Source organism: Aquarana catesbeiana, linkage group LG12 (genome assembly GCF_042186555.1).
Source record: "Aquarana catesbeiana isolate 2022-GZ linkage group LG12, ASM4218655v1, whole genome shotgun sequence".
Lineage (NCBI taxonomy): Eukaryota > Metazoa > Chordata > Amphibia > Anura > Ranidae > Aquarana > Aquarana catesbeiana.
In genome coordinates, this window is record NC_133335.1 from 67,604,539 (window position 1) to 67,748,717 (window position 144,179).

Below are 144,179 nucleotides of genomic sequence, written 5' to 3' on the forward strand. Positions count from 1 at the left end.
CTTACAAACGCAATTTGTTTTGGGAAAAAAATTACACTTTTTTAAAAATAAAAATAAGAAAACAGTAAAGTTAGCCCAATTTTTTTGTATAATGTGTAAGATGTTCTGCCAACTAAATTGATACCCAACATATCATGCTTTATAATTGCGAATGCTCGTGGAATGGTGACAAACTACAGTACCTGCATCTGATTCTGTGATTTTACTTTGCCAAACCAATCTCCATAGGCGACAAATTTTTTTAACCACTTCACGACCGGCCACTGTATATATACGTCATTTTTTTAAAGATGGATATCTCGGTAACGGCAGCAGCTGCTGCCACAACCGAGGTATCCATTTTAGGGCCGGCGTTTCTGTACACGATAATGGTGGTCTCTGCGGTGGGTTCGCCGCGAGATCACCGTTATCGGCGGCGGGAGAGGTGCCACCCCCCCTCCCGCCGCTCTCCCGTGCCCTCCGCCGCTTATCGGAGCCGTCGGTAGCGGCGGAGGAGATCGGGACCTGTCACCACTGAGGTACTGAGACGAGTGAGGCCAAGATGGCCCCCACCCGTCTCTATACCATGTGACGGCCAGAGCGACGTCATTACGTCGGCTCCGCCTACTTCTCTTAAAGGCACAATTTTTTTTGTGTCATTTTTTTAAACGACTTTTTTTTTTTTTTTTTTTGCATTTTAGTCTAAATATGAGATCTGAGGACTTTTTGACCCCAGATCTCATATTTAAGAGGACCTGTCATGCTTTTTTCTATTACAAGGGATGTTTACATTCCTTGTAATAGGAATAAAAGTGATCCAAATATTTTTTTTTTTAAAACAGTGAAAAAATAAATAAAGTAAAATAAATAATAAAAAAAAATAAAAATTTTAAAGCGCCCTGTCCCGACGAGCTCGCGCGCAGAAGCGAACGCATACGCGAGTAGTGCCCGCATATGAAAACGGTGGTCAAACCACACATGTGAGGTATCGCCACGACCGGTAGAGCGAGAGCAATAATTCTAGCCCTAGACCTCCTCTGTAACACAAAACATGCAACCTGTAGAATTTTTTTAAACGTCGCCTATGGAGATTTTTAAGGGTAAAAGTTTGACGCTATTCCACGAGCGGGCGCAATTTTGAAGCGTGACATGTTGGGTATCAATTTACTTGGTGTAACATTATCTTTCACAATATAAAAAAAATTGGGCTAACTTTACTGTTGTCTTATTTTTTTATTCAAAAAAGTGAATTTTTTCCAAAAAAAGTGCGCTTATAAGACCGCTGCGCAAATACGGTGCAAAAAAAAGTATTGCAATGACCGCCATTTTATTCTCTAGGGTGTTAGAAAAAAAACAATATATAATGTTTGGGGGTTCTAAGTAATTTTCTAGCAAAAAAACCTGTTTTAAACATGTAAACACCTAAAATCCAAAATGAGGCTGGTCTTTAAGTGGTTTAACAGGTTACCTGTTTAGAGTATCAGAAGAGGTCTAGTGCTAGAATTTTTGCTCTCACTCTAACAATCGTGGCAATACCTCACACATGTGGTTTGAACGCCGTTTACATATGTGGGCGCGACTTGCATATGCGTTCGCTTCCGCTCAGAGTGACGAGCGCTTTAAATGTTTATTTTTTTTTCTTATTTATTTTTATTGTAAACATCCCTTGTAATAGAAATAAGCAGGACAGGGCCTCTTTAAAGTGAGATCTGGGGTCAAAAAAACCTCAGATCTCACATTTACACTTAAAGGAAAAAAAAAAGAAAAAGTCACTTTATGTTTTCACATAAAAAAAAAAAATAATGGGCCCTTTAAGGCCGGAGGGCAGAAGTGACGCTTGACGTCGCTCTGGTCCTCCAAGGCATAGTCAAATGGGGGCCATCTTGCCCTCACTCAACTTCCTGCCCATCACTCCATCGCATCGGATCGTTTCCGCCACTGCTGATAATCTGATCTCCGGTAAGCAGCGGAAACGCTCGGGAAGAGGCGGACACACCTCTCCTGCTGCCCATAAAAGTGATTCCGTGGTGAGGATCGCCCACTGTGTAAAGATATACTGGGGTTATGGCAGCAAGCTGCTGCCATAATCCCGGTATGTAACATCAAAGTAGTAATGTACATACACAATGGGTGGCCTGGAAATGGTTAAACTGACCTCATTTACAGACCGAAGTTCATCCCTTTGCTCTAAAAGAACCAAATGATACAATGTTTCCTTTCAATCTCAGTACTTTGCTGGCTTTTTTTTTTTTTTTCACTCTGTGCAGAGAACGGCTCTGCACTTGTTAAATGAATCGTGGAAATGCCACATTAAGATTGTGGGGGTGATTGAATTGAGATTGCGATGGTGTAGTGGGTAGCACTCTCACCTAGCAGTAAAAAGGGTCGCTGGTTCAAATCCCAACCACTACACTACCTGCCTGGAGTTTGCATGTTCTCCCTGTGCCTGCGTGGGTTTCCTCCGGGTACTCCGGTTTCCTCCCACACTCCAAAGACATGCTGGTAGCTTAATTGGCTTCTGTCCAAAATTGGCCCTAGTATATGAATGGGATTTGGGGACCTTGGATTGTGGGCTCCTTGAGGGTAGGGTGCAATGTATGTGTGGAGCGCTGTGTAAATTGACAGCGCTATATGGGTACCTTAAATAAATAAAAATATAATAAATGAGCATCTTAATGAGACACAATGTAGACACACATACACAGTTATCCCACAAAAGCGAGTACACCCCTCACATTTTTGTAAATATTTTATTCTATCTTTTCATGTGACAACACTGAAGAAATTACACTTTGCTACAATGTAAAGTAGTGATTGTACAGCTTGCATAACAGTGTAAATTTGCTGTCCCCTCAAAATAACTCAACACACAACCATTAATGGCTAAACCACTGGCAACAAAAGTGAGTACACCTCAAGTGAAAATTTTCAATTTGGGGTCCAAAGTATCAATATTTGGTGTGGCCACTATTATTTTCAAGCACTGCCTTAACCTTCTTGGGCATGGAGTTCACCAGAGCCTCTCTGGTTGCCACTGGACTCCTCTTCCACTCCTCCATGACGACATCATGGAGCTGGTGGATGTTGGAGACCCTGCGCTCCCCCACCTTCCATTTGAGGATGCCCCACAGATGCTGAATAGGGTTTAGGTCTGGAGACATGCTTGGCCAGTCCATGACCTTTACCCTCAGCTTCTTTAGCAAGGCAGTGGTCGTCTTGGAGGTGTGTTTGGGGCCGTTATGTTGGAATACTGCCCTGCGGCCCAGTCTCCGAAGGGAGGGGATCATGCTCTGCTTCAGTATGTCACAGTACATGTTGGTATTCATGGTTCCCTCAATGAACTGTAGCTCCCCAGTGCCGGCAGGACTCATGCAGCCCCAGACCATGACACTCCCACCACCATGCTTGACTGTAGGCAAAACACACTTGTCTTTGTACTCCTCACCTAGTTGCTGCCACACACGCTTGACACCATCTGAAACAAATAAGTTTATCTTGGTCTCATCAGACCACAGGACATGGTTCCAGTAATCCACGTCCTTAGTCTGCTTGTCTTCAGTAAACGGTTTGCGGGCTTTCTTGTGCATCATCTTTAGAAGAAGCTTCCTTCTGGGACGACAGCCATGCAGACCAATTTGATGTAGTGTGTGCTGTATAGACTGAGCACTGACAGGCTGACCCCTCACCCCTTCAACCTCTGCAGCAATGCTGGCAGCACTCATATGTGTATTTCCCAAAAACAAACTCTGGATATGACGCTGAGCACGTGCACTCAACTTCTTTGGTCGACCATGGCGAGTCCTGTTCTGAGTGGAACCTGTCCTGTTAAACCGCTGTATGGTCTTGGCCACCGTGTTGCAGTTTCATGGTCTTGGCAATCTTCTTATAGCCTAGGCCATCTTTATGCACAGCAACAATTCTTTTTTTCAGATCCTCAGAGTTCTTTGCCATGAGGTGCCATGTTGAAATTCCAGTGACCAGTATGAGAGAGTGAGAGCGAGAACACCAAATTTATTCACACCTGAGACCTTGTAATACTAACGACTCGCATGACACCGGGGAGGGAAAATGGCTAATTGGGCCCAATTTGGACATTTTCACTTAGGGGTGTACTCACTTTTGTTGCCAGCGGTTTAGACATTAATGGCTGTGTGTTGAGTTATTTTGAGGGGACAGCAAATTTATACAAGCTGTACACTCACTACTTCACATTGTAGCAAAGTGTAATTTGTACAGTGTTGTCACATGAAAAGATATATTAAAATATTTACAAAAATGTGAGGGGTGTACTCACATTTGTGAGACAGTGTATATACACACACACACATACTGTATATACAGATGAGCCAAAACGCAAGTTGTAAACTTGTAAACACTTTAATGGCTGAGAGCTTCCTCTTTATTTCCAGTGTCTCTACCCCATTATCTCTGCCCACGTAAGTGCTAAATTACCTTACTTTGCCATAACCTTAAAATAAACAGATATAAAAACATTTATACAGTTTTCGTACAAAAAAAAAAAAAAAAACCCTTTACATAAACTCAAAATGTATTAACAGAACCCGTCCAGACGGGCTCAAACCGGAGCACACCATACAATCCAGTGATATGGCCTATGGCTGTACACAGGTGCAGGTGTGTACACACACAAACATTGCAATAAGTATTTTTGAACATAAGTATCGATCTATACAGAAGTATCAGTCTGTCTGCAGATATGGGTGTATATATAACCACACAAGTTTATGTAAAAAAAACAAAAAAAAAAACTAGTAACCCACAAGTGAGTAGATTTAGGCTCTTGGTTCCTTCGCTGCCCTGTAGAAATGCCATCTAGTTGGGCAGTATGAGTAATGATATACGTTTTCACCAGTCTACTCAAAAAACATTCTATTTTTTAACAGGTATATTTCTTAGGCAATTGATAATGTAAGAACTGAAGATCATATGAAGAATAAGTCGCTTATTTAAAGCTATTCTATCATTTAAACTGAAACACTTAACTATTATATCAGTGGATATGTTCTTGTTGGGCACTTGATTACCTGGAGTATGTCTTTATTCTGAGCATCCTTTGTGTGTTATATAAGAGGGGGCAGTAGGACATCCAGGCATGATTCGAGCCCCCTTATAGCAGCAGTAAAGTCCATTATTACAGCTCTTCGCTGACTGCATCTGCCAGCCATCATAGATGTTGGATCAGGTGATTGTTATTACATGTCTATAGGCGGCTGAAAGGGACTTTGTCATTAAGCCAAAATTCCCCAGAAAAGCTGTACATGTAAAAAAAAAAAAACTAAAAATATGTAAATACTTATATCCGATGCAATGCCGAATGCCGCTCAAAAGAAACCGGCCCCCTGAAGTCTGCAAGGAAACGTACTGTAGTAGAGTGGCAGTCGCTGAGTGCTGCAAGGGTCACAGACAATTGACACACATGGAAGTGTCAGGTTTTCCAGTAGACTCCTCATAGGAATGGTGTTTAGTGGTGCAGAGAGCAGAAATATTTACACTACTTTTTCAGGTACAGCTTTTCTGGAGAAGTTTGGTTTACTGAAGGGGTCACTTTAAGGCAGACATTCTCAGCTTATATCTGAGGAACCTATTGGGGAACCCCTGTCAAAACCATATAATTGGCGGTCAGAGGGAAAAAAAAAACTTCAATTATATTGGCCAGCAGTGGGAAGAATGCCACCCATACAGTTAGCTAAAAAAATCATGGATGTCATGCCGTTGACTCTGCCAAGTGGCGTTGGCCTTGGAACACCCTCAATGGGTGGCCAACCAGCCCCAGCTCAAGGAACCCCTAGTAATCTCTGGAGGAAACCTAGAGTTCCATAGAACCCTGGTTGATAAGTGTCTGCCTTAAGGCCTAACGGGTATATGCTAAGGAAGGGATAATAAATGAAAAGGGATTTATAACGGAAACCCAAAAGTAAGCCAGTAAGTTACCGACTCTCACCTAAATCAGCCCTAATGAGTGTCTGTATATGTAATGAGTGTCTGTATATCTACAACCTGATTCGCATGAAAAGGGTAATTAGAATACTCAGAGTAAGTGCAAATTCTGAGTAATAATTATGAGCTGTAAAGTAGTTTTTGAAGTGTCTCTTGCTTTTCGTTCCACATTTTGATGATTGTATTTTATATACAGATTGTATCTGTAAATGCTAGTGGTCATCAGGATATATAGGTATCACCCCTGTGTAACAAAGCTCCAGTTTTGCTAAAAAAAAAACCATACAACTGCTACACAAGCCATTTTGTAATTGAATGCTATTAAAAATTACCTTTCCATTTCACTTTGTAGCCAATGTGATTTTCTAACCAGCCCCCGCCCCGAAAAAATGAAAATGACATTCACTGCAATATGGCAACCTGGATGGGGTTCTGTACAAGGCTAGTGTACCAAATCTCAGATATCTAAATTCCCTGCTGTGCAACTGGCTCAATCCAGTCAAAGCATCTCTTGCAATAAGGCAATTCAGTCTGCATGAGACATTTTCAAAAACTGACCATACAAATGGCAATTTTAAGTCAATTTGAACCACTTTCCATTTACCAGGAATTACACACAATTGCACGTAATTGCCAGAAACTAGGCAATCTACCGCCTCCATGAGTCCTAAACTAAGCAATCTACCACGAGAATTTAAAAAGGTGCATCAAAAACAAAGAAACGATAGCAATAACCTCAAAAGCAATCAGATGTTTCTGATTCAGTTGGGGCAATTTTGATTCCATCTCCTTGTGGTTTGTCAAGTGCACTAGTCACTTGATTTGAAATTTTACAAAAAATGGAATGAAAAGTTTGATATCACACAATGCTCTGTGAATGGCCCATAGGAAGTTGAAGCTTAGGCAAAAAAAAAAAAAAAATTCCCTAAAGCTTTAGTAATATAACCTACCTCTGTAGACAGCCAGATCGTACAGAAATCTAAGCAAGGATGCCTGTCCTCTTCTATGGTTATTAGCTCTGAATCTTCTGTGAAGCTGCAGTGAACAAGCCCCTTCCTCCTCCATTGAGAAAAGTTTTTTCATTGATTATACCTGCATGTAATAGGATCTGTGAATGGGGAGAGAATCTCATGACTCATCAGACTCTTCTCCATTGACAGATCCTGTTACATGCAGTGTACACTATGAAACAACTTTTCTCAATGGAAGAGAAGGGGGCTGGTCCCTGTTGTTCACTGCGGCTTCACAAAAGACGGAGCTATTAACACCTCTCAGTTCCAGAGGTTCAGCAACAGGTAGAGGATGGGGTATCACAACTACAGGATCCTACTACCTGAACAACGTTGGACATCCTTCATTACAGGTAATGGCTGCATTGGAGAAATAAGCAGTAAGGAAGCGCAGGCAAGGTGCGTATAAGGAGGTCAGGGAGGCACCTTTGCAGAGACAAACTGGGGGGAGATGTACTAAATCACATGTACACAGTCTGGTGCAACTGTGCACAGTAACCAATCAGCTGCCAGGTTTTATTAGCAATGCTTAATAGAACAAGCTGAAGTTAGAAGCTGATTGGTTACTATGCAGAGCTGCACCAAATTCTGTGTGCCCAGTTTAAGTAAATCTCCCCCCGTGGGTGTGTGTATAAAAAATTTGCAGAGTTACTCATTCTGTGAACTGCATGTACATTTGTTCTGTACGAATGGGGGAAAAAAATGTAAGGTTATTAGGCTCTGTTCTCTCCAGGTCAATTGTTTTTCATTAACACAGAGTGGAGTAATTCAGAAAAATACTGCATTATGGCCACAAGATGGAGTTGATGATCACAGGAAATAAATACTTATTTACTATGGTCGTCAACTCCATCTAGTTGCCATAATGCAGCATTTTTCCAAACCACTCTAAAGACTAATATTCTTTTAGTGGCATCTACAGTCCTTTTACAATTGTTCAGCAATACACATGAATGTACTCAGCTTAATTTATTTTTATTAAGCTGCTATAATGTTTTTTTTTTTATTGATATGATTTACAATCAATTTGTTCATAGCATGCAGCAGGCTGTGCCATTTGCTTAGTGGTTCTGAAGAGTGACTGGGGTTGATTTACTAAAACTGGGAGTGCAAAATCTGGTGCAGCTGTGCATGGTAGCCAATCAGCTTCTAACTTCAGCTTGTTCAATTAAGCTTTGATAAAAAAAAAAACCTGGAAGCTGATTGGTTTCTATGCAGAGTTGCTCCAGATTTTGCACACTCCAATTTTAGTAAAATAAACCCCAGTGTATTTTACTCTCCCCTGCTGCAAATTTATTAATCTTTATAATCTAACTTATCACAGCAATGATATTTTCTGATATACAGATAACTACTAAAAAGGAGAATTTCCCCAACTACTCACAAAATACAATCATGAGATTATGATACATAAGTATGTGAAAATGTAAGTCACCGTGAAAACAAATCATTTATTAGGGTGCACAGTGCAGCCACCCCAAGTAGCCAATCAGAAATAATTTCTTTAACTGGGTAACTGAAATCGGATTGGCTGCTATAGGCTACTGCATTCTGCACATTATTCTGGCTCTTTGTGTTGCCTTATTAAATATGCCAGAATTATTATGATGGATTTTCTGTTATGAGCTGTGAATATCTGAATATGATACACACATGTAACGCTCACCGACCCCCACCTAAAACTACAGAGGTGGCGGGTTCCTTGTAGTCATTTGAAACTTTAAATGAATACACTGTGATGAGGACAGCTTTGCTTTACCTTACCCTCTGAGTCCTCTCATATGCACATTTACATACTGTATATCACCCAAATTCCCACAACATACAGCTTCATTAAGCATTTTTTTTGCTGCACAAAAAGAGCAAAATCTCTGTTATATAAATAAACCCCTGTACATCTACCTCCGAACGACACATAACATATATAGCAATAATTTTAAACTCCCAGTAATAAGTATGTACACAATTCTGTAGCCTGCATACCTTCATATGCAGCAATGCAACTATATATATATATAATTTCTATATATACTGTTATTTCCATTCTGATCCCCCCATAAGAAAATAGCACAAATGAGACTATACATGTCATCTTCTTACAAAAATATCTGTCCATGACCCTTTCAAAGCCACCAATCCAGTCCTTAAGTCCCAGCTGAAAAAAATGTCAGCAGTGCAGTAGGTGGCTATACATACAGTATAGGGTAAACATGATACAGCATTTTATATGGCACAGGTTGCGGAATGTCCTCGGCACCACCGTACCGTAGGCAGTACACCATGAGGTGAGGTCTATGGCCAATCAGCAGCTTGTCTTGCACAGTCCGATCACTGTGCGCTGGGTTCTAGCTTGTAGGACAGCTCAAACAAGAGGTTCTGGTTGTCGATGACCTGGAACTGGCGCACATAAGCCTTATTCTGTAGGTGAGTTGGGGAGACATCTGTGTCCAGCCCTAAGCAATAAAGAAAGACAAAGAAAGATGGTCATTGTAAATAAGAACCACAAATTAAGGAAGAGATGAAGACACATACATGTTCCTTGTGAATGTGTGTAAAGGAGGCTTGGTCTACTCTGCAAGCCTTTTGGACTTTTAGCATGTAGCTATATAATGGGAGGGTGCAGCAGACAGTCGGGTTGTGTGTTTACGATAAAAGTCATGTAATTCTATGAGCCTATGCGTTTTCTCTTTCCCCTTGGTGGGCTACCTGTAATGGGCAACCAAACAATAACCTGACTGGAAATGGTAGATGAGACGCCTCAGCTCATAAAGGGTGAGCTTCAAGCATTTGAGAACATCACATAGCATATAGTAATGCAGCAAGCCTCTTTATAGCTCATGTAGCACAGGGATTGTAGCAATTAACCAATATTTGGCCCTTGTTGCGGTCGAGGCTTGAACTGTGTGTTGATGTAGCTTCCAGCGATATGGATTTCCATGTTACCAATATTTTGGATCTTTTCAAAATAAGAACGTAAAAAGACAAACACCTCATTATTATATTAAGTACCCCAGATGATGGCTTTTTAGCTGAAACGCGTCGGGTTGACCCACTTTCACATACCGCTTCAGTTCTAGTATTTACATGAATGCTTTTGATTATCTTCCATCATGGGAGTTTACAATTTAATATATTTTATTCATTTTTTTTGCCAAACGGTATCATGCTATGCAAGTTTTTTTCAATCTATTGCCGCATGGTATGTGAACACCGCACTTCTGATCCCCATTGAAGTACTACCTTTATGTTGCCATCTGAGATCGTTTTTGCCAAGTTGTAGACCTGATCCAGGATTCGTTGTGCCTGCCCAGGGAGATGTACCGTTCCAGCCAGCTAGTTCCAAAGTTTTTTGTGACTTGAGTGGTATAAGCCTGTTCAAGTCATCAACATCTGGTAAGCCCCCTTCTGTTCCACTGGTGGTGGCTTACTCACTATTTTCAGTCTCTCTGAAGTGTTGACGTTTGATGAGCATCTGTCTATATGCTTCCAGAATATCCTTCTTCTTGGACTTTCATTTACACACCGGTTCACTATATTCTGGACTTTTGTTTTTCATTAGGTAATTTTTGTGTTTGCATATTGGCACTTTATTCACATTTATAATAACTATTGTGGTATTATTATTTTATTTATTAATTTTTACTACTATTTATTTATTTCCATCAAGGATATTTATGTATATATGCATTGCATTACACATGTAACACGTCAGTTTTATATGTTTTGTACACTGAGATTATTCTAATATTAGTATTAGAGAGCTTACCCTAATACTATCTTAATGGTCACACATGGTTGCACATTTTTTGTTATGGTTTAATAGCGCTACACTTTTACATTCAAACACCTCATTATTGCATTGTACAAGCAGGGTGAGGGAGAAGACCGAGAGCACAGCCTATACCTGGGAGTGTTGAAGCGTGTAATTGTGAATGTACTATATCTGGACTTATCAAATATGGTGCCTATTTTTCTCCCCTAGATATATGCCATTATCATTGCCTTTATATTGTTAAAGTAAAGCGCTTGGCCCCTTTGAATAGATAATGCTCTTATGGCGGTCTTTAAAATATAGAGCTTTGCTTTTCCCTTTTTGGGATGTGAATACTGTATTCTAGATCAAGGTAATTTGGCTGCCTGATACCATATGACTCAGTGGCTATCTTTGGATCTTTATATTATGGCATCCTGTTTCCCTTGTACATATTCTGAGTAATGATGGACTAATGGGAATATGGCCGCCGGAGCCTTTACTATTAAGTTGGTCTTGAGTAAAATGGCCCCCAATTCATTCCGGCTAATTGTTTGTTAATTGGTGGCAATTAGCAGCCTATTCGTGGAGCAGGGACCATCATGTCAGCATGCTAGTGTCCCCTAAAGATGTGCCTTAGCAAGAAAAGTGTAGAGACAGAGCTATGTGCTGATGTCACTCTGCCACTTCTGGGACAGGCAGACATCTTTATAAGTGCGCTCCCAATTTCTTTGCCATGCTATGCTGGATATTGAAGTTTTTTGCTTTTAATGCTTGATTTTGGTACCAATGTGCTTTTAACTCTCTTGTAATAAAAAGATATAATTTTTTATAAAATACTACACTACATGAAGTCCTTTTTTGGCGCCATATGGTGAGTGGTCTTCCCCCACACAGCCATACTGATGTGATGACTGCCCCCTGGTGATAAGGAACGTGATGGTTCTGAGACATTTAAAGACTAGCGGAGTCTGATGGTTTACTGATGTTTGCTGCTTTAGCTTTGCAGCTTATTAACTGGTGATTGTATAGTGGTGGGGGCTGGATACACAGCGGTGCAATTTACTCCTAGTTGGTGGAAGAATCACACAAACACAATTTTTGTTGTAATACATAAGTGGACTTTATTACTTGTTTTTTCTATCTACTGGCTCATTACCCTTAAAGGGATTTTACTTAAATATCTGCTTTTCTGCACAACAGTAGGACTATTGTGTTACTGTCACTTGTTTTATGTTTACTTTTGTTATTCGTCTGTTATTTAATAGTTGTTTTTTTAGCGCTGCATATTTAGACTATCCTATACCTGGCAGTGTTGCAGCAGCCAGCTCGGGTGGTGAACAGGTGATTGTGACCTTATCCCTGAAGTTCCACTGGCACACTCAAAGTATATCTGTGATATAGTCTTCAAATATGAGATGCGGCTTGCCTATGGACCAGAAGGTTCTAGAGGCCTCTCAAAGTGTACAATTGAAATGTACTCCTGATCAGGCCTATTAGTTGCAGAAGTGACTGGAACATGTATACGATTTAGAGCCAGTGAGAAGGATTCGGACCACGCCACGCCATTCCTACAAAGCTGTCATTTCAGGTTCTTGGGTAGAACTGACTGAACAACCCAGTCCCTGGTTGGTCTATCCTTCATGTGCATGGTGCATTTGGTATTATATGTGGAGGGAAAAATCCCAAAAGCACCTTGGGCTGCCAAGTTTAAAAAAAGTAAATCCATGATTCCCCCCCAATTTTTTCATTTGGAAATGTAGAAGTAGACTTTCAACTTCATATGGCGTTTCCCAAGTATGTGATATACTGTACAAGCATAGAAATAATATGCATGCCTAATGCAATATCAAATTCTACCACTAGATGGAGACATAGCACTAGAGGTGGCTAATACTGGATCATTTGATGAGAACATTTTCTATGTAATTGGGAGTTGGGCGCATCATTACCATGAAGTGGTGGCCATTTTACTTCTACAAACACATAGAAAAGACTGACACGAGTGTCAATTACATCTGTTGCAGCAAATGAGTTTTTTTTTACCCCCATAATAGAAGATTAAGCCTTACTTGCTGCTATAACAATACCGCTTTAGCTAAGTCATTAGCAGTCTGGCAATGCACATTCTAGGCAGTCACACATATTTGTAAATTAGAGCAAGATGCTATACAGGAGAGAAGAATATTTTTGCACATTCCTCCCCCTCCTCCTCATGGACTTACTCATCTGGCTGCTCCGAAATCTCCGTACGGTCCTCACTTTTTCTGCTATGGCGTGCTGTGAAGAGGAAGAGAGCCAGTTACCATGACAACCTCACACTCCCCTTTTCTTCCATCTGATATTCATACAGTTTGTGGAAACCACGATTAAAGCACGAATCCTACAAAACATGCCATGTCCAGATAGACATGGGTTTACGCTGATTTGGTTAGGCTTTTTTAACCAATAAAAACATAAACTTGCACCTATTAGTGCCAACTTTTGTCCATACTAAAGGTTTCATTTATTACCCTAGGTTCTATGTTTTTGTTTTTATTGGCCTGAGGTACATGCCTTTAATGAGACGCTATTTCTGATTGTATTATATCCAACTTTGGATACATCATTTGTACTATACCATTTGTACTGATGGCTATGAGGAGGATATACCTCAATTGTTCTATTATATTTCTGTACAATGAAAATATATTTGTCTCTAAATGTTTCATTTAAATATATAATGCAGTAAGTCATCCCTAGCTTCACAACCATTAGAACCATTAAAATGGAAAAAACATGCAGCCAGTGAAGGTCTAAACTCCCATCCAGCACACTTTCCTCAGGTCAGTGAATTGCTAGGCTGAGACTGCAGAGCCTGCACCTTTAAAAACAAGACTGCAATCACATCTTATAGATTTCTCTCAGGCCAGGATCTACGGAGGTGCTGGGGTGGGTTGTGCCTCCCCAGATTTCTAAAAGTGCATTCACTGATCCATGAGGAAGTCTGATGGGGACAACTGATGTAGGTGGGACTGTGATGGGGACAACTGATGTAGGTGGGACTGTGATGGGGACAACTGATGTAGGTGGGACTGTGATGGGGACAACTGATGTAGGTGGGACTGTGATGGGGACAACTGATGTAGGTGGGACTGTGATGGGGACAACTGATGTAGGTGGGACTGTGATGGGGACAACTGATGTAGGTGGGACTGTGATGGGGACAACTGATGTAGGTGGGACTGTGATGGGGACAACTGATGTAGGTGGGACTGTGATGGGGACAACTGATGTAGGTGGGACTGTGATGGGGACAACTGATGTAGGTGGGACTGTGATGGGGACAACTGATGTAGGTGGGACTGTGATGGGGACAACTGATGTAGGTGGGACTGTGATGGGGACAACTGATGTAGGTGGGACTGTGATGGGGACAACTGATGTAGGTGGGACTGTGATGGAGACAATTGACGTACAGGGGCACTCTAATGGGAACAACTCATGCAAGGGGGCTCTGTGATCGTTAATGTAAGGAGGCACTCTGATGGGGACATCTGATGTAAAGGGGGCACTCTGATGGGGACATCTGATGTAAGGGGGGGGGGGGATTCTGACAGGGACACTTGATATAAGGAGGCACAAGTACTGTTTAATCGTCCTAATCTAATAACAACTCAATACATATTAGTGTTCCCTGTTCACTTCTGCACCACCTCTGTCTGTAAGACGTTATTTCCGGATTGTGACTCATGATATAGAAGCGCACTGAGTGAACAGGAAATGCCGGTTCCCTGAATCTGTGTCACACTGATGACATCAGGCCCACTGGCTTTTTATACTGCACCCCAGATCAGATCCGGCCCTGATTTTTTCCCTGACTACTGTGGAGGAACATAGGGGTTGATTTACTAAAGGCAAGCAGAGGCAAAGCTTCACTTTGCAAAGAATACCCAATCACATGCAAAGAAAAAAAAAAAAAACTGCATTTTTGCTTGCACATGGTTGGATGATGGAAGTCAGCAGAGATTCTGCTCATTTACTAAGCTCTGGAGCAACTGCACTTTGCAAAGTGCACAGTCTATTTGCCTTGAGTAAATCAACCCCATTGTGTCTGTAAAACTACTTTAATACCAGCACAGGTGGCTGCCGTAAGCCTAAAATGACAATAAATGATATCTTCCAAAAACAATCTATACACATCCACTACCTAATGGCCCTGTAATCTATTTTTCATTAAATTGTTTCTTAATGTGCTTTCCTGCCTCTATGGAACGTCTGCTGTGGGCTCCAGAACTTCTCCTTACCTTCTAATTTCCATTTGTTTGGAATGGTCAGTACACGTTAGTTGCAGTCATGCACACTGCACTATGCACACTACACATCCCATAGTCCATCTCAAGAGTGAGCAAGAGAGTGGGGCTATGTTCTTACATACAATGGAACTATAGAGAACATAGCCACCCTCTTAGGAGGAAGCTGGATCAAAACAGCAGATAAATGGAATTTGGAGGTTTGGGGGAGGATGAGCGCAAGAGAAGGTCATTTTTGAGTTAAAAATACTTGATTATTTTTTTCTCAACCTTTTTACCCCGGAGGAACCCTTGAAATATTTTTCAGGTCTCAGAACCTTTGCAAAAAATTATACCTGCAGTTTGTGGTACATTACCATGATCACTAGATTTCAGGAATTTTAAATAGAAGACTAAAAAAATCTGCCATGCCTAGCATATTTGATGCCCAGGACAGATCTATTTTTACACCCTCCTGTTCTGTTTTTGGTGCATTTTAGGGCACCCGGGAGGCACAGGTGCAATGTCCAGCCCTATTGTCAGCAGCCTGTCAAAACCTACGGCAGACTGAAATACGTGGCAGCTTGACACGGCTGAATGCTTTATCGAGTGGTACTCACGTTTAAGGCTGTATCTGTTGTTTGACCGGAATGCAGAATGCTTGCAGCCTCGGTATGTGTCAGTGAAAGCAAACGGCCATACATGTGTACCTCTCAGTACAGCATCCAGCTCTGCTGCTTATTTTAGCCTGTCAGAGGTTTTGATGGCAGGCAGTGAGGCTGGATAACCGCCCAGTGTGAATGAGGCTTTAATAGTCTCTAGTGATGTGATAGGCAGCATCCAATGGAGTATCATTACAGGAAAGCAGGAAACCATTGCATTCCTTCTAAAGTCTTCAACTGTAAAGACTTGTTCACACCAGGGGCCGCATTATATTGCGACTGCTGGTGTGCGCCGTGACAACAGCAGTACCGCATTGTAAGAATGCATTACATTTTTTTCAACTTCATTTAAAATGTCCCAAAATATTTAATTCTACTTTATCCACTGCGGCGGGTTGCAAAGCAGTGTAGGGCCTTGCAGCACGCCGTGCTGAAAAAACAGAGCATGTCCTACTTTTTTTTGGCTCTGCATTAGTCCAATTAACTCAAAGGACTCGAGACAAATCGCCTTGTTTGTGCGTTGAGACTGCGTTGAGCAAGGCATATGGTGTGAATGGGCCCTAACACAGCAAGTAGTGTCATCTGCCTGGCTGTGCTGTCTGGCAGAGATGTGCAAATCTCAGAATTGGATGATCAGATGCATGCATAGTTTGGCAGGTAAAAGCACCCTAAAGTATAGCTAAAGGTAAAACTAAAAAATAAATGTTGGATAGAGTAGAGATGGATTAGAACCCCTGCTAATTTTTATTACTCTCTGTGCCCCCATTAAGGAGATTCACCCTGTCTATTTGTCCTGTTTACTATTATCATTAAAAGTAAAAAAAAATCCCAAATTCTTGGGTTGTCCTTAGAAACGAGGGGAAATCTTTCAATGGGAACACTAGTTCTGGTGATTTGGGGGTCCCCAAGGAATTCTCTTAATTTGCAGGGATTTCCTCTCACTTCCTGTTTGGCTATGGGACAGGAATTGAAGGAAAATCTCCACAATGGAACACAGATGGCGAAATCAAATCTAACAGGGGTTATAACTCTCCCGTGCTCAATCCAAAATGAAAAAAAAAAAGTTTTGCCTATAGTTCTAATTTAAATGCATTTCATATGAGTAGCGGTTTGCCTTAAATTCAGCTTTTAGGATACCAGCGTCAGGACTCACCATTTTCTCCACATTCACAAGCCCATCAATGAAAGTTTTGCTACCCTCATGTAGAAATGTGAGGTCTGAGGAAAGAAACAGAAAGAATGATGATCACTGTCTGAGGTGAGATGACAGAAAGGAGGATTAAATGGAAAGTGGGACTCAATGTTGAGTACAGTAAGCAAAAACAGGCAGAAGTTGAAGTGAAGGAACCCGTAGAGTTTTAAAATCTGCAGCTTTCATTATAATAAAATCTTGCTATGAATGGTCTGTTTAGGTACGTGTTACCTCACTCTGTCCCTGTCTACCAATCAATGCCCTTGCACTGTCACCCTGGCTTCAGGGTGGTCATTTCAGCACACATTATACAGGCATTGTCCACTGCTGACGCCATCAGCAAACCTGCCCTGGGAAATGTAGACATTGCTGGAGAGCATTCTTGTAGACAAGAAGTGACTGCAAGGAAGCAGCAGGAAATCAGCAGCACCAATATGCAACAAAGGAGGTGAAAAATAGTATTTTATTTAAAAAAGGGGGAAATCATTTATGACATGTGGTGCTTTAGCAAACTAAATATCATTTAACTAGGGGTTTCTTCTACTTTGATCCTGTATTGGCAGATTAAGGCAGTGATGGGGTTTTAATATCTTTTTGAATTTTGGTCTCTATGTGGATACTGTAAAGATGAAAAGGATGGGGTAGAGGTGTGAGGAATTATGAACAGCTCAAGTTTTGTCCAAGCTTACCTTTCAGGATAAGAGGAATAAATGGGATTACTGGGTGTCTCATGCGAGACACCATTTCACGATAGGACTTGTGATTCCTGCATGGATCCTAAAGAAAGGAGGGGGAAAAACTATGTTAGCGGTTTTACCCACCTAGCAAAAAATCCTATAAAAATCTTAAAAACAGTTGCTCAGAGGACATCTGCAAAACATGAGCATAATCTGCAAATTTATGTGAAAAAAAAAAAAAAGAAGTAGTTATGGTAAATTATGCAAATTAAAAGTAAATAACATGCACAAATGGACCTGCCAGTAATCAAGCTGTTCCCTAGGCATGGGGACTATAGAACACCTCTCTATTTTGATACAGAGGGAGGGAGGTGTTCCCAAGTCCTAATACACTTTCTTGTCCTAGGGTGACAAAGCTGCTCGTCCAGAGTAAAGTACAGCGAGTGAGCGTTGTCACCCCAGGACAGGAAGTGTGTCACTGGCAGGATCAGCAGGGGAAAATTAAAAAACAAAAAAACAAAAAGCGTACCAAACAAATTAAAATAATAATCCAGCCACTATGCATGACGGGTAAGTTGCAATATATAACATTTTTGTTTTTGGGTTCAGATACACTTTAACTTTCAAATAACAGACTACACAGTTGTTTGCAAAATTTGGTGAACAAAATATAACTGTGGCTACTTTCAGCCAGTTTTCAGTAAATACACATACAAAGAATCCCCATCTTATAAATCCCTCCTATAAAAATGATCCTTCTGCCCATTACCGTTAAATTCTCAAACTTCCTGAACAGATTCTTAAACTTCCCAGGTAGTTTCTGATGAAAGAAGAAAAGGAGAATAATGTTAACATTTGACTGTGTACATCTATAAATCAATGCACTATATAGCCAGCTTAAAGTGTACCTAAAGGAAAAAAAAAAAAAAAAATTTGGATAGAGTGGAGAGGGATTAGAACACCTGTCAGTTTTTATAACTGTCAGTGCCCCAGTGCCCCTAGGGAAATTAACCTTCTCTATTTGTTATGTTTTCCATTTTTACCAAAAAATGAAAGCAAAAGAAAAACCCAAATTTTGGGTTGTCCCAAGAAAGAATAGAGGGGACATTAGTTCTGCTGACCCTGGTGACAACCAAGGATTCTCACTTTGGAAAAATTTCCTCTCGCTTCCTGTTTTGGGACAGGAAGTAAATGGGACAGTAAGTAAAGGCAAATCTCCCCAATGAGGACATGTATGACCCTATAACCCTACCTTACGCTATCCAAAATTAAAAAAAAATTGCATTTAGTTTTACTTGAAGTCTTTCCACAATCTGTGCGATATTATCACTTTGTTCTTTAGATCTGTAGAATAAGTTGAAAAAAGCTGCAGGCATATATATTAAATATATATATATATATATATATATATATATATATATATATATATATATATATATATATATATATATATATATATATATATATCCTATTCAATAGACAGAAAATACAAATTACTTATTTTATATTAATGAACATAATAAATAAAATATAGTAACATTTTTTACACATCGTCTTTAAACATCCCTTTAGGGGAATAAATAATGAAAATCTAAATTTTATTTTTACCTCCCAGGAAACACGTAGACGGCTTACTGCACCATTGTCCAATCCCATCACTATGGCAAAAAACGATAAGAGATCCTGGTTCTGTTTACATCTGCAGAGAGGGGCGGTGAGGAAACAACAGAGAAGAACACAGAGGGAGAAGGGTTTGGTGATAATGATTGTTCTATGGCAAGTAATGGTTTTATAATGGATAAACAATAAAGACAAAGACTCAATGGAAACTACTGTCAGACTTCTTTCACATTGGGGCGCTTTTCAGGCGTTTTAGCGCTAAAAATAGGGCCTGTAAAGTGCCTGAAAAGCGCCTCGCATGCCTCCCCAGTGTTAAAGCCCGAGTGCTTTAACACTGGGGCGGTGCGCTCCAAGTCCTGCAAGCAGCATCTTTGGAGTGGTGCAGGAGCGGTGTATACACCGCTCCCAAAACGCCCTGCCCATTGAAATGAATGGGTAGCGCAGCTGAAGCGCCTGAAAAGCGCTTCGGCAGCGCTGCAACACTGGCGCTTTTAACCCTTTCCTCTGCCCACTAGCGGCCAAAAAGTGCCGCCATAACAACGGTAAAGCACTGCTAAAACTAGCGCCACTTTACTGCTAACGCCGGCACCGCCCCAGTGTGAAAGGGGTCCAAGGCTGGCCATACACAAATCATTTTCTTCTGGTTGAACGAAAAAAAAATGAACCAATTCCCCCATCCACATCAAACTACTCCCACTGAGTTATTGTATTCTGACAGCGGGGGAGTCTTCCCCACTGTCAGAGTAAATGATCAGCATTGCCAGCTATAGCCTGTGGCACTGATCATTTGGGAAAAACCCAAAAAAGCTGGTTGTACACAAGTTGATTGATAAATCGACTTGTGTACAACCAGCTAGCCCATACATGGATCAAAATTCAGCTGAAATTCCTCCCTGCTGAATCGGACAAATTTCAATCCATGTATGGCCAGCTTTACTAGCTAGCGCAACCTGGCTCTTGATTTGCAGTGATTTGGGTAGACCAGACAGATCCAGTATGTGACAAACAAATTGTGACCCTCCTTTTCCCCTAAGTATGTGCATGCCAAATGACCTGATCAATGGAGGATTAACCAAGAAGAAACGAGAATTGGACAGTTGTAATTCTCCCAATCTGCAGAGAAGTTTTTACATCTCTGACCATCTTCTCTCTTCTGTATAGTCCAATGCACATTCTATACCTCACTGTGTCTTTCATGCCCTGCCATATCCTTTAACGAGGACTGAATCAAACAGTTATTCTAAAGCTGAACATACATTATGCAAATTTCGTCCAATTCCTGATGAACCAGACAAAATTTGCGACATCCTTTGATTGAGCAATCAAAGGAACCTGCAGGCTGAATAGATTAAAGCAATAAGTGTATGGCCAGCTTTATTCTATATCTCACGGTTGCTCAACCAAGGTTTAAATGGAACACTAGGGTTCCTCTCTAGAGGTTGCTAGGGGTTCCTTGAGCAACAAGCAATTTTTGCCTCTCTGATAAGTTTCCAGTGACAACGTTGATCTTTTTAGCTATCTGTAAGGAGGTAATTCTTCCCAATGACCATACGTGTTAGGAGCATTTTTCCCACTGACCATCACACTATTCTATCATAAGTTGTAGATATTTAGTAGGGGTAATATTTAGCAGGGGTTCCCTGAGACCAGAAAGTTATTGCAAGGGTAACTCCATGTTGAAAAGGTTGAGAAAGGCTGCTCTATCCTCATACTTGGTCATGAGTAATGCGTAAGTTCAATGATAGTTCAAAAGTCCATGTCCAAAGGAGGTCTAAACCCCACTAAGCAAAGCACACTAGAAAAGATGATATAGATACTGTGCATTGGCATAAGAAAACCATCATGGAAGCCATTGGAAAATGTCAGTTAAACTTTTGATCTTTGTCTTTCTAGCTGTTTTGCGGAACTAACATTTCCATTTGAACACACAATGGACTGATTTATACATATGGGAGCTGTCAGCCCTAGCAGCCAAATTCCCTTCTTCATTTGAAAGATAAAAGCTTATTGGTTGGTTGAACAACTGCTCTGGCTTTGCTTCTCTTACTTTATCACACGCACACACATACACATACACACACACACTTATCTTCTTGAGGTCATAACTCACATGGCTGCAGTCTTGATGAACTTCTTGAGAAGTTGAGTCCTTCTCGCTGGGGCCTCGCAGAGAAGGGTTTGCGTACTGACCCAGTGCTGTACCTCACTGCAGCGCTGCAGCAGGAGCTCCAGATTGGCTGTTTCTCGGCGCCCTCGCTCTACATGGAACACGTAATCTACAAACTCCAGCTGTGGAAATATAGGATTAATTAAGTCACCATGCCCTACTACATTTACAGATCTATTCTTTTAGGATTTATAATTTATATGAGAATATATATTAAAAGACAATATCCACTTAACCAAAACTGGGAGGCTGTAAAATGTTTATCTGCTAAAGAGGTCTCATTTTAATTACACATTTACATATCTGCTAAACTTCTCAGATTGTAATGGGGGCATAATAGGCAGGTATGGGATTGTCTACCAGTGCTTGTCTCTGAAATGTAAAAACAGATTACGTCGGGAGTAACAAAGCAAGACAATTGCAGCCTGTCCTGCTGTGAAACAACATGGGGTCTGACTAAATAATTTTCTAAACTGCTGAGCATCTTGAGTAACCTATAAAAACATTCCCAAGCAATTCATTGTAATGTGCATGTGTAAAACACAATGGAACGGGGAGTGCAATGGCAAGATTGTTTTATTTAGATGAACACCTTAAAAGGTGCAGAGAATGCCTAAACCCAAGTGGAAAGGATGCATACAGGATGACAATCCGTGTGCATAGCCTAGCAGCTGGGTGTCTCAACTCCCAGTCAATCCTCATATTGGCTGCATCAATATGTTTAACTTACTGCACAGTTGCCATTTAGTTAAGGCATACACTATTACCAAAAGTATTACGACGCCTTCCTTTACACGCACATGAAATTTAATGACATCCCAGTCTTAGTCCGTAGGGTTCAATATTGAGTTGGCCCACCCTTTGCATCTATAACAGCTTTAACTCTTCTGGGAAGGCTGTCCACAAGGTTTAGGAGTGTGTTTATGGAAATGTTTGACCATTCTTCCAGAAGCACATTTGTGAGGTCAGGCACTGATGTGGACAAGGAGGCCTGGCTTGCAGTCTCCCCTCTAATACATTTCAAATGTATTTTAATCCTGTTGAGGTCAGGACTCTGTTCAGGCCAGTCAAGTTCCTCCACCCCAAACCCGCTCATCCATGTCTTTATGGACCATGCTTTGTGCACTGGTCCAAATCATTTGGTGGAGGGGGGGGATTAGGTGTGGGGTTGTCTTTCAGGGGTTGGGCTTGGCTCCAGTGAAGAGAACTCTTAAGGCGTCACCATACCAAGAAATTTTGGATAATTTCAAGCTCCTAACTTTGTGGGAACAGTTTGGGGATGGCCCCTTCTTGTTCCAACATGACTGCACACCAGTGCACCAAGCAAAGGCCCATAAAGACGTGGATGAGTGAGTTTGCGGTGGAGGAACTTGACTGCCCTGCACAGAGTCTTGACCTCAGCCCCATAAAACACCTTTGGGATGAATTAGAGCGGAGACAGCGAGCCAGGCCTTTTCCTCCACATCAGTGTTTGACCTCACAAATGCGCTTCTGGAAAAATGGTCAAACATTCCCTTAGACACACTCCTAAACCTTGTGGACAGCCTTCCCACCAGAAGAGTTGAAGCGGTTGTAGCTGCGAAGGGTGGGCCAACTCAATATTGAACCCTACAGACTAAGACTGGGATGCCATTAAAGTTCATATAAAGGAAGGTGTCACAATACTTTTGGTAATGTCGTGTATCTATACCCGAGAAGAAAAAAAAAAAAGTAAAATATAGCAGTTTACGGGTCCTTAGATGTGGTGGCTGCAAGAGTTTTATTTTTTCAGGCTTTTTTCATTACTTTCAACTGGTGACCCTGCTAGTAACGCAGTTCCTTTCCTAGGACAACAACACTCAATGTAAAGTACCTATGGAGGAACAGAGTTGTTACCCTAGGATGAGAAGTGTGTTAGGATTACAGAACCACTCTCCCTCTCCATAACATAACAATTTCTGTAGTCTGCAGGGAAAGCTGGGAACACTGTGAACGGATAAGAGTCAACATAGGCAGAGCACAAGCAGAAACATCTCCTACTATCCATCAGTGCAGACCTGATGGAGAACCGCAACACCCAACTATGTATACAAGGTACGGGTTGGTCCTCCACAGGGGTCTGAAAGTTAGTGATGATGTAAGCTGCAACCATTTTGTTGATTTTAGCAACAAAGTGAAGTTAGGCAGACCATGCAAAATCATAGTTAATGTGGAAAAAAAGATTGCCTTTATTTGGCTGATTTAATAAGTGCGTTAGTCTCATTAAAATATAGATTTTTAAAACAAAGGTGTAGTTGTCCTTTAAATTATGAATGGACAATGGTCAACTGAAAAATTAAGAGTGGGTGTCATTTGGGTGTTTTCCTAGAATCCTTGGACTGGGAGCCGCAGGATCTTGCAGCACCCAAACTCACTTAATTAAAGTAACCTGCAATACCCTCACAGCAGCTTGTGTCTCTATGAATATTACATGTGCAGAACAGATGCATGCACAAAGCAGCTGACACTTCAATCCATACCCTTCTTCCTTCAGGCCATGGAGATCCACATAGAAATATAACACGTCTGCTCCTGTTGTAATATTGTCTTCATTCCTGCTACTTAAAGCGGAACTAAATGGAAAAAGTAAAAAGAAAACTGCAAGCAAGCAGGCTCTTTATTGCAGAAGAGACATGCTATATCGCCTCTGCAATAAAACAAATGTAGCTGCCTGTATGCAATCTTCCTGTTCAGGATACCTCGGTGCCAGGATGAATGTACTCCTATGTGTATTCATAGGAGTTATGTTACTCGGCCTGGCTAATCAAGATGGCCAAAGATCCGGAACCAAGAAAAAGACCCAACAAAGATGTTGACACCGGCATTGAAGTGAGGGGAGGTGAGTATAATGGACAACGCATTAAATAATAATATTTGCGTTTTTGGAAGAAAATACAATTTTTGAAAATTTTCTTCAAGTCCATTGAGGAACACAGGGAATTAGAAACAGCTGGGTTATACTGCTGCCCATAGCAGGTTGGGGTACCGGCAAACAGAAAAGGGCTTTTCGGAGAAAGCAATACACATAGCCAGCAAAAAAAATAATAAATTGAGGAATAGGACATGCGTTCCTAAAATGACTCGGTGGAAAAGATTTTGGTGCTAGATACAAAAATCATGTTTTCTCCATCGTCCATTGTGAGAGATGGAGTTTCTGAAACATTTGGACTTCCAATGACAGTCCATCTCAAAAGGTGGCCAACAGCCACTGACAAGTATTGGGAGTAGCCTGGGACACACAGAAGTACCAATGGCCAAACCTGAATACCTGTCAACCTTCCTGGGTCTGACAGAGGAAACTCGAGAAATCTGTCTAACCTTGATCCAGAATAAAAATAAATAAAAAAAACAACATGGTTCTAAGGGTTCTAAAAAGTATCAGGTCTTCCCTGCTCCAGTAACACATCCTCGGCCAAGGATTGAGGGGCAGAAATCCTAGCTTTTTTTTAAGAATTCTTTATTTAAACAATAGTCACACTTATTTTATGAATGAAACCACAGGTATGAGAACACCAGCAAGTGAAGTTCTTCCAGGGCAGGGGGAAGAACCAACCTTTTAACACCAAAACATTGAAAGGTAGCATCAGGAACTTTTTGGTCCAGAGAAACCATCCGGGTGGCTCACCCTAAATCCAAGCTCCCAGACACAGAAGGGAAAATTGAAAAGAACTGAAGGTCAATGGGCAAGGGTTGAGGGGGTTACATTGAGAGTGTATTCCTAGCCCCAAAAGACAGGAAGGGACATTTTTTTCTGATAGATGAGGAAGGAATCAAACAGGGAGTGGACTTCCTCGCCCAATGCTGAACCACCTGAGAGGCCTGATCCAGGCAATGTGTGCAGGGACTAGGTCCTTCCAAAGTGTTGAGTCCAGAAAGCACACCAGAAATGGTTTGCTGTATGAATATATTTTTCTCTTACTGAAATGTTATACAACTCCATATCAACAGAGCATGTGTGGAAAACATTTTTAGGCTTGAGCTGTTGAGCTCTGTAGACAAAAGCCTTTTTTTAAGCAAATAATCTTAGCTTAGCCTTAAAAATATGTAAACATTTAAATATTAGGTGGAACTTCAGGCAAAAAACTAAATACAGGGAGGAAATACATATATGTTGATGGTTTTACCTGCTGAAGAATTTAATTCTGGTCATTCCCTCTTGTGATACACACTGCTCAACTAGGCAACAAGGTCACTGTGCTACTTCCAGTTTAACATTTTCTGGGCCAGATCCCTTCTAATTGAAAGAGGGTGAAGATGCTAATCGATTGACCAGTGAGAAGACTAATGCTGGCCATACACTATACAGAAAATCGGCCGAACCCATTTTCGAAAAACGAACGTTCGACCGTGACCGCAAACTATCGTGCCATCATATAATGTCCGATAATCTGTTCAGTGGACATGAATAAATAATTTTGTGTTCGTTTTTTTACATATACCTAGTGCAGGCAGTTCAGACGGGAAACACATTAACCTTGCAATTTATCGTACGTTCGGCAGAAATTTTCCAAACATGCCGTTCGTTTTTTTTCCACAAAAACGTCACAAACGATTATCGATTTGTACCCACTAACTTGCCGAAAAACGAACGAAGTGTCCATACGAACGATTTTTCGGCCGATTTTTCGTATAGTGTATGGCCAGCATTAGAAACCAAGTGTGTCTACTGTCTGGCTGTTCAGTTTAGAAAATGTGTTGAAATCATAGGATCAACTGTACAGAATTACAAAGCTTATGGCGAGTAAAAACAGAAAATGTATTCTCAAGTGTGTATTTAGCTGCTTGCCTGGAGTTTAGCGTTAAATATTTACCTGCAAATTTTAAATATCGGACTTGATAGATCCAAATTAATATTTTTTAAAGAGTAATTATTTTAGTACCGAACATTTTAAATATAATATATACAAACACTTTACATTTAAACAAGGCACAGTGGTGGGAAATTTGCTGCACTAAGCTGAATTACTCTATATTAGTAATGTGTTGAAGATCTTTGGTAACATGATAATATCAATCAGCGGCTCCGTTTGTCATTTCTTAATAGCTTATGTGAGATTTATACAAGACTTTACATGTAATGAGATACCTTGGATGAACGCTGCTTTGGGCAGATTTATTCTTGCGAATACCAAGAGATTGAAGCTGTAGACATTGGCTGAAACAAGTTATTTCTTAAAATAGCCAACATACATTATTATTATAGTTCCAGCCCAACTCTATAGAGCACCTGTCACCTACACATGGCCAAATCATCAGCAGATGTATAAAAAAGTACGCCTTGACTTACCACCTAATCTGTATAGGGACAAGTACTCTTTACTACAGAACGTGCTACAGCAACAGAATGGTGTGAAAAAGTCCTAAAGAAAACTGTGCTTAAAGAAATATGTAGGTTGCCATTGCTGACTTCCAGGAAATTTGCATTTTCAGATGGGTGCAATGCTGCTCCCCTGGTTTACTTGGTCTGGTCCCCTTCTGAGACACTGCCAAACATGCAAATGAGAAGTTGTGTGTTCTCTTGCTGCATTTTTGCTCAGGCCAGTCACTCAGAAAGTACTGAAGAAAGAAAGCTAGGCTAATAGAATTTTCAGATGTAGGTTGGCAAAGGCAGTCTTATAATATAATATTTCTCTTATAACAGGGGCATAACTAGAACCTTCAGGGCCCCGGCTCAGGAAATCATGATGGGTCTAAAAGTGTTTTTACAGACGCTTTTTCCTGGCGTTGGTACTGGCTTTGCAGCTCGTTTTTTTAAATGCCCTGTGTGCATGAGGCCTTATGGCCCGTACACACAGTCGGATTTTCCGACGGAAAATGTTCGATGGGAGCTTGTTGTCGGAAATTCCGACCTTGTGTAGGCTCCATAGGACATTTTCCATCAGAATTTCCGACACACAAAATTTGAGAACTGGATCTCAAATTTTCCGACAACAAAATCCGTTGTCGGAATTTCCGATGCGCACAATATTCCACGCATGCTCGGAATTAAGCAGAAGAGCCGCACTGGCTATTTAACTTCATTTTTCTCAGCTCGTCGTATGTGTTGTACGTCACCGCGTTCTTGACAATCGGAATTTCCGACAAGATTTGTGTGACCGTGTGTATGCAAGACAAGTTTGAGCCAACATCCGTCAGAAAAAAAATATGGATTTTGTTGTCAGAAAATCCTATCGTGTGTACAGGGCATAAGACAGAATACAACTTTGGAAGTGATGTAATGTATTGTAATGTATTCTTTCGTTTCCAAGCATGCTTGGTCGTGGTCACAAGATTTTTTCAGTAAAAATACTATACCAATTACACAAAAATTGTTTGTTCTGGTATCTTACGAGACAACATTTTCATGCTTGTCCCTTTGGATATTTTCACATGAACTGTGATCGACTCTCGAAAGCTTTATACCAATGAATAGTTTATCAGACGATTGATCCAAATGTGTTTTTTTTCCCCTGCATAGATATCCAGCGGCATGTATTAGTGTGTATCCCTTCCAATAGGACGCATTACTCCCACCCAAACCACCAAAATCTGTTACTGATCTGGCCCCTGATTGCTCCAACTTCTGACAAGCCTCACCCTTTTAGGACCCAAACCCAATAAAGTTGGGATTGCTATGTGCTATGAAATCACAGACGGCCACTTATCTTGAAATACAGGGGTGTGACTCACCTTGCCTTTCAATTTACTGATTACCCCTTACCTGCTACACAATGACGCTTGTGACAAAATCCCTGGTTAGTCACTCTAGTTCAGTGTTCATTAGTAATTGTGCTAGAAAATCTGTAGATCCCACATACTGTGTTCTGTCTGACACATCCCCACACTATAAATAGGCCAATAACATGTTACTTGCTGAACATGGTGTTTGTCAGGGTAAAAGGCTGTTCCCGAGGCAATCAGAGGCTTGTCTTTTCACGAGACTATATTTACCACAAGCTGTTTCTTTCCTCTTCTCAAACCAGGTTATTTGCTGTGCCTCTCCTTATTTCTCATGCATGTTATTACCAGATTTCTCACCTTTCCAGGTGCCTGTCCTTTGTGCAACCCTAGCTAGGCTCAATCCTAAATTCACCTCTCTGCTACTACACTGTTCAAAAAATTTAAAGGAACACTTTTTAACCAGAGTAATTAAGTCAAATAAACTCCTGGGATATTGATTCAATCACTTAAGTAGCGGGGGGGGGGGGTTGTTAATCTGTTTCAGCTGCTTTGGTGTTTTGGTGTTAATTACATTAACAGGTGGACTAGATGGGCAACAATGAGACGACCTCCAAAAACAGGACTGGTTTTACAGGTGGAGGCCACTGACATTTTTTTTTTCCCATACTCATCTTTTCTGACTGTTTTTCACTAGTTTTGACTTTGGCTATGGTTAGTGTTACTACTGGCAGCATGAGGCGATAACTGGACCCTATAGAGGTTGCACAGTCAGTCCAACGCCTCCAGGATGGCACATCAATACATGTCATTGCCAGAAGGTTTGCTGCGTCTCCCAGCAGTCGCAAGAGCATGGAGGAGATTCCAGGAGACAGGCAGTTACTCCAGGAGAGCTGGAAAGGGCCGTAGAAGATTGTTAACCCAGCAGCAGGACCAGTATCTACTCCTTTGTGCAAGGAGGAACAGGATGAGCACTACCAGAGCCCTATAAAATTACCACCAGCAGGCCACTGGTGTGAATGTCTCTGACCAAACAATCAGAAACAGACTTCATGGAGGGTGGCCTGAGGGCCTGACGTCCTTTAGTGGGACCTGTGCTCACTGCTCGTGGAGCTCAATTGGCATTTGCCATTGAACACCAGAATTGTCAGGTCCGCCACTGGCGCCCTGTGCTTTACAGAGCAGGTTCACCCTGAGCACATGTGACAGACGTGAAAGGGTCTGGAGAAGCTGTGGAGAATGTTATGCTGCCTGTAAAATCGTTCAGCATGACCGGTTTGGATGCACCCAAACTCCAGGTGGGCTGTCATGTGCCTTTTACTGAGGAGTGGCTTCCGTCTGGCCACTCTACCATATAGGCCTGATTAGTGGAGTGCTGCAGAGATGGTTCTTCTGGAAGGTTCTCCTCTCTCCACAGAGAAACTCTGGAGCTCCTTCAGAGTGACCATCAGGTTCTTGCTCACCTCCCTGACTAAGGCCCTTCTCCCCCAATCGCTCAGTTTGGCAGAGTGGCCAACTCTAGGAAGTGTCCTGGTGGTTCCAAACTTCTCCCATATACGGATGATGGAGGCTACTGTGCTCATTGGGACTGCTGCAGAAATGTTTCTGTACCCTTCCCCAGATCTTAGGATACAATCCTGTCTTCGAGGTCAACAGACAATTCCTTGGACTTCATGGCTTGGTTTGTGCTCTGACATGCACTGTTAACTGTGGGACCTTATATAGACAGGTGTGTGCCTTTCCAAATCATGTCCAATCAACTAATTTACCACAGGTGGAGTCCAATCAAGTTGTAGAAACATCTCAAGGATGATCAGTGGAAACAGGATGCACCTATGCTCAATTTTGAGTGTCATGGCAAAAGCTGTGAATACTTATGGACATGTGATTTTTTTTTTTTTTTAATAAACTTGCAAAGACTTCAAACAAACTTCTTTCACGTGGTCTTTATGGGGTATTGTTTGTAGAATTTTGAGTAGTAATAAGTTTAATCCATATTGGAATAAGGCTGTAACATAAACTGTGGAAAAAGTGAAGCACTGTGAATACTTTCTGGATGCAATTTAACTGTGGGGGATGAGCTGATGGAGAAAATCAAAGTACAGGTGTTAGGTGTGGGCAGAATCGGCTTCTCTAAGGTGGAGGGTTTTCAAAGATAGTCTAAAAGCAAACAGAGTAGGAGATAATCAGACAGATTATTGGTGTAGGGAGTTCCATAGGATGGGAGAGGCTCTGGAAGAGTCCTGGAGGGGAGCATGGGAGGAGGTGACGAGGGAGCTAAAGCAGGAGGTCGTGGGAAAAATTAAGAGAACGATTAGGTTGGTATTTTGGGACTAGCCTAGTGATGTAGGTGGGGGCTGAGTTGTGGAAGGCTTTGTAAGTGGTTGTTAGTATTTTGTAATTTTTTGTAATGTATATTGTAGTATTTATAATTTAATTAGTTAGGTGAGCGGAAGCCAATGGAGGGATTGGCAGAGAGCAGTAGCAGACACAGAGCCGTTGGTAAGGTGGATGAGCCTGGCAGTAGCATTCATAATGGACTGAAGGGGGGAGAGCATATGTAAAGCTAAGCCAATGAGAAGGGAGTTGCAGTAGTCGAGGAAAGAGATGACCTGGGAGTGAACTAGGAGCTTTGTGGTGTCATTGGTTAGAAAGGCGTATTTTGGAGATGTTGAGGAGGTTGAGGCGGCAAGATTTGGACAGTGATCGGATGTGGGGCCTAAAGGGTAGATCAGAGTCCAGGGTTACACCTAGAACTATGGCAGAGCAAAGGAGACACCCTTGGACAGCAGCAGTCAGTCTGGGTAGAGGGTAGTGTTAGATAATTTGCAGATTTAGATGGACGTGACAAACAAAATAAAGTGGCAGTAAATCCAGAAAATGTATGCGGTCAGGACAACCTACCCAACCCATCTGACAGTGTTGAGGCCTGGCAACCAGTGCTGCATCATAGGAGAAAGAGGAGAGTACCATGTTTCATCGTACCTGCAAGTGCCAGGTTTAGGTCCAATGGAGGAAAGAAAACCGGGGAGCGAAGAAAAGATGATGCGGAAGATGGATGGCTAATTATTCCTTTAAGCCCTGCCCTAATCAATGACAGAACAGGAGCTGTAGTATGAAGGCATTCCCATTCTCAATTTAGATATGGCCAACCCAACCCCACCTCACCTCACATATGACCCCAGATAGCCAATTTTACAAAGCAGAATTCACATCAAGAGGGATTCTTGATTCCTCCTTTATAGCTCTCAATCCTGTTTTGCGGTCTGCAGATGGCTAAATGTAAAAAAAAATCAAGTTTCAGCCTGGGCTAATGACGAGAGCTTTCAGAGCACAGGGAATGGAAATACAGGGCTACGAGTTTATATTTTCAAAGCAGTTTGGTGTCAGGATGTTTTAGAAGGGTCTGTTCCAACCATCAGGTGTTTACTGGCTTACAAAGAATGAAGCAAATGCAACCGCTTGCCAGCATCGTTCAATCAGTTCTAAATGGTGCCTAATTCTGTCTGATTGGCTCACCTCATGCACGCAGCTGAAAAGTTCCCAATGAAAAGCACTCAGGTGATTGGCTAGATCTTCTGCCTCTATTCGATGAATATGGGAATCCTCAGGAGGCAGCTGGACCTCTTCTGGCAAGGGAACCTAAGAGAAAATGATGTGTTTGTATTTATATGCTGCCAACATAAGGAGGTTCTACAAAGACATTTACTAAAATATACAACAAGTTTGCTGCCATCTGTTCAGCGGCATCAAAGACATAATCCCTTTGAGTAACAATTTTTGGAGAAGTCATCAAAGACATAATCCCTTTGAGTCACAATTTTAGGAGAAGTCAAGAAGTGAATGCTGTTCTTGGATACATATGCCTAGCCACTGACAGCAGACTTACCATCAGTGGCAGGCTGCAGCGATGCAGCTGTACACTGATCAATGATTTTTACATAGGGCCTTGAATGCTCTCCAAATTTGGCTTAATCTGGCCAGCACCAAGTCCTCATTTCCATTAGTGGTTAGGGCTAAGCCACATTTTGACAGTCCCCTCCACCACTCTCCCTTAAGCTGCAAGGGCAGCGGATGGGGGTATACATATACTGTGCCTGCGATGCTTTCCAAAATTTTCTCGCTTGCTGCCCAGTATTCGTTCAACTGAATGGAACCATACTACAATGCATGCAGTTGTGGCACAGTTTGTATAAGTTTTTAGGGTTAAAACAGGTGGTGAGGAGGCAACATAATATTTTTTCATTGTCTGTCAATCAATCTCTGAAGATCCAACGCAAACCCCTCTTTAGAGGGCAACACAAGTGTAAATGAGCCCTTAGTTTTCACTGCCCATGGAGGCTCTTGCATTTGAGAGATGAATCACAGGAGGTGGGGCTTAGCTTTAAAATAAGGTGAGGTTTTATCCTGACTTGGAGAGAAGCTTCTCTGTATACCTCTGTTACCTGCTTTGGTAGGTTATCTTCAATTTACGAATTTAAGCCAGCCATAGACGGTTCAAATCTCAGCCGGTTCAGCAGGAACCGGCTGAGATTGGGACCATGTATGGGCAGGCTGAATGTACCCAAGTTAATCGATCAACTTGGGTACAGCCATCCTGTTGGATTTTACATGCGATCAATGCTAGCGGCTGTTATAGCAACACAATAACACAATGGCTCTGCAGCAGGGATTCCCCCATCAAGACTGATGTGTTTATGGTGGAATTGAGTGGCTCAGTCTATGGCTGGCCTCACAATATTCTGCTGTGATCCGCTGTTCCCTGCTTCACCACCAACTTCTTTTCTGACCTCATTGGGAGCCTGCTGTCTCTTCCAAGTTTAGGCAGCTGGCCCCTTGATGATGCACTACAGGTCTGCCCTCCTCCAGAGATTTGTCCATCTACCTTCAGCGCTGTGTAGAAGCTCTAAAGCCTCCTGAGATATGTGATGTTCATATCCTACGAGGCACCAGAAGCAGAGGCACATTATTCTAGCCTAGGCATGTATGGAGACAGAGGGGCGGATAGAGTGGAAAAAAATAACTAAACGCAAAGAAAAAAAGATTTGCTCTTCACCATTGTGAAGGAAGGATGAATCCAGTGAAGGAAATTCTATCATGTGAACGAAGGTCCTCTTTGAAGCCTAACTCCAGGCTCTCTGATGACAACAGAGCCACTCTCTGCCTCAATACACTTTGAGATCATGACCACCTGCACTCAAATGCCTTCCTCTTCTGGGATTGAGTGATGTCATTCAACCCAAAAACTAGAGGACATCTTGAGCAAAGAGGTACTGCAGAGGACATCTCTAGATTAAAATGTGAGTACAGCAGTTTGAGTTATTTTTTTTTTTTTTTTTAAGTACATTTAAAAAAAATAATTTAGCCTGCAGTTGGACTATAAAGGTTTCTGAACTAAAACATTACTGCTACCGGGTTTTAGGCCAGCTTCACTTTAAGCAATTTTCAGAGAATTGCTGGATTCAAAGTAAAAACATAAATAAAATTAGTATATCAGAAGAAAAAACAGTTTCTTACCAAAGAGCACAGCTCATCCCGATTACATGCAAACAAGTGACTGTTAATGCCCAAAGTGGTAAAGATGCAACCGTCATCCGGCTTCAGGAGAACCTTGTCTGTAGACAGAGAGAAAGAAACTGAGCATAGAAAATATTACAAACCTCAGAATGTAATTCAAAGCTACTACAGAATAACTACAAAGAGTTTGTTTTTAAAGGGTTAAGCCCACCCAAAACGGATATTCAGATATAGATAGGCACACACTTTATGTATTTCTCAGGAATTTATTGAGGTAAGATCTCTACCACAGCAAGATCCCTGTGAGTTCCTCCATCCCCATAAGATTCTTGTGCCCCCCATGCCAGGAGAACACAACAGGAGGGAATCAGTGATTTTCTTTTCTGCAACCCGTAGTTGCAGCCCACCATCTATGGCCTGCTTAACTCTCACTCTGCAAAGTGGAATGTATAAGGCAGAGTGCAGTGACTCATTAAAGCCCGATACACACGCGCCGAATGTCAGGAGATATTAGGCGGTTTAATAAAAATCGCCTGACATTCAACACATGCGTATGTCAGTTTATTCGTCAGAAGCTGGCTGTTCGGCCAGATTCTGTCGGACAAGGATGCTGTAAAACCACCAGCCGACCGGCTCCCAATCAGCGCTCACAGCCAATGGATCGTTAGTATAGCGGCTCCGACCGGAGCTGTCAGTTTTTTTTTTTTGTTCAATGTAGCAAAAAAAAAAAAACAAAACTGTTAGTGCGTACCAGGTTTAAGAAGCTTTCAAAAATGCCTTAAATGCCTTAACATGGTTGGATAAAAGGAATAGCCACAGTGGGTTTATCTGTTATCTACTAAATAAAAACAAAAGCCCACATGTTTCGGGAGCTCCAGGGGTCCCCCTTCATCAGAGCTCTGTACACAGGAGAAATTGATGTGATGAAAATTAACTCAAGGATAATGCCATAATGCCAGATAGTTGATATAAGGGTTGGAGCAAGCTTCTGGTGTACATAGGGATTAAAGGGATTGTAAAGTCTCATTTTTTATTCTAATATAACATGTTATACTCACCTGCTCTGTGTAAGGGTTTTGCACAGGGCAGCCCTGATCCTCCTCTTCTCGGGTCCCCCACTGGTGCTCCTGGCCCCTCCCTCCTGTTGAGTGCCCCCACAGCAAGCAGCTTGCTGTGGGGGCACCCGAGCCGAGCTACAGCTCTGTGTGTTCATTCAGACACGGAGTTGTGGTTCGGCCCTGCCTCCCCTCTCTCCTCATTGGCTGAGTTTGATTGACAACAGCGGGAGCCAATGGCACTGCTGCTGTGTCTCAGACAATCAGGAGGGAGAGTCTAGGACGGCCGAGGCAATCGTGGACATCGCAGGATTCAGAGGCGGCTCAGGTAAGTATTAGGGGGCTACTGAACACAGAAGGCTTTTTATCTTAATGCATAGAACACATTAAGACAGAAAACCTTCTGCCTTTACAATCACTTTCATTTGCTCGATCTTTCCCAAAAAGGTAGTCTTCTCTTCCTTCCAGGGATCCAGTACTGTCATAGGGTGGGAGCAAAGTGAGTAAACCAAATGAATACACAGGGTGTCCTCTTCTCACTCCTAGTGACTGAACAGAGCAAGGGGAAGGTGAATACTTTGCTGCTATGAAGGGGAGTAATTATTAAATTGTATATTTATTGACAATTTTGGTTGTAAATGCAGACGGTTCTAAACCCACATGACAGGTGCACTTCTTGAAACACAAAATGTCCCCACACTAGGCAGCTCTGTCAATCCAGCACTTGTACCCCTGCTCCGTGCCTTCACTGTCAGAGCTCCTCATTGTTCTAGAATGAAGGAAGTGCTGACACACCGCTTGGAGACCAACATAGAGGATGCTAAGCCATCAGCATGCTAACAAGATTGATTAGCTTCTCCGGCTTCTAACAAGATTCTCTGGGGACCCTTTCTGGCTTACCAGTTATGTGAATTTAGCTCCCTGCTAATAGGGTCTCTTTAATCATGACCGTAAATTCTGACATAGGCTACTGCAAAATATCATCCTATTTCCCTACATTTAAAGTGCCACTAAACATACAATTACTGGATAGTTTATGCAAAAGTAAGTGATCAAATTGTTAGCCAAAGAATTTGTAAAAATATCATTAGATCATCAGAGTTGATATTTTCTAAAGATCAAATTGGTGTACAACTGATATTTCAAATTTGGGTGGCCACCAATGGGTTGAATCAACTTTGCTTGTTTGCATTTCCCAGGGACTCCGGTGAAACCGAGTTCCTGTGCTAGTTTCCTACTTCTCTACCCTTTACAAGCCATATAGAAGGTGCCCTCTCTCACAATTTAATTGGTTTTTGGAAGACCCATCACAAGAGAGTGCCCAAATTGGCTGCTACAGTTGGTGAAGCTGGGAATTCAGGTGGGAAAGTCAACGTTGAAGTCTAGGAGATGTGTATTAGAGAATGTTAAACATGTTAAGAGATAATATGGTTGCTATGGCTAACTGTGCTGTGCTCATCCCAATTGATCTTTCCATCACTTTGCTAAAGAAATCTGATAATGTAACGTTTTCATTTCATGATTCATAAACATAGTTGCAAATTAAGAATCTCCTCTTTTAATTAGCCCATAGCAAGGAAATTCTCAGATACATTAGGCCAGATACAGCATCAAGCTATAATAGCAGGTAAAGGCATGTTAAAGTAGCCTTTCTAGAAATATGATCATACATATGAAACAAATACTGCTTGAGAGGTCACTTTGGAATGCCATGCAGTGCAAACGGTAGGCACCTCCAGGGGATGGGACCAGCACTAGTGACTTGGAAGCCTTGGGAGTAACTGTATTTCATAGCAAGACAGTTTTGGGGTCCTAGCACTCTGTATGGTGTAGAGGTACCGGATATACATATTATAAAGCTATAGTTATACAGGATTTCTATAGAGCCAACAGTTAGCGCATCATTTTACAACATAAAACGGAGAGCGTACAATTAAAGTGGAACTTTTGTTTTAAGCCCTACTCCCCCCTCCTCTTCTACTTATTTTTTAGTGGGGGGAGTGGGTACCTAGTTTTGATAGGTACTGGCTCCCACTTCCATTCGGAAGTTTGCCCACAAACAACCTTCTGGGACACATCAAAGGGCCCAGAAGGCTGCTGGACCATTCACAAAGTGCAGCGCAAGGAATCACAGTCGGCTTCCCACAGTAAACATCCTGGTGCAGGGGATCGCAAGACCGGTGAAAAACTGGCCCAGGTGAGAGCGGTGCTGGATGCATGGATAGGTACAGTATCTCATAAAAGTGAGTACACCCCTCACATTTTTGTAAATATTTTATTATATATTTTCATGTGACAACACTGAAGAAATTACACTTTACATTGTAGCAAAGTAGTGAGTGTGCAGCTTGTATAACAGTGTAAATTTGCTGTCCCCAAAATAACTCAACACACAGCCATTAATGTCTAAACTGCCGGCAACAAAAGTGAGTACACCCTGAGTAAAAATGTGTTAAATTTGGTGTTATCGCTCTCACTCTCTCGTACTGGTCACTGGAAGTTCAACATGGCACCGCATGGCAAAGAACTGAAAACAAGAATTGTTACTGCACCTAAAGATGGCCTAGGCTATAAGAAGGTTGCCAAAACCCTGAAACTGAGCTGCAGTACAGTGGCCAAGACCATACAGCGGTTAAACAGGACAGGTTCCACTCAGAAGAGGCCTCGCCATGGTCAACCAAAGAAGTTTAGTGCACGTGCTCAGCGTCATATTCAGAGGTTGTCTTTGGGAAATAGACGTATGAGTGCTGCCAGCATTGCTGCAGAGGTTGAAGGAGTGGGGGGGTCAGCCTGTCAGTGCTCAGACCATACGTTGCATACTGCAACAAATTGGTCTGCATGGCTGTCATCTCAGAAGGAAACCTCTTCTAAAGATGATGCACAAGAAAGCCTGCAGTTTGCTGAAGACAAGCAGACTAAGGACGTGGATTACTGGAACCATGTCCTGTGGTCTGATGAGACCAAGATAAAAGTATTTGGTTCAGATGGTGTCAAGCGTGGCGGCAACCAGATGAGGAGTACAAAGACAAGTGTGTCTTGCCTACATTCAAGCATGGTGGTGGGAGTGTCATGGTCTGGGGCTGCATGAGTGCTGCTGGCACTGGGGAGCTACAGTTCATTGAGGGAACCATGAATGCCAACATGTACTGTGACATACTGAAGCAGAGCATTTTCCCCTCCCTTCGGAGACTGGGCCGCAGGGCAGTATTACAACGTGATAATGACCCCAAACACACCTCCAAGACGATTACTGCCTTGCTAAAGAAGCTGAGGGTAAAGGTGATGGACTGACCAAGCATGTCTCCAGACCTAAACCCTATTGAGCATCTGTGGGGCATCTTCAAATGGAAGGTGGAGGAGCTCAAGTTCTCTAACATCCATCAGCTCTGTGATGTCGTCATGGAGGAGTGGAAGAGGACTCCAGTGGCAACCTGTGAAGCTCTGCTGAGCTCCATGCCAAAGAAGGTTAAGGCAGTGCTGGAAAATAATGGTGACCACACAAAATATTGACACTTTGGGCCCAATTTGGACATTTTCACTTAGGGGTGTACTCACTTTTGTTGCCAGCGGTTTAGACATTAATGGCTCTGTGGAGTTAGTTTGGGGACAGCAAATTTACCCTGTTTTACAAGCTGTACACTCACTACTTTACATTGTAGCAAAGTGTCATTTCTTCAGTGTTGTCACATGAAAAGATAGAATAAAATATTTACATAAATGTGAGGGGTGTACCGATTTTTTGAGATACTGCAAGAGTCCTTTTATTAAAAGTCAGCAGCTACAGTATTTTACATGGTGAAGAGCCTCTTTAAGGTAGTCACAGATGGATCGAAATCCGGTTTAGCAGGGATAAGATGAGTTTCGATCAGTGTGTGACCGCACTGTTCAACAGAAGTTGATGGTGGATACCGCTTTCCAATAATTTCTTAAACAATTAAAGAGACCCTAGAGACCATTAATGTGAACAATAAGCTTCCTATAAAACTTTATTAGCATTAGTCATACCTCCCAGCTTTATGAGATGGGAAAGAGGGAAAAAAAGTAGCCACACCCCTGCAGCAGACCATTAAGAATGAACATGCAAAACATGATAGGACTTTACTACTATTTTTCCTTTATACTGGCTTTTCATATTGACAAACGTAATAATTTAGGGTTTGGGTCAAAAGTTTATCAGAGTATAATACTTTTATAAATAGCACATTGTTAATAGTTTTTAAATACTGGTCCAAAAAAAAGAGGGACAACCGAGGAGGATAGAGGGACAACCGAGGAGGATAGAGGGACAACCGAGGAGGATAGAGGGACAGTGCCTCCAAATGAGGGAACATTGGAAGCTATGATATTAGTGGTGTTTGGTGGTTAGCACGTATGTCTTGCATCAATTAGATTTTTGGTTTAAATTTCAGCCAGGAGTTTGCATGTTTGCCTAGGTTTCCTCTGGGTACTCCAGACATGCTGATAAGTTAAGTGGCTCCCGTCTAAATTGGCCACTTACACCAACTTTGGTACTTTTTTTACTCCCATCATTTCTTCAGTTTATGCCCAGGCCCTTATTTTGGAATTTCTGGACTGACACCAATGATGGGGCTTATTTCACTGCCGCTGACACAAAACAGTGGGTCTTGTTATGCTACGGACACCAAAATGGAGCTTAGCCTATCCCACTGATACCAATAATAGGACAGATTTTACTCCCACTGACACCAATGATAGAGCTTATTTTACTCTCAGAGACACCAACTATGGGAATTTTTTTTTACTCCCATCTTCTCTCCAGTATACGCCTAGGCTCCTGTTTGGGAGGTCTCCTTTCAGGAATTTCCAGCAAAATAGGCAAATACTGTTCACTTTGCAAGGGAATTTTCCTTTAGCTTGGTGCAAATTAGCTTTGCAAAGAATATATAATCACATGCAAGATGACTAGATGATGGAAGCCAGCAGAGCCTCACCTCATTCACTAAGCTAGGAAAAAAAACCCTTAAAAGTTAAAATTCCCTTGCAAAGTGGACAGCCTTTAACCCTAGAGTCTCACTCTTTTTGCCTCCAGCCCCTAAGTCTCATTCTTTCCACTTCATTCTTCATAAAGTAATATTATTGAAGAGTCAAACCCTTGCAAATACCATGGTAGGTGGACCTAGGAGACCTTGTCACCTGAGTCTTTGACAAATAGGATTAGCAAGCATCTACCCAAAGCTGAAATGTTAGTTTTGGTGAACTGAACCTTTAAGAAGGTACAAATGCTGTCATTCTTCAAAAAGACAGAGACACGCTCCGCCAGCCTCTTTACATTTCTCTGACATTCACAGGCACTGACAGAATGCCTCTTAGATACAAAAGGCACTATGAGCACTGCCTCCCTTTCCACAGCCAAACACACACAGATCCAGGCTGTACGGGCTTTCCACACATGTACGCTCCCTCTATGGCTGCCTAGACCCCCTCCCATCACTCCACACACATACATTCACTCACGTGCTCAAGCTGTGACACATTCTTACTAGTACTGACAGACCTGCTCCAGAAATAGTCACCCACCCCCAATCCTATTCCTGAGATCTTTTCAAAGTATCTTTAGGAAGACATTTAACATTTAATGGGCCAGAATTGTATGCACCAAAAAGAAACAAAGATCAGTTTTCTGCAAATAGCAAGCAATTCATTTTCTTCTTTCATCTGCACAGAGCAACAAAGGATCTGGACTATGAGTAGCGGCTTCACAAATCAATTTTCAATCAATCATTTTTATTTCGGGTCAGTTGTCAAATTTTTGAAAATGTATTTCATTGCATTTACAATATTTAGGCAAGGGGGAAAAAAAAAAAATAGTGCTTACAGACAAAAGTCTCCCAACCAGGTTTCCCAATTTTGTAGGATGAGTCATCTCCAGGCTCTACTGAAATGTGCACGTCAGCATTTGTTTTCAAGTTTATCATCTAACTCAAGCTTTCCATAGTGGTGTCCTCAGCGTTACACATACTAATAATGCCATACCACACATACCAGACATGGTATGAACTGCAGGCTCTCCATCATTTATTGCATAAGACAGCTTATCAAAGATGATCACTATGCCAATACCCGATATAAAATTGCAATCATTAAAGGCCTTAATGACCATGTTTGTAAGAGCCTTAATGACCAGGAATGCAAAAACGACTTATTCTTCCTGTTCAAATTTATATGTCATAGTTGCCATTATTATGTCCTGGAATTTAGGGCACTGTACCTCTATGGTCACATCCAACAGGCTGTCTTGTAGAATCCAGGACAATGTACAGAGTTGGTAGCAGGTGGCAAGTGCTGGTACTGTTGGATGGAGTGATCTCCAAGCCCAAGAGTAACAGCACAGTTCCACTCGAAGGAGAATGGCAGAGCAGCAGTGCAAAAGCCAATAAAATCGATCAAGTAACCACTAAAAGCCAGTATAAACAAACCTTATTTTTGAGCTCATTGACACCAGTCATGGGTCTTGTTTTATTACACTGTTACCAATGACAGGAGGTGTTTTATTCCCACTAACATCATTGATGGAGCTAATTTCACTGCCACTGACACCAACGGGACTTCTTTAATGCTAAGGACACCAATGATGGGGCTTATTTTATCCCAATGATAGGACATTTCTTACTCCCACTGACACAAAATGATGGGGCTCATTTTATCCCACTGATACCAATGTTAGGACATATTTTATTCCCACGGATACCAATGAGGAGACTTATGTTATCCTACTGATACCAATGATAGTTTTTTTTTACTCCCAGTGACACCAACAAGGGTACTTTTTTTTCCCACTGATACCAAAGACAGGGCATTTTTACTCTCAGTGACAATGATGGGACTTATTTTATCCCACTGACACCAACTTTGGGACTTTTTTTTACTCCAATCTTTTCTTCAGTGTATGCCCAGGCCCTTATTCGGTAATTTCTGTACTGACACCAATGATGGGGTTTATTTCACAGCCGCTGACACCAACAATGGGACTTGTTTTATGCTACAGACACCAAGGATGGAGTCTTACATATCCCACTGATACCAATAATAGGCAGGGCCACTGATAAGGCAGTACAGCCAGCCCTCCTGTACTGGGCCCGGGCCCCATGAGTTCAAAAGGGGGACCTGGGCACCTGCTGAGCCGGAGGGCTGGCTGAACAGTCTTATTGCATACACCAGGGGTCTTCAAATTATGGCCCTCCAGTTTTTCAAGAACTACAATTCCCATCATGCCTAGTCATGTCTGTGAATGTCAGAGCTTTACAATGCCTAATGGGACGTGTAGTTCTGCAACAGCTGGAGGGCCGTAGTTTGAAGATCCCTGGCATACACCAATCCTCTTCTGCCTCCCTCTGCAGCAGTGCCAGCTTCTCCTCTTCTTTCCCACTCTGGATGCAATACAGGGGGGTTGGTTCTAGCAAATGCACCACTTCCATCTGCTGTCTGGACCCCGTGTGTCCCTTTCACCCCCAGCGATGCCATATTCCCTTCTCTCGAAACCAGCAGCTGCTATGGGCAAACAGGCAATGTTCTTGGATGTCATTTATTGGCCCCTCGCAGTCCTGAATGAACACAGTGAGCAATCGGTACCAATGATTCCTGTGTCTATTCATCAGTAAAGCTTAGTAAACTGTTTACTATGCTTCAGTTTGTGATTGAGCAGGCAGCCCCAGAGTGCTTCTTATTCATTCATTTGTGCAGATTAGGCTACAGAGAAAGGGACTGATAAATCTCTGTCCCAAGTCGCTTTCGGCTGGTGGAAGGGGGCCCTGTCAGATAGAAATCACGGGGGTCCCATACAGCCTAACAGCAGCCCTGATAATAGGACATATTTTACTCCCACTGACACCAATGAAAGAGCTCATTTTACTCCCAGAGGCACAAACTATGAGCCTTTTTTTTTTTTTACTCCCATCATCTCTTCAGTATACACCCAGGCTCGTGTTGGGGAATGTTTAGCCATATGATCCTCAGCTTGTTAAATCTTCCCCCTTCACTTTTGTCCTTCCCACCTCAAATGTACAAAATACTGTTAATAAATGCACATTGGGTCCCTAGGTGCTTTATCTCAGAGTACTTATTCTTTGTGTTTCTAGTTTATTACAATGTGTTTTGATGGAAACAAAAAAGCATTACGCCAGGTCACTTTAGAAACTTTGCAGCAGAAATTTGTAGTAGCTATAAATCCATCTGCTTTTTTCTCTAGTGATTTCTAGCTACAAATCACTGGTGTGCCACGGCCAACTGCAACTACAATGGATCCTATAACAGGCCACAGAAGCTGGCAAAACTATACATACAGTGGAGAAAATTATTATTTGATCCCCTGCATATTTTGTAAGTTTATTCACTTACAAAGAAATGAAGGGTCCATAACTTTTATCATAGGTGTATTTTAAATGATAGAGACAGAATATCAACCAAAAATCCAGAAAAAAATACAATACAAATGTTGTAAATTGAGTTGCAGCTCAGTGAGTAAAATAAGCATTAGCCCCTACCAACCAACAATAATTCTGGCTCCCACAGACTGGCTACAGCATGTTCTTATGTGGCACACAGATTAGTCCTGTCAAATTTAAAAGGATCTCATAACGACAACTTGTTATGTGTTTAAAAGACACCTGTCCACAGAAACTCTTCTATTCAAATCTCACCATCATGGGCAAGACCAAAGAGCTGTCAAAGGATGTCAGGGCTACAAGACCATCAGCAAAAAGCTGGTAATAAGGAGACAACTGTTGGATGGATTATTCGCAAATGGAAGAAATACAAAATAACTATCAGTCTCCCTCGGTCTGGAGATCCATGCAAGATTTCACCTGATGGGGTAAAAATGATCATGAGAAAAGTAAAGGATCAGCCCAGAACTACACAGGAGGAGCTTGTGAATGATCTCAAGGCAGTTGGGACCACAGTCACCAAACAAACCATTGGCAACACAATACACTGCCATGGATTGAAATCCTGCTGCGCCCGCAAGGTCCCCCTCCTCAAGAAGGCACATGTACAGGCCCGTCTGAAGTTTGCCAATGAACATCTAAATGATTCAGAGGATTGGGAAAAAGTGCTGTGGTTAGATGAGACCAAAATTTAGCTTTTTTGGCATTAACTTGACTCGCCGTGTTTTTAGGAAGAAAAATGCTGACTATGACCCCAAGAACACCATTCCTACAGTCAAGCACAGAGACGGAAACATTATGCTTTGGGGCTGTTTCTCCGCTTAAAAGGTACAGGCCAACTTTGCTGCATTGAGGGGCCAATGAACGGGGCCATGTATTGTAAGATCTTGGATGAGAGCCTTCTTTCCTCAGCCAGAACACTGAAGGTGGGTCTGGGATGGGTCTTCCAACAAGACAATAACCCAAAACATACTTCCAAGGCAATAAAGGAGTGGATCAAGAAGAAGAACATTAAGATCATCGAGTGGCCTAGCCAGTCTCCAGACCCTAATCCTACAGAAAACTTATAGAGGAAACTGAAACTTCGAGTTGCCAAACGACAGCCAAAAAACCTTAACCCGACCTGCTCACGTAGATATACTGCTGCAGAATGGCACAGCTGGGTGAAACCCCGTACAGGTGCGTCTTACCATTTAAGAGCCGCCAGAGGGTGCGCGTGCTACACGGCGGGGGACCTGATGCACGTGGCCGGCGGGCGCGATCGACATCGGCCACGCACAACTGCGTGCACGAGAGCCAGCATGGGTATTTGTGTGTGTAATTACACAAATCCCTGTTCTGTCAGGGGAGAGGAGACATATCGTTTGTTCCTGTTAAGTAGGAACAACGATATGTCTCCTCCCCCAGTCAGAACACATCTAGAGAACACACATTTAACCCCTTGATCGCCCCCTAGTGTTAACCCCTTCCCTACCAGTGACATTTACACAGTAATAAGTGTATATTTATAGCACTGATCGCTGTATAAATGTCAATGGTCCCAAAAATGTGTCAAAAGTGTCCGATCTGTCTGTCACAATACCGCTAAAAAAACGCAGATCACCGTCATTACTAGTAAAAAAATTAAACATGGCATAAATCTTTCCCATAGTTTGTAGACTCTATAACTTTTGCACAAACCAATCAATATGCGCTTATTGTGATTTTTTTTTTTTTTTTAATCAAAAATATGTAAAATATATATTGGCCTAAACTGATGAAGAAATTAGCTTTTTTTAAAAAAAAAATTGGGGATATTATAGCAAAAAGTAAAAAATATTTTTTCAAAATTGTCACTCTTTTTTTGTTTATGTAATAAAAACCTCAGGAGGTGATCAAATACCACCAAAAGAAAGCTCTATTTGTGGGGAAAAAAAGGACGCAAATTTTGTCTGGGTACAGCATTGCATGACCGCGCAATTGTCAGTTAAAGCAACACAGTGCCAAATTGTAAAAAGTGCTCTAGTTAGTAGGAAGGGGGTAAAATCTTCCGGGGCTGAAGTGGTTAATGATTTAGAGAAAATCTGTAAAGAGTGGACCAAAATCCCTTCTGAGATGTGTGCAACCTGGTAACCAACCTACAAGAAACGTCTTACCTCTGTGCTTACCAGGGTTTCTCTACCAATTAATAACTCATGTTTTGCTTGGGGGATCAAATACTTATATTACTCACTGAACTGCAACTCAATTTATGACATATGTATTATGTGTTTTTTTCTGGATTTTTGGTTGATATTCTGTCTCTTTCATTTAAAATACACATATGATAACAAATATAGACTCTTCATTTCTTTGTAAGTGGGCAAACTTACAAAATCTACAGGGGATCAAATTGTTATTTTTCCTCACTGTACATGGGAGTTGCAGTCCTGATGCTTTTTAGCATTTAATAGCTACAAAATAAATATCAGTGTAAATGTACCCTATCCATCCACTGGCATGCCACTGGTTGCTACAGGCAATTCAACTTTTTTTTTTTTATAACACAATTTTTATTGATTTTTCAGAAAAAAAGAAAAATAAAAACAAAAACTGACAACATAAAATACAGGAGTACAATATGTAGTAGAACAGGTACGTCTGTTATACCATCAGCAGACAGATGGATAAAGGTACAGATCAATGCATAACTAGCTTGCCTTATTACAGGCAATGCAACTTTTATGAATAAAATATAACATGAAGTATGGTGACTACTAACATACAAACATCTAAAGCAATTCAAACTCTGCATGTAGCAGGCTGTACCAGCAGTTGCATAATGTAATCCAATCACCTTGCTCCACACAGTAGCCTGTGTACCTTTGTGCTCCAGCAATCAGAATGCACTGAGTTGATTGTGAAGTGACTATCAGCATATGGAACAACGCAAGCCGCTACTAGGACACATAGAAAACAATTGTTTTCTAAGTGGGTCCCGTTTACACTACAATGTGCCCTGTTTACAATGTAATGTGCCTTGCAGGAAAAAATATAGATGCTGCATTTTTCTGTAGTGGATAGCATCATAGGTCACCACGCTATAGTGCAGCTCACTGCGCTGATGTGCCAAGACCTGAATGAAGTGTACATTTGTACAGTCTCAATAAAGTTGAAAAAAAACTGGAAACAGCACATCACAGTGCCCCCTCCCTGTCCAGTAAAACAGACACTATCCTGCATGCTAAAATGGAGCCATTCAGCATGCATGTAGTGAGCGGGCCCCAAGTATGCAGTTCTTTCCACTCAACACATCTTTGCTGGGGAAAGAACTTGGGCCCCCACACAAAAGATTACAGAATTGAGTCCCTTACAGTTGACTAGCTGTGTGTTAAATCTTTTGTGATAAAAATAAAAAATCTTCAATAAAAAATTCAACATTTTCCTCTTTTACATGAAGATGTTCAATGACATACGGCCTTCAGCTCATTAACTTTTACATAAGAGAAAGAAGTGTATTCAGTCTCAGCCCTTACCGGTTACGTCAGCTCTGCTTGTTAGACAAGGTGCTGCCATAGAAACCCATGCAGTTATTCCAGTATATATTCTAGCACTTCTCCTAAAAAGCAATGCTTTCCTGTGGAAGTTAATGAGCTGTAAAACACCAACCAGCCTCCCTATGTAATGGGAAGGAGTTTTCCTATTCACGATTTCCCTGAGCACCTCTTGAAATGACGGTTAGTGATATATCAGTCTCAGCAATATACTACAGATGAAGTTCCTAAAAGGAAGCACTTAGATCATTTTTATTTATTGTACACAGATTTTAATTTAACAGAGGGCCCACAGGTATCCTTCTGCCTTATACCATTTCTGCCATATGGCTCAATGAACACTTTAGAGTCTATTTATCAATGCTTTACACAAGATTTGCACAACTTTCTCCCATGTTTCCTTTATGATTCTTTTAGACATATGGGACGAATCTTGATGATAAACAGACCCCTTTATGTAGATCTGTTTGAATGAATGGACCTCAGGCCCCATTCACCCCTGAGCGTTTTGTAGCATGAAGCCTGAAGCTACAAAACGCTTGAGGAGAAAAAAATTCATTATTCTCTATGGAGATGGTTCATATCTCCACTCCAAGTTGCCTGAAGCCCAACGCCTGAAGCTTAAACAAGTTCTGGACCCTTTTTTGTTGCTCGAATCGGGCAGATTTGGGCGTTTTTGGAGCATATTCACCCAGGAAGCAGATGAAAAAAAATCTAAAAACATAGCAACAAATGATGCAACAGAGGATCATTTTTCCTATTGGCTAATAAAAAAAAGCCAAAGCTCTGCATGGAAACGCACAAATACGCGCTCAAAACGCATGAATAATGCTCAAAACCACTACGCTCAGGTGTGAATGGGGCCTTAGAGTAACTGAACCTCCTCCATCAGTCCCTAGCCTCCAGACCTTACAATGTAGGTATTATCTACAAATACTGTACTAGCAGGCTTATTTAGGAAGGTGAACCAGAGAGTAATAATTGTGACAGACCTACCCGGCTAGGTCTGTCACAATGATCACATGTTAAGAACATTGACATTTAGCAACAAACCAGAAATTACCATTCTAGAATGTGGCTTTAAAAAAAGATTACTGTTATAAATTACCGGAATGCTGCACTAGAAGCCTGGAGCTGGTAAATTTCAAGCCTAAACACATCGTCAACGCTGTGCATATGGCGTTGCAACCAGTTGCAGGGCTGTGAGTGTGCGGTGACTGCATGAGTTCAAGTTTCAGGCCTTTTGGTACGAAAACCAAGTGTAAAATAGAGCGCTAGTATACACATGACCTAGACATCTAAACTTAACCTAATGATTATCCTGAATGTTAAAAACAACTTTAAATAACCCTTAATCTCCCCGACTTCTTAAAGATATCCTTTAACCTTAACCAAACCATTAACCTTATTTACCTTACGCTAACACTTAAGATTAACCCAAAACACAACCTTAAAACTGCACCTATCACCTAACTCCCTAAACCTAACCTTAAAACTGAATACCAGTCAAATCGTTTGCATTTCATTTTTTTGGTAGACTGTAGAAGGGTTCCAGCCTCTGTCACCTTTTGAGAGCTGTCTGTGGTCCTCTTTGGGGTGATTTCGCCATTCTGTCAGGACAGGAAGTGATCGGAAATCTCTCTAAAAACATATTTTTAATAGAGTAGGGAAGGGCTAGAACTGCATGATTTTATGTTCTTATGTGCATGTACGTGGGACTGTGAAAATGTTGGGCTTTTTCGTTACTTTATTTGTTTTTAATTTTTTTTTTCCAATTCATTTTATTGCTATTACATATGAGGTTGATAGTTCTCCATGTGAGTTTATACTGTAATGACAGGTTCTCTTTGAGACTTCAGAGGTCTATTAGACCCCTAATGTCTCCCCTGCCTTCCACTGAAGTTAATGGAGCACATGTTAATGACAGCTGACCTGGGAAGTGACGTTGCTATATCCGTATTCATTCACTGGAGTGGAGATTAGTGAACAGACGTTCACTGGTTTCCCTCCACTCCACCCACCATGCCAGTCCTAGACCTTCAGGTGGGACACATGGCGTGGGTGGTCAGACTGGCGGGGGGGGGGGGGGGGGGGGGGGGCGGTGGGTCGAGGGGGTACCATCTGTGGGCTGAGGAAGTGATCAGGCAGATTTATAGCTACCCAAATAACTTCCACCTGAAAGCCCATTGTTTGCTTTACAAATTTAAACACAGTCCCAGCTGCTATAGCAGCCAGGTGCTAGAGTTATGGGTGCCAAAATCTACCTCTTCTGTGCCAAGATCTACCAGCATCAAGATCTTGTTACAAACACTGATCAATGCTTTATATTTTACTGGCACTGGTGGCACAGCCTTAATCAATCAGCCTAAATATGTCTACTCTATTAGATGAACTCTAAAAATGGTACAAGTCGCACTCACCTCCAGCGCTGGTAACCGCCACTAAAATTAGAGGCTCTTCCCTCTGTCCTTGCTCCTCTGAATACTGCAGCTTCTCAGAGACAGAGCTGAGAATGTCCGAGACTGATGCAGACAGACGACTTCGGATGGTAACATATGAGTGGTCCGGCATATAGACCCTGCAGAAGACTGAAGATGAAAATAATAATACTGTCAGGCTAGACCACTAAAACATTGTCAGTAAAAATCAAATCATCATGTTCAAACACAGAAGAACCTAGGGTCTCGATTCATTTTTTAACAGTTCTCCAGTCTAAAATATAATGTATCATAGTTATATTCTCTATATAAATGTTCTACCTTGCTTTTGCAAGCATCCTCTTAGACCTTGGTGCCCAACCTGCGGCCCTTTGGTATGTGATAAGCGGCCCTCGGACCTCAGCAGTCTATAGTGGGTATATTGATTGGAATAATGGCATTGATCTCTACTAGCCGCATGTAACATGTTCCCTGTGTCCCATTGTCTTTTGCATCATATCCCTAACCAAAAATGGAGCATTTTCACACTCTCTGACCCTCATCTTCTTTATTAGATCTGAACAGTTTCTGACGGTTCTCTCAAGCAATAGATATAGTATATTGAACATTATATGCAGCCTTTTGGTGATGTCAGGGGCCACATTTGAGACCCCTTTAGCTCATAAGTTGACAACCACTGCTCTAGGCGCACAGTTTAGTATCCTTCCTCCATGAAATCATTGGAAGAGTATTGACCCAATGGATTGGAGACTACAGAAAAATAAAAAATGACTGCTGAAGTTCTGCATTCTTTTTTGTCGGATTAAACATTGAAGAAGCAGAAACACAGCTTTCCCTGCCTGGAAGCATGTTCAGTGTTAGACTGACAGCACGACAAAGCAATAGACATAAAAACTTACTTTCATCTGAACCCCTGAATGCTACCCGTGGCTGCAGGCAGGAGTCAATCCGTCGAAAATGGCGGAATAGGGGCTTGACTTGTTTGGAGCAGGGAGCCGCGCTGCCATCTGTAAGCCTGTATGAAATGTGACATGTTAGGGGAAGGCTCAAATGTATCCTTCAAGCTACAAAATAAAGAGGACCAAACATTACGCTCGGTACAGTTCAGGGTTTCCTAAAGGGTTAGGCACATACAAATGGAAATATATGCTTGCTGAGCTTAGCAAAGTCTGCTACATAAAAGGAGAATGGAATGGAGCCCACAGAAAATTACAGTTCTGGTCCATAGTCGAAATACTTGTGCTCCCTTCCCTGCTGGGTAGGTGCCATATGGCTCTTGTGTCCATTTTATTGATCAGATACTGAATGTATTAGATGGAGCATGAGTGACAACCCATTCAGTTCAAAACAGAAATGAAAGACAAAACATTTGCATAATATTGGCATTAAAAAAAAAAACAAAAAAAAAAACACCTTTTCTTTCTTTTTTTTAAAAAAACAATAAGTTCACCTTTCATAACCTGTTACATTCATAATCAAGGTGTAACATGTTACGAACGGACCGCCCCCCTGCACCTCCTCGATCAGACAGCTAGCTGGGATCCACCTCCCCGCTACGTGACAAAATAAAAAACGAAAAGTGCATTTATTATTTTTTGTGAAAGGGTGAACTTATCCTTTAATATGTGATCAGATAATCTCTGTTCTTAGCTGCACAAGGGGCTTGGAGAACTGGGGGTGGTAAAACAACAATACACTGATCTTCCCAGTGCATAGCTGTGCGGGGGGGGGATTGGGGGGTGACGGCGTGTCAGCACAGATCTGATCACTGGAGAATGGGCAAGCCGAGCTGCAAACACAGCCACAAAACTGACCACGTTGGGATGAATTTGCTCACTTGCCTAGTGTGGTCAGTTTGAAATAGGGGAGCAGGGACAGGGAGACTGGCAGAAACACCAGGTATTTGAAATAAAACAAAAGAAGAAATACAAAGAGAATACCTTTTAACACAAGTACATGGTACAATAGACACGTCAGGAATATGAAATATTGGGGTAACATATTCTTTAATCTCTATTGGATCTGGCCACAGTCGCCTGAAAAATTCCAGAAATCTGAATGCTACTAACCTCCTCACCACCCAATACGAATGCATAACTAGTGACACTGCTAATCTAAGATTTCACCTAGTCTGTACAGATTACTAGAAATGGAATATATAGTAGGGTTATAGGTAGTTACACATAGCCCAGTTCAAAAATCTATTTAACATTTTTCCCCAATAGTCAAAATTAGTTTTTGTTTTCCAATTTACGTGGAGTTCTTTGCTTCTCCTGTACAACATTAGCACTGTGGAATGTGATACTGTTGAGATAGAACATGTCAATCTTTGTTATGTATTTTTCTACCTGAGTTCAGCTGTCTCCACCAGTCGATGCAGTCTGATGACATTCCCCTCGAGCTGTGGAAGGTTTGGAGCGTCCCGCATCACCAAGACATAGAAATCCTGCAGGGAAAACAGTAATTAATGAAGGCCTTGGCAGATTTTATGCAAACCCTTCACGTTCCCAAGAAGAACAGGACAGCGTTTTTTCAGGCTAAGCTACTAGTCACGATAAGCAGTAGTATCCCTCGGGTACGAGGTCCTTCAATAACATTTTTTTTGTTTTTTGTTTTTTAAATAACTGGTCATTTCACTTGAGTAAATGGCTCTTGCAGCAATATACAGATCACAAGTGTACAATTTTATAAAGAAAAAACAAAAAAAAACAAAAAAACAAAAACAAGACAAAAAAGCCAAAACCACCCCCCCCCCCAAAAAAAAAACAGACATTTATGTTGCACCAATTATTAATTCATCTTTGTAACAGATTAACCCCTTGCCAACCACAATATGTATATATACGTTGCGGTTTGCAAGTGGTTTACCAGGATTATGGCTAACGATATCAGCCAGTATTGTTTTTTTTTTTTAGCCGGCGGTTGGCCCTCTTGAAAGCGTTCCAAGCGGCTCATGAGCCGCTGGAATGCTTTCAGAAGCAATGGGAGGGGGCACCCCCCTCCCCTCCCGCCATTGACCGGTGTTTATAGGGCTTACAGTTTCCACCACCTCGCCTGAGAAACGATCCGACTTTGCCACCGGCTGGTCACACAGGCGATCATAGAGTAGATCCGCCATGGCCTTGGAGGACCAGAGCGACATCATGAGGTCTCTTCTGGTCCAGGGAGGAAGTAAATAATTTTTTTTTTTTTTTTTTTTTTTAAAGCATCTTTTGTTTTTAAAAAGGTAAAAAGGAGAGATTTGTGGTCTTTGACCCCAGATTTCTTTATAAGGTGGACCTGTCATCCTTATTTCTATTACAAGGGATGTTTACATTCCTTGAAATAGGAATAAAAGCGTTCAAAAAAATAAAAAGGGACAGTGTAAAAATAAAAAGAAAAAATAAATAAGATTTATTTTTTTTTTAAAGTGCCCCCATCCCTCTGTGCTCACGCACAAAAGTGAGCGCATACATAAGTCACACACACATATGTAAATGGTGTTCGCAGCACACATGTGAGATATCGTCATGAGCATTAGAGCAAGAGCAATAATTCTAGAGCTTGACCTCCTCTGCAACTCTAAACAGGTAACCTGTAAAAAGGCATTTAAACCTCTCGCTTCGGGAGATTTTGCAAGTACCGTAGTTTGTCGCTATTCCACGAACGTGCGCAATTTTAAAGTGTGACATGTTAGTTATCTATTTACTCAGCGTAACAACATCTTTCATATTATACAAAGAAATTGGGGTATATATTGTGTTTTGTTTTTTTATTCATTCATTTTTTTTTTTTTTTTAAACGTGCTTGAAAAACCGTGGCGCAAATACCGTGAGCTGAAAATAATTGCAACGATCGGCATTTCATTTCCTAGGTTCTCTGCTTAAAAAAAAAAAAAAAAAAAATGAATAATGTTTGGGAGTTATAAGTAATTTTCAAGAAAAAAATACTGACTTAAAAGAAAAATAGTTTCATAGTACAATGTGCAACTATCAGATTGGATCTTGACTAGCAAAAGATCCAATAACATATGGTAACAGTGTGTGACCTTTAGCACAGCAGTTAGTGATCTATTGTTTCCATACATTGCAGAGCACTGGACGAGCGTATGCCATTGTATATTGAAGATGTGACCTTGAGCCATTAACCTCAGTAATAGGTAGTCTTCTAACCTCAAATCAAGTTTTGAGCGACCCTTTGGCCTTACATAGAGTTCCACACCATGACCTTTGACATGCAATGATATACAGTAGTGGAACTGCCCGTCTCCTGAACATTGATGGGTTACCCTCGTAAAGGCTCCTATTTCTTGGCTCCTACCTTGATTAGCTGGAAAGTGCGCTCCTCTTCCTGCAGAGAATCCTTATATGTGTCCAGGAGATGCAGAAGAGCACAGAGGACAGCTTGCTTCTTCTGCACAGCATCACCTCCTTCCCACGTCGGAGATGTATGTCGGCTGCACCCACAGAAAGTGTTTAAGTTAAGGAAAAATACAACATGTAACCAAAGCATGGTGTATGGTTAGACAAAAGTACGGGCAGGTGGAACGATGGTGTAAACGATAAATAGAGGAACGTACACTCACTGGCCACTTTATTAGGTACACCTTGCTAGTACCGTGTTGGATCCCCTTTTGCCTTCAGAACTGCCTTAATTGGTGGCATAGATTCAACAAGGTGTTGGAAACACTCCTCAGAGATGTTGGTCCACAGTGACATGATAGCATCAATTTGTTGGCTGCACATCCATCATGCAAATTTCCCATTCCACCACATCCCAAAGGTGCTCTATTGGATTGAGATCTGGTGAGTGTGGAGGCCATTGGAGTACAGTGATCTCATTATCATGTTTAAGAAACCAGTGGTGAGATGATTTGAGCTCTGTGACATGGTGCATTATCCTGCTGGAAGGAGCCATCAGAAGATGGGTACACTGTAGTCATAAAGGGATGGACATCAACAATACTCAGGTAGGTCATGGTGTTTAAACAATGCTCAATTGGTACTAAGGGGCCCATAGGAGGTCTGGTGCTATAATTACATGCCCTCGATCTGACAGTCGCGGTGAGGTGATAAATGTTTGCATGTGTGTGGGATTGACACGTGCCTTCGCCTTTGCACTCTAAATTTTTTTAGAAAAAAGTGTGCCAAGAAAATATCCCCCACACCATTACACCACCACCAGCCTGAACCGTTGATACAAGACAGGATGGATCCATGCTTTCATGTTGTTTACACCAAATTCTGACCCTACCATCTGAATGTTGCAGCTGAAATCGAGACTCAGATGTTTTTCCAATCTTCTATTGTCCAATTTAGGTGAGCCTGTGTGAATTGTAGACTCAGTTTCCTGTTTTTAGCTAACAGGAGGGGCACCCAGTGTGGTCTTCTGCTGCTGTAGTCCATCTGTTTCAAGGTTCAATGTTGTGCGTTCAGGGTAGAGCTGGGCGATTTTCTCCAATAAAAAAAAAAAAAAAAGGCCGATTCACGATTTGAATCGAGTTTTTTTTTTTTTTTGATGGACACTGCGCCTGTCCTGGGGAGCTGCAGGCAGGAGTTTTTAGGCGAGGCCGTGGCTTTGGCCTAGTCCGCGCCGTCCGGCCTTGCCTAAAAAATCCTGCCTGCAGCTCCTCAGGACTGGCGCGGTGTCAGCACCGGTCCTGGTGAGAAAAAAAAAAAATCGATTTGCTGAAAATTTGAATCGATTTGACCTCTCAACTCGATTCAAGATTCAAATCAATTTTTTCCCCAGCCCTAGTTCAGAGATGGTATTCTGCATACCTTGGTTGTAACAAATGGTTATTTGAGTTGCTGTTGCCTTTCTATTATCTCAAACCAGTCTGCCCATTCTCCTCCGATATTAACATGGCATTTTTGTCCATACAACTGCCACTAACTGGATATTTTCTCATTGTCAGACCATTCTCTGTAAACCCCAGAGATAGTTGTGAGTGAAAATTCCAGTAGATCAGCAGTTTTTGAAATACTCAGATCAGCCCGTCTGGCACCAACAACCATGCCACGTTTAAAGTCACTTAAAGAGGGAGTCCCGCAAAAAAAAAAAAAAATGTAAAAGTCAGCAGCTACAAATACTGCAGCTGCTGACTTTTAAAATAAGGACACTCACCTGTCCCAGAGTCCAGCGATGACGGCACCCGAGACCAAATCGTCCCTCGGGTGCTGCCGCCGCCATTCTCTGTAAGGGAATCAGGAAGTGAAGTGCTGCGGCTTCACTTCCCGGTTCCCTACTACGCATGCGCGAGTCGCGCTGCGCTTCCTAACTGGTCCCCCGCTGTCTCTGGGACCCGTGTGTGTCCCAGCAGACAGCGCGGTGGGGACGGGAAGAGGCATAGATTCCCGTTGGACTTTATGCCGGAAGTGGGTGCAAATACCTGTCTTAGACAGGTATCTGCACGCCCCTTCCCCCTGAAAGGTGCCAAATGTGACACGGGGGGGGGGGGTGTGGGTTCTGAAAAGCGGAGGTTCAATTTTTGTGTGAACCTCCATTTTAAATTCCCTTTCTTCCCCATTCTGATGCTCAGTATGAACTTCAGCAAGTGGTCTTCACACGTCTAGATGCCTAAATGCATTGAGTTGCTGCCATGTGATTGTCTGATTAGCAATTTGTGTTACCAAGTAATTGAACAGATGTACCTAATAAAGTAGCCAGTGAGTGTATTTTTACAGGTAAAAGGGATATCCACTGACAGCCCTTCCATCTGTCCCTAATTTGGACGCACAGTCCCAGCTTAGAAGTGCTAGCAATAGAAAACGGTGTTTTGCATAAATATTGTCCAATATGTCCCGAATATTGGTGCGAGGGCAGAGAAATGCGTCTTCTCTAATCATCTCAGGGAATTTAGTAGCGGGGACATATCACTAATTATGATGGTATCTCTCACAGAACAGCAATAAATCGTAACTGAGGACACACAAGTGACTTTTCTAGTTTTAGAACAGATCCTGATGAGGTATTGAATAGCCTTAGTGCTGCAAAAACAAGCAAATGATTGCCTGGAGTGCCATTCATCTTGTACATCTTCATTTGCTTAAAGTTAACTAGTTATGATTGCAAACTGAAGGCCACAATTGCGGACCTCCTTCTGAAAATACTAGTTTCAAGGATATTACACCAAACCTCTTACACACGATCGGACATTCCGACAACAAAATCCTCGATTTATTTCAGATGGATGTTGGCTCAAACTTGTCTTGCATACACACGGTCGCACAAATGTTGTCGGAAATTCCGAACGCTAAGAACGCGGTGACGTACAACACATACTACGAGCCGAGAAAAATGAAGTTCAATAGCCAGTGCGGCTCTTCTGCTTGATTCCGAGCATGCGTGGAACTTTGTGCGTTGGAATTGTGTACACACGATCGGAATTTCCGACAACAGATTTTGTTGTTGGAAAATTTGAGATCAAGCTCTCAAATTTTTGTTGTCGGTAATTCCGACAACTAATGTCCGATGGAGCCTACACACGGTCGGAATTTCCAACAACAAGCTCACATCGAACATATGTTATCGAAAATTCCGACCGTGTGTACGCAGCATTAGAGTCTCTGACCTGGAAAATGCGTGTAGCCAAGGAAAGTCAGAGACAATTAGAATTCCTTATCTATTATCATATCCTTATCATATTTAAAAGTATAGAACCTAGGTAGCCCCTAGCATTTTAAAAGGGAACCCTGCAATAGCCAGCCCCAATGTTTCTCTCAAGATAGGTATCCTTTAACCATATACAGTATACAGTGGATATAAAAAGTCTACACACCCCGGTTAAAATGTCAGGTTTCTGTGATGTAAAAAAATGAGGCAAAGATAAATCATTTCACAACTTTTTCCACCTTTAATGTGACCTATAAACTGTACAACTCAGTTGAACAAATTGAAATCTTTTAGGTGGAGGGAAGTAAAAATAAAAAAATAAAATATGGTTGCATAAGTGTGCACACCCTTAACCACTTCAACCCCGGAAGGATTCGCCCTCTCAATGACCAAGAGTATTTTTTAGCGATTCGGCACTACATTACTTTAACTGACAATTGCGCGGTCGTGCGACGTTGTACCCAAACAAAGCTGACGTCCTTTTTTTTCCCCCACAAATAGAGCTTTCTTTTGGTGGCATTTGATCACCTCCACGTTTTTTATTTTTTGCGCTATAAACAAAAAAAGACCAACAATTTGGGAAAAGAAAGCAATATTTTTTACTATTTGCTATAATATATATCCACAAAAAATATATAAAAAAAACTAAATGTCTTCCTTAGTTTAGGTCAATATGTACTCTTCTACATACTTTTGGTAAAAAAAAAAAAAAAAAAAAAAAAAACACAACAATAAGCATATATTGGTTAGTTTGCGCAAAAGTTATAGCGTCTACAAAATAGGGGATAGGTTTATAGCATTTTTATTATACTTTTATTTATTTTATTTTTTTTTACTAGTAATGGCGGCGATCTGCGATTTTTAATCGGGACTGCGACATTGCGGCGGACAGATCGGACTATTTTGGGACCACTGACTACTGTATAAATGTCACTGACAGAACGGAGATGTGTCCGTTTACATTGACAGATCTCCGTTCTGTCCTTCTCAGGAGCAATCGCGGGTAGCCGGCGGCCATTGCGGGTAGCCCGTCACGTGGCGAGCACCCCCTGTACAGCTACGGCGATTCACGCAGGAGTGCTATTCTGCCACCGTCAATTGACGAAGGGCAGTCGGCAAGGGGTTAAAGCTGTTCTAGTAGGTCTTTCCTGACATTTCCTTTTACACATCCTACAGCAAAAGCCATGGCCTGCAGAGAGCTTCCAAAGCATCAGAGGGATCTCATTGTTAAAAGGTATCAGTCAGGAGAAGGGTACAAAAGGATTTCCAAGGCATTAGATATACCAATATGATGCTGCCCTATCCAAATGTAATCATACAGTAACTGTACTAAACCATAATATTACCGGCTGCAGTTAAATAGTGGTGGTGGGATATACTATTCCTATATAAAAAATCTAGTGAATATAATAATGCAATCTTATGTGATTATAAGTTGCGATCATGAACAATAAAAATTGCAATCCTATGCGATCCTCCCAATGACAACCTGTGTAGCATACACACACACACGTAGCATTCATATGCAATAGAGAAATTTGCAACCCTGTGCAATAATTGCAATACTGCGATAATTGCAGTGATAATCTGTAATTTACATAAATCTATAAAAAAGTGCATCAATATACAATAATCAATATACAAAATAAAGTGAACTGTGTTCAAAGTGATCTTGTGCTAAACAAATTCATGCATTAATGTGTCCATAAAATCGCAGCATAAAGTCCATTCATAACTACTCCATTCTTCTGGTGCTCATTGCAGATGATAAAACAGTCAATTGCTCGTGTCCACTCTTGTGCTTCCCTTTGGTGTATGTGCTCACCTTAGATCGTGTGACCTTGCACCTAAGCTCGGTCAAAACACGCTTTTAAACCACCTCTGGGTTTATGGTCAGCATTAAGATCCTTGGCTGGTTGCTTGCAGCAATATTCATACGGAAAACAGAGGAAACTGGATAGTGTATTACCGTATTAAAAGTATTATTTAAAATGACAATATTCCCTATATTAGGGTACTCACATTTAATAGGTGCTATGAGCGCGCCACTTTGTATCAAGCCAATCAAATATAAAAAGGTGCTGTGCTGATGTGTCCTCTCCCGCTCTGAGAACAATCCAGTGTCTCATAAACTGTCCTGTCACCTCCCCAACATGTGTCGATACCGTGAAATGTCGTATCTTCCTCAGGGGGAGGACAGGACGGTTTGGAAGACAGTCACATAAGATTGCATTATTATATTCACTATATTTTTTATATAGGAATAGTATATCCCACCACCACTATTTAACTGCAGCCAGTAATATTATGGTTTAGTAGGGTTACCGTATGATTACATTTGGATAGCACAGCATTATATTGGTATAAAAACTTTTTGGCACGAGCATATGGGACGTGATCAATGCTAGCAGCTGTCCTTTAATCATCTCTAATTATCATTTGGATTTTCACATGGTAGCTTGCAGGATTCTGTTTGCTTTTTAGATTAGATATACCATGAAACACAGTGAAGACTGTCATCATCAAGTGGAGAAAATATGGCACAACAGTGACATTACCAAGAACTGGACTTCCCTCCAAAAATGATGAACAGACGAAAAGAAAACTGGTCAGGGAGGCTGCCAAGAGGCCTACAGCAACATTAAAGGAGCTGCAGGAATATCTGGCAAGTACTGGCTGTGAGGTACATGTGACAACAGACTCCCATATTCTTGATATGTCTGGGCTATGGGGTAGAGTGGCAAGATGGAAGCCTTTTCTGAAGAAAAACATCCAAGCTAAATTTTGCAAAAACACATTGGAAGTCTCCCAAAAGCATGCAGGAAATTGTGTTATGGTCTGATGAAATCAAGGTTGAAGTTTTTGTCCATAATTCCAAGAGATATGTTTGGCGCAAAAACAACACCATACCCACAGTGAAGCATGGTGGTGGCAGCATCATGCTTTGGGGCTGTTTTTCTTCAGCTCGAACAGGGGCCTCAGTCAAGGTAGAGGAAACAAAGAACAGTTCCAAATGCCAGTTACTATTGGCACAAAACCTTCAGGCTTCTGCTAGAAAACTGAACATGAAGAGGAACTTCATTTTTCAGCATGACAACAACCCAAATCAACAAAGGAATGGTTTCACCAGAAGAAGATTAAAGTTTCGGAATGGCCCAGCCAGAGCCGAGACCTGAATCCAATTGAAAATCTGTGGGGTGATATGAAGAGGGCTGTGCACAGGAGATGTCCTCGCAATCTGACAGATTTGGAGTGTTTTTGGAAAGAAGAGTGGGCAAATATTACCAAGTCAAGATGTGCCATGCTAATAGACTCATACCCAAAAAGTCTGAGCGCTGTAATAAAATCAAAAGGTGCTTCAACAAAGTATTAGTTTAAGGGTGTGCACACTTATGCAACCAGATAATTTTTTAAAAATAATTTTTACTTCCCTCCACCTAAAAGATTTCAGTTTGTTGTTCAACTGAGTTGTACAGTTTATAGGTCACATTACCAGCTTGCCGACCGCCGCACGAACATTTATGTCAGCAGAATGGCACGGACAGGCGAATGGGTGTACAGGTACATCCCTTTAAACTGGCCGCTGTGTGGTGGTAAGCACACGACCCTGCCGCAAGTGTGATCGCGGGTCCCGCGGACTCGATGTCCGCAGGCATACCCACGATCGCCTCACGGAGAGGAAGAACGGGGAAATGCTGATGTAAACAAGCATTTCCCCGTTCTGTCTAGTGACACTGTCACTGATCACAGCTCCCTGTGATGGGGAGCGGTGATCAGTGTCGTGTCACACGTAGCCCATCCCCCCTACAGTTAGAATCACTCCCTAGGACACACGTAAACCCTTCCCCCCGCCCCTACTGGTTAACCCCTTCACTGCCATTCACATTTACACAGTAATCAATGCATTTTTAATTGCACTGATCGCTGTATAAATGTAAATGGTCCCAAAATAACGCCAAAAGTGTCCGATCTGTCCGCCATAATGTCGCAGTCATGATAAAAAAAAAACAAAAATCGCTGATCGCCGCCATTACTAATAAAAAAAAAAAATATTAATAAAAATGCCATAAAACTATCCCCCATTTTGTAGCTATAACTTTTGCGCAGACCAATCAATAAACGCTTAGTGCTATTTTTTTTACCAAAAATATGTAGAAGAATACATAATGGCCTAAACTGAGGAAAAAAATGTTTTTTTATATATTTTTTGGGGGATATTTATTATAGCAAAAAGTAAAAAATAATGTGTTTTTTTTTCAAAATTGTTGCTCTTTTTTTGTTTATAGCGCAAAAAATAAAAAACGCAGAGGTGATCAAAATACCACCAAAAGAAAGCTCTATTTGTGGGGAAAAAAGACATCAATTTTGTTTTGGAGCCACGCCGCACAATTGTCAGTTAAAGCAACGCAGTGCCGAATCGCAGTGCTCTGGCCTTTGGCCAGCCAAATAGTCCGTGGCTTAAGTGGTTAAAGGTGGAAAAAAATTCTGAAATTATTTATCTTGGTCTTTTTTTTTTTTACAACACAGAAACCTGACATTTTAACCAGGGCGTGAGGACTTTCTATATCCACTGTATGTTCCAAAATAGGTTAGGCACATTGTACTGCCTGAAGAGTATGGTATAACCTGACATTCTTATTACTTTAAGATTTTGTGTGGTGTAGAATATTTACTATCCAAGTTTACTAGCTCCAACATAATCCAAAGCTTTTTACAAATTGCACGAAACCATTTTACTTCCGTTCCGGCTGTTTTGTTGGAGTTTACAACCTGACGTCACTTGAGCAATTATAAAAAACAGACGCTCCCGCCTTAATGACATTATTTTTTTTTAGGTAGAATCCAATTAGTGTATTAGCTTACCCATTAAGCTGTACACTATATCAACAGTTCTTAAAGTGAACCTGTGCTGGTCTTTGCAAGACAAAGCAAACCATTAAATTTTCAATGCCACTCTCCCCAGCAGCACATATTCCCTTACCGCTCCATTCAGCCATGAGGGATGGGTAATACCTAGTAGTTTCAAGCATGGGGGTTCATGTGTCTCACTCCTCTTTCTCCTAAAGGATTTTCTGGTTTACTGCCACCTATAGGAAGACTGGACACTGGCAAACAAAAACCACTTTGGGCTAGCCAAGGATAACCCACCTACTCCCAACATGCCTTAAGCCTAGGACACACAGGTCGAACGGTGGGCGGCATCAGCCGGTACAATAGAAACTGGCCGACATTCGGCCCCTGTGTGGTGGAGTCAGTCCAACAGAAGCCGTTCAGCCAGCTTCTGTCAAATGGGTCATGACCGAAAAAGGTCTGTCGACTGGCTTCCGATCAGCACTCTCAGCCACTGGCTGAGAGCGCTGACTGGAGTGTTCTGGCGGGGGGAGGGGGGGGGGGAAGAGTCCCCCTTTCAGAACACAATAGCACAGCAGGGGAGATCGCTGTACTAACATTGGATTGTTATTACAGCTGCTCAGATCTGAGCTGTCAGTTTGTAAAGACAGTCCCTAAACGAACTCAAAGAAATTTATTCTACAAAAATGCCATATTATTCTGGCTCATTGAGGGACTCAAAAAGAAGAAGTAGGAAGATCCTATGGTGTCAATAAGAGCCAAGATGGTCTCTAGTTTGGGAGTAATGGCAGAGGTCTGTGACTCCTCAGATTAGGGGTTGTTTATTAATGACTTAAGGAACTCAATGTTAGACAGAGTCTCCGTGGCTGAAGGCTCAGAAGGCGATAACTCCTCAGGAAGATAAAATAAGGCATCAGACATACTCGGCAGGGAAGTTGCAGAAGAACGAGCTTTATGGTCAAAGCCAGCAGTCAAATGTGCTATTTGGCTCATAAAACCCTGTATGACCGTGGTGAAATCCTCCTGGGATAGAGTCGAGGAGAGGCCATGTCTGAAAAAGCAAGTAAAGATTCAAAAGATGGCAGAGACTCTAGCAGACTGCAGAATTCCAGGTCCTCAGTCTCAGGCACCTCAATGGGTACATTGCAGGCAGTACCATGATCGTTAGTGGATCATAAGCTGGAAGCACCCAGAAAAGAGGGACTGTTCCCTATGTGTCCAGGATCCAACACAGGTGGGGGCAACGTAACACATGGTAAGGGCTTGAATACTCATGAATCAGGCTGTTGGTAGCAGGAGAGGCCCGGGCAGCCAAAAGGTGACCAAGTCACCGTAGACAGGTCACATAAACTTGCAGTCAGGAGAAGTAGCGAGTGGTTGCTTCCTCAGCACTGAAGGAACTAGAAAGAGCGCAAGGATTATGCACACATGTGCAACACTCCACCCAGTGTATGAAATCAGAGCTCAATGCCTCAGCAATAATTCCTTCCGTCGTAAAACTGATGGAAAGCAGGAATTTTAAATGGTGCCCAGTGGTCCTAGTAAGAAGGAGGCTCCATGTAATCAGCCCCCGTGGCCTACACACACAAGTTTTCATAGACAGGATCAGAGCTGGGGCTGTGCCACAGCTCTGAACCTGGAGAACGCTCCGCAGATAACACAGTACACTTACATCTCTAAAGCACTATAATGCAGAGCCCAGTGCCCGAAGGTCACATTCCAAGCTAACCCACATGTCCAGTCCAGGGTATTCAGGATACGGTACTCCAAAGTAAGCCTTAGGAAGCACCCATATGTATAGTTCTGTGGAGAAACCAGCTCAGCAGCTATGTAGCAGGAACAGGATTGAAGAAAATATATAAAAAAATAGTTAGCGAAAAAAAAAAAAGGTACAGAGCAGAGAAAAGATGTCTATCCTCCTTGGACAGTAGCATAAAAAGAAGGCATACTGGGAGAAGAAAGGGCTATGAGACAAACAAGTTGGCCACACTTCAATGACATCATCCTTCACAAAGCTTTATGATTGAAGGACTAGATCACAAAAGTGCCCAGACCAAGCCTTACTCTAAAGCGGCGTACACACAAGCGGAATGTCCGACAGAAAAAGTCAGACGGGAGCTTTTCATCGTCTATTCCGATCGTGTGTATGCCTCATCAGACTTTTTTTCTTTTTCGAAAATTCTGACAGACCTAGAAATGGAACATGTTCTAAATATTTCCGACGGAACCAATTCCTATCAGGAAAACCTCTCGTCGGTATGCTGTTCCAACGGAGCAAGTACGAGATGGAAGCTATTGGCTACTGGATATTGAACTTCCTTTTTCTAATCCCATTGTACGTGTTGTACTTCACCTCGTTCTGGACGGTCAGACTTTAGTGTGACCGTGTGTATGCAAGACCGTTTGAGCGGAATTCCGTCAGAGTTCCGTCGGAGAAACCTTCGGAGTTTATTTCAACGGCAAAACCGGTCGTGTGTACGCGGCATGACAGGTTTTACCCAAAAAGAGTTTAATCATACATCTCCATTAACCGCTTGATATCCGCGCTATAGCCGAACGACGGCTACAGCGCAGACCTGCATTCCCGGGGAGGCTGTCATATGACGGCCTCCCCTGTGCACGTGCCCTGCGCGCGCCCTGCAGGGCGTGCGTGGAGCGCGCTGTGATCACTGAGTCACTGAGACTCGGGTGATCACCGATCCAAGGGGCCGGTCCCGGCCCCTTACCATGTGATCAGCTGTCAGCCAATGACAGCTGATCACATGATCAAAACAAAAGCTCGGTAATCGTTTTTTTTTTCTCCTCGCGCTGTCAGCGCGAGGAGAAAAAAAAGCCGATCACCGGCTCACCAGCAAGGGACATCGGTCCCGAAGAGGAGGAGGCAATAATGCCTCATACGTGCCTCAATTGTGCCACCAGTACCCCCTGCCAGTGCCACCTGACATTGCCACATCACAGTGCCTACAGTGCCCACCAGTGCCACGTATCAATGCCCATAAGTGCCACCTATCAATGCCTACAAGTGCCACCTATCAATGCCCACCATTGCCACCTAACAATGCCCACCAGTGGTGCCAATCAGTGCCACCTAGCAGTGTACAAGATCAGTGCCCATTATTGCCACCAATCAGTGCCCATCACTGCCACCCATCAGTGCCCATCACTGCCACCAATCAGTGCCCATTGGTGCCGCCTCATCAGCGTACATCAATGAAGGAGAAAAATTACCCTTTCAAAAAATTTTATAACAAAATATAAAAAAAAAAATTTTTTTTTTAAATTTTTTTAACAAAAAATAAAAACCGCAGAGGTGATCAAATACCACCAAAAGAAAGCTCTATTTGTGGGGAAAAAAATGATAAAAATTTCATTTGGGTACAGTGTTGTATGACTGCGCAATTGTCATTCAAGGTGCGTCAGTGCTGAAAGCTGAAAATTGGTCTGGATAGGAGGGGGGTTTAAGTGCCCGGTAAGCAAGTGGGTAGCCTCCCTGGCGGTTTTCCCGAGTGTGGCTCGGGGTTAAAATTCAGTACCATTAGCGGTAACCCCGAGCCACACTCGGGATCGCATTGCAGGATCCTGGGGCGGCGTTACTTACCTTGTCCCCGGGATCCTGCGATGTCCCCCGCAGTGTCCGAGGGCTCCGTCCTCCTCCGAAGCCTCTCCGTGCCAGGCTCCGTTCCCTGCGAGCGGCGCGACGCACGGGGGCGGAGCCTGGCGGCAAATTCAAAAAAATGTCAAAATCATAACACATACAGTACTGTAATCTTACAGATTACAGTACTGTATGAAATTATTTCACATCCCTTTTGTCCCCAGTGCTCTGGCCCATGCCCTGCATGCAGTTTTATATTATATATCCTGTTCTTTCTGCCTGGAAACTGGAGATTGTCCATAGCAACCAAAAAGTGTCCCTTTACGTCAAAAGTGGCTTTAGACCAGCTAGAAAACAGCGATAGTAAATTAGAACACTTGCAGAATTGAGCGATAGTGAATTGTGGGGAAATTTATTTTATTACTATTTTTTTTAATTATTAATTTTTATTTATTATATTATAATTTATGTTTTTGTGTTTCAAACTTTATCATACCCGGGATATCTACTAGACTCTGGTTTGGACAGATTTAAGTGTGTTATTGTTAAGATTTACAGACCTACAATATAAAACGCCAAATTTCCATGCAAAATAATTGTACCGCTTTCAGCACCTAAAATCCGAAATAATCATACCGTCAGGGAGGTTAAAGTGTCACTAAACACACATCATAAAAAACTATCAATAAATGCTGTATTACATGCTGTTCATACTCACTCAATCACTATGAGATTCTTTCTGTATTCCGAAGAAAAAAAAGTGGTTGATCTGGCTGTTCTCTCTCGCTCCCTTCTGTCCATGTTCCCCAAATCAGCTTGGGATTTTGCAGAGAAGTGTTGGCAGCTCTGCACATGCTCAGTTTTCAGTGTATTTCTACGCTGAGCATTTCCTCCCTATCACATCCGAGCAGTCCATGTGACTAAAGAGTCACACGTGGGCATATACACAGTGGTTTTCCAATAATAAGCCGCGCTATGAAAAGTGATAACATCATATGCAAAGTACATGCCATAAGGTAAGATAAAAAACTGAAGCCAGCCGGCTCTCTGTAACTGCCCGTGGTTCCGGGACTTCCATGTATAGCGGTGACGTCAGCACGTCACCCCTCCCTACGCATTTCGTCACACCTGACGTCGCCCTGGGGCACCTGACTGAGAGCAACTAAAGGCCGGGCTGGGTATTAGGCCATTGGTGCAAACTATCTCCCATAAGAGATCCATACCAGCTGGCAAGCGGCAGTGTGACGTTGGAAGACAGATCCTTTCCTGTATCACTACTCTTGGGTGTTGTGTGTGATAATAGCACCCAAGGATATTGATTATTAATCTGAAAGGACTCTTAATCCTTTAGTATTTGATCAATCACACTTTTTGTATCAATTTGCACCCAGTCACAATACTATATTTATTACTTGTCTAGTTTATAGCGCAGCTTATTGTTGGAAAATAGTTTGTGTATGCGTGTATCTTGCAGCAAAGTCACAGCTGTTTACGTTTATTACTGTTCTTGTATTCAATCACATATCTGATATCACTTTAGCTATAGGACAGCACAGTAATTATAAATTGTACCTATATACACAGTGGTAAATGACAGCCCACTCCTTCCCTCCTCCTCCATGCCCACTAACCAGCTAAACACAACAGGGGGTGGGATATTACATCTTGATTAATGGAGGCTTCATCCGATTCTAAGACACAAGCTGGAGCGGCGAGACATAGCCTGTGACTGGCAGAAATCTGCCCACACCATGCTATTGCGTCCCCCCTGCCCCAAAGTACCCCCCTCCCCCATGTTTAGGAGGGGGCTCTCACTCATCCCCCTCCTTTTCTGGCTTGCCAGGCTGCATGCTCAGATAAGGGTCTAGTATGGATTTTGGGGGGACCCTTTGCCTTTTTATTTTTTTTAACATGTGACCAGCAGCAGAGGACTAGACGCTCCTCCTGCTTATTTTTATTATTTTATTTTCAGGTACTTATGTTTCCCTGCAGATAGGCTGGGAAAGAGCTGGGTCATGTGACAGCTGTATATCGATTAGGAAAAAGGTACTTAAATGTTTTTTTATTATTAAAATACTTACAGTGCCAGGAACAATGTAAATGAAACAGTTTAAGCCCCTTTTGGGTGAACAATGTAAAAATGAGGTTTGGTCTAGGTGAACTCTATTGTGATCTAGCCCTGGAATATTAAAGCTTTGTAAAGGCTGATGTCATCAAAGTGGGAGTAAACTCCAATGGACAATTTTTACCTATAGGAAAGCCTATAGTAAGGCTTACCTATAGGTACAGTAAATATCTCCTAAACATGCACCGTTTAGAACATATTTACTTGTGGAGACACTGGTGACATCACCAGCACATGCACTCTGAAGGAATGGCATACCGTGCTGTTCCTTCAGAGCCCTGTGCCTTAAACAGTGGCTCCTGGGTGCATGCGCGGGAGTGACGCCATTGCGGGTCATCCAATCAAAGGACCGGAGCCCGCCAACCCGGAAGGAGGAAGACCGGGTGAAAAAAAAAAAAACTGGTTTACTAACGCTTTAAAGCACCGCCAACTTGTTTTTCTTTCCATGTGGGAAGCATTGGTGAGCTATATCTGTAGGCACCTGAAACCACAGAGATGGTTGGATTACTGGCTTTGAGCAACAGTTCCCTTTGGTACTGTGAGTAAGTAGGTTTAAACTGAGCTGCCCTACCATTTCTTTGTTTGTCAGTGTCCAGACCTCCTGTAGGCGGTAGTATAACCCGACAGTCTCTGAATCCCTGTGTCCCCAAGTGATTGCAGATCTCCTCAGAGGGGCCCCTTCCAGCCTCTGCCCAAAACAAAAAGTTTGGGCTGGAGTTGGACTTTAGTTTCAAACCTAAAAGAGCAGGTAATCACTAATACAGGCCTAATAAAGTATTTCAAATGTACAGAATAAAACAAGAAGGATATTATTGTTGTAACTGGTGCAGAAGTTCATCCGTAGGCAGAAACAGAGTATGGGTGAGGATGAAATCGTCCAATGCTAGTTCTGGGGAAAAAAGAAAAAAAAAATAACGAATTTGTATTGTTATTAAAAACAAGTCCTGTGAAAAAAACAGAAGTAAATGTATTCTCACAGCAAGCAATCAGATTTGTGGTGTAATTTTTTTACAGTATTTTATAAAGTGAGAGGCAACACAAACACGTTCTTCTCCCACCCTCCCCTATTATCCTGCTTTTACATTAAAAAAGGTTTATATTGCTTTAAAATGTTAGAAGCCACCAATTTATTGGTCAATGCATTCATTGCTATAAAATATGTTGCTATATGTGTCTAATTGGGGAGATTTCCCTTCACTTCCTGTCCCATTGGTGTAGCACGGGGGTCAGCAACCTGTAGACCGCGGCCAGGTAACTGGTAGATCATGGTCTGGGCTTGCTGACCCACCATTCCAGAGCATCAGAGTGCAATGCAGAGGGACTTCTTGTAAAGTTGGAGCTGTAGCAGGGAGCAAGAGCTACAAAATCTGATGCCTCCTCTGTAGTTCTGGCTCCTGACCCACGTGGAGTAATAACAACTGCACCCCACCTCTTACACCATGATAAAATGTAGTAAAAACTGTGCTGCGCTCAAAGTAAATAAAAATACCAACATATCCAATGAATATATCCAGTGAAAAAAAAGTGAATAAATGGTTGCTAGTGACATAGAATAATAATGTGTGAATGATATGTAAGCAAATTCAAACCCAAAATGAATAAATAATAATAATTGTCCCCTGACATAGAAATATATAAAATGAAAATGATCTACGCTCAGTGTAAAAGGAAATTACTTTACTAGTAACTGATAAAAATTAACACTACTGACAGCTGCACTCAAAAAATATTGCACATAATATTGATTTGCAGGTAAAAAGAAAGCAATGTTGCGCGGTCATCAAATACGTGCATAAATTCATAAATGTATATCAGTAAATTAATAATAAAGCGCATAAAGTGCCTCAAGCCAAAAAATAAAGTAAACTCATCAAATTTATATAATCCATTAAAAAAAAAAAATCTGTGCTATCGTGCAAAGAAAATAATATGCAGAAGAGTCCAAGTTGAAAGAGTTAGCCTCTTACCAGAAAAAGACAACCTGGTTAGGGTCTGACCTCGCTTTAGTGATTACAACCCTCACTATAAGTATGGAAGGTAACTCCCAGCAGGAAGGCCGATATAAATAATCAATCCCTCAGACACACTCACCAGATCACCACGACCACGGCAAAAGAACACTCCACTGTATATTAATCCTGCAAAATCACGTGGGGCATAATATAAAGAAAAAGGGAAGAGCACCTCATTGTGCAATATCCGCTCACATTTATTAAAAAAAAAAAATCTACTTACAAAGCTGACTGAAAACAACAGGCATTCGGTATACAATATCTTCCGGTGTTCTGTCAATTTCTCCAACCCATCAGAAACTCCAACCACGTCATTTCCAGTTTACTTAAACCTTAGTAATTGGAGATTTCGACGAATTAAAGAGTAAGAATCTCCACTCATAATATCCTGCAATGGACTCTATTCGGTTGCCGGTGTTGTGTCCAATCACTAATTCACCAAAAACTCCAATTGCTGCTGGCTTAAAGAACCGCAAGTTAAGCGGTTGGATTTTTTAGCGGGTTGGAGAATTTGACAGAACACCAGCCCCCAGGCGGGTGTGCTGAAATCACAGCTACGTCCTCCGCCCGACGTATGTTTTATCGAAAGAGGCGTTGTCACTGGGGCAACGGGAATAGCGGTGCTCACAGAAGGCAGGATTAAAGAACATCACAGAGCATACACTAGCGAGCGCTGCCACTTACTAGTGTTTAATAATAACACGGCCGCCATATTACTGGAGTCCAAGAAGGATCTCCAGCCCCTGTATATGATTTAGATCAAAAAAGGTATTAAGCAGTGAGGGAAAAAAGTATTTGATCCCCTGCTGATTTTGCATGTTTGCCCACTGACAAAGAAATGATAGGTTTACTTTAATAGTGAGAGACAGAACAACAAAATTATCAGAAAAAAGCATTTCAAAAAAGTTATAAATTGATTTTCATTTTAAATGAGTGAAATAAGTATTTGATCCCCTATCAATCAGCAAGATGTCTGGCTCCCAGATGTCTTCTATACAGGTAACTAGCTAAGATTAGGAGCACTCTCAAAAGGGAGTGCTCCTAATCTCAACTTGTTGCTTGTATAAAAGACACCTGTCCACAGAAGCAATCAGATTCCAATCTCTCAACCATGGCCAAGACCAAAGATCTGTCCAAGGATGTCAGGAACAAGATTGTAGTCCTACACAAGGCTGAAATGGGCTACAAGACCAATCGCCAAGCAACTTGGTGAGAGGGTGACAACAGTTGGTGCGATTATTCGCAAATAGAAGAAACCCAAAATAACTGTCAATCTCCCTCGGTCTGGGGCTCCATGCAAGTTCTCACCTCGTGGAGTCTCAATGATTATGAGAACAGTGAGAAATCAGCCCAGAACTACACAGGATAATCTTGTCAATGACCTCAAGGCAGCTGGGACCATAGTCACAAAGAAAACAATTGGTAACACACTATACTGTGAAGGATAGAAATCCTGCACCACCCACAAGGTCCCCCTGCTCAAAAAAGCACATTTATAGGCCCATCTGAATGATTCAGAGGAGAACTGGATGAAAGTGTTGTGGTCAGATGAGACCAAAATCAAGTCAAACATGGAGGTGGAAACATTATGCTTTGGGGTGTTTTTTATGCTAAGGGGACAGGACAACTTCACTGCATCAAAAGGGACGTTGGACGAGGCCACATAATGTCAATTCTTGGGTAAGAACCTCCTTCCCTCAGCCAGGGCATTGAAAATGGGTCGTGGATGGGTATTCCAGCATGACAATGACCCAAAACACACGGCCAAGGCAACAAAAGGAGGGTCTCAAGAAGAAACACATTAAGATCCTGGAGTGGCCTAGCCAGTCTCCAGACCTTAATCCCATCCCATATGTGGAGGGAGCTGAAGGTTTGAGTTACCAGACGTCAGCCTCGAAACCTTAATGACTTGGAGAGGATCCGCAAATAGGAGTGGGACAAAATCCCTTCTGAGATGTGTGCAAACCTGGTGGCCAACTACAAGAAACGTCTGATCTCTGGGATTGCCAACAAGGTTGTCGTGTTTTGCGAAGGGTCAAATACTTATTTCACTCATTAAAATGCAAATCAATTTATAACTTTTTTGAAATGCTTTTTCTGGATTTTGTTGTTATTCTGTCTCTCACTGTTAAAATAAACCTACCATTAAAATATAGACTGATCATTTCTTTGTCAGTAGGCAAACGTACAAAATCAGCAGGGGATCAAATACTTTTTTCCCCTCACTGTAAGTATATATATCCTAACACAGCTACATGGAGAAACATCTTATAAATGAGCTACTATAGAATGGAAAATTAATTCCATGTATACATATATTATTAAAAGTGGCAGCGTGTTCCAGGAATGCTGTATACTATGAATAAAAGTTCCAAAGAGCGAAAGAAAGAAAGGTGCGAATTTCTGGAGAGAAAGAAAGAAAGAGCGAAAGAAAGAAAGGTGCGAATTTCTGGAGAGAAAGAAAGAAAGAGCAAAAGAGAGAAAGGTGCGAATTTCTGGAGAGAAAGAAAGAAAGAGCAAAAGAGAGAAAGGTGCGAATTTCTGGAGAGAAAGAAAGAAAGAGCAAAAGAGAGAAAGGTGCGAATTTCTGGAGAGAAAGAAAGAAAGAGCAAAAGAGAGAAAGGTGCGAATTTCTGGAGAGAAAGAAAGAAAGAAAGAAAGAAAGAAAGAAAGAAAGAAAGAAAGAAAGAAAGAAAGAAAGAAAGAAAGAAAGAAAGAAAGAAAGAAAGAAAGAAAGAAAGAAAGAAAGAAAGAAAGAAAGAAAGAAAGAAAGAAAGAAAGAAAGAAAGAAAGAAAGAAAGAAGAGAGAGAGAGAGAGAGAGAGAGAGAGAGAGAGAGAAAGAAAGAAAGAAAGAAAGAAAAAAAGAGAAAGAAAGAAAAAAAGAAAAAAGAAAGAAAAAAGAGAAAGAAAGAAAAAAAGAAAGAAAAAAGAGAAAGAAAGAAAAAAAAAGAAAAAGAAGAAAAAAAAAAAAGAGAGAAAGAGAAAGAAAGAAAGAAAGAAAGAAAAAAAAAATTCTCCACGAGTTCAAATAAAATATGTGGCTGTGTCTCCTTTAAAAAAAAAAAAAAAATGTATGTATCGGGATGGTTCTGTTCCAATATTACACTTCTCCACAGTGACAACCACCACCAGGTGATCACACATCGGTGAGCCTGTCACTTTCATGGGGACATGAAAGTTATCATGGAGACACCATGATAACCTGACAGGGCTGCTAAGTGCTAACTAGTGATGCACCGAAATGAAGATTCAGGATGCACTTGGCCTAAAACCGAAACCAAAATGGACAGTTAAAAAAATAACTACACATACACACACACACACACACACACACACACACACATATATATATTTGTATTATATTAGAATTTTTATATCAGCAATTTAAATGAATATGAATTTATTCTTGGCCATGATCGGCACCTTTTTTTCTATTTTCGGACTATAATTTTCTGTGGCCGTTATCGGAGCCCCTTTTTTCCTATCGGCAAAACAGCTATAACCTTATTTTCGGCAGCCAATTTATCGGCGTACCCCTACTGCTGACTCTTTGCTTCCCTGACCAAAAGTTAAAAAAAAGTGCTGGTTTTAGATATGCTTTCAAGTATAACCTAATTACTAAAATCTCAAATGTATTTCACATGGTAACAGAATTAAGTAAATTTTGATATTTAAATTTAATTTAAATACATTTTGAAATTTTTAACACACAGGGTGACAACACTATATCCCTGTCTCCTTGCTTTGTCCCCCCCATTCCCACGGGCTCACAGCAGGGGGGTTCGGTGTGTCCCTGTTTTCCATTTCAGGTGCGAATCAGGTCCAAATTTCTGCCTGAATTCACATCTGATTTGGAGCCAAAGACGCACAGGACCCTCCTTCAAATCTGATCGCGGCCGCCACTGAGGTGTGTGAACTGGCTCCATTGAGAGCTGGTCAAACTCTCCTGTCATGCGAATTGGATGCCGAGAAAACCTGTACCCAATTCGAACCCAGCCTCAAACTAATTAATTTAATTTAATCTCCCTGGGATACTGAAGGCACTATATCCCATCAGAACCTTTTGCCCAAAGGATGGTGCCACCAGTGGGTTTCCATAATGTAAAATAAACAAGCATCCGCTCTAAAATTATGTACGGTGATCTTGTAGCAGGGGATAAGGACACAAACTACAGGGGACATGCTACAATATTGTTCATACAATTTCCATACAATCAACATTAGATCTATCAAAACTATGTCAAATGAGGTCCTATCTATATTATCCAATCCAATTGCATGCCCTTGCACTATATACTTGCTAGTAGATCTAAAGGAGATTGTACATTTTAATAACGAGGACATTTTTTTGGTGTTAAAATTCATCTGTCTTCAATCTCAGAGGTATGCTTCCCATAGTATTTACTCCATGGTTTATCATTCATCTTAGGACATGTTTCACATGTTCAATTTGACCCAATTTACTTGCACACTCCCAAAGCTTTAGTTATGCAACACAAGAATATACCTGTGTGTGTACCCTGGCAGGTTTACAGGTGCTACGTACGGCACGCCCAATTAGTACCTGTATAACACAATGTGCTCAATGAATTAACATATCTATATATCTACTGAGAGCAAGGAAAGACTTGAGCATTTCCAGACCAGTAAAGGTAGAAAATCCATACAAAAGAGCTAATCTGATCCTGTTCTGCTAAAAGAAGGTTTAAAGTGTACTATATAGACACCCAACACTGTATGATCCTGTCCTATAATCTACAATCAGGAGATCCCTGTACATTATATAGACACCCAACACGGTGTGATCCTGTCCTATAATAAGGAGATCCCTGTACATTATATAGACACCCAGCACTGTGTGATCCTGTCCTATAATAAGGAGATCCCTGTACATTATATAGACACCCAGTACTGTGTGATCCTGTCCTATAATCTACAATCAGGAGATCCCTGTACATTATATAGACACCCAGCACCGTGTGATCCTGTCCTTTAATCTACAATCATTAGATACCTGTACATTTTATAGACCCCCAACGCCATGTGATCACGGTCCATAATACAGCACTCAGGCCACATCAATTTCTAAAGAAGGGTCAGTATTCAGTAAAATCATCAGTAATGCATTGAATCAGACTAATCATGCATTTATAGACAAGAAAAGGTTAAAATCTTTCTATTCCATCAGTTTCTGGTAGAGCAAAACACAGTGACAGTCCCTTCTGCCCACGCACCTTGTTAGTAAAAGAATAGGACAGGCCCACTACTCATAGAGCCTCACAGCTCTGCACTAACCACCATAATAATAGCTCAGTATAACAAGTGGCAACATGAAAATGGGGCTCTAGCATATAATTTAACCTGTACAATAAATACTGGTTTCTATTCTAGTAAACAGACTAAATCTGCCTTCTGTATGACATTCATGCAAGCACTAGGGCAGGGGTGACAGCCCCCCCCCACGTTCCGGCACCTCTCTACATTATGCAGCCTCTTTTCAATATTCTGGGGTACATGTGTTGAGTGAACAGGCGTCGTGTTTGAGTGATGTGGTGGGGGTGGGTATTGGGGGGAGGGGATGTTCAGTAGAACTTCACATCTTGCTTCAACCTGCTGCTGTACAATCTGTTCTGTATTAATGTAGAGGATTCAGTGTTCTGTACAGTCCTAGGGCTCTAGAATCTCTAGTCTTGTTAATAATAAAGCTTTCATGTGAATCGATCAATACGAGTTTGCCTGCTTCGAATCTAGCAAAGCAGATTCAATAAGCGTAATGAAAATTTGCAAAGCGCAGAAACACCCCCCCACAGCCAATCAGCAACCGTCTACATCTCACGGTAAGATGACATTTGATGGACTGCTACCAATTACTGTCCTTCACACTTTTCATTGTACTGACAGTTATAGTTACAGACTGGGTTTGGCACAATCAGAAAAGGGGATAATGTACAGTAAAGACTGGGATCAAATGATTTGCCAGCATGCTGGTCAATCTCTCCAACCTGGCTCTGATGGTATCACTAGCGGTGCTCAGATATGAACTTAAACATCAAGGTGGGAATTGTCCACCTTTAAGTCTCTTTGACTAGTACATGACTACTATATAATTAGAATAAAATCATAGATACTATACTGCAGAATTCATGACCATATCAGTCAGCTCTAGGAGCCAGAGGGCTCCTAGAAAATAGCTTATACTCAGCATGGGGAAGCAAACAAAATAGCCCATCAACTCATGGTACACCTAAAGTCAATTACGACTCACCACCAGTAACACTCGTCCCTTAACAGGGTTTTTATAGTCCAAGGCTCACCGCCAGGAACACTTGTCCCTTAACAGGGTTTTTATAGTCCAAGGCTCACCGCCAGGAAACCTTGTCCCTTAACAGGGTTTTTATAGTCCAAGGCTCACCGCCAGGAACCCTTATCCCTTAAGCCCCATACACACAGGCTGAATGTTGGGAGACATCGGACGTTTGGCTGGCTTCTGTCGGACAAGCATGCTGGAAAACCAGCATCCGACCGACTCACGATCAGCACTTTCAGCCAATGGCAGAGAGAGCTGATTGGGGTGTTCTTGGGGGGGGGGGGGGGGTTGGTTGGGTTGCCCCCCTGTCAGAACACAACTCAGCGGAGGAGATCGCTGTACTAACTTTGGCTTGTTGGTACAGCAGCTCTGACCAGAACGGACAGTTTTTTCTTAGTTCAACCCGCCCGTTGAATTTTTGAAGGGGCCAAAATAAACTGAAAAATTCTGAAAAAAAAAAAAACAACATCAATTGCAGCCACTGTGCCCATCAATTGCAGCCACTGTAGTGCCATCAGTTGCCGCCACCGTGCCCATCAACTGCAGCCACCGTGCCCACCAACTGCAGGCATGTCACCCTGACGGCTCCAGTCCAGCCCCTCATTGTGATCATCCATCCTGGCCAGTGTCAGAGTGGAGATTGAATTCAGTCAGACTATCAGCGCTGTCCAGGGAAGTGTCAGTGTGTGCGGAATGGAGGGGCGGGTGGCAAGGTCTCAGGGAGGAGTGCAGTCTTGTCGGAGGATAGCGGCGTCTACACTTACCTTTACCCATAGTGATGGCCGGGAAGCCGGAAGTGATGCAGCGTTGCCGGAAAAAGCACCGCCCACCGGTCCCCGCCAATACAAAACAAGTTACTGGAGTATTAAACAAATAAGTGAAGAGTGGGCGTATTTGCGGGCGCTTCTCTTGCGTCCCAAACATGCCCTAAACACAGGCAAATCAGCTTCCCAGCTTGCAGTTAGCTGATTGCAAGATGGGAAGCCTCCCATAGTCCGCCGTGTGACCGGCGCCTGGTCACTCTTAAAGTGTCTTATTTATTTTTTTTAGAACAGCTTGAGGGGGGGGCTATGGACAGGCCCCCCACTGCCTCACAGACTCCTGCTGGTCCCAGAACCCATCACCCTACATGGGTGAGAACCTCTCAGCACTCAAATTGTGTTATCATCCCCCTTAAAGAGACTACATCTCAAATAGTGGGGACACATCTCCTTGTCCAGGACTTATCCTTGGCATCTTGAGATAGAATATACAGGATCAAGGTCTTGCAGATTGCAGAGTGTACGGCCCATACACTCTGCAATCTGCCTGACCTTGATTCTATATATTCTTTTAGCTTGTATTGCAGGATTGGAAACAGATATTTTTTTTCTTTGATACGACTTGTTTTGGAGAGATTGTATGTATTGCTGCATGACTGTGATCACTCTCTTTTTGTATATTTACTATTGTGACCAGTATACTTTATTGCAGACATTTTTTGTTCTCTTAAAACTCTGGCTCTCACACTTTGCTTACAACCATTTCTTCTTGCTTGCCGTCTACTCTAGAGCCTCCCCTTTCTATTTGATCTCCTCTCTATTTATCTTTTTTGCGACCAGTGGGACTGCTCTGCTATGGGTGTTGCGATCCCTATTCTGAGCTCAAATTGTTTTAATCTATCACTTATCTATTTATACCTTTAGCACATTTATTGGTTGTCTTTACACTGGGTTCCTGTCTGTTTTTGTACCTGTCTTAATCTACATAACTGTTGCAGGTTGCTCTGCAGCGCCCCCTTGTATTTTTTTTTTCTATACACGCTACATTCTCACCATGCTCGTCTACACCAGCTGTGCCTCAGCATGGGCGGCCAATGCCTGGATTTTGTTTCCTTTATTAATGTTTATTTAGCAGGTACTTTTGTTGTTTTTCTGTTCTCCCAAATTTGGACAATTTTCCCATTATTGCTTTTAGCTGGAACTTTGATATTTGCATTTGTTGATGTCATCACATGTGGTGATAATGATGGGAGGGGGTTTTAGGCCCCTTTCACACGATCGGATCGTTCAGGTCCGCCTGTCAGTTTTGACAGCGGACCTGAACGGGCGCTCCATGTTAGCCTATGGAATGTCGGATGTCAGTGGAGACATGTCCGCTGACATCCGACCCCGTCCGATCCGCTAAAAGCAGACGGATGGCCCTACGTCCGGGTCCGTCGCTGGCGGATCGGGTGAGATCTGATGAAAACGGACATGCTGTCTGTTTTCATCCGATCCCTCCATAGGCGGCAGCGACGCCTGACAAGCCCCTCCCCGCTCAGTGAGCAGAGAGGGACCTGTCATCCGCCGGCTCAGCAGAGATCAACGGACTGATCTCCCGCTGAGCCGGCGGACCGAGCCGGGTTCCGTAGAAACGGAGTCCGCCTTGTGTGAAAGGGGCCTTAGGATATATATGTTGTGTTGCTTCACTTGTTTGTTATCCTGAGGAAGACAAGCTTGTGCCTCGTCGAAACGTCAAATTAAACCGCCATCGTACGTTCAACATTCAAGACCCACGATTGCCTCTCTCTTTGGTTTATATGCACCACAGTCTTTGTTGATAGTAAGCCGCGTTCTTAAAAAGTGACATATTAACCAAATAAGTCAACACAAAACAAGAAGAATGAAAAATAAAAAGTGATTGAAAATGTTAAGGAAATCCCAAACAGCGAAACATGTGACTTATGTAGAGTCCTCCAATATCTATTGAAGATTCTGATGGTTCCTTCAGTGAAGGATGAACCAGCAGCCACAGGTTCAGTGAAAATCTTGCGACTTTATAATGTGAACACAGTGAATCCACCGCCACGCAAAGTGCACGCTTACCAGCTACACAAGTGTAAGCACTTGTGACTAATACCCAGCCAGGGCCTTTTCCTCCAAAGACTGCAGATGTTTGGTCTGGTCAGATGACATAGTAAGCCATTTTGGTCAGGAACATAATTGGTGGTACAGCTTATGGGCCCATACACGGTTCAAGTAGCGATGAACCATTAGAGGAACCATCAGAATTTTCAATAGATATTGGAGGACTCTACATAAGTCACATATTTCTCTGTTTGGGATTTCCTTAACATTTTTCAATCACTTTTTATTTTTCATTACTCTTGTTTTGTGTGCACTTCTTTTGGTAATATGTCACTTTTAAGAGGGCAGCTTACTTTTTATCCATTGTTTTGTTTGTATTTCACACATATACATATAATAGAGATATATATATATATATATATATATATATATATATATATATATATATATATATATATATAATCTCCTCATTAATGTACACACAGCACCCCATATTGACAGAAAAACACAGAATTGTTGACATTTTTGCAGATTTATTAAAAAAGAAAAACTGAAAAATCACATGGTCCTAAGTATTCAGACCCTTTGCTCAGTATTTAGTAGAAGCACCCTTTTGATCTAATACAGCCATGAGTCTTTTTGGGAAAAATTTGGGGATCCTCTGCCATTCCTTCTTGCAGATCCTCTCCAGTTCTGTCAGGTTGGATGGACGTTGGTGGACAGCCATTTTTAGGTCTCCCCAGAGATGCTCAATTGGGTTTAAGTCAGGGCTCTGGCTGGGCCATTCAAGAACAGTCACGGAGTTGTTGTGAAGCCACTCCTTCATTATTCTAGCTGTGTGCTTAGGGTCATTGTCTTGTTGGAAGGTAAACTTTTGGCCCACTCTGAGGTCCCGAGCACTCTGGAGAAGGTTTTCATCCAGGATATCCCTGTACTTGGCCGCATTCATCTTTCTCTCGATTGTAACCAGTCGTCCTGTCCCTGCAGCTGAAAAACACCCCCACAGCATGATGCTGCCACCACCATGCTTCACTGTTGGGACTGTATTGGACAGGTGATGAGCAGTGCCTGCTTTTCTCCACACATACCGCTTAGAATTAAGGCCAAAAAGTTCTATCTTGGTCTCATCAGACCAGAGAATCTTATTTCTCACCATCTTGGAGTCCTTCAGGTGTTTTTTTAGCAAACTCCATGTGGGCTTTCATGTGTCTTGCACTGAGGAGAGGCTTCTGTCGGGCCACTCTGCCATAAAGGAACCTTAAGTGCAGCAGAAATTTTTTTGTAACCTTAGCCAGATCTGTGCCTTGCCACAATTCTGTCTCTGAGCTCTTCAGGCAGTTCCTTTGGCCTCATGATTCTCATTTGCTCTGACATGCACTGGGAGCTGTAAGGTCTTATATAGACAGGTGTGTAGCTTTCCTAATCAAGTCCAATCAGTATAATCAAACACAGCTGGACTCAAATGAAGGTTTAGAACCATCTCAAGAATAATCAGAAGAAATGGACAGCACCTGAGTTAAATATATGAGTGTCACAGCAAAGGGTCTGAATACTTAGGACCATGTGATATTTCAGTTTTTCTTTTTTAATAAATCTGCAAAAATGTCAACAATTCTGTGTTTTTCTGTCAATATGGGGTGCTGTGTGTACATTAATGAGGAAAAAAAATGAACTTAAATGATTTTAGCAAATGGCTAAAATATAACAAAGAGTGAAAAATTTAAGGGGGTCTGAATACTTTCCGTTCCCACTGTATATATATTTTCAGGACTAGACATGCATTTTCAAAGCCATATTATGTTGCATCTATGGTTGTATTTAGCATATATTGCTTTGTAAAGTCAGCATGTCTTATTCTGCTGCTTCTCATCTGCGTTCTTTTCCTTAGAAATCAATACAAAAAGCATGGTAAAATGTAAAACACAAATTTAAGGCCAACTCCAGGCATAATCTGAAAATCCAGCCAGACAGTAATAAATATAAAATACCGTAATCCTTTTTTCTCAAACAAGAAAGAAAATAGGAAAAAAATAAAAACTGGAAGAAAGAAGACTGAATGATAAAGATACCAAAAAAATATGAGCTAGTAGTATAGGGTACCACATCCGTACCAAATGTAAATGAGAGATATATAACTCACTTTTTTTTAAATACTCAGGACAGATTTCTGAGTATTCTTAAAAGAATCAATATCATTTGATTAAAATAATTCTAAAATATATTAAAACAAAGCATAGCACAATTCATTTTACTCCAGCCTACATTGTGTGGCTACAGTGAGGGAAAAAATATTTGATCCCCTGCTGATTTTGTACATTTGCCCACTGACAACGAAATGATCAGTCTATACTTTTAATGGTAGGTTTATTTTAACAGCGAGAGACAGAACAACAACAAATCCAGGAAAACACATTTTAAAAAAAAGTTATAAATTGATTTGCATTTTAATGAGTAAAATAAATATTTGATCTATCAAATCAGCAAGACTTCTGGCTCCCAGGTGTATTCTACACAGCTAATGAGCTGAGATTAGGAGCACTCTCTTAAAGGGAGTGCTCCCAATCTCAGCTTGTTACCTGTATAAAAGACACCTGTCCACAGAAGCAATCAGATTCCAATCTCTTCACCATGGCCAAGACCAAAGATCTGTCCAAATATGTCAGGGACAATATTGTAGACCTACACAAGGCTGAAATGGGCTACAAGATCATTGCAAAGCAGGGTGACAACAGTTGGTGCGATTATTCACAAATGGCAGAAACACAAAATAACTGTCAATCTCCCTCGGTCTGGGGCTCCATGCAAGGTCTCACCTCGTGGAGTTCCAATGATCATGAAAACGATGAGGAATTAGCCCAGAACTACACAGGAGAATCTTGTCAATGATCTCAAGGCAGCTGAGACCATAGTCACCAAGAAAACAATTGGTAACACTAGGCCATGAGGGACTGAAATCCTGCAGCACCCGCAAGGTCTCCCCTGCTCAAGAAAGCACATGTATATGATTGACAGGAGAACTGGATGAAAGTGTTGTGGTTAGTGGTCATTGAGCTCTTTGGCACCAACTCGCTGTGTTTGGAGGAGGAGGAATGCTGCCCATGATCCCCAAAATACCATCCCCACCGTCAAACATGGAGGTGGAAACATTATGCTTTGGGGGTGTTTTTCTGCTTCACTGCATCAATGGGATGATGGACAGGGCCATCTACCGTCAAATCTTGGGCGAGAACTTCCTTCCCTCAGCCAGGGCATTGAAAATAGGTTGTGGATGAGAATTCCAGCATGACAATGACCTAAAACACACGGCCAAGGTAACAAAGAAGTGGCTCAAGAAGTACTGATACTTTTTTTCAAGTATTCGCTGTTAACGATTAGTGATACTTTTTTAAATGTCATGTGACAGTGGCACTAATATGCAGCACCGATAGGTGGCACAGATGAGGCATGAACTGTCAGTAGCTTTTTATTTATTTTTTATTTATTTAATTATTTTACTCTAGGAAGGATCCTGGTGGTTCCAAACTTCTTCAATTTATGGATGGTGGCGGCCACTGTGCTCATTGGGGCCTTCAATGCTGCAGAAATTTTTTTGTACCCTTCCCCAGATCTGTGCCTCAATACCATCCTGTCTCAGAGGTCTACAGACAATTCCTTGAACTTCCATGGCTTGGTTTGTGCTCTGACATGCACTAACTGTGGGACCTTTTATAGATAGGTGTGTGCCTTTCCAAACCATGTCCATTCAACTGAATTTACCACAGGTGGACTCCAATCAAGTTGTAGAAACATCTTAGACCCCTTTCACACCGAGCCGCCCCAGGCGTCAGCGGTAAAGCTGTGCTATTTTTAGTGCCGCTTTACCATCGTTTTAGCGGCACTAATGGGGAGGAGCGGTGAGTTCACCGCTCCAAAGAAGCTGCTGCCAGGACTTTTTCTGACGCCCTGCCAGCGCACTGCTCCAGTGTGAAAGCCCTCAGGCTTTCACACTGGAGTGCATGGAGCAGCCGTTTTAGGGCGGTTTGCAGGCGCTATTTTTAACGTTATAGCACCTGCAAAACGCCTCAGTGTGAAAGGGGTCTTAAGGATGATCAGTGGAAACAGGGTGCACCTGAGCTCAATTTTGAGTCATGGCAAAGGCTGTTAATACTTCTGTACATGTATTTTTTTTTCCATTTTTAATAAATTTGCAATATTTCAAACAAACTTCCTTTTACGTTATCATTATGGGGTATTGTTTGTAGAATTTTGAGGAAAATAATGAATTGAATCCATTTTGGAATAGGGCTGTACCACAAAATGTGGAAAAAGTGAAATGCTGTGAATACTTTCTGGTTGCACTGTATATATTCAGAAAAAAACAAAAAAAACAAAAAACAACAAAAAAACTGCAAACTGATTTTCTGCTTCAGCCAGAGCTTTTATGTTCTTCCTATTGTTACCAACACTGAAGACAGCTGCTTTACTAAACAGTATTGCACAATATACAGAAACTTGCACAGCAGGTTATGGATTGCACAGTTGGGTCAGGACTGGCACTGTAGTAAAGATGCTGTACGACTCCTATAGAAACAAGTGAATATATTTATGCTTTATTATAGAGAGGACCTATCAGTAACACTTAGTTATAGTTATATCATAAAAGCATCAAGGTCTTCAGCATCCATACTGAGCGCCTGCATATGCCTAAAGCTTAAAACTCCCAGCTTTGTATTCCTAACCAATGTGCAGGTACCAGCATGCCCGACAGCCCCACACCTGAAAGGGAAAGGAGCTTCTTCTATTGACAATAAAGTTTATAGGATGGTGATGGATTTCTCAGTGACATCATAACGATTGATAAAGACTTTTCGGCAAGGGTAGGGAATTTCCCGAAATTCAGGTGAGTGAGCTTTTCACCTGAGACTTAACAAAATAAAGAAAGAGACACCAGGCGATACCTACAACTGAAATTCATTTTTGGGTGGGCTTATCTTTTAACCACTTCAGCTCCAGAAGATTTACCCCCTTCTTGACAGAGCCATTTTTTTGCGATACGGCACAGCGTTACTTTGCGCGGCCATGAGACGCTGTACCCTAATTTTTTCCCCCCACAAATAGAGCTTTCTTTTGGTGGTATTTGATCACCTCTGCGGTTTTTATTTTTTGCACTATAAACAAAAAAATCCGCCAATTTTGAATAAAAAAAAAAAATTTATTCTTATTTTTACTCTCTGCTATAAAACACACACATGTAAAAAAAAAAAAAAAAAAAAAAATCAAATTTGTTCATCAATTTGGGCTAGTATATATTCGGCTTCATATTTCTGGCAAAAAATACCAATAAGTATATATTAATTGGTTTGCGCAAAAGTTATAGCGTCTACAAAACTATAGGATATATATATTTTATTTCTTTACTACTAATGGCGGTGATCAAGGACTTATAGTGGCACTGCGATATTGCGGCAGACAAAATCGGACACCTGCCACTTTTGACACCAATACAGTGAACAGTGCTAAAAAAAAAAAAATGCACGGTCACTGTACTAATGACACTGGCAGAGAAGGGGTTAACATCAGGGGCAATCAAAGGGTTAAAGCGGGGTTCCACCCAAATTTTGAACAATATTTGTATGTTCTCTTCCTTGCCTAGATGCTGACATGCCGTTTAAAAAAATTTAAATCGCCGTAATTACCTTTTATTTTTCTATTCTTCTTTGCACTTCCTGGTTCTCCTCCCGTGGGAGTAGGCGTGTTTCTAGCCTCTCCCAGACTCCTGGGAGCTAGTCTCAGGCTTCCTAGGATGCCACTGAGCATGTGCGGGAACGAGCGGTGAATGCTGGGAGCACAGCATTCACCACATCCAGGAAATAAATGCTTGTGGGCTTCAAATGCCCACAATGAAGATGGAAACCGCCTGCAGTGAATAATAGAAGTTATTCTTTCCGACGAAATCTGACACATTACACACAATATGTGAGTATGTAATGCTGAGAAGAAAAGTTTGTGAATGAACTCAAAAAAAAAAAAAAAAAAAAAAAAAAAAAACACGATAGATAGGTGGACCCCCGCTTTAACTGTGTGCCTACTCACTGTGGGGGAGGTGCTTTGACTAGGAGAAGATCTGACATAAGGACAATCTGACTTGTTTACATAGGCAGATTGTCAGTCTGCCTGTGCCGGCGGAAATCGAGTCTGCGCTACCTGCTGTAGAATCACAGCGGGAACGGGTCGCCTGCAGTGCACGCGCCCCAGACGCGGAGGCGTCAGATCACATACTAGGTACTAGTGATCTGGCACAGAGCGGCCGTCCTGTCACGGTATATGTGTGGTGGGTGGTCGTTAAGTGGTTAAAGGTAGGTAAGTTTGCTTTGAGAATTGACGCAACTGCTGCACCAGGTCTGTTTGTACTTCCAGGTAAAGCTACAGAACTTTGATTTTGGCTGATTTGGCTGCTGAAGCTAAAAGTCACTCTGTTGGGGGGGGGGCGTTCCTGTCAGGAATTTCCCCTTCCCACCTCTCTCCCAGAGTCTTCTGGGACACGACAGGTCCCAGAAGGCTTTGGTGCCCATAGTAAAGATGCCAGTGAGGGAGGCCATAGGGAGAACACGACTTGGGTGAGAACATTGCTGGATCATGAGACAGGTGAGTGGCTGTTTATTAAAAGTCAGCAGCTACAGTTTTTGTAGCTGCTAACTTTTTAATTTTCACTTAAATGATCACTAAAGCTAATTTTTTTTTTTTTTTTTTTAAATAACAAACATGTTATACTTACCTCCACTGTGCAGCTTGTTTTGCACAGAGAACCTGGTCTTCTGGGGTCCCTCGGCGGCTGTCTGGGCTCCCCCCCGCAAGGACTCAACACTTTCACGCAAGCTCCCTCGCATGGTGTTGAGTGCTTGCGGGCGTGTTCCCGTGATACAGCAGGAGGCCATAGCTGCTCACTGTATCACTTGGCCCCGCCCCCCCTGGCGCGCCGCATCACTGGATGTGATTGACAGCAGCGCGAGCCAATGGCTGTGCTGCTTTCAATCCATCCACTCTAGCCGATGAGTGGCCAGGCTGAGTGGCGAAGAGGATGTCGAGAGCGAGCGCGGGACTTTCGAGGGGTCAGTTAAGTAAAACGGGGGGGGCGGTATTGTCAGATGTTTTTTCACCTTAATGCATAGAATGCATTAAGGTGAAAAAGCTTTTACCTTTACAACCCCTTTAGGAGACTGGAGCTCCGCTTTAGGTTTATGGAGCTCAGTGCTGTCGGCAGCGCCACCCACAGCTCAAATTTTGTCCAATTCCTGTGAAATTTGAGCCGTGTACGGCCAGCTTAAGGTGGAACTGAGGGCACTTTACTTACCGCCTCTCTAACAGTCCGGGTCCCTCACCGGTGCCGGCATCTTCCCACTGGGTGCCGGTTTTTGAGCATCTCAATTGGCTGGCACTGGATGACCTAACTCCTGTGCATGCACAGAAGTCATTCTTCTCAGCACTCAGGGACCATGCTGGAGATGTAAACTGAGCTAAGAATGTGCAGCTAAGTTTACATGCTGCAGAAGACAGAGCAGACAGGTAGGGTTTTTTTATTGGAGAAGATATATTGCATGTGTCTGTGATAAAAGCGTACCTGCTTGCAATCGGTTGTAAAATGGCTTCAGTTTGGCTTTAAATCGTTTCTTTACAGGGAGATCTTATTTTGAAGTTAACAGTGGCAGAGTTCACTCAGATAACAAACCCATCACCAGATGTAAACGAGACTACATGTAGTTCTTTAGGGCTCATTCACATGGGCGCAGGGATCCGTACACCTGTGCAGAGGGCAATGAGACAGTCTGTGTAGCTGTAGTCTGTCTGCGTTCAGAGCTCTGCATTGGTCCCATACGATGTACATAGAAGGATGTGCGGGAAGATCAGTGAAGATTTGTGCAGCCATCAGCCGGTCATTGATTTTACCAAGCTAGCTGCACACACCACCGCTCATCCACACTATACATGTATAAAAAAAATCCACAGAATCGGCATGCAAAGATATGCTTTTACGCCAATTTTTATGCATCTTGACATGGGTTGGTGCGTGTGTTTAACGCAATTTTACCCTCTATCCAGTGTCATCGGTTCGTTTTCCCTTTTGTGGTGGTGGGAAGGTCAAAATACTATATAATATGTGTTTTTGTTTTAATTTCACTTGCTGTTTATGTGCATTGTGGAAAAAGGCAGACATATGGCATATTTCTGCACAGCTCTGCACATAACACCAGGGTTTTGATGAGGACACATTATGTGCCCTTGCAGAGACCTACAGTTTTCTAGTGCAGAAAAATGCAGGTCTCTGCACATAGTGTGAACAGGCCCTTGAAGTGTCGTGCGGTGACATGCGGTTCCATTCAGTGGCTGCAGGCATTTTTATGCAGCACACACCATCTTCTATGAATGATGTGAACAAGGGCCCTCCCTCTCAAGAGATGGTATCCGCTTTGCTCAGCGGAGGATTAGTCCGCTGAACCCCTACTAAGCAGAGCACAGGGGAGCGGATGACAGGTCCGTGTCTGCTCAGTTTATGGGGGAATGGACACGGACAGAGCCCGCTCTGCTCTATGGGATGGACTGCCCTCCAATCCACCTAGACAGAGGGGAATAGATCCCCTTCTGTTTTTTTTTTTTTTGATGTACCGGATTGGATTAAAGGTGGTGAGTGTAAGTCCATTTACAACAGCCAGTCCATAGGGCTACATGGGCCATCGAGCAGGTCTGCCTGAAAAACTGAAAGGGGGACCTGATTGAATAGCCCATGTAAAAGAGGCCTAATAGTTTTCTATGTGCCTTTGTGTTGCGCTTACATTGATCTGCATAGACAGCTCAACGGTCATGGTGTGAACAAGACCTTAGTGAAGACATAATTACTTATCTGTACTTCCCTTACCTGTACACTTTAGCAAATCTGGCCCATAAGGTTTTTTTGAATGTGGGCCTGCACAACAGATCAATGGGAGGCGTTATGTGAAGGTCATCAGCTTCCTAATGTTAACCAGTAAACATGCAGCCAGTGGCGGCTGGTGTTTTTTTCTTTTTTTTTGGGGGGGGGGGGGGGGAGGGTTGGGCGGCAAACAATCACCCCTCGCCCCCCTAGCGGCACCTCAACCCCCCATCCCGCTGTATGCCAGTCGGTCCAGCACTTACCCCATTTAAGCAGCTGGCATCGGACATCAGCTCCTGTGTCCTTTCCTCCATTGGCCATGCGTCTCCTCCCCCCGGTGTCCAATAGGATCGCCTGTCCTTTCAGCCAATCGGGTGACGGGTCTCAGACCCGCTTCCTGGTTGGCCAGGAGAGGGATCAGTGTTACAATAGTGAATAATAATTTGCTATTGTAACACACCTGGGTGAGCTCCAAGCGCATTCTCTCTGCCCCAACCCCAACCTATTTTGAAGCCTATTAGAGCCTCCGGCTCTAATCAGTGCTTCAAAAAAAACACCCCCCATATCGGAATTCATGCATCCAGCATCCTGCAAGGGACCGGACACATGGATAGGGAAGGTGGCGCCCGTAATGGACGGGCCGCCCCGGACCGCAGCTGTGCTAAAGTCATCTTCATCAGAGTTCTCTAATCCACAGCAGCCAAACTCCAGAAAGAACCTCACAGGGTAACAAGAGTCTAATTTCTATCCAAGGACGTTCCCGACACCAAAAATAACTCAAAAACAGAAAATGTATATAAAAATAGTTTATTGCACCTTTATTACAAAAACATAAAACCATATCTCAAAACATACACTGTGGTGTCAGTTAATGAAACTGAACAGCGGTGATCTTGAGGATCGCTGCTGATCTCAGCTCCTAAACGGTTTATGAAACAAAGCTGATCGGGGAGAACATGTTCTCTGCTGATCATCTCTGCACACAGAGAACCTGTGATTGACACACAAACTGACAATTTATGAAGCTGCAATCTCAGAACTTCACTGGTGATCTGGGTCAGAATTCACACTCCCCAATTCACCAGCTCAGAGCTCATGAATTGGGGACTGAAGAGAGAATCCCGGGGGAAGGAGGAAGATTATTGACTTCTTTGTTCAGCCCCCCAAAGACAGTAACCATGTCCCCCTGTCTAATATATATATATATATATATATATATATATATATATATATATATATATATATATATATATATATATATATATATATATATTTTTTTTTTTTTTTTTTTTTTTTTCATATGAAAACACTGTGGAAATTGGAAATGACACTGCTACAATGTAAAGTAGTGAGTGTACAGCTTGTATAAAAGTGTAAATTTTCTGTCCCCTCTAAATAACTCAACACAGCCATTAATGTCTAAGCTGCTGGCAACAAAAGTGAGTACACCCCTAAGTGAAAATGTCCAAATTGGGCTCAATTAGCCATTTTCCCTCCCCGGTGTCATGTGACTTGTTAGTGTTACAAGGTCTCAGGTGTGAATGGAGAGCAGGTGTGTTAAATTTGGTGTTATCGCTCTCACTCTCTCATACTGGTCACTGGAAGTTCAACATGGCACCTCATGGCAAAGAACTCTCTGAGGATCTGAAAAAAAAAAAGAATTGTTGCTCTACATAAAGATGGCCTAGGCTATAAGAAGATTTCCAAGACCCTGAAACTGAGCTGCAACACGGTGGCCAAGACCATACAGCGGTTTAACAGGACAGGTTCCACTCAGAAGAGGCCTCACCATGGTCGTCCAAAGAAGTTGAGTGCACGTGCTCAGCGTCATATCCAGAGTTTGTCTTTGGGAAATAGACATATGAGTGCTGCCAGCATTGCTGCAGAGGTTGAAGGGGTGGGGGGTCAGCCTGTCAGTGCTCAGACCATACGTCGCACACTGCATCAAATTGGTCTGCATGGCTGTCATCCCAGAAGGAAGCCTCTTCTAAAAAAATGATGCACAAAAAAGCCTGAAAAAAGTTTGCTGAAGACAAGCAGACTAGGGACATGGATTACTGGAACCATGTCCTGTGGTCTGATGAGACCAAGATATATTTATTTGGTTCAGATGGTGTCAAGCGTGTGTGGCGGCAACCAGGTGAGGAGTACAAAGACAAGTGTGTCTTGCCTACAGTCAATCATGGTGGTGGGAGTGTCATGGTCTGGGGCTGCATGAGTGCTGCCGGCACTGGGGAGCTACAGTTCATTGAGGGAACCATGAATGCCAATATGTACTGTGACATACTAAAGCAGAGCATGATCCCCTCCCTTCGGAGACTGGGCCGCAGGGCAGTATTCCAACATGATAACGACCCCAAACACACCTCCAAGATGACCACTGCCTTGCTAAAGAAGCTGAGGGTAAAGGACTGGCCAAGCATGTCTCCAGACCTGAACCCCATTGAGCATCTGTGGGGCATCCTTAAATGGAAGGTGGAGGAACGCAAGGTCTCTAACATCCACCAGCTCCGTGATGTCACCATGAAGGAGTGAAGCTCTGCTGAACTCTCTGCCCAAGAGGGCTAAGGCAGTGCTGGAAAATAATGGTGGCTACACAAAATATTGACACTTTGAGCCCAATTTGGACATTTTCACTTATGGGGTGTACTCACTTTTGTTGCCAGCGGTTTAGACATTATTGGCTGTGTGTTGAGTTATTTTCAGGGGACAGCAAATTTACACTGTTATACAAGCTGTACACTCACTACTTTACATTGTAGCAAAGTGTCATCACATGAAAAGATACAATAAAATATTTACAAAAACGTGAGGGGTGTACTCACTTTTGTAACCTAGTTATGTCTCACGAGATTCCAGTATCAGGGGGCGTTTTCCACTGTTGGAAGCGTTTGTAGATCACTTCACTTCATAAAAGGAGAACTGATCTACACCGCTTCATAAACTGGCACTCAGAGAACAATCTCCTCTGTGAATGCCAGAGAATGGAGCAGTGAATATTTTCCACTGCTACATAAACGAACACCTGTAGGTGAAGACCAGAGGTCCCAACCCCTGAACCGGTGCCAGTCCGTGGCCTGCTGGGGGCACAACCTGCACTGCAACCCTCCAACCATCAGAGGGTGCCAGCTACCCTTCTCCCAGCACCACTACTCTGGGAGGGAGAGGGAGAGATGTCCTGGGGGCCTTCACACTGAGCCAACTTCAGATGATAGGCTGCACCCTCATCTCCCTCCCAGGTTGGTGGCGGGGTGGTCTTCCGCAAAATGGTCCCTGGTGCAGCAAAAGTTGGGGACCGCTGGTTTAGACCAAAGGGGAACCTCATATATAATTCTTATAGGTTTAAGTGTAGCAGTCTTGATGTGAAAGCTGCCGATGCGTTTCGAGTGTCATTCTTCTTAAGGAGCATAAATACACAAACTCAGAGTGGTTAGTGGTTGCAAGCATACAGATGAAAATAAAAACAATAAGCCTGGTATTGTGGTGATGGAATCCCATGGTGAAACAGTCCCAAAAAGGGGAAAATGGGCTAAGAGACCTTAACCACAGCCCAAAATGGGTTCATCCAAGAGTATGGCTAGCAGCAACACTCCAACAACAGGGAAGATAAAGAGTGTGTAATTCCCAAAGCCATTCCCTGCTTTCTCCATCATTAAACTAAATTATAACTTCTATGGCTAGCATGAATGTGGTTGCAGCCTGTATAAAACTACGTAGAGCTCACATTTTTCACAAGGGGGGCTTTATTATGTGAATGGTTACAAGCAGCCTACAATGGGTGCGTTTTCTATTCCACCAAATCAAAATTCACAGACCTCCAACAGTCTGAAAAAACAAAATTACCAAAATCCTTCACTAATCTCACACAAGCTCACAATTCGATAAATACAATTATTATACAAAAAGCAAGTGTGTTCCAACTGACCCCAACTCTTCTTACAAAACTAAGCATTCCAACCACACTAAAATGGTACAGGTTCTAGAGCTCCAGCCCAACCATATAAACATAGGCCCAAGTGGGCAATTTACAAGCTCAATGGCGGCGATCTATATCGCGACTGCGATATTGCAGCAGACAAATTGGACACCGACACTTTTTTGGGAACCAGTGACACTAATAAAGTGATCAGTGCTAAAAGTAAGTACTATTACTGTACTTATGACACTGGCTGGGAAGGGGTTAACATCAGGGGCAATCAAAAGTGTGCCTAGCCAGTGCTTTAGTGTAGTGCGGGAGGAGGTGCTTTTACTAGTGGAAGGCATGGATCTGTGTGCCTGCTTTACAGGAACACAGGATCCACGCCTTGTGTACTGACAGAACGACGCTCTGCCTGTGTACCGAGCGATCAGCGGGTGCTGGGGAAATCACAGCGGGAGCGAGCTGACTCTGCCCCGCACCCGCTACCTGGAAGTGCAGGATCACACACACACATATACATATATATATATATATATATATATATATATATATATATACATATACATATACATATATATATATATTATCTCTCTCTAAATTATATATATATATATATATATATATTATCTCTCTCTAAATTATATATATATATATATATATATATATATATATATATATATATATATATATATATATATATATATATATATATATATACACACATATACACACACACATACATACATACACACGATCCTGTGCAGCGTGCCAGCCTTGTAGCAGTAAAACTGCTATGGGGCGGTTGGCAAGTGGTTAATGACCTTGATGCCCACAGATCAAGGTGAATGAGAACCCCTACTCGTTCAGTTTTTGACAAGTCATTTATTAAAACAAAAAATATACGGCGGGCGTGGTGATCGATGATGGATCTACACCGGGGGGCCATTTTTTAATATATTTTTTTAAAGGACTTGCCAAACTGTCTAGTCTTTTTTTACACTACACTTTTTTTTTTTTTTTAGGTAAATGAGTAGGGGTACTTACTCACATGGGAGGGACCGGGATCTGGCCCCTCTTATTAGAGGGGGCTTCCAGATTCAGATAAGCCCCCCACCCGCAGACCCCCACAACCACTGGCCAGAGTTGTGGGGAAGAGGCCCTTGTCCCCATCAAAATGGGGACAAAGTGCTTTGGGGGGGGGGGAAGCCCCCCAAAGCATGCCCTCCATGTTGAGGGCATGTCGCATGGAATGGTTCGGGGGAGGGGCGCTCGCACATCCCCTCCCTTTCCTGACCTGCCGGGCTACATGCTCTGATAAGGGTCTGGTACGGATTTTGAGGGGGGGCCCAATTTTTTGGAATTTTTTTTTTTATTTCCGACAATACTTTTTTTTTACTCTCAGTTGTCAGCGGAGAACCCCACAGACGACTCATCCGTTATGAAGGATGTGGCAGCTGCCCACTCCTTAACAACCACGTGGTTTACTGGTTGCCAAGGATGCGGACGGCCGCCCACTCTTTAACACCTATTTATTAAATGTTAATAAATACTCCGGCTGGTGCCAGGTGTTAAATTACCACCCTATTTTCACTACTAAAATACCGCAAGACTTTATAAAATAACTCATGTGGTATTTTAGTAGCTTTTTTTGTGAATGCCCCAAAAAAATTTTGGAAAATACTGAGTGGTATTTTAACGCGTTTTTTAACGGGAAAAATACTGCATTGTGAATGAAGCCCTATATTTTCTATGGCGGAGATTTACTAAAACTGGTGCAGCAGTGTATAGTAACCAACCAGCTTCTAGGTTTCACACTGAATTAGGCTTTGAAATCGTGCAAATTCACTTGAAGTCAGTGCGACTTCAGGTGCGACTTGGCTGACATCTGTGTGACTATGCACAGATGTCTATGCAAGTTGCACCTGAAATTGCCAAAAGTAGTGCAGGAGCTACTTTTTCCAATCGGTGCAGCATCACAAAGTCAAACAGTTCCATTGTCGACAATAGGGTGCGACTTGTCATGCGATTTGACCTGTCGCACCGGTGTGAACGGGGGCTTATTGTCAAAGCTTAATTGAACAAGCCAAAGTTAAAGCTGATTGGTTACTATCAGGATATAAAGCAACGATTTGAAAAAAAAAAAAAAAAAAAAAAAAAAAAAAAGAAGAAAAGAAGAGGGGGATATTTTGATTTAAATAGATTTTGATTTTTATCAAATTTAAATAAAATGCTTTTGGAGTATAAGTCTATCTAAAGATAGTTTTCTATTTAAGATACATTAATAATTTTGCTTAATTCAGCATGGAATGGAGCTTTGTTATGTAGCATGAGGCTGTATATTCTGCAATATTTACATTTTTGGTAAACTCAATGAATCCAAGCTCTGCAAGCTGAGATAACATGCACTGCATTGATGCATTCACACAATGTCACAATAACCATGAGATAAACCAAAGTTCTGGTATATTCCTTTATCCCATTGTTTTGCAAATCTATGTACACTACAAACTGTATGATTAAATCAGTTCTGATATTGCTGTTTTACTAACCTGACAGCTTATTATTCTAAATAGGAAACCTTCATTTTGTTTGGGAATATTAAAGATTCTAATTACCAGCAAGAATGAGTCCTTACTTTTAAAGGGCACCTGTCATTTCAGATCCATCATGGCAGCGACTGTTAGCGGGCATCCACTCACCTGCTGCCGCCATGTCCCTCACCTTGTTGTGTCACTGCCGCATCATCAGCCGTCCCATTAAAGTGAATGAGACTCTCGGTGAGTCAACAGCGGGTCAGAGGAGGAGCCGCTGAGTGACAGAGATGACAGTTGCTCTTTAAAAATTATGATTTAAAACCGAGTTGATTTAAATCGACTTGATCTAAATCAAATCTACCCTGGTTACTATGCACAGTCGCATCAGATTCTGTGTGCACCAGTTTTAGTAAATCTTCCCCCCTATGTGTAACAATAAGAGGGAAGAGCTTTTTTTCTATTTATTTTCTTAGTTTCTCCATACTTTTCTTTACATTTATATACTGGGACACTACCTAAGCTAAACGCTAGAAATTCACAGTTAAAATACATATACAGTATGTGGACCCTTTTACCCATTTGTAATTCTGTTCAGCCAGTCTTGGACTCCTGGTACCCCTACAGACGGCACAGCCAAATCCTTGAATGCCACTGCAGTATATACTGTAGAGATTTAGAGCATAGCTTGCTGATTGGACAATAAAAGGAACAGCAGATCGGGTCCATTCTGATATCTCCTCCTGTCTGCAGGTTCCATCAGTGTATGCACACTATGGCAAATACCAGCTGGTTCCTAGTGCTGGCCACTCCTCTCCACTATACTGTGCATTGGATTACATGAGGTTGATATCAAGAACATTAGATCGGCTTTCTCATTCATTTTGGAACAACTAGTAGGATTAGTAAATATCACTGACTTTGTTTTTGGGTAATTGTATGTATTCATCTCTTGGCCTAGTTAAAGTTACAGTTTTACTGCGGCAGGTTGGCTCCCCTGCGCGAAACCATGTAACTAAACGTTGGCTCGTGGGGTCCAGATAGCAGGGGCGAACCCGCTGCACATCGGGGGTGCCGATGCTCGTGGCCGACGGTCGCGATGACCGCTGGCCACAAGCGATCATGAGCTGGAGACACAGAGACACAGAACAGGGACGAGTGTGTGTAAACACACACTTCACTGTTCTGACAGATTGTGTGTTTCTATTAGCTTGGAACCACGATCCGTCACTTGTTGTAGTTAGTCCCTCCCCCTTCAGTTAGAATCACCTACCAGGGAACACAGTTAACTTCACCGCCCCCTAGTGTTAACCCCTTCACTGCCAGTGACATTTTTACAGTGATCAATGCATTTTTCGCACTGATCGCTGTATTAATGCCAATGGTTCCAAAAATCTGTCAAAATTGTCCGATGTGTCTGCCATAATGTCGCAGTCACGATAAAAAAAAAAAAAAAAAAAAAAAAAAAAAAAAAAAAAAAAATCGCAGATCGCCTCCATTACTAGTAAAAATAAATAAATAAATAAATAAATAATAAAAATGCTATAAATATCCCCTATTTTGTAGACGCTATAACTTTTGCGCAAACCAATCAATATACACTTATTGCAATTTTTTTTTAACAAAAATATGTAGAACACATATCGGCCTAGACTGAGGAAAAAATTATTTTTTTATATATTTTTGGGGGATATTTATTATAGCAGAAAGTAAAAAATAATGCTTTTTTTCAAAATTGTTGCTCTTTTTTTGTTTATAGTGCAAAAAATAAAAACCGCACAGGCGATCAAATACCATCAAAAGAAAGGACATCAATTTTGTTTGGGTACAACGTTGCACGACCGCGCAATTGTCAGTAAAAACGACGCAGAGCCGAATCGCAAAAAGTGCTCTGGTCAGGAAGGGGGTAAGCCCTTCCAGGGCTGAAGTAGTTAACATACTTACACAGATCAGCCATAAGATAACCAGCCACCATAACCCATCAAGGTATGGACTCCACTAAAGCTCTGAAGGTATGTTTGTTATATCAGGCAACCTAAAAGCAGAGTTCCAATGGAATTGGAATTCCTCTTCCCATGGGGGCACTCAAGCATGCTCGCTCTCAAGCCCCGCTGCTGCATCCATTGACACAGACAGCGAGACTCAACCTCACCCCCCGCTCCCACATCACTGGCTTTGATTGACAATACTGGGAGCCAATAGCTCCCGATGCCCCACCAAACCAGCGAGACACTGAAGTGAGGGGAAAGAAGAACTGCAGACCTGTACAGCGCTGGATCGAATGAGGGCTCAGGTAAGTATTAGAGATGGTAAAGGGGGGATGCCGATGTCAAAAAATGTTTTACCTTCCTTGCATTAGGGTAAAAAAATCTTTAGGCTTTAGCACCACTTTAAAAAGGGGTTGTAAACCTACATGTTTTTCTTTTTCACCTTAAGGCATCCTATGCATTAGGTTGAAAAAAAAACACCTGGCAGTGACCAGCCCCCCATTTTACTTACCTGAGCCCTCGAACTTCACCCATGGGGACGCGCTGTCTCTCTACCTGGGGTTCTCGGCTATTGATTGGATAGATTGATAGCAGCTCAGCCATTGGCTCCCACTGCTGTCAATCAAATACAATGACGTGAGCGTCGGGGAGCGGGGCCGAGTCCTGCATTCAGCAGCTATGGACGCTAAATGCTGGACTCGGGAGCGCTCCCGCAAGGTAATCCGCTGGGAGAGCGCTTCTCCTAGGGGGTTAACTGATGCGGGGAGGAGCCACGAGAGCCGACGAGGGACCCCAGAAGAGGATGTTCGGGGCCACTCTGTGCAAAACGAGCTGCACAGTGGAGGCAAGTATGACATGTTTGTTATTTTAGAAGAAAATTTTTTATATATATATATATATATATATATATATATATACATACATACACACACATATACATATATATACATATACATACATATACATATATACTTTAAGCTTGGTTTAGACATGCCGAAATTCCATCGGTTCAGCAAAAACCAAACCAAATTTCAATCCATGTGTAGCCCTGTGTTCAACAGAAGCCAATCGTTAGCCTGACATTCGATCAGTTGCTGCACCGCTGCAGTGCTGATCAGTGTATTCTGACATGGGGGAGTATCAACTGTCAGAATACAATAGTGCAACGAGGGAGATCCCTGCATCCACATCACTTGTGTGGATGCAGGAATCAGTTCTTTTTCATTCAGCCCGCTGGTTGAACAAACAAATCTCACCCAGCTGTGTACCCAGCTTTGGGCTCCATTCACATGGGCAAGCGGGCGGTAAAAAATAAATAAAACACACACACACACACACACAACCACACACACACACACAACCACACACAGGTAGTTGATCCATGTTTTCACCATCCCCTAAGCACTCGCCTGCAAGCAGAAATATCATTTGAGTAGGTACACATTTCCGTGGAAATGATGATGATCACAACATGCTGGGTTTAAGAGGGCACCCACCTTTCATGCTTTCCCATGACCTCAAGTGTCCATCCACACAAGCGGAGACTCCTGCGCTGTCCAAATACACGGATCAGCGGCTGCAGATCCACAAAAGCTTTCCAACATTCATCCTCATGGTTATGTCTGTTTCTGTTGTGTCCATTTTTTTTTTTTTGTCTCTGTTTTTTTGTAATGGATCTTTCTACAGGGAATATCAAATGTGGTGAGAAATGTAAAGTTGGATGTAGGGAGCACAGATATGAGAGCATTGGTTTGTAAAATGGTCATAATAGCAGTGATCTCTACCATTTAACATGCTGCTGGTCTCTAACAGCCTAACTTACCATTACATATACTGAAAATGATGGACAGCCGTTTGGTGATGTCAGGGGCCACACTTGAGGCCCTCTCTGTCTGGTAGGTTGACCACCATGGGTTTAGATAAAAAGACCCATGCAGGTCTTTACTTTAAACTGAACATACATACATACATACATACATACAAAATATAAAAATATATATACACATACATACATACGTGTGTGTAATTATGTAAATATATATATAAGTCCATCAAGTCCAACCTATGTGTGTGATTATATGTCAGTATTACATTGTATATCCCTGTATGTTGCGGTCATTCAGGTGCTTATCTAAAAACGTATCTAGTTTTTTAAACTATCCAAGCTCCCCGCTGAGACCACCGCCTGTGGAAGGAAATTCCACATCCTTGCCGCTCTTACAGTAAAGAACCCTCTACGCAGTTTAAAGTTAAACCTCGTTTCTTATCATTTTAACGGGTGGCCACATGTCTTGCTAAACTCCCTTCCGCGAAAAAGTTTTATCCCTATTGTGGGGTCACCAGTATGGTATTTGTAAATTGAAATCATATCCCCTCTCAAGCGTCTCTTCTCCAGAGAGAATAAGTTCAGTGCTCACAACCTTTCCTCATAACTAATATCCTCCAGACCCTTTATTAGCTTTGTTGCCCTTCTTTGTACTCACTCCATTTCCAGTACATCCTTCCTGAGGACTGGTGCCCAGAACTGGACACCATACTCTAGGTGCGGCCGGACCAGAGTCTTGTAGAGCAGGAGAATTATCGTTTTATCTCTGGAGTTGATCCCCCTTTTAATGCATGCCAATATTCTGTTTGTTTTGTTAGCAGCAGCTTGGCATTGCATGTCATTGCCGAGCCTATCATCTGCTAGGACCCCCGGGTCCTTTTCCATCCTAGATTCCCCCAGAGGTTCTCCCCCTAGTGTATAAATTGCATTCAAATTTTTGCCACCCAAATGCATTATTTTACATTTTTCTACATTAAATATTATTTGTCATGTAGTTGCCCACCCCATTCATTTGTTCAGGTCTTTTTGCAAGGTTTCCACATCCTGCGGAGAAGTTATTGCCCTGCTTAGCTTAGTATCATCCGCAAATACAGAGATTGAACTGTTTACCCCGTCCCATGATAAATTACTGTTAGGATTTGAAAAAGGTTCATCATCTTGATGTCTTCCATTTCACCCTTTTATATACCACTTACGTTATGCTTTACACACCTAGCCATTGTCATCAATGGGACATGCACTTCATGATGTCATACCTTCCAGTCTAAGGTCCATGACACATCATGAGCTACTCAAAAGAGACAAAAATAGACTTCTGTATATTACTAATCAGGTGACAATACAAAGCAGCTCATGTGGCACAGGCCTCTGAGGACAAATATAGGAGCAACCATCATAGATAGAAATGTCACCTTGGTTCTTAAAAGTGCAAGACCCTTTGCCTTTAATTGACCAGAGTGCCACTACTCTGGAACAAGCATGCAACCAGGCAGAATTTGAAAGATCTAAAAAGTCCTTCAAGGCTTGTTCTGGGTCAATAATTTGTAAGGTGGTGAAGCCAGGATAAGGATGACAGCCCTGGAGCAAATACATACATACAGATAGGTCTATAGCCTCCCTTGGTCAAATTCACATTAAATCAGAACTCCACCCAAAGGGGAGGTTCTGCTTTATGTCCTCCACCCCTGTCACATTTGGCATGTCTTTTTTTTGGGGGGGGTTACACCATTTTGACAGGTTCTTCTGGAACCTTAAGGCTCCTTCAGGAGGTTTTTAGAGGTTCTTCGAGCAATATACAAATTTCTGCCTCTCAGATAAGTAATCACTGACAAGGCAATGGCTGTCAGATGGCTCCATTCAATGTGTCGCAGCCACGAGGCTTTGCACTGTGGCAAAAAAAAAAAAAAAAAAGTAGGGGGAGGCCACAACCACACTGCATCTTCATTACGCAGTTGCAGTGTGGTCAAAAGGGATTTCAGCGTGAAATCCCTTATCAAACTGGTGTTTTGGAGGTGGCATATTGTCTCCCAGTCACCTGCTAAGGGGCCTAAAGAGCACCCTCCTTTCCACCGGCCACCACCGTAAGGAGCACCCTCCTTTCCACCGGCCACCACCGTAAGGAGCACCCTCCTTTCCACCGGCCACCACCGTAAGGAGCACCCTCCTTTCCACCGACCACCAATGTAAGGAGGGTTCCCTTCCACCGACCACCAATGTACTGAGCATTCTTCCCATTGAGCACCAATGTAGGGAGCATTCTTCCCACTGAGCACCAATGTAGGGAGCATTCTTCCCACTGAGCACCAATGTAGGGAGCATTCTTCCCACTGAGCACCAATGTAGGGAGCATTCTTCCCACTGAGCACCAATGTAGGGAGCATTCTTCCCACTGAGCACCAATGTAGGGAGCATTCTTCCCACTGACCACCAATGTACTGAGCATTCTTCCCACTGACCACCAATGTACTGAGCATTCTTCCCACTGACCACCAATGTACTGAGCATTCTTCCCACTGACCACCAATGTACTGAGCATTCTTCCCATTGACCACCAATGTACTGAGCATTCTTCCCATTGACTATCAATGTGAGGAACATGCTTCCCAATGACCACAACTGTAAAGGAGTATTATTCCCAATGACCATAAAATATAAGGAGTATTCTTCCCAATGATCACCATGCTAATATCCCCCCGAGTTGTGGATACAGTATAGTACATGTTGTCAGGGGTTCCCTAATGTGCGGTACCAACAGTTCAAATTTTTAAACAGATGAGAAACACATTAAACTTTCAATTTATTGTCTGTTCGGCAGTTTTTCAAGCTTTACATTTCATATTTGGCACAAACACTTCAAACTGATTTTCGATCTGTGCCCATTAACTGGATGAAAAATGAACTGTCCAAATGGCAAATATTCAAACTATATTTTGTCTAGTGTATGGGCACCATAAGGCCTAAAAGTTATTTCAAGGGTTCCTCCATTTTAAAAAGTAAGGCTACTCTAAAGCCTGGTACACACGATCAGATTATCGGACAAATTTTCCTCAGTTTTTTGTTGCATGCTAGCCTCATATCGAAAGTGAAGAGGTTACTCAACCTACGAAAATTCTTGTACGACTGAATTCAACTTCAGAAGTGACGCAACGTGGTAAATTGTTTTGTTTGTGTTCTTTCGTTTCTAAACATGCGTAGTCTTGCACTTACGATTTTATTCAGACGAAAACTGTACCATATAAACGAAAATTGGACGTTTTTTTTCAGATACAACAAATTTTAAAGCCTGCACATCCAGTTTTTGTCATCAGAGAGTTTGGAATCGGCTGTCGAAAGCACCGTACTAACGATCCGAAAATCGGCAGATCGTTCATCAGACGTAGTTTTACTTCCGATTTCCGTATGGTGTGTACGGGCCTTAAGGGGAAGCACATACTCCTTGCACCAATACCAGCCAAACTGCTAATCTGAACTGACTCCCGGACATGGAAGTGTCAACCACCAAACTAGAGACTTTATTCAGACTACAACGCAGAAGAACCATATTCATTGTCCTGGATGACTACAACGTCAAACTCGGCTTTGGTACCACCAAAAACAATTTTAGTCAGGAACGTTACACCCACAGCTTAATTCACTAAGCTATAACACATGTGCCATAATGTTCAATATTTCAGCCTTGTGATTGTTACCTTGAGCTCTCATTTGCAGAAAACAACGACTGGCATGGAAAATAAAAAGGATTATATCTTAGAAAATGTAACCTTTGATCCTAATACAAGACATGCTTATATCTCAGCTCATTCCTTCACTCTACTTACCAGCTGCATCACTTAGTCTTGGGGCAGTTAGTAACTGGTCCAGTACCCTCCCCAGAAGAGCCTCTGGGGTATCTGGGGCAAGCAGCAGTCCAGGAGGAGAGAGAGTCCATCCACCGGACCCAGGCGGTGGGGTCACCGGTTCCGAAGGTGACAGTTCATCAGATGAGAAGGACAGGGGGGAACGCAGTCCATCCGGCAGCTCCAAGCAGTCGTGGGAAGGCGTGGGTCCGGCACTGGGGTCTTCCTCGCATTTCTCCCCACCGGACGAGTCCCCCGGATTATCCCTCAGGAACGAGGGCAGAATTTTGGACACGCTTTGCCTTCGGTGGAGGTGCTTAGGACCTGAGATGTGGGAGCTCTGCTTCTTTAGAAATTTCTCCAAAGGCTTCATGGTTTTGGAAGGGTGGGGGGGGGGGGGTGAACTGATGATAGCAAAGCGGAATAGAAAAGGGGGCTGAGCCCCCCCAAAAGATCAAGGCACTAGAGGGCTAAGAAGATATACCGAGCATCCCTATGGGCAAACGCCTGAATATTAGGGGTTGGCTATGGAAATCTGCGGTGTAGCCAAAAAAAAAAAAAAAAAAAAAAGGGGGCGTCCAATAATGATGGAATTCCTGAGCACCCAAAATGAAATCCCGGTGTCACCAGATCGGTCGTATAAAATGAATAGAGCCACAAAGGACTCCTCCTTCCAAAAATAGTGTCAGGATTCCCCCCAGTTGTCAGTAATAAAGGGAAAATGAAATGGTCTGGTAATGTGGAGCTGTGATAGTCCCTGGGGGAGGGGGGGGGGTCTCCTTGAAATCAGATGACCGTCCTCTGTCTTCCAGCAGGTGCCAGGCGTTCTCCTCACATAGACAGCACCTGTCTCTTCACAGCTGTCTCTCTGCTCCAGAGATGTCTAATCCTTCTCTGATGATTCTTCACCTGCCCCCCTTCTCTCTCTCTCTCTGCTCTCAGCAGCCTGTCTGCCCCTCTCTGCTTGTCCCCCCTCCTCCTTTGTTCCCCCTAGAGGAGGGAGGGGGAGAGGGAGGGAGTGCTGGTTATAGGAGGGGGGGGGGAGGCTTTAATTAAAAGCTGTGAAAGTGACAGCAGGAAAGCCCTGTGCATGCAGAGAGGTGTGCAGACTTCCAGTCAGCTCCATGCTCCCGGTCTAGGTGCAGCCAATGCTGGTGTAGGAGAGGGAGGCGGGTCCCACACTGAGGATGTGTGCAGTAGGCGGGGCCAGGGACTGCGTGCTGCGTCTGACCCCGCCCTCTCTGCTTGCCCACCTCCCTCCTCCCTCCATATATTTACCTGGCTCTGCTCCCTGCACCCTTCTCCACACACCTCCCCCCTCACTGTTATCACCCCCAAGTATCCCCTTCTCCACACAGCTCCCCCCTCCTCACTATTGTCACCCCCAAGTATTCCCTCCTCCACACACCTCCCCCCTCACTGTTATCACCCCCAAGTATCCCCTTCTCCACACAGCTCCCCCCTCCTCACTATTATCACCCCCAAGTATCCCCTTCTCCACACACCTCCCCCTTCACTGTTATCACCCCCAAGTATCCCCTTCTCCACACACCTCCCCCCTCACTGTTATCACCCCCAAGTATCCCCTTCTCCACACAGCTCCCCCCTCCTCACTATTATCACCCCCAAGTATCCCCTTCTCCACACACCTCCCCCTTCACTGTTATCACCCCCAAGTATCCCCTCCTCCACACACCTCCCCCCTCACTGTTATCACCCCCAAGTATCCCCTTCTCCACACAGCTCCCCCCTCCTCACTATTGTCACCCCCAAGTATTCCCTCCTCCACACACCTCCCCACTCACTGTTATCACCCCCAAGTATCCCCTTCTCCACACACCTCCCCCCTCACTGTTATCACCCCCAAGTATCCCCTTCTCCACACAGCTCCCCCCTCCTCACTATTATCACCCCCAAGTATCCCCTTCTCCACACAGCTCCCCCCTCCTCACTATTGTCACCCCCAAGTATTCCCTCCTCCACACACCTCCCCACTCACTGTTATCACCCCCAAGTATCCCCTTCTCCACACACCTCCCCCCTCCACTATTATCACCCCCCAAGTATCCCCTTCTCCACACAGCCCCCCCCCTTCTCACTATTATCACCCCCAAGTATCCCCTTCTCCACACCCCCCCCCCTCACTATAATCATCCCCAAGTATCCCCTTCTCCACACAGCTCCCCCCCTCCACTATTATCCCCCCAAGTATCCCCTTCTCCACACAGCTCCCCCCCTCCACTATTATCACCCCCAAGTATCCCCTTCTCCACACACCTCCCCCCTCCACTATTATCACCCCCAAGTATCCCCTTCTCCACACAGCTCCCCCCTCCTCACCATTATCACCCCCAAGTATCCCCTTCTCCACACAGCTCCCCCCCTCCTCACTATTATCACCCCCAAGTATCCCCTTCTCCACACCCCCCCCCCACTATAATCATCCCCAAGTATCCCCTTCTCCACACAGCTCCCCCCCTCCACTATTATCCCCCCAAGTATCCCCTTCTCCACACACCTCCCCCCTCACTATTATCACCCCCAAGTATCCCCTTCTCCACACCCCCCCTCACTATAATCACCCCCAAGTATCCCCTTCTCCACACACCTCCCCCCTCACTATTATCACCCCCAAGTATCCCCTTCTCCACACCCCCCCTCACTATAATCACCCCCAAGTATCCCCTTCTCCACACCCCCCCCTCACTATAATCACCCCCAAGTATCCCCTTCTCCACACAGCTGTCCCCCTCCCTCATTATTATCACCCCCAAGTATCCCCTTCTCCACACAGCTCCCCCCTCCACTATTATCCCCCCAAGTATCCCCTTCTCCACACACCTCCCCCCTCCACTATTATCACCCCCAAGTATCCCCTTCTCCACACAGCTCCCCCCCTCCTCACCATTATCACCCCCAAGTATCCCCTTCGCCACACACCTCCCCCCTCACTATTATCACCCCCAAGTATCCCCTTCTCCACACCCCCCCTCACTATAATCACCCCAAAGTATCCCCTTCTCCACACAGCTGTCCCCCTCCCTCATTATTATCACCCCCAAGTATCCCCTTCTCCACACAGCTCCCCCCCTCCACTATTATCACCCCCAAGTATCCCCTTCTCCACACAGCTCCCCCCCTCCTCACCATTATCACCCCCAAGTATCCCCTTCTCCACACAGCTCCCCCCCCCTCACTATAATCATCCCCAAGTATCCCCTTCTCCACACAGCTCCCCCCCTCCACTATTATCCCCCCAAGTATCCCCTTCTCCACACACCTCCCCCCTCACTATTATCACCCCCAAGTATCCCCTTCTCCACACCCCCCCCCTCACTATAATCACCCCCAAGTATCCCCTTCTCCACACACCTCCCCCCTCACTATTATCACCCACAAGTACCCTTCTCCACACCCCCCCCTCACTATAATCACCCCCAAGTATCCCCTTCTCCACACAGCTGTCCCCCTCCCTCATTATTATCACCCCCAAGTATCCCCTTCTCCACACAGCTCCCCCCTCCACTATTATCCCCCCAAGTATCCCCTTCTCCACACACCTCCCCCCTCCACTATTATCACCCCCAAGTATCCCCTTCTCCACACAGCTTAACCCCCTCACTATTATCACCCCCAACTATCCCCTTCTCCACACAGCTTTCCCCCTCACTATTATCACCCCCAAGTATCCCCTTCTCCACACAGCTGCCCCCCCCTCACTATTATCACCCCCAAGTAACCCCTTCTCCACACAGCTTCCCCCCTTCACTATTATCACCCCCAGGTATTCCCTTCTCCACACAGCTACCCCCCTCCCTCACTATTATCACCCCCAAGCATCCCCTTCTCCACACAGCTGCCCCCTCCCTCACTATTATCCCCCCCAAAGTATCCCCTTCTCCACACAGCCCCCCCTCTCATTATCACCCCCAAGTATCCTCTTCTCCACACAGCTGCCCCCCTCCCTCACTATTATCACCCCCAAGTATCCCCTTCTCCACACAGCTACCCCCCTCCCTCACTATTATCACCCCCAAGTATCCCCTTCTCCACACAGCCCCCCCCCCTCTCATTATTATCACCCCCAAGTATCCTCTTCTCCACACAGCTTCCCCCCTCCCTCACTATTATCACCCCCAGGTATCCCCTTCTCCACACAGCTGCCCCCCCCCCCTCACTATCATCACCCCCAAATATCCCCTTATCCACACAGCCCCCCCCCCTCATTATTATCACCCCCAAGTATCCCCTTCTCCACACACTTCCCCCCTCACTATTATCACCCCCAAGTATCCCCTTCTCCACACAGCTTCCCCCCCTCACTATTATCACCCCCAGGTATCCCCTTCTCCACACAGCTGCCCCCTCCCTCACTATTATCTCCCCAAGTATCCCCTTCTCCACACAGCTGCCCCACTCCCTCACTATTATCACCCCTAAGTATCCCCTTCTCCACACAGCCCCCCCCCCTCATTATTATCACCCCCAAGTATCCTCTTCTCCACACAGCTGCCCCCCCTCACTATTATCACCCCCAAGTATCCCCTTCTTCACACAGCTGCCCCCCTCACTATTATCACCCGCAAGTATTTCCTTCTCCACACAGCTCCCCCCTCACTATTATCACCCCCAAGTATCCCTTTCTCCAGGAACATGTCCCCTTTTCAGGCCTCATTCACACTCCCAGGGACAGACATGCTTTATTCAGGACATTTCTATTCTATAAGGACCACTTCACACGAAACAAATGCAGTCCGGGGGCTTTTCTGCATCAGTGTTTTTGATGCGGTCCAGTGCATTTTTCATTTTTCCCCCCCTCTTTTTTTCTTAGGACTGTTAACACCGCATGCAGTCCAGTACGTTTTTTTTTCTGCATCAGAAACACATGGATAGCAGGTTATATATAGGGCCAGTTCACACCACATGCAGTCCAGTGTGTTTTTTTTTTCTGCATCAGAAATGCACGGATAGTAGGTTATATGGTTTCCAATGGCATAGTTCACACCAGTGCGGTCAGTTCCAGAAAAAAAGGTAGAACATGCATTTTTTCTGTACAGGAACACGGTAAAACGCACTGGAATGCACCTAAATGCACACAGAATGCACGTCTCCATTTAACCACTTGCCGCCCGCCCTATTACAGAATGACGGCGGCAAAGTGATTTGATATTTCTGATCGGACGTCATATGACGTGATCAGGAATATCGAGCCGCTGCACGACCCTGGGGGCGCGCATCGCGGCGATCGTTGTTGCGGGGTGTCAGTCTGACACCCTGCAACACTGATCTAGGTAAAGAGTCTCCGACGGAGACTCTTTACCACGTGATCAGCCGTGTCCAATCACGGCTGATCACGATGTAAATAGAAAGAGCCGGTGATCGGCTTTTCCTCACTCGCGTCTGACAGACGCAAGTAGAGGAGAGCCGATCGGCTGCTCTCCTGACAGGGGGGGTCTGTGCTGATTGTTTATCAGCACAGCCCCCCCTCGGATCCTACCCAGGACCACCAGGGAAGCGATCCACACTGAACCACCAGGCATGCCCCTAGACACCCAGGTAAATGCCACTGTGTGCCCAGGCAGCTGCCAATCTGTGCCAACTTCAATGCCTACCACTGCCAGTGCCACCAGGAATGCCCATCAGTGCCTCATATTAGTGCCGGGTATCAGTGCCCATCAGTGCCACGTATCAGTGCCCAGCAGTGCCGCCTATCAGCGCCACCCTATCAGTGCCCAGCAGTGCCGCCTTTAATTGCCCATCAGTGTCGCCTATCAGTGCCAACCAGTGCCACCCATCAGTGCCACCCAGTGCCCATCAGTGCCGCCTATCAATGCCCATCAGTGCTGCATATCAGTGCCACCCATCAGTGCCGCCTACCAGTGCCCGTCAGTGCCACCTCATCGGTGCCGCCGTATCAGTGCCTGTCAGTGCCGCCTTATCAGTGCCCATCAGTGAAAGAGAAAACTTACTTATTTACAATTTTTTTTTAACAGAAACAAAAGCAAAACTTTTATTTTTTTCAAAATTTTCGGTCTTTTTTTAATTTGTTTAGCAAAAAATAAAAACCGCAGAGGTGATCAAATACCACCAAAAGAAAGCTCTATTTGTGGGAACAAAATGATAAAAATTTAGTTTGGGCACAGTGTAGCATGACCGCGCAATTGTCATTCAAACTGCGACAGCACTGAAAGCTGAAAATTGGTCTGGGCAGGAAGGTGTCTAAGTGCCCTGTATTGAAGTGGTTAAGATGAAGAAAAAAAGAGGAAAAAATTCAGCGGAAAGCAGCAAAAACGCACCAGAGAAGCGCCAAAATTGCGCATGCAGAAAAGCATCTGGAATGCACCCAAACTGCGTTTCTATGGGGCCAGTTCACACCACATGCAGTCCAGTGTGTTTTTTTTTCTGCATCAGAAATGCACGGATAGTAGGTCATATGGTTTCCAATGGTTCACACCAGTGCGGTCAGTTCCAGTGCATTCCAGTTCCAGAAAAAATACTACTAAACTGTACTGGAACACGGTAAAACGCATTAAAAAAAACTGGAATGCACATAAATGCACCAAAAACACACCGGAACACACATGTCCCCATTGAGGACCAGTTCACACCACATGCAGTCCAGTGTGTTTTTTGTCTGCATCAAAAACGCATGGAAAGTAGGTTAGATAGCTATTAATGGCATAGTTCACACCAGGGCTTGCAGTTTCAGTGCTTTCCAGTTCGAGAAAAAAAAGTAGAACATGCTGAATTTTTCTGTACTGGAACACTGTAAAATGCATTAAAAATGCACCGGAACGCACCAAGAAAGCACTGTAACACACGTCCTTATTTATGGTTAAGAAAAAAGAGGGAGAAAAAAGGCACTGGACTGCATCAAAAACGCACATGCAGAAAAGCATCTGGAACACATCCAGGCTGCGTTTCTACGGTGTGAATTGCCCCTGAAGATGAAGAAAAAAAAGAGAGGAAAAATGCACTGGAAAGCATCAAAAACACACCAGACTGTGTGAACTGGCCCTAAATCCTAATCTGCAGTTTTTTCTGCATTACACTGTACTGGAATGTGGTAAAGCGCACTGGAATGCACCTAAATGCACCAAAAACGCACTGAAAACATGCCCCCATTTAAGATGGAGGAAAAAATGCACTGAAAAGCATAAAAAATGCACTGGAACGCGTCAAAAATGCACATGCAGAAAAGCATCTGAAACGCATCTGGATTGTATTTCTATGGTGTGAACTGGCCTAATGATCTCTATATGTGGGGAAAAAAGGACCTAATTTTTTTTGGGCAGGACTGCGCAATTGTCAGTCAAAGCAACGCTGTATCGCACAAAAAATTACATGGTAATGAATGGGGGGGGGGGTAAATCTTCCAGAGGTCAAGTGGGTAAAATCATGACATGCATTTAGAGCTCACACCACATGCAGTCCAGTGCATCTTTTTCCTGCAATAAAAACGCATGGAAAGTAGGTTGTATGGTTTTCAATGACATAGTTCACACCAGTGTGGTCAGTTCCAGGGTGTTCACCACCCCCCAGCAAAAATAGAACGCCCACAACAATATACCCCCAAGCAACAGTAGATCCACCCAAGCAACAGTAGATCCACCCAAGCAACAGTAGATCCATCCCAGCAACAATAGAACCCCCACAACAATATACCCCCAAGCAACAGTAGATCCACCCAAGCAACAGTAGATCCACCCCAGCAACAAAGACCCCACCAGCAACAATAGATCTCCCAGCAGCCAGCATCAATAAACTCTCCAGCACACCCCAGCACCCCTTGCCATTAAATATATTCAGTGCTGAAGCTGCGTTTCCCTGTGTTCTCACTGAAGAAATGCCCTGCTAAATGACACTGGCTGAGAAGAGGTTAATCATCAGGGGCGATCAAAGGGCTAACTGTGTGCTTAACCAGTTTTTACTACACTGTGTGAGATGCTTTTACTAGGGGAAGAGATAGAATTTATTCCCTGCTTTGCAGGGACACAAATTCCATCCCTTCTCTTCTGTCAGAACGGCGATCTGCCTTGTTTACATAGGCAGATCACAGTACTGTCTCTCTGCCTGCCGATCGGCGGGTGGCAGAGGCCATCGGGCACCGTGCACCTGCCGATCGGCTTCCGCTGTCGGCACGCATGCACACCCCCTACCCAGAAGTGTCGGATTTTGTATATATACATGATCCGGTGCAAAGGTGCCGCCCTATAGCAGAGTAGAACTGCTATAGGGTGGACCTAAAGCGGGTTTTCTGAAGCTAAACGCATGTAAACGCAAAGAGAAATGGAGCTAGGAATTGAAAGTTTGTTTATTCTTCCCAGATCAATTCCTGCTGCGTAAAGCCATCCATAGATGGATTAAATCGCAGCCGGTTCAGCAGGGACCACCGAGATTCGATCCATCTATGGGCAGGCTGGTTGTACTGAAGTCGATCCATTCAGCCTGCCGGATTATTTGCATGCGATCACAGCCGGCGGCTATAGCCACCAGCAGTCAGGGCTGCTATTAGAAGCCACAGGTCCCCATACAGCCAACCTGACAGGCCCGGGCCCTCCCCCAAATAAACACACTTGGATTGTGAAAGGGGCCTAAAGCAGAACTAAACCCGTCGCTTTAGATTTAACAATTTCAAAAAACAGTTATGTTCTCGGCATGTTGGGAATGTAACTGTCACATTTGCTTGTGCTCTCAGCCAAACTGTCAAACCATCAAATGGCCGGTGTCATAACTGATCACATGTGCAGCACCATGGCAGTTGTAAATCAAACAGAGGCCAAGATGTCAAAATCACGTGCAAAATCACGTACCTGTATGTGATTTCGTGCACGGGGTCTGGGGCGCACACCGCCAGCGACCCGCTCCCGCTTTGACTAGACACAGTGGGAGCCTGCCAGCGCGGTCCGGCGGATGCAATGTCATCCGGGACCCGCCGAATGTTCTGAGGAGAGGCAGAACAGCGCTCTGCCTATGTAAACAAGGCAGACCGCCATTCTGACAGAGGGGAAGATGGAGGTGATACAGCACTGCGTTATTGTAACTGACAATTGCACGGCCGTGTGACACTGTACACAAATAAAATGTATGTCCTTTTTTTCCCACAAATAGAGCTTTCTTTTGGTGGTATTTGATTACCACTGCGTTTTGTTTTTTTTTTTGGAACTATAATTTATAATAAAAACAATATTTTTTAATTTCTGCTATAAAAAACACCCAATAAAAAAATTTAAAAAATCTAATTTCTTTATCAGTTTAGGTCAAAATGTATTCTGCTACATGGCAAAAAAAAATCCCAATAAGTGTATTTTGATTGATTTGCGCAAAAGTTATAGCATCTACAAACTATGGTATATTTTTATGGAATTTTATATATATATATATATATATATATATATATATATATATATATATATATATATATATAAAATTATATTATTATATGCGATATATATAGCGCCAACAGTTTACGCAGCGCTTTACAATGTATAGGGGAGACAACACAATTACACTACAGTTCAATACAAAAGGTACAGGAGGGCCCTGCTCGTAGAGCTTACATTCTAAAGGGAGGGGGTGGTGGTACAAAAAGTAATAGCTGCAGAGAATGATTTGATGGGGGTGGATATAAAGATATATATATCCTTTTGGGCAGCACAGTGGTGTAGTGGGTAGCACTCTCGCCTAGCAGTAAGAAGGGTCGCTGGTTCGAATCCCAACCACGACACTACCTGCCTGGAGTTTGCATGTTCTCCCTGTGCCTGCGTGGGTTTCCTCTGGGTACTCCGGTTTCCTCCCACACTCCAAAGACATGCTGGTAGGTTAATTGGATCCTGTCTAAATTGTCCCTAGTATGTATGAATGTGAGTTAGGGACCTTAGATTGTAAGCTCCTTGAGGGTAGGGACTGATGTGAATGTACAATGTATATGTAAAGCGCTGTGTAAATTGACGGCGCTATATAAGTACCTGAAATAAATAAAAATTAAAAATAATGGTGGTGATCAGTGACTTGTTTACATAGGCAGACCGCCATTCTGCCTCTGTCAGGAATAATCGACGGGTCGGGTCCGCCGGACCTGCTGATTGGCACCTGCTGTATCCAATCACAGCGGGAGCTGGTCACCGGCACTGCGTGTGTGCGCCACGAACCCGGAAGTGGAGATAACGTACAGGTACGTGATTTTGCCTGTAGGAGCCGCCGCCCCGCAGTACAAATACGTTGGGGTAGTCGGCAAGCGGTTAAAGAGAACTTCACCCTTACCATAAAATTGCAAGCTTTTTATTGTTTGCATATCTTAATTTTCTTTCTCTCAGTGGCCATTTTCACTAAGGGCAGATGAATCCATCTGCCTTTACTTCCTCAAACTCTGTCTGGGCTTTGTAGTGCAATTTCACGACTATTTTCCCGCACCCAGGGAGCCGCAGGTACCATCTGTATAAACAAATGTAAAGAGGCCATGAACCCCAAGGCTTCAGTTACACTTGTGGTTGATGGGGTAAAAACCTGTGGTTGAGCCGCGTATTTTTAATTTGCTGTTCAATACTACAATGCATTTGAGAGCCGATATGGACAGTTCAGAAAAATGTTTCCAAAGGGACACATTGGAAAAATGTTCTCCTATCCAATTTTATTTTAATTAGTACAGTATTCACCCTTTAAATATTAAATGAGCAAGTCCACGCACGATCGAATACAACATGTGGCCATAGACTAGACGTAGACCGTAATTACACATGTGGGAAGTTGTCCTCTGTCGTTTGAGAATTCTGTACTATTTTAGGCATTCTTGTTTTCAATATGGGATGAGGACACAGAAAAATGCGAACGATCGTTTGTCTAATTGTTTAGTGAGTTCCGCTTTAAGGGAAATCTTCCTTTTTTTTATTGTTCACATATATAGCCTGTTTGTCTTGCCACCTTTCTATTGTCTATAATCATCCCGGTCTCCATGGTTGGTATAACCTTTCTTTGCTGCTTTTTCCACCATCACCCCCTACAGTTTTCTCTGCTTCTTAGCGGCCTCCTTTACTACAATGACAGCCTGTGGTGTCTCCCCTCCCCCTGTCCTAAGTCCACTCCAGGTACACAGCATGATTCACCTATGTGTAGCACAGCCGCCTCCTACTCATTTCCTACTCCTTATTCTGCTCGGTAATTTAGGGTTCCACCATTCTGTGTAGTCCTGAAAACATCTCTTTATACAGCGAGGACATTGCATTCTGTAGCACCTATGGAAGTGGTCACCATCCCTTTAACCCCTTGCCACCCAGGCCAATTCTGACTATTTCTCTCCTACATGTACATCATTTTTTTGCTAGAAAATTACATAGAACCCCCAAACATTATATATGGGTTTTTTTTTAGCAAAGATCCTAGAAAATACACTGGCGGTCATTTTTTATCTTGCATGGTATTTGCGCAGCAAGTTTTCGAACGTGTTTTTTTTTTTGGATAAAAAAACAGTCTCCGCTTTTAAAAAAAAAAAAAAAACAGTAAAGTTTGCCCAATTTTTTTTTTCATAATGTGAAAGATGATGTTACGCCGAGTAAATAGATACCTAACATGTCATGCTTCAATATTGCACACGCTCGTGGAATGGCGCCAAACTTCGGTACTTAAAAATCCCCATAGGCGATGCTTTCAAAATTTTTACTGTTTACATGTTTTGAGTTACAGGTCTAGGGCTAGAATTATTGCTCTCGCTCTGATGTTTGCAGCGATACCTCACATGGGTGGTTTGAACACCGTTTTTTATATGTGGGCGGGACTTACGTATGTGTTCGCTTCTGTGTGCAAGCACACGGGGACAGGGCACTTTTTTTATTGTTAATTTTACTTTTTTTTTTTTTTTTTTAGTTTGACACTTTTTTTAATCACTTTTATTCCTAATACAAGGAATGTAAACATCCCTTGTAATAGGAATATGGCATGATCGGTCCTCTTTACAGTGAGATATGGGGTCAATAAGACCCCACATCTCACCTCTAGGCTGGGAAGCCTGAAATAAAAAAACAAAAAACGATCTTGGCTTCCCAGCCGAGGCGACACCGTTTGTTCCAAGGCAGCAAAGGCCGGGTGTGACGTCACACGCGCCCGGCCTCCAAACGATCCTAGAGACTCCGGCAACCATCTGGTCCACCGGAAATCTTTATGGTAAACATCCGGGGCCGGCGGATCCTGTCTCCGACTCACCGATGGAAGCGGTGAGTCAGTAGAAGCACCGGAGGGTGGTGGGAGGTGGGGACGTCCTCCTCTCGCCGCCCGTCAGAACGATCAAGCGGTGGAACAGCTGCTATGATCATTCTTATGGTGTAGGGAATCGCCGGCTGAAAAAGCCGATATCTCCATGATGCCTGTAGCATGGTAACAGTCCATTAACAGTTCCTAACTCAATGTATCAGTTCTTTCAGGTCCACTACAACTGCTCATTGTAGTTCTTCAATACTGAGCTCCTAGTCTCTCACTAGACCCACTGATTCACTGACTATGAATCCCTTGAGCTCCTCCAGGGTTGGCGGTGGTATCCCCTCAAGTGTCAACCCCGCTTCTCTGCTGGGTCCCTAGCATGGCACTCCAGATACTCCTCAAGCTTCACCCCTGCTAACCAAAGTCACTTTGTGTTGGTCTTTCACATAAAATCCCAATAAAATACATTTACGTTTTTGGATGTAACATGTCAAAATGTGGAAAATTTCATGGGGTACAAACACTTTTTTAAGGCACTGTAACTTTCTGGTTCTCTACAACTTATGATACTTTAAAGTAACATTAAACCTTTGGTTTTTTTTTTTCCTTTAAAATAACAAACATATACTTACCTGCTCTGTGCAATGGTATTGCACAGAGCAGCCCTGATTCTTAACTTCTGGGGTCCTCCGCTGGCGCTCCTGGCTCCTTCTCTTCAGCGAGTGCCTCCATAGTAAGCCACTTCCCATGGGATCTGTTGTGCAGGCTTGCTCCTGAGCCGCCTTGTCTGCATCCTTTGACACAGACAGGGCAGTTCGGCCCTGCCTCCTGCTCGCTTATAACATAATTTGATTGACAGTAACGGGAGTCAGTGGTGCCCGTTGCTATCAATCTGTGCAGTGAGGAGAGACAGAGCCGGGAGAGTCGCTTGTGCACATCGCTGGATCGGGCTCAGGTAAGTATAAGGGGGGGCTGGGGGCAACACAGAAGGTTTTTTACCTTAATGCATATAGAATGCATTAAGGTAAAAAAACCTTAAGACTTTACAAACCACTTTATTGTGATGGTCACGCTTGTGGACATTGGGAAGAATGACCTCCTTACAGATAGGATCAATGGTATCAGTGGGAACTTATCCGAGAGGCAGAAATTGCTCAAGGAACCCCTAGCAACCTCTGAAGGAACCCTATTGTTCCATGGAATCCTGGTTGAGAACCCCTGCATTAGGCTCCATTCACAATAATGCGCTTTTTCAAGCTTTTTGCTTTTTGATATTTTTTTAACATGGGTTCCTATGAAACATCACATCAATGCATTTTTATGCCTCTGCGTTTTTGGAAAGGGTCAGGGACTTTTTTAAACGCAAAAATATGTTTCTTGTCTGGTTCAATAGACTTCAATGGAGACGCTGTAGAAAAGCATGTAGTGCATTTTAAGTACGTTTTTGGTGCATTTTGCATTATTTAATCTGCCCAACAACAAATTGGCCAAAGAAAAAAATAATCAAAAACGCATCAAAAACACGTCAAACAGACGCCTGTCCTGAAAACGCAGAAAGCACAGCAAAAAGCACTGCAGAAACTATCAAAAGCAATGTGAATGGAGCCTAATGCTGAAAGTCAGTTGGAAGAAAGCTCCTTACACGTGTGGTCATTGGGAAGACTCATTGGGAAGCAGGTGGCTGGAGAGTTGATAAATAGTCTGAAGCCCTGGCAAGATTGTTTCTTCTCCCCAAAAGGGTTCCAAAGATTAAGTGCTGCTGCCCTTAGGCAGTCCATGGACTGTGTAGCTGTTCTTGAGGCCTCATCAGTGTCAAGGTGAAGGGCCTGGATGGATCACCTGAGAAGCTAGCTGCAGGACTTCACCACAAGGAATCTGGTTCAGAAGAAGGATTATCTACTTCACAGGACCATGTCCGAAAGGAAGGTGGAAGGTGGCAGATGTCCTGGGGAGTTGTGGGTAAAGACCCTGAAATGATTCCTGGTGACGGTGAGCTCTTTTGGGGATGTACACGGTGCCAGTGGTAACTGTGGACTGAGATGTCCCTCATAGGGTCTCAGAGTTCTGGCCATTCCCCTGTCCTCCGCAGAATCCTGGAGTGTGAGCCTAGAGAAAAGTTCCCATGTTACTGTGCAGTGTCCTGGAATTTGCATTGGGTACCAACAGTGGCGCAAGGTAACCAGATGCTGAAGAAAATGTCTCATGGTCTACAGCTATGAGGCCTTATGCCCCGTACACACGGTCGGATTTTCCGACGGAAAATGTGTGATAGGACCTTGTTGTCGGAAATTCCGAGCGTGTGTAGGCTCCATCACACATTTTCCATCGGATTTTCCGACACACAAAGTTTGAGAGCAGGCTATAAAATTTTCCGACAACAAAATCCGTTGTCGGAATTTCCGATCGTGTGTACACAAATCCGACGCACAAAGTGCCACGCATGCTCAGAATAAATAAAGAGATGAAAGCTATTGGCTACTGCCCCGTTTAGAGTCCCGACATACGTGTTTTACATCACCGCGTTCAGAACGATCGGATTTTCCGACAACTTTGTGTGACCGTCAAGACAAGTTTGAGCCAACATCCGTCGGAAAAAATCCTAGGATTTTGTTGTTGGAATGTCCGATCAATGTCCGACCGTGTGTACGGGGCATTAGACTGTTGTCTCCAATTACCCACAAAGGGAGACTGGGTAGAAGATTGTCCTCTTATCGCTATTGCTAATCTTTTTTGGAGTATTCCATGCTCCTGTTTAATGTTCTTCAAGAAATACATTTCAAAAAGACATCCCCTAGACTGAGTTATTGGAGCCAGAGTGTATGGAATGTGCTTGAGGATGTGGGTCACCTCTGTACTACTAGGGAAGAACCAGTTATTACCAGCGGCCCCTGCGGGGGTAGCGCTACAAAACATAATAGTCAGATTTTGCAATTGGAATTTCAGTTTTGGTGAGATGCTTCCCAATTGGTAAATACTTCTAAAGAGATGCAGGCACTGAAGCTTTTCTCATCAGAACACTGAAAATGTACCAGGTGGTTATACTGAACTTGTCCCTCCCATTCAGAATTACTCTAAAATGACATGATGAGACAAACAGCTGCTGAGATGGCCGTTCCCCACCCCTCCACAGTTCAGCGCTCCAGAGAGCGTGGAGGAGCAGAGCAGGAGAGCTGCTGATTGACAGGCAGCAGCTCTCCTCTCGGGGAGCCGAGAGAACCGAGCCATCGGCGGTGTTCGGTGGCTCGGTTCTCAGTACAGAGACGCCGGGAGACAGATGCAGCATCGGACCGAAGCTGCATCCACCTAGGTCAGTATGATGGGGGGAAAAAACCCAAACCCATATTTCTCCTTTAAAGGAGTTGTAAACCTTCATGGTTTTTCATCCTAATGCATTCCATACATTAAGGTGAAAAACCTTCTGTAGTGTAGCAGCCCCCCAGAGCCCCCCTTTTACTTACCTGAACCTGATCTTTCTAGCAACAAAAACGAGCACAGCAGCTCCAGCCGCTGTCTCGGGTCCTCATTGGACAGATTGACAGCAGCAGGCGCCATTGGCTCCTGTGTCCAGTCCCTGGGACAGGAAATAAAGATGGCAGTGCAAGGTAACTGTGACTTTGAGAGAGGATATAGCTGTATGTGTCAGCATTATGTGTTTGCATAAGGCACCGATGATAACGGCATTTTATTGCCAAAACAAAGTTAGATTTGGAGTCTTGCCTGGTGTTGGACTTTAAATGCATTTATAAATGCAAGTAGTACTAAGTGAATTTGGCTTGGTATTAGCGTGTTGCAATCCCTGTACAACAGAGCTCAAGCTGGGAGAAATTGAAGCAGCACAAGGGGCCTATCAGGTTTGTTTTACCGGGAGATTGGCTTTAATTGTGGAGTTATCACGTAGGTCTGGGATAGTTGGTTCTTTGGTTTTAAAGTGGGATCATTGGGACCGGATAATTCTCTGCTACAGTTTCACTTTTGCTAACAGGTCCTCTCCCCACCCCCACACTGTGACTGGACAGTGAAGGAGAAGCAGCAGACTGATAAGTCCACCGCTTCACCTCTCTGTTCTCTCCTCCTATCAGCATGGCTCCTTTCACTGCAGCACACCTGACTGGTCCCTTGTTGTGCTGCTCTTCCTCTGGGAGTCTGAGCTCTGCTGTACTGTAGACTGCAAGAAGCTGGTTCTTTGGTTCTGAAGTGGGATCATTAGGGCAGAAGATTCTATCCCTGACATTAGAGCACCAAAGGGTTGGCCATGTGTATATAGCGCTGTTGCTTTCAGTGTGCCACTTACATCTCAAAGCCTTATTCATAGAAATGTTATGCTAATCTAAAACTTCAAGCACAGCCAAATTTAGCACTGGTATTACTTTGTACAGAAATATTCCAGTGCCAAGACAAAACAATATGCCATAATCTATCAATGACAAAAACTTGGATGGCAGCAAACAAAAAAGTGCCAGCACGTTTGCACCAAATACAACTAATTTGTATAAGGGTACCAAATAAGAATAACCATATTCTAAATTCTGATTAAAGCAGAAGTGTAGTCAAATAAAAACGCCCCAGCATTGCTCCCATTATAGAAGACAGATAAGGCATTTGACTTCCAGCTGCCCTGGAAAAAGCGAGCTGTAGTTTCTGCAGTGCAGTTAAGAAATTTGGACCATCTGTTAAAGTAAAGGTAAATCCTAACTGAATGACATTATTTTTGTTTCATCTCAGTACTGCTGATCTCCTGCAGCCTGTTTGTAGCTACTTCCTATAGACATACATGCACTCCGGCAATGGCTGCATGGCATTTCGTAGGGCGGGCTTCCCTATTGTGCCAACCGTGGACCATGCCTGCTTTCTAAGTCGCTCCGGGCCATGGTCACACTCCTGCTTCCTCCACTTATAATGCAGAGTTGATCGACACTGCATTGCAAGTAATGACGCTGAAGGACCGCCCACAGCCCAGAGCGCCAGAGGGAGAAGAGGTCAGTAAGCACTGCTGCCTGTCTGAAAGAAACCTAACACAGCCTTGTCATCTTCCCCTAGGCGCAGGAATCGTTTAACCCTGAGTACCCCTTCACACCACAAAAACATTCTCCAGATCCGATCTAGATGCATTTCTGCATGCTTGTTTTTTAAGCTTTTTTTATGCATTCCAGTGCATTTTTGATGCGTTTCCGGATGCATTCCAAATGCTTTTTTTTCTCATTTTTTTTCACTCTACTGGGGTCTGGGGGTTTTTGATGCATTGTTTAGCTTTTTTTATCGCATTCCAGTACAGTTCTGTGCAGGAAAAAAATCAGCATGTTGTACTTTTTTTTTCTGGAACTGAAAAGCACTGGAACACACTGCACTGGTGTGAACTATGCCATTGGAACCCATATAACCTACATTCCATGCGTTTTTGATGCAAAAAAAAAGCACTGCACAGCACGTGGTATCAAAGGCCCTTTTCACATGATCATCTCCAGAGATATGCCTGTCCATTTTTCTGACGGATCTGAGCGGGCCACCCGTTGATTTGTATGGGCAAGCGGATGTCAGCGGAGATGTGTCCTCTGACACCCGCCTGCCATCCGATCCGACAAGATCCGCTGAAAACAGACAGATATCGATACGTTCGCCATCCGTCCAGCAGGTCGCATGAAAACAAACATGCTGTCCATTTTCATCCGATCTTTCCATAGAGAACAGCTGGCTCTGACAGGTCCGTCCCTGCACAGTGAGCAGAGACGGACCTGTCATCCGCCTGCCCCCTGGGGATCAACGAGGAGTCCGCTGAGTGCATCCACCCCATGTGAGAGGGACCTAACAGTGCGGGGGGGGGGGGGGGGGGGAGTCTCACCTCAGACCTGAGATTAATGTACACATCTGGTTTGTGGTTGCAACCTTATTGACCTAAATTGCCGAGTCTGTGCTGCCTGTCAACTCGACATGCTGCGTTAAATTTGCTGCAGCCAAGACGCATAACACTGCGTCATATGTGGGTCGTATGTGCAGGATGGTGTCAGTAGTTCTTTATTTTATTTTTTTTTGCAATTTAATTTTTAGTTTTTTTTCCTTTCAAAATGCTTTTTGGGGTAGAGCAGTGGATGGTGTTAGAATTTTTTTTTTTTTTTTTTTACAATTTTATTTTTTTTATTTATTTTTACAATTATTTTTGAATTTTTTGTTTTTCACAATGATTGGGGGTGGGGGAGGGGGGTAGTGGACAGTGTCAGGAGAACAGTGGACGGTGTCAGGTTTTTTTTGTTTTTATTATTTTTTACAGTTTTGTTGCTTATTATTTTTTTTAAAGCATTTTTTAAATATTTTTTTTTCACAGTACTTCTGGGGAACGGGGTGGGGGGTATTTGGCAGTGAGTGGTGTCACTAGGGCAGTGGACGGTGTCATCAGTAAGGCAGTGGATGGTGTCAGTAGTTTTTTATTTTTACGTATTGATTTTTTTACAGTTTTATTTGTTTTTTATTTTTTTCACAATGCTTTTTGGGGGGAGGGGGCTGGGGCAGTAGACAGTGCTTGTAGGGCAGGGGGAAGTGGTGCCAGTAATTTTTTTTTTTTTTTTTTTTTTTTTACAATTTAATTTTTTATAAATGATTTTTTACAATTTAATTTTTTTAATATTTATTGTTTTTTTTAATTTTATCTTTTATTATCAGCCCTATTGGGGGGCTTTGGTGAGATATCAGGGGTCTAAACAGACCCCTGGCATCTCCCCTTTGAGACAGGGAAAAGGACTGAGGACACAGATTCCCCAATCCCTTTCTCAGAACTGAAGATGAATAGACAGGAAACACAGAGGTTGATTTACTAAAGGAAAATAGACTGTGCACTTTGCAAAGTGCAGTTGCACTATGCGAGAGCAGTTCCGGAGCTTAGTAAATGAGGAAAAGCTCTGCTGAATTCCATCATCCAATCATATGCAAGCAAAAAGGCTGTTTTTTTCATTTTCCTTGCACGTGATTGGGTATTTTTTGCAAAGTAAAGCTTTACCTCATTTACTAAGAGCCCTTTCACACTGGGGCGGGGGGCGGCGTCGGCGGTAAAACGCCGCTATTATTAGCGGCGTTTTACCGTCGGTATGCGGCTGCTAGCGGGGCAGTTTTACCCCCCGCTAGCGGCCGAGAAAGGGTTAAATACCACCGCAAAGCGCCTCTGCAGAGGCGCTTTGCCGGCGGTATAGCCGCGCCGTCCTATTGATTTCAATGGGCAGGAGCGGTAAAGGAGCGGTATACACACCGCTCCTTCACCGCTCCAAAGATGCTGCTGGCAGGACTTTTTTTACCGTCCTGCCGGCGCATCGCTCCAGTGTGAAAGCCCTCGGGGCTTTCACACTGGATACACAGCAGCGGCACTTTCGGGTCGGTTTGCAGGCGCTATTATTAGCGCAATAGCGCCTGCAAACCGCCCCAGTGTGAAAGGGCTCTTAGTTCTGGAGCAACTGCATTTACAGAGTGCAACTGCACTTTGCAAAGTGCACATTCTATTTGCCTTTAGTAAATCAACCCCACAGTCTCCTGTCCACTCATAAACTGAGTAATCCCAGGTTACTCTGCTCAGTTATTACAGGACACAGGAGCGATCGCTCACTGTGTCCAATTCAGAAAAAGAAGGGGCCGGTAAATTACATATTTACCGGCCCCTTCCTCCGCTCTCCATCCTGACACATCCCCTCTGCAGCCAGCGGGAGAGGAGGGAAGCCAGCTGCAGGGGACGAGGGGGGGTGGAGGAGGAGGACAGGGGGCCGGACGAGAATGGAGGGGGGCCAGAGAAGGAGAACAGCGGGCCGGACGAGAATGGAGGGGGGGGTGGAGGAGGATGGCGGCCGGAGGGGATTGAAGGGGGACACATGGATGACAACACTGCTGCCCAGGATCAGCCCTGCAGCCGGGAGATTGCAGGGCACTCGCGGGTGTTCGGGAGCCGCTACCAAATGCAGGAGACTCCCGCACCTCGCGGGAGACTTGGGATGTCTGGGGTGGTAAAACACCAGCTTGGCCACCCATGTAGGAGAGGCCTTAAAGGGTTAGTTAACCTTTACCAAACAACTGATTGTTCAGATAAAGGGGGTCTGTAGATAAAATCAAACTATGCAGCTTTGACTAAAGTTGAATAATGCCCTTGCTGTAGGTGTAGGCCATTTATATACCTCATGAAGCACGACTGGAATACTCCCAGGATGTTGCTAAGGACGTTGCTAGGAGACACCTAGCTGTTACTGTTCACCTTTACCATCACAGAATTGAGCTCTCCAATGCAGAGCTACTGTATTAGGGGAGAGAAAGCTCATGTAAGGGGGTTTGAATCATAGAAAGAGCTCACTCCTGTGATGGTGGAGAAAAGTGGTAACGACTAGGCCTCACTTAGCAATGTCCTTTGCAACGTCCTAGAAATTTTCCAGTCAGGCTTCATGAGGTACATACAGTAAATAGCCTACACCTATAGCAAGAGCATTATTCAACTTTGGTCAAAGCTGTACAGCTTGTTTTTATATGCATAGGATAAAGATTAATTAACTATTTAATGATGAACAAAGGGCTGCATTAATTTTTATATTTTATATCTGCCTGGAGTTCAGTTGCTTAAAAAAAAGTGCCTCAAAAGCTCTAGAAAAATGCTTCCCTTTAAAATTAATGAATGCTTTCACACTGGGGTGGTGCGTTTGTGGTGCCGTGAAAAAAATCCTGCTTGCAGCACCTTTGGGGCATGTTTGGGGAGCTAAAAAACCCACACCAAAAACGTTCCTCTTCTTTGAAATTAATGAGAAGCGCCTTAAAAGCACCTCAAAAATGCCCCACAGCCTTTTTGGTGCAGTTTTTGAGTCACGTGTCCTTTAAAAACTGCAAACGTCTCAAAAGCGCAGCAGAAGTGTTCAGCATTTTACTGGCAGTTTTGACGTGAACCAGTATGTTTACTACTGTGAGTTTTGTGTATATATGCAGTACTTCGGCCTTGTCGCTATAATTCTGCCTGTAGCATCCAATTAGATTTCCGTTTTAATTCTATAACCTGAACTTGGAAAATAAAACGTGGCCAGTGGCTACAAACAAGGCCTCCATTTTCTTTACACTTGTTTTCGTGAATCGTCCCCGGTGTGGAAATTGGAGCTGAGTATTATGTACACACTCGGCGTAGTGCTTTCTATAGACATCACACAAGCTGTGACAGGCACGTTGGTCCCTCACAGGAGAGATCCTACACACAGCTAACTCTTGCTCTGCCTGAGGCCATGTTATATAGTATCTGCACGCGGAAATTCGGAGCTCAGGTGCCAGCTCATTTGGGGTTAACTCCGATTACACCCACACATCCTGATCTACTTCATGCACAAACCCAGCGTGCCAATCCCTCCCTTTCCCGCCACTATAATGACTATGCTCAGACAGGCCAACGCCCGCGCGAGGAGAGGTTCAAACTCCAGGTAAACAACCTCAGCAGAAAGCAGGACTCAACCTGCAGCAGCTGCTAACCTCACACCCTGTCCTCCCTGACAGTAGCTACATAACACCTCAGATCCAACCGCCTTTGCCCATTATATGCAGAGCTCAGGCTTCTGGAAAGTTCCACAGAATGTGACACAATAAACAAGTAGCCCAACTGCAATGACTGGGGACAGTGGTGTAATCCTAACAACCAGCTATAAAAATGAACTGGGACCGCATCGTTAAGGGCTCATTGACATACACAGTCAGGAAGCAATAAAAGCTGTACACATGTTGTGGCCCCAATGCAAAAACTGTATGATTAAGCGTATGGCCATGCCACAACCGTCCTGCATTCACACACTTTAGTGTGAATGCAGGGAGTGATGTGAATGCAGCCTTATATAATGCTGAGCTAGGTCTAGGAGTTGAGGAATCGCTCCAGCAACCTTCCTCTCGCTGTGCAACTGGCACCCTGCAGCCTTTTCTCCAAGGCGCTTCAGCTGGCGGTCACACACTGACATCATCACGAACAATACAGGGATGATTTTTACCTATAGGTGAGCCTAAAGTAAGGCTTGCCTATAGGTACAGTAAATATCTCCTAAACGTACACCATTTACGAGATGTTTACTTGTAAAGCCACCAGTGATGTAACTGGCGCATGTATTCTGAAGGAATGGCATACCGTGTCTTTCCTTCAGAGCCCTGTGCCGTGAACAGTGGCTCCCGTGCGCATGCGCGGGAGTGATGTCATCGCGGCTCGTCCAATCAAAGGACCAAAGCCCACCAACCCAGAGTGAAGACCGGGTGAAGATGGAAGCCCTGTCAGCAGGGACAGAGTGCCGATGGGGGGTTTTGTTTTTGTTCGTAAGGTGTCACATAATGTGCTAATATGTGATGCATACTAGCATATTATAACTTTGCCTTGCAGGTTTACAAAAACAGAGAAAGGGGCGCTGACAGAGAGACGGGGAGATGAGGGAGAGGGGAGCTGACAGAGAGAGGGGGAGATAAGAGGGGGAAGGGCTGACAGAGAGAGGGGGAGATGAGAGAGAGAGGGGGGGCTGACAAAGAGAGGGGGGCTGAAAGAGAGAGGGGGAGATGAGAGCGAGGGGGGGCTGACAGAGAGAAGGGGGTGGGGGGGTGGCTGAAAGAGAGAGGGGGGCTGACAGAGAGAGGGGAGAGATGAGAAAGAGGGGGGCTGACAGAGAGAGGGGGAGATGAGAGAGAGAGGGGGGGGCTGACAAAGAGAGGGGGGCCGAAAGAGAGAGGGGGAGATGAGAGCGAGGGGGGGCTGACAGAGAGAAGGGGGTGGGGGGGGGGCTGAAAGAGAGAGGGGGGCTGACAGAGAGAGGGGAGAGATGAGAAAGAGGGGGGCTGACAGAGAGAGGGGGGAGATGAGAGAGAGGGGAGCTGACAGAGAGAGGGGGAGATGAGAGTGGGAAGGGCTGACAGAGAGAGAGGGAGATATGAGAGAGGGGGGCTGACAGAGAGAGTGGGAAGATGAGAGAGGGGGCTGACAGAGAGAGAGGGGATGAGAGAGAGACCCCTAGCCATGTCCCTATCCGCAGTCCCTCCTCTGCCCCCCATCCCAGTCTGTATCTGCAGGTAGGTCTGTGTCAGTGTATGATGCAGGAGGACACAGCACAGAGGGAGTGTAAGTGGGCACAGTACAGGGGTAGGGGAGTATAGTACAAGGGGAGCAGGAGGGCTCAGCACATGGTGAGGGTAAGTGGGCAAAGCAAAGGGGGAGGGTAAGTGGGCACAGTACAAGGGGCAGGAGAGTATAGCACAGGGGGAGGGTAAATGGGCATAGCACAGGGAGCAGTAGGGCATAGCACAGGGGGAGGGTAAGTGGGCGCAGTACAGGGGGCAGGAAGGTACAGCACAGGGGGAGTGTAAATGGGCACAACACAGGGAGCAGGAGGGCACAGCACAGGGGGAGGGTAAGTAGACGCAGTACAGGTGGCAGGAGGGTACAGCACAGGGGGAGGGAAAATGGGCACAGCACAGGGAGCAGGAGGGCACAGCACAGGGGGAGGGTAAGTGGGCACAACGTAGGGGGAGATTAAGTGGGCACAGTACAGGGGGCAGGAGGGTACAGCACAGAGGAAGGGTAAGTGGTCACAGTACAGGGGGCTGGAGGGCACAGCACAGGGGGCAGGAGGGTACAGCACAGGGGGCAGGAGGATAAAGCACGGGGGGGTGAGTGGGCACAGCACAGGGGGGGTAAGTGGGCACAGTACAGGGAGCAGGAAGGCACAACACAGGGGGAGGGTAAGTGGGCACAGGATGCCCCTTACATCAGAGTACTGCATGGATTGATGGATCAGTCTGCAGAGCTTGCTGGGCTTCATACTTCCCGCCCACACATGTGGGCAGGGCAGACACAGGAGGATAGGACAGGAGGTGGAGGAGTAGAAGCAGCTCTCTCTCCTCTCCTGTCTGGCTGTGCGAGCAGCAGGTGGAAGGGGAGGAAGTGTCATCGTTGGCTCTGCTGAGCGGCTCTCCCTGGATCGGCTCTGCAGCCAGGATATCACGCGGCACTTGTAGGTGTCGAGGAGCCGCAGCTGAAATGCGAGAGACTCCCGCAACCCGCGGGAGACTTGGGATGTCTGACATTTAACCGTTTGATCGCCCCTGATGTTAATCCCTTCCCTACCAGTGTCATTAGTACAGTGACAGTGCATTTGTTTTAGCACTGATCACTGTATGAGTGTCTCTGGTTCCCAAAAAAGTGTCAGTTAGGTGTCCAATTTGTCCGCTGCAATTTTGCAGTCCCGCTAAAAATTGCTGATCGCCGCCATTACCAGTAAAAAATAAATAAAAATTTAGACGCTATAACTTTTAACTTTAGACATAGACGCTATAACTTTTGTGCAAACTAATCAATATATGCTTATTGGCTTTTTTTTACCAAAAATATGTAGCAGAATACATATTGGCCTAAACTGATGAATACATTTTTTTTTTATTGAGTATGTTTTATAGCATAAAGTAAAAAATATTGTTTTTTTTTCCAAAATTTTTGATCTTTTTTGTTTATATCGCAAAAATAAAAACCGCAGAGATGATCAAATACCACCAAAAGAAAACTCTATTTCTTATAGTACATCACAGGACACAGAGCCATAGTAGTTACTATGTGGGTTATAGGCCACCTTCAGGTGATGGACACTGGCACACCCTCAGACAAAAAGTCCACTCCCTATATAACCCCTCCCACCACTGGGAGTACCTCAGTTTTTTCGCCAGTGTCTAAGGTGTTGGTCACAAGTAAAGATGTGCTGTGCTGAGCTCCACTGGAGCAATCCTTGCTGGGGCTAGCCATGCAGCCAGATCAGGTACCATTCAAAGTGTCTTTTTGGTCGAATTGAATGGTACCCGGGCCTCGTGTCCGAAGAAACAAGGTTTTGCCTGTAAACACTTCTCTCTTTAGAGAGTTGGACCCCAGGATCCAGTACTTTTGGTATTAAGGCCATAAAGTTTTATTAAAAAACAAATGATTTGTTGCGCTTAATAATAAGCTGTAAGAAAAGCCGCTAACACTAAATTGCTGGGTACAATAAACATAATATGGGTATAGGGTGTAGCGCTCAAAACACAAAATATTACAAAGACATAAAGTTCATGAATAAAAGTTCATCTCTATAAATAGGAAAAAAACTTGAGACAATCAGAACAAAGTCCACCAGGAAGAAAAATAATCAGAATCCACCATAGGAATGTAGAAGACATGATATAGATCCCGTCACCTTCACTCAATATAACTGACCCTTACCATCAGTGTATGGATTATACACATAAAATGCATTTGGGTAATGACAAAAAACGATCCTTCCAGCTTTAGTAGCATTCCACTGCATATGTGTTCCAAAGAGATCCTTCTCCCAATAGACCAGAAAGCAGACTAATAGATCCCTTTCCTCTCAGCAGGATATAAAGCCAGGTGTATTCAAAGGCTGAGGCTCGATAATCATATAAATGCAAGGAGTAAAAAGAGAACGCTCAATGTGCAGGCATCCAATCAGAAAGTATATATTGTACAAAGAAAAATATAAAATAAACTCACATTTTAAAAGGAGTTCAAAGGCAAAGTAGGAAGAAGCGACCAGCGCTTCAAACCAACAAGGTAGCCGTTGTGCCTACGTCCGTCCGTGTCTTACGTCACACGTCCCGTAGCTCCACCCAACGTTTCGTCATCAACATGCGTCTTCAGGGGCGTGGTTGTGACGTGCAACCATACTTGTTTATATAAAGCGGACGAGTCTGACGGGCGGAAGTGTATGGCGTTCCATAAACCGGAAGTAAACACCAACGAGAAACGGAAACCCCCCATCATAGGAAGCTCCAATTTGGAAATAAAGATGTGATAAGTTCCATGGGAAAAAAACCTGAACGGATATCAAATCAATGTAATCGGCTGCCCATTATTAATGGGAAACCAAACTCAGTTAAGGGGAAAAAGGACAAGTGTGACATTTACTCACAGTTCAATTTAAAATCTGTATATATGAGTGGACAAACGACGGACTTAAGGGACAGCGGCATCTTGTGGTTAAAGAACAAAAAAGCATCTATGTACATCTGGAAATGACAAAACATGATAAAAAATGTACATGTAAAGATAAAAAACACATAAAAACAATAAAGCATTCTCATATTCCGGAGATAAAAAAGATTTACTCATATATATGATAGTTCAAAAATGAATACCAAACAATGATAAATAATGTAACATGGTCTAAACATGAATGGGAATCTGAAATAAGCACTCAGATCCCACTCAATGTTCATTCCATACCCTGGTCTCTAATTAAGAGACCCCTCTGACTATATTACCTCCCCTCCAATGGCCCAAAAGGTGGTACTTTCTGGGATAACTGCAAGATCATACAGAGACACTGGAATGTTTTGAGAGGTGACAGGTTTTTAGGTCCCAATCTGCCAGATAAGCCCCGTGTTATCTATAGAGGAGTGCCCCCACTGGGTTTGCAGATTGCTCCAAATGTGGTTGACCCACCCCAACAGGTGTCCTTTTTTCAGAATATGGGTTTTTACCCATGTAGGAGGTGTCCTATTTGCAAGTTAAATGCCATTAGAAATAGGAGGATAGAATCATTTCAAGCCACCTCTACACAGGAAAGCTTCCCAATAAAAATGTTTTTTACATGCACCACTAAAAATGTGGTTTACGTTATCAAGTACCCCTGTGCATTACAAGACATAGGGCGCACGATACGCATGTTACACGTTAGGCTTAGTGAACATGTGGGGAACATTAAGAGGGGTTTCCCGAAACACAGTTTATCTAAGCACTATGCATTGAAACACAATTGCAACCCAGAGGGTACCACCTTTTTGGGCATTGATACATTTTTGGGCCATTGGAGGGGAGGTAATATAGTAATATAGTCAGAGGAATCTCTCAATTAGAGACCAAGTGGATTTACCAGGCTCAGACGTACCATCCTCATGGAATGAACATTGAATGGGATTTGAATCACTGATGGTAAGGGTCAGTTATATTGGGTGAAGGTGACGGGATCTATATCATTTCTTCTACATTCCTATGGTGGATTCTGATTATTTTTCTTCCTTGTGGACTTTGTTCTGATTGTCTCAAGTTTTTTTTTTTCTATTTATAGAGATGAACTTTTATTCATGAACTGTATGTCTTTGTAATATTTTGTGTTTTGAGCGCTACACCCTACACCCATAAAGTTTTTCTGGTGGTGGTGCTATTACAGGTCCAGGATTGTGGGTTTCCCCAAGGGTCCCCAGATCCTGAAGGTTTGTTAACGGAACCCACCGTGAATGGTGAAGATTGGGTCTGTTGGTTTTACCACAGAAATCCCTGCGGCGGGAAAGGTAAGTGGAGTTTTCTAAGAAATTTTTGAATTTTCTTATGAATGTCTCCTTTAATTTAGTGAATGTTGTCATGCCTATGTGTCACCACTGTATAGAGAACATACCTTCTCATGCTTCCTCAGAGAGCTCACGTTGTCTCCAGAATAGCAGCTTCCTTTCCTCCAGCCAGCAGCAGACCTCCTTGGTCTCAAGTCTCAGAGAAAAGTCGACAAAGGACTTAAAATGGAGAGAATAAATAGAAAGGTTATGAACCACTGGGGAGGGGACGGGGAGGGGGAAGGAGAAGGGGAAAGGGAACTTTTTTTTTTTTTCTCCTTTCAGTTCCTCCCTGTTTCCTGTTTTCCTGTTCCTCCCTTCCCTTCTCAGTGCTAAATATAGAAAAGGTGTAATAAAATAGAGGAAGCAGCCACATAAGACAAATTAGAAAGAATGGTCTGGGGTATAGATGAGGAAAAAAAAAGGATTCCCCCATTACAAGTAGGTAGGGCCTGATGAGGGATTGGATAATCTGCATTAAGCAGATGGGCGGGAGGGTGAGGGTTGGGCTAGGAGTGCCCGCATGGGCTTACCCTCCTGGTAGATGGCACACCCTAATTAGTAGGGGGTCTTGTTGTGGTAGATTTGGGTCTTTAGATTTTGATACAGATTCCCTAACAGAAAAGGAAAATATAACAGACGGCAATACATTTAGAATGCATAGATCTTGGCCATTTTTTGAGGAAATAACTGATGGATAATTCACTGAAGATCATGACATATAATGTAAGGGGTTTGAGCTCACCTCAGAAAAGGGGCCGTTTATGGCAGGAAGTGCATCACCAGGCTGTGGATATAAAGTGAATAAAGTGAAAAAATATCTACGATGCCTCCATCTGGTAGATAGTTGGCGGGCCTTTAATGAAGGGTTGAAGGATTATAGCTATTATTCAAAGACCCATAAAGTATACTCTAGATTGGATAATGTAAGGGGTTTGGGATAATGTAATGGGATAATGTAAGGGATAATGTAAGGGGATATATTGTAAGGGGTTTGAGCTCACCTAAGAAAAGGGGCCGTTTATTGCAGGAAGTGCGTCATCAGGCTGTGGATATAATCTACATGCAGGAGGCGCACTTTACGCCAGGATCGGTTCCTAAACTACCGTTATCTCACTTTAACCAATGGTTTCACACACTATCCCCAATAGCAAGGGCAAGGGGTGTATCTATAGCTTTTAGGAAAACATGTCCCTTGATCACTATGGCAGTACAAACAGACCCAGAAGTGAGGTTTTTATTCATTAAAGGAACATTGCATGGAGTTTGTTACACGTTTGCATCCATATATGCTCCAAACAATGGTACAGTAGATTTCTTATTGAAAACGTTAAGAAAACTGGACAAGTTTAAAGAGGGATGTGTAATTTTGGGGGGGGGGGGGGATTTCAATATTATTTTGGACCCTAAATTAGATACTTCAGGAAAAACAGCTTTCTCATTTAAAGCGCTTAAACAAGTGAAAAAATATCTACGATGCCTCCATCCGATAGATAGTTGGCGGGCCTTTAATGAGGTGTTGAAGGATTATAGCTATTATTCAAAGACCCATAAAGTATACTCTAGGTTGGATCTGTTCATGGTGGACCAGTATTACTTGGAACAAGTGAGAGCCATGAGACTAGAACCAATAACGATTTCCAACCATGCTCCAGTGGTAATGAAGTTTTTGCCGGTATCTGCGGGTCAACGGGAGCGGACATGGTGATTAAATGAGTCATTGTTAGATGACAAACAGATAGCAGAAGACATACGGAATAAAATGATAAGTTATTTTGAAGAAAACACATCAGGAGAAGTATCAGAACAAACAATATGGGAAGTCCACAAGGCTGTCATTAGGGGGGAGTTTATAGATCATGGTTCACAAGTCAAAAAGAAGAAAAGGAAGGACATGGAGGATTTATTAGGAAATATACATGAGTTGGAGACTAAACATAAAAACAGTCTTGACCCTGAGGAAGCAAAACAGCTGGAAGCGCTTAGAATAAAACTCTCTACATATCTGGACAGAAGGACCAAAGATAAATATAGATTCTTTGCACACAGATTTTATGAGCACGGGAACAAGTGTGGCAAATTACTAGCCAGACAATTAAAAAAACAACAAGAAATTTCCCATGTTCATAATATCCGAGCAAACAATAAACAGATAATAGACACCAAATCTATAGCTATGGAATTTTAACATTTCTACAGGGGCCTATATAATATACAACCAACTTCATTGGGATTAGAAGAAGGGGGCCAAGTGGGGGAAATAAGAGATTATATTAAAGAATCTACATTACCACTTCTTCCTTTGGAAGTGGTGGAAAGATTGGAGGAGCAGATTACGGTAGAGGAAATAAAAAAATCTACCAAGGGGGAAAAGCCCAGGGCCAGACGGCCTAACAAATGCGTACTATAAAAAATGTATTAATACTTTGATTACACCATTATGCAACTACTTTAATCAAATTACAGCTACTAATCCGCTACCCCCAGAAGCATTACTGGCCTTTGTGAAAATAATACCAAAACCTGGGAAAAACCCACAATATTGCACAAACTAGATTGCAGGACAAAGTAATACAATTGGTACACTCTGATCAAATGGGGTTTATGATGGGACTAGTAACCAAAGACAATACTATTCGGGTCCTTCATGTTCTCCATTGGATGCAGAATGGTCCTAATAAAATACCAAGGGTAGTGCTATCAATGGATGCCGAAAAGGCCTTTGATAGAGTGAACTGGGTTTTCATGATGGAGGTATTAAGGGGAATGGGTCTGGGGGTACGGATGATGGGGTGGGTATCAGCACTATACGCAGGACCAAGGGCAAGGGTAAGAGTAAACTGGACCCTGTCAGGGGGTTTTGACATACGAAATGGCCAAGGCAGGGTTGCCCACTGTCCCCAGTACTATTTACCCTTGTGTTAGGACCTTTCCTATGTAAAATAAGGGAAAATAAAGGAATACTGGGAGTAGGAATTGGACCTAGAGAATATAAAGTTTCAGCATATGCTGATGATTTGTTATTTTTTCTTTCAAAACCCCAAGAATCCATTAAAGAAGTGATGTTGGAGGTGACAAGATATGGGAAACTATCAAATTTTAAAATAAATCTAGAGAAATCGGTATTATTACCCACTTATATACCATCATCATTAACCACATCCCTGCAAAATAAATACCCGTTTATATGGAATAGGAAATCTTTGTTTTATTAGGGAGTGCATATATCTGCAGATGTAAAACTCTTATATGAACAAAACTACAGCCCCCTACTAGCCAAAATAATAGAGGATCTGCATAGTTGGAAAGGACATACTTTAACAATGTTTGGAAGGATCAACACACTTAAAATGAATATAGTACCCATATTATTATATATACTGTATACAGTACCCATACCACTCCCCCAAATATTTTTTAAAAAGGTTCGCAGAACATTTCTGTCTTTCATATGGAAGGATGGGAATGCTAGAATAGCATATAATATCCTTCACAGAAGTAAAGGGGAGGGAGGAGTCGGGTTGCCAGACATTGCATTGTATTACAAAGCAATGTCTTTAGTTCGCAACTTAAATTGGTGTCACGACTCCGAAAATAAAGCATGGGTGTTGATTGAGAAAAACATAGCAGAAAGAGATTTAGCGGGAGCACCATGTATATCAGCTAAGGATAGGGGACTATGTAAATGGACATCTCGACTAACCCGAAACACACTGGCAGTGTTGGATAGATTAAATAAAACAGGCAAATATGCTCCTAGAATATCCCCTTTAGCCCCACTGGGAGGTTATCCATGGTTCCCCCCTGGAGAAGAAAAGGGAGCATTAGGTCCATGGGAATCAGGAGGAAATACAAAGTGTTTAAGATATGCTCCTTTGGGTACTCTGATGCCTCAAGCAGAATTGGTATCATCACAAGGAGACATGAGGATGGCAGGATGGAGATACAACCAAATGCAAAATTTCTTTAAAAAAATAGAACATCAACTAAGGTCCCAAAATACTCAAATGCCCTGTACACACGGTAAGATTTTCCAATGGAAAATGTGTGATAGGAGCTTGTTGTCGGAAATTCCGACCGTGTGTGGGCTCCATCACACATTTTCCATCGGAATTTCCGACACACTCAAAGTTTGAGAGCTTGCTATAAAATTTTCCGACAACAAAATCCGTTGTCGGAAATTCCGATCGTGTGTACACAAATCCGACACACAAAGTGCCACGCATGCTCAGAATAAATTAAGAGACGAAAGCTTTTGGCTACTGCCCCGTTTATAGTCCCGACGTACGCGTTTTACGTCACCGCGTTCAGAACTATCGGATTTTCTGACAACTTTGTGTTACCGTGTGTATGCAAGACAAGTTTGAGCCAACATCCGTCGGAAAAAATCCATGGATTTTGTTGTCTGAATGTCCGATCAATGTCCGACCGTGTGTACGGGGCATAAACATATTCGAGAAGACATGTATGAGGATATTAAAACCCAATCATTTACTATCTCAAATGTATAAACTAATGCTCAGTGAACAAGAAATTACAACACCATATTTTATTAAAGAATGGGAAAATGAACTAAATTGTACATTTACCCCATCACAAATAAAAAAACTAATAGAAGTAACACATTCCCTGTCCGTAAGCTCATCTACCCAGGAAATGTCATATAAATTCTTGACTAGATGGTACAGAACCCTGGTGTGATTAGCACAGATATATCCAACTGTAGACAATAGCTGCTGGAGGGGATGTAAAGAAAGGGGTACATTTCTTCATATTTGGAGGACATTCCCTAAAATCAAGGTATTCTGGGAAGAAATAGCCCCATGGATCAAAAGAATGTCAAACAAGGGTATAGAACTAATATCTGTACACCTTTTGTTCCATGGGAGCATTGGAGTCATAAAATCCTATAAAAACAGTGTAACACCACATTTATTAAATGCAGCAAAGAGGTTAATTCCCAGGCACTGGAAACAGGCTACATGCTCTACAGTGAGAGAGTGGAAAAGGGAAGTAGATGAGATGAAGGAGGCAGAAAGGTGGGTCTATAAGACCAGAAACAAACAAGACAAATTTAAAAAAATATAGGCAAAGTGGGAAAGTCTTGATCAGGAGTTAGATAGAGATGAAATTGATTAGAAGCTATTGCTGGAAATTTGGATAAATTTTAAAGGGGAATCTGATAATGGAAAGACAAATAAGGAATGATCCACAACATATATTTCTTTTTTGTTTTGTTTTTTTTTAAATATAAAGAGTACTTGATTAAATTTGTAAATATGTGGCGGATGCAGATTGCGGAGGAGGACTCCCTCTGCAGATTTGTCCACTTCCTTTATCACCCCCCCCCCCCCCCCCAAGAAATGTATCTGCTTTTTATAATAATATACTGAGAGCACAAACACCTAAAGATTTAAAATTTATTTTTATTGCACTTCCACAAATTGGGGGGGGGGGGGGGTTGTTTTTTTTCTCCTCCCTTTTTTTACACGTATTAAGTTAATAATATACACAGAGCACAAACACTTGGAGATTTTAAACTATTTATTTTTATAGCACTTTCACAAACTCAGCTCAAAATTTTTTCCTTTTTTTTTTGTTTCACACACATTAGGTTAATAATATACACCGAGCACAAACACTTGAAGATTTAAATTATTTACTTTATAGTATATTTATAAATTATATATATATATTTTTTCTTCTCCCTTTTTTTAAACGTATTAAGTTAATAATATACACAGAGCACAAACACTTGGAGATTTTAAACTATTTATTTTTATAGCACTTTCACAAACTGGGCTCAAATTTTTGTTCCTTTTTTTTTTTTTTCTTTTTTTTTCGTTTCACGCACATTAGGTTAATAATATACACTGAGCACAAACACTTGAAGATTACTGGTATTTTTATAAAATATATTTTTTTTTCTCTTTTTCGCACGCATTAGGTTAATAACATACTCAGAGCACAAACACTTGAAGATTTAAATTAATTATCTATTTTATAGTATTTTTATAAATTATATGAATTTTTATTTTTTTTTGGTGCGTGGGGAGGTGGTGCTGAGGGAGCCACTTTCTGTCACTGGTATGTACATATAAGTTATGATATTGAATACTTTTATTATGTGGATATGCCATGTAAATATTAATTGTAATAGGAGAAAAAATGTTTAATAAAGGTTGAAATATAAAAAAAAAAAAAAAATAGCAGCGGCAGGGCTGGACTATTGCTCAAGCAGTGGATGCGTTCCTTCTGGTAGTACCTCTGCTTTGTGCATCGGCTATGGCCAGAAGGGGGGGTAAAAGCACCTCAAAAAAGGGCTCTAGAAAGACTTCTACAGCCACTAGAAAGCCTAAAAACATTTCTAAGAAAATGGCCGGTCAGAGTGAGCCATCGGGGATGTCGGGTGTTGCAGCTGCTTTTAGCACTGCAGCCCCTGTATATATTACTGAAGACAATTTTTCCTCAACCATTTTAGGCTTTGGAGGAAAAAATTGATGCCCTAATGGCATCCCAGAGTGGGACTAAGGGTAACAGGTCCCCGTCCATTACCCAGGACTCTCAAACTGAGGAACAGGGGGCTGAGATGACGCTTCTCTCTCAGGGGACCAGGAGGGGGCTGATGACTCCTCTTCTTAAGAGGCTAATACAGATGGATTCACAGGGAAGGTTGTTGGTACAATCTCTCACTGAATTGGTCCGCTCCACTTTTTTGCTGCCAGTAGCGGAGTCAGTCGATGAGCCCACTTCTTGTTTGGGTTCGCTAAAGCCTCCCCAAACTATTCATGCTTTTCCTATCCATTCATTACTGAAAAAGCTTATGTATTCTGAGTGGGAGCACCCAGATAAACAGTTTTTTCCACAAAAAAAGTTTTCAACACTTTATCCTATGGAGGAAGAGTTTAATAAGAAATGGGGGATTCCAGCAATTGATGCTGCTATATCCTCTGTGAACAAGAGCTTGACTTGTCCTGTAGACAATGCTCAAATGCTGAAGGATCCAACAGATAAGAAGTTGGAATTCTTATTTAAAAACAATATTTCTCTGGCAGGTTCAGTGGTTCAGCCTGCGCTGGCAGCGATCGGAGTATGTCAGTTCTTAAAAGACCAGTTTAAAGAGGTGCTCAAGATTATTCCTGATAAACAGGCCCAAGATTTGGCCAGGATTTCAGAGGCGTTATGCTATACAGTAGACGCTATGAAAGATTCTATTCTCCAAGCCTCACAGCTTATGCTCGGGCTGGTACATGTGCGTAGAATTCTATGGTTGAAGAATTGGTCGGCCGAAGCGCCATGCAAAAAGCTCTTGGCTAGTTTTCCTGTTTCATGGTGAACGGCTGTTTGGAGACAATCTGGATAAATATATCCAAAGAATTTCTAATGGAAAAAGTTCCCTTTTATCAGTTAAGAAGAAGTTTAAGCATTTTTCTTTTAAACAAGCTTCTTCTCCAGTGCCAGGAGCATCTGCCTCCAGGCAGTCACGAAGGCCTCCAATGCCAAGTTAAAGAGCTACACCTCAGCGTCAACCCTAGGGTCAAAAGAGGCCCTGGGGGAGAAAGCCCGCTAAAGAAAATACTAAAACCTCCTTATGAAGGGGCGCCCCCGCTTGCTCGAGTGGGGGGAAGACTTCTGCAGTTCTCAAAGGTCTGGCAGGAACAGTGTCGAGACAAATGGGTGACTTCCTCAATATCTCTAGGATACAGACTAGAGTTCCTGAGAGTTCCCGTATCCTCGTTTTCTCAGATCAAATGTTCCCAGAGACCCAGGAAAAAAGAAGTCTCTCTTTCTGGCTTTGGATCGTCTCTTGTGATATCAGTGGTCCTCATGGAAGAGCGAGGGTTAGGGTTTTATTCAAACTTTTTAACGGTACATAAACCAAACGGGGATGTCAGACTCATTTTAGATCTCAAAGATCTAAATCATTTTTTGAATATCCGCTCTTTTTGCATGGAATCAATCCGATCAGTGGTCTCCATTTTACAAGGTGGAGAGCTGCTACCATCAATCGACATCAAGGATGCTTATCTACATGTACCTATTTTCCCCGCTCACCAGAAATATCTATGCTTCGAGATAGAAAATCTGCCTTTTGGTCTAGCTACTGCACCTCGAGTGTTTACAAAGGTTCTGCCCCCCCCTGTTAGCCAGATTAAGGGCTCAGGGGATAACGATTCTGGCTTATTTAAACGATCTACTCTTGATAAATCAGTCGGTAGCCCACCTAAACCAGAGTTTGGTCACCACAGTCAGCTACCTGGAATACCTAGGTTGGATTCTCATCCTAAAGAAATCTTCCTTAAAACCATCAAGGAGATTGCATTACTTGGGCCTGATCATAGATACAGCTCAGAAGAGGGTGTTCTTACCCCAGGCAAAGATTCCATAAGGGATCTGATTCAGGTGGTCAAAGCAAAGAAGACTCCTTTTATTCGACTTTGCATGAGTTTGTTAGGAAAGATGGTAGCTTCATTCGAGGCTGTTCCTTATGCGCAGCTTCATTCGAGACTGCTGCAAAACAGTATCCTGTCAACTTGGAACAAAAAGATCCAAGCTCTAAACTTCCCGATGCGTTTATCCCACAAAGTGTGTCAAAGCCTCAGTTGGTGGTTGATATCCAAGAATCTTCAGAAAGGAAAGCCCTTCCTATCAGTTACCTGGAAGGTGGTGACAACAGATGCCAGCCTTCTGGGCTGGGGAGCAGTCCTGGAAGAAGCATCTGTCCAAGGAAAATGGTCCAAAACAGAAATGACCTTGCCCATCATTATTTTAGAGATTTGGGCAGCACGCCTGGCCCTGGAGGCCTGGACGCTCAGATTACGGAATTGTCCGGTCAGGATCCAATCTGACAATGCTACAACAGTGGCCTATATCAATCACCAAGGGGGCACGAGGAGTCGTGCGGCTCAGAGGTGAATCATATCCTATCCTGGGATGACAACATTCCTTGCCTATCGGCAGTCTTCATTCCGGGAATAGAGAATTGGCAGGCGGACTACTTGAGTTGCCAACAGTTGTTCACGGGAGAATGGTCTCTTCACCCCGACATCTTTCTGTCAATATGTCAAAGATGGGGAATTCCAGACGTGTATCTATTTGCGTCCAGGTTCAACAGAAAGATCGACAACTTTGTGTCAAGGGCAAAGTATCCGCTGGCATGCGGAACAGATGCCTTAGTTTTTCCGTGGGATCAGTTTTCACTGATCTATGCGCTCCCTCCTGTTCTGCTGCTTCCGCGCCTTCTTCGCAGGATCAAGCAGGAAGGGAAGGAGGTGATTATTGTGGACCAGGAGATCTTGGTATGCAGAGATCGTAAAGATGGCGGTAGGGGACCCGTGGACCCTACCACCGCGGACAGACCTTCTCTCGCAAGGTCCGGTATTTCATTCTACCTTACAAACACTAAATTTAATGGTTTGGCTATTGAGACCCACATTCTGAAAGACCGTGGGCTGTCAGGTTCAGTAGTTTCTACTTTGATTAATGCTAGGAAGCCGGCCTCCAGAGTCATATATTATAGAGTCTGGAAGGCATATGTCTCCTGGTGTGAATCCAGGGGTTGGCACCCCAGGAAATATGTCATAGGTAGGATCTTTGAATTTCTACAGATGGGATTAGAAATGAAGCTGGCCTTGAGTACTATCAAAGGCCAGGTGTCGGCCTTATCAGTGTTTTTTCAACGACCACTTGTTTCACACTCTCTGGCTTGTAGCTTTATTCAGGGGGTAACGCGGATTAATCCTCCGGTTAGGTCTCCCCTGAACCCTTGGGACTTGAATTTAGTCCTGTTGGCATTACAGAAACAGCCTTTTGAGCCAATACGAGATATTCCCTTGGTCCTTTTGACAAGGAAATTCGTTTTTCTGGTTGCCATTTCTTCTGCAAGAAGAGTATCAGAGTTGGCTGCTCTTTCTTGTAAAGAGCCATATTTGATTATTCATAAGGATAAGGTTGTATTGCATGCTCATCCTAATTTCCCACCAAAGGTAGTGTCAGGTTTTCATTTAAACCAGGATATTGTTCTGCCTTCATTTTTTCCAGAACCTCGTTCTGCGGAAGAAAGGTCACTACATTCTCTTGATGTGGTGAGAACAGTCAAGGTCTATTTGAAGGTGACCGCTCAGATTCGTAAAACAGATGTTTTGTTTGTGTTGCCAGAAGGTCCTAAGAGAGGACAGGCAGCACCGAAATCTACTATTTCCGAATGGATTTGTCAAGTGATTGTTCAAGTTAATGGTTTAAAGAGGAAAATTCCACCTTTTCATATTAAAGCCCACCAGGGCTGTTAGTGCTTCCTGGGCAGTGCATCACCAAGCCTCCATGGCTCAAATCTGCAAGGCCGCAACTTGGTCTTAAGTCCATACATTTACCAGATTCTATCAAATAGATGTAAAAGGTCATGAGGATGCAGTATAAGGGCTCTTTCACACGGGGCGGATCAGTGATGATCCTCCCCGTGAACACCTGCTTGCTCAGCGGGGATCGCTCCGCCAATCCCCGCTGAGCAGGAAGATGACAGGTCCGTCGCTGAACAGTGTGGACCTGTCAGAGCGCCGCTCTCCCCTATGGGGGATCGGGTGACGACGGACCGTAGAGTCCGTCGTCACACGATCCGATCCGAAAATGTATGGAAAAGTAGGGTTTTCCTCCGTTACACTTTTCGGATCAGAGCGGGTCGGATGTCAGCGGACGTTCATCCGCTGACATCCGCTATTCCATAGGGATACATGTATGTCCGTTTTTCATCCGAAAACGGAAGGATGAAAAACGGACATACGGATCGTCCGTGTGAAAGAGCCCTAAGTCCTCTAGTCTCTTAGTGCCCTACTTTTGTTGTGTCTCCCTCCCTTCAGTTGGCATTGCTATGGGACATCCCACATAGTAATTACTATGGCTCTGTGTCCCATGATGTACGATAAGAAAATAGGATTTTTAAAACAGCTTACCTGTAAAATCCTTTTCTTTGAAGTACATCACGGGACACAGAGGTCCCTCCCTTCTTTTTGGTATACATGTGTATTGCTTTGCTACGAAACTGAGGTACTCTCAGTAGTGGGAGGGGTTATATAGGGAGTGGACTTTTTGTCTTAGGGTGTGCCAGTGTCCATCACCTGAAGGCGGCCTATAACCCACATAGTAACTACTATGGCCCTGTGTCCCGTGATGTAATTCAAAGAAAAGGATTTTACAGGTAAGCTGTTTTAAAAATCCTATTTTGTGGGAATAAAAGGTCATCCATTTTTTTTGGGGTACAGTGTCGCACCACTGCGCAATTGTCAGTTAAAGTAACGCAGTGCCAAAAAATGGCCTGGTCATGAAGGGGGGTAAACCTTCTGGGGCTGAAGTGGTTAAAATACAGTAACACACTGTCTCACCCTGCTCTGCATATGCTCAGTTGTTCTCTATTTTATGGTATTGTGCTGAAAATCAGAGCTACTAGAGGACAATCTGCTGATAGTCTAAAGATTTACTTCTGTTCAGGGGCCCTAAACTTCAGGAAAATGTCAGCCTCCAGCAAGAAGAAAGAGGAGCAATGTTGGAGGCAATTTACAGCACACCCCAATTTTGGTAGCATAATTATTAATGTGGAATGTATGTTCCTTGCTAAAAAACATTATTTTTTTTATCAAGTTGTTATGGGTAAAGTTCTACTTTAATAAGCAATTAATCCTTGCAACTCCAAGGATGTCTTTTTTTTTTTTGTAATTTAGCTATTTAGCTTTAGTCCTCATTAACATAAGCATATTGATCTGTACACCTGTGCAAAGGGTCGTCATCATCCATGTGAAATGCACTGGTGTCATGACAGGTGGGCAGCTGCATGGATCTCCAGGGGCATCCTGGAGTGTACATCTGTGCCAGAACGATGTATGGATATGAACACTGTCTGTCTGTGTTCTGATTTGTGCCTTGGTCCTGCACATGTGAACAATTGGGGATCGCTTGGAGATCCTTGCAGGTCTGTCCAGCTGCCCACCTGTCATTGATTTAAATAGACTGGCTGCACAGAACACCTTTGCGAGTAAAGACAGCCCTCTTGCACAGGCTTACAGATCCCTACACCCTTGTGAATGAGACCTTGGTTTTGGGTGCAATTATTAAATTGTGGCACTGTGCAATCATGAGAGGTCAATCGCAGTACTGCAAATTTCTTTTGTAACAGCCCACATTAATGTGCTAAAAAACAGATTGATGTCAGGATATTTCAGTAGTGCAAATGAGATCCTATAAAATTAAATCATGTCACAGCCTAATCATAGATGACATGATCCCTGGCTACCTGGTGCATTGTGAGTGTTTCACATCACTAAAAACTGCCAAGAGTCTAGTGTTTTCAATAGCTTGACAATGAGAAAGAGAAAAAAAAGAACACTGATTAGTTTCTATGGCAACAACTGCACTTTTTTTTTCTCTTTCTTATCTCTAGTTTTCAATAGGTAGCTTTTGGCATAGGTGATTTTTAGTATCTTGGTTGCACCACTGATATATCCTGAGATTAATCTACTTGTATCATATTGATTTTAATGTGGGCTGCTACAAAAGAAATGGGTAGTAGTACGATTGACGTGATTGATTGCACAATGCCATGGTTTAAAGTGGTTGTAAACCCTTTACAACCACTTTTTGCTACAGGTAAGCCTATAATAAGGTTTACCTGTAGCTACCCTGGATATCTCCTAAACCTGCACGTTTTAGGAGATATCCCCTGTATCTGCATGTGCCGACGTCATCGGCATATGCGCACCGAAGCAATGGCAGTACGTGCCGTTGCTTCAGTTAGCCTGTGCCGTTACCGGCGGCTCCTGTGCGCATGCACGGGAGTGATGTCATCACACGGGAGTGATGTCAATCACAGCTATGGAGCCAGCGATACCCGGAAGTAACTCCGGGAGCGATGTCCTCGACCGGAGCGGTGAACGAGGACTTCTGTGGGGGGCTTCGATCTAAGGTAAGTAATACATAATAAGGTAGTATGCTATGCTATTGCAGTTTGGTTTTTTTTGTTAGTTTTATTTTTGGGTTTACAACCACTTTAATAGCTATACAAAAACTAAAGCTGAACTCCAGGAATTAAAAAAAATACTCCAAGCCTCGCCCCCCATGCTGCATGGGTAAAACGCATGTTAAAGTCTCAAAATACCAACCTAATCATTCTCTTCGCTCCTCCCAAGACCTCCTGCTCTCTAAGTCCCTTGTCACCTCATCCCATGCTCGCCTTCAAAACTTCTCCAGAGCCTCTCCCTTCCTCTGGAATGCTCTACCCCAATCTGTCCAACTTTCTCCTACTTTGTCCACTTTCAGATGATTCCTGAAAACTCATCTCTTCAGAGAAGCCTATCTGGCCCTCACCTAACAATTTTACATTTACTTTCTCCATTGGCACATCCCCCACAGTTATTGCCTCTTGTATCTCTTGACCTTCCCTCTTAGATTGTAAGCTCAAAGGAGCAGGGCCCTCTGATTCCTACTGTATTAAAGTGTATTGTATTTGTACTGTCTACCCTCAATTTTTAAAGCGCTGCGTAATCTGTTGGCGCTATATAAATCCTGTATTATAATAATAATAATAATAATTAAAGCATGCTTTCACATTAAATGAAAACATATTTTCCCCTGTCTTTGCCCTATCTTTCCCCCCTCCCTCTTTTTTACATGTGGATATATTTTTTTATACTTTATAGAGATTTTTTGCTACAATGCAGCACTTCTGCCTTTGTTGCCTAGGAGAGAATAATATTGGCCCCCCTGGATTCTGCGTGTGCGCAGATGTGCCGCAGGGCTTCGGGACCTAGCAGAGCCCTGCAACACATCTGCATGGGTTTCCCTGTGCATGCATGAAGATGGAGCTGGTATAGAAGTCCCAGCACTTGGCATGTCTGCGCATGCGTGCGGGACCATGAAGGCTGCTAGAGCGAGAAATAAGGTAAGTATTACAGCTCAACCCCAACCTAAACCCCTAGATCTAACAAGTGTCTATGATTGCAGTACTAGGTGGCCCGACTGCAAGGGTGTTTTTCTGGTTCCATAGTTGGGCTTTAACCTCTTTTCTTCTCTGTAGACTTGAATGGGAGTGCCCATTTATAAAATTTGTTGGGGAGACGACTAATCTCTAAATTTGGATCTAAAGTTAAAAAATGGCATAAGGTCCACAGCCACTTGGAAATCAGCAGCTTGTTGTCACAAATGCCTATCTCGTGGAGTGGGTTCCCTTGGAGACGGTCCGGTGTCTGTCTTTGCATTGTTCTGTGTGAGGCAGAAGCATTCATTGGCTGCCTCTGCCTGCAAAGTCAATCAGAGCCTGCAAATCTGGTAAGAAGAATGTACCAGTAAGGTCTGTCCTCTATATTTTAAATTTGGCAACAAAGGGAAACTGTGGAGGACCTGCAGTCATATTTTGATTTTAGGTCTGTTTTAACAATCACCCCACGATCTACAGCAGTAGCCTGAAATACACAGTTTAAATATACATATGTGAATATCTTACTGTATCTGCCAAAGGATTTGTAATTCTGTCAGGGCACTTTTGTGATTCATACACTTCTGACAGAAAGCACAGCCAGGATACCATGTGTAATTGAACCAAAGGATATAACTAATAGTTTCATTCTAGTCCATAGGTTTAGACAAATTAAAAAAAAATCATCACATGTTGCAGGATTATGAATATTTGCACACTTATATGGTTGTAGATTTATTACAATGAGCTTGGTTGAAAGATCATAACCACATGCCTATTGTAACTAAAGTAAAACAATACATATCACTACATATATGAAGGTAAAAAGATTTTTTATTACAAATATAATAAAAAAGACATACTGGGGGTAATACCCCTTAGGGTACTTTCACACTGGGGCTTTGCTGGCATTAGTGGTAAAGCGCCGCTAGTTTTAGCGGCTCTTTACTGCTGTTATAGCAGCTCCTTTTGGCCCCTAGCGGGGCACTTTTAACCCCACTAGCGGCCAAAGAAAGGGTTAAAAGGGCCCATGTTGGGGCGCATGTGCGGTGCGAAGCAGGAAGTAAGCAGAGACTAGGAGCTCCATGTACAGCGGAGACTGTCGGCACTATACAGACACCCTTTCACGACAATTGTAGCTCGCACACCCGGCAGAACGATCAGCGCATGCCTGGATTTTAGAAATCGCCGCAATAAACCGGCTCAAAGATCCCTAACTAACTACCTGCTTTGGGTGAGGGAGCAGAGCAACATGTCCCAACATGGCGCCACGTTCTCAGGCTGCAGAGGCATCCCCAACACACTTTATGGGAGACAGTGACTATGCTGTACAACTCACTAAAGCTGATCTGGATGAAAGCCTTACAGTCATGTATGACAAGATAGCACAGAAGTTTCAATCAGAGCTGCACAAATCCACTAACACCCTATCCCTGGAGATAGTAGCATTAGGCACTAGGACTGATCTACTAGAAACAAAACATGATGAGCTCAGCCTAGACTATTGTACACTGATCTCTGGAAAGAC

General features: G+C 43.1%; 1 protein-coding gene across 1 annotated transcript; it reads right to left on the minus strand.

Annotated features, from left to right (window-relative positions):
- Positions 1 to 4,490: 4,490 nt before the first annotated feature.
- On the minus strand, positions 4,491 to 102,358 carry RAPGEFL1 (Rap guanine nucleotide exchange factor like 1). The gene is made up of 15 exons (XM_073608000.1): positions 101,164 to 102,358; positions 67,861 to 67,939; positions 53,186 to 53,336; positions 51,235 to 51,332; positions 49,786 to 49,901; positions 48,869 to 49,036; positions 33,480 to 33,577; positions 31,482 to 31,604; positions 21,231 to 21,409; positions 19,109 to 19,199; positions 18,270 to 18,320; positions 17,513 to 17,600; positions 16,785 to 16,849; positions 12,924 to 12,978; positions 4,491 to 9,400 (listed from the first exon to the last, which is right to left on the minus strand). The coding sequence occupies exons 1-15, from the start codon at positions 101,552 to 101,554 to the stop codon at positions 9,276 to 9,278; spliced, it is 1,878 nt and encodes a 625-aa protein (XP_073464101.1). The 5' UTR covers positions 101,555 to 102,358; the 3' UTR covers positions 4,491 to 9,275.
- Positions 102,359 to 144,179: the final 41,821 nt, after the last annotated feature.

Coding starts and splice junctions, on each gene's coding strand:
- RAPGEFL1 (XM_073608000.1), bottom strand. CDS start 101,554: ATGAAGCCTTTGGAGAAATTTCTAAAGAAGCAGAGCTCCCACATCTCA. Junction 49,037..49,785: donor ATTCAGGGGTTCAGATGAAA/GTAAGTTTTTAT, acceptor TTTCATCTTCAG/TCTTCTGCAGGGTCTATATG. Junction 16,850..17,512: donor TATTCCTCTTATCCTGAAAG/GTAAGCTTGGAC, acceptor TTCTTTCCTCAG/ACCTCACATTTCTACATGAG.